Source organism: Psittacula echo, assembly GCF_963264785.1.
Source record: "Psittacula echo genome assembly, chromosome: 3".
In the NCBI taxonomy this organism is placed as follows: domain Eukaryota; kingdom Metazoa; phylum Chordata; class Aves; order Psittaciformes; family Psittacidae; genus Psittacula; species Psittacula echo.
In genome coordinates this window covers 34,243,726-34,387,904 of record NC_137736.1, presented here as the reverse complement: position 1 = coordinate 34,387,904, position 144,179 = coordinate 34,243,726, and the positions used below count along the sequence as shown (strand labels likewise).

The window sequence follows — 144,179 nt, the reverse complement described above, 5'->3', positions numbered from 1 at the left end:
ACTGGAAAAAAAATGAACAGGTGTGGGACAGAACTATCGACACACCTAATCTTGATGTTGTCTCACTCATACCCTTCGTTGGCTTGTTCCCCTAACCTGGGAAAATTCCCTTTAATGGTGTGAGTAGGCAGTTAACAGCTTTGCAGATGGTTATCAGCAGAGAAGTAGAATGGTGTCATTTTGTCATCTCTGAAGAACAGTAACAAATAAATGTTTTATTGCATATAAATATGAGAACATGCATCCACATCCGTTGATGCAGAATAGCGAAAATACTGCATACATTGTGTCAAGCCTCAAACCCTCTTTAGGCCATGGGATGCTTTCCAGAGAGGTTATGGGCAGGAAATACATTCAAGAGCACAGCAAAGGCAAAGCTATGTGAAGAAAGGCTCACACTATCCCTGCACTCCAAAATTTGGGCTTTCAGTTCTACCTAAAGTTATACTGTGTGCTACATCTGGCTGCGTTTCCTCTTTGATTTCAACCCATCTGACCATAAATGCTCAAATCATGCAACTAGCTGCAGTAAGAGAAGAGTTATTTGAGTGACTTAAAGCTATAGAACAGGATTTGTATTACAGAAAGTGTTTCAATTTGAAGAAGAGTAGAAATTACTCAGAATCCAGTTCTGAAAAGAAGTGATACAGCCTTTGATCTGTATAGCAGTGTATAGAATGTCATTCACCACAAGACAAAAAAAGAGAAAGTCATAATAGGCATTGTGTATTTATCAGATGAAACTACACCGCAAGCAGCAACAAACTGTGAGCAATTAAATTATGCTATCTGTTGCTATTTTAAAGGAGAGGTTGAGAAAAGTGTAGAGGAATGAGTGAGAAAATTCCTTCCTGAGGTCAGAACCATCTGCACAGACCTGAGAGGTAGTTACAGACCAGGCAGCTAGGGAAAAACCTTTTTACACAGAACTTTTTACATGTTTTGTGTGTGACCTCTGTATCACACATGGATTATCAATAATAAGTGTTTTGTGCGTGGCTCTGCAAACGCTTTTGACAGCTAGAACCACACATAGAGAATTTACATGCGCCTGTGGTACAAAAGAATATGGCATATATCATGTGGTAATAAATTCACCCTGCCAAGACACGCCGAGTCAGTAAGCTTTAAAATCTGCCAGAAAATGTAATACTTTAAATAGTTTGTATTAGAAATATTAAACATGCTCAAAACACACACAAAAAAAAAAAAAAGAAAAAAAGAAAAAAAAGAAAGAGAGAAAGCAAAACCCATCTTTTGTTTACCTGTAAAGAATGTGGTTAGCTGTGGGATTCTTAGCATCTGTATCTAGCACCAACTCAGGAATGCAGTAATATGTATGTAGGGGCTAATCACTTCCTGAGGTCTGAATTGACAAAGTTTGTGGGAACACACTTTCCCTGTCAGCGATTACCAAGCGTCTCGGAGGCAATTAGCACTGGTTTTGACAGTCTTCCTCAATGGGTTTTAGGATTAATTAGCAAACACATTATTAAAAGTGTGTCCTGTTTTTCCAAGCTATACAAATACAGAATGAATAGTCCCTTTCTAATATGTATACATGTATCTAGCAGACAGAGCTTTTAGTAGGTGTCCAGCTTTCTCACAAGTACAAGAATTCTTCCATACTAAGCCTCAGTGACTATTAAGTGCAATGAAAAAGTGACTCAGAAATGAGAAGTTAAACTTCTCCAATGAAAGTCTGCTTTTCTTAGTAATAAATGTTCCAATTTTTATCTTAATTCATTTGTACACCATCCATATAGCCAAGAAATAAAACTTAAACATGCATTGATTGATATATTTGGGGCATGGTTTTAAACTACTTCAAACAGTTAGTTGTATATCCTCTGCTTAGTGAATTAACACGAATAATGTGCCAAATCACTTGAAAATTCTCACTACAGTAGTGAGAATGAAACAATAATTTCATTTCAGATACGGAACAGCTTCCACCTTGTGCTGGGAAGGAAAGTGCATCAGTGCAAAATCACACAACAAGGAAATAACATGATAAAAGCACTTCCTTCATGCATAAGTCATTGCCGGCTTATCTTAGCACGTGTAGTACAGTTGTCACACCTTGGTTTTGTAATTATGATATCTGGAAAACAAAAAGAGGCAACTGAATTTGCAGTGTTACGCAACTGGGCAAGAATTAAACATAAAAGATGAGCTTTAGGGCTTGTTTATACTTCTGCTGATCTGAAGAGGAAATTTACATGCTTTCCATGCCAGACTTTCTTCAGCTGAAGAGATTTATCTTGCTAATTACAGACTCACAGAACGGTTTGGGTTGGAAGGGAAAAGAGTTCCTTTGGGAAAATCCAAGGGAAAAATAGGAAAGCTTGATATAAACACTGAGAAGTGTTGCAGAACCCAAAGTTCCGCTACAAGCTGGCATTATGGAGCTACTTTCACTGATATTTGGAAGTGGATCAGGCATGGTGTGGTAGGTTATGGGACAGCAGTATTCTCAACAGGCTAACACAGTTTTACCCCCAATCATGAACAAACTGTGAAAGTGACTCTGAATTCCAAGAAGAGACTGCCTTTCTGTCAAACATATTTCGGTAGAATTTTCATTTAGGTAAAATCTTCTCAGCAAACAATATCACTATATCCTTGGGAATGTGCTGGCAGCTAACAGCACTGTTGACATTGTGGGTTATTCATGGCTAATATTCAGTAATACCTGATCTCTTCAGATCCACTCAGGAAATGTCTGGTTTTGCCTCTTGTACTGTCTAGAGCTTTGATATGAAATGCCAGCCACGAACAATGTTCCTATTTAGTAGCTGTCTTTGGCATCTGGCAATTTGAAAGGCTGGATCAGCAATATTTTGAACAAATGTGGCTATTACTAGTATATGAAAATAGAAGGATGTTGCGTTTGTTCTAGTGCCAACTTTGAGAGACTAATTACTGAGTGTTATATACGAGCACCTGTCTTAAGCTTAGTCTAGCATATTTAATTGTGCACTGTATCATACCTGCTCAGTGAGAATATAACATTGTCCACTGAGTTACTCAGAAAGAATATGAAAATAAGTGAATGGGATGTTTAGTAAATGTGACGTTTACTGAATCCAACTTTAATTTCTACAGCTTTTCTAGAGCACAAGACCAAACCAAATGCCACAGCTGATAGGTTGTTTGAGGCTACATTTTGCAGTCCATGTAAAAATCATCTCATAGATACTAGAGATACCTGATACTGCTGGCAATTTCCTGAGTTTCCCAGCATTTATTTGACTACCTTTTCACTTGTTCTCCTCCTTTTCACTTGTTTGGCTACAGCTGTAACATCTTACCCTTGAACAGGAGGAAGGCACCTCTGTTGTCTTACAGATGTATGAGAAGTACCACCATGTAAAGTTTAGTCTCTCACCTGAAATGACATCTGACTCTCACCTGACTTCTATGAAAGCCAAAATTTATATGCAAGGATGTCCAGACTATGGTCCTTGCCCTATATCTTGATGCCCTATATCCTGGACTTCTCTTATGAGACAGTACTGCTGAAGATAAAATAGTGTCCCTCTTCTGCTACTCACTAATACAGACCACTGGAGATTTCATGGCCTCCCTGGGAACATATAGGTTTAGTAACTTCCAGGTTTGTTATTTCTAACACTTCCCCCCAGAGCTGTTTCTTAAACTAATATTGGTATTTTCATGGAGTAAATCCACACACATCAGAGAAAGGAACACGTGAAATGGCCCTATGCTATTGACTTACTGTATTCCCTTGCTGGAATCACGAATGTAGTGTCTTCCCACTGATAACAGCAACCAATATTTGTGCCATGTCTTGGTACACTGCATCTTTGCTTTTACTGCTTTCAATTCCCCAGCAAAGCCATTCATACGGTGGGGAATGTGAAGTTCATTCATATGGTGAGGAATGTGCAGCTCAAGGGCAGCCTTGGCTGCAGTGACCATGGAATGGTGGAGTTTGAGTTCCTTAGGATGCCGAGGAGGGTGCACAGCAAGCTTGCTACCCTGGACTTCAAGAGAGCAGACTTTGGTCTCATCAGGGGTCTGCTTGATGGAGTACCATGGAATAAAGCCCTGGAGGGAAGAGGGGCCCAAGAAGGCTGATTAATATTCAAGGGTGACCTCCTCCAAGCTCAGGAGCGATGTATCCTGACAAAGAGGGAGTCAGGCAAAATTGCCAGGAGACCTGTGTGGATGAACATGTAGCTCCTAGACAAATTCAAACATAAAAAGGAAGCCTAAAGAGGGTGGAAGAAAGAACAGGTAGCCTGGAAGGAGTATGCAGCAAATATGATGCTTATGCATGCCCCAGGAATAGGCAGTGGGAATTTTTCCACTTTCAGGGGAACTTGCTGTGTATGGAAAGGTTTCGCATTGACAAGTCTCCTGTGTTACCCCCTGGCAGACAATGTCACATCCAGACTATGTGCCTGACAGCTTCTTTAGCGCAAGGTGGCAGCTGTCCACACAGGCAGAGGGAGGTGAGTTGAAGAAACAGGCAGAGATTCTCTGAAAACTCTAGAGTGAAGTACTGTCCACAGTTGGCCTGCTAGGACCAGGAGACAGCAAGGAGAGAAGAGAAATCTGAAAAACAAGAGAGTTGTCTTGAAGAACAGTGGCTCTACAGAGAGGAAAATACTCAGTTGCAGGTTTGCCACAAGCCCTGCAGGGCAGACCCCCAGGTAGTGTAGAAGTTATGGAGCAAATCAAAGAAGCTGTTAGGTGGCTCTGTGCTCTCAGCTTTCTACCAGATCCATACCAGTAGCCAACATCATGTTTTTAGATTAATTGCAGCTAGACATTTTCAGTTCCTTTAACCTGTTTCCTTCCACAGCCTACAAGAAAACTTTCCAGACAGGCATTGAAAAGTCAGCTCCTTTATATTTTAATGGACAAGGAAATTTTCCAATTATATCAGCTTTTTCCCAACCCTCCTGGGACCAGAGTTTGGCAACATTATAATATGAGAGAAAGGACTAATGATGTGTCTTTTTATCAGGTGTCAACAATGTTGTGTTCTCAGTGAACAACAGGGACATTAAGCATATGCCACTGATCTTAAGTGCTTCTTAGGAAACAGTGTAAGAAGTCAAAACTAAATCTTTATTTCTCCATATTTTTATCCATTGTCTCAAATTACTATCTAGATCCAGTGATTCCTTAACAGAACAAAAGGTGTGCAACATCAGACTGGAAACGGGGTTGGTCAGTGTGCTCCTCTAGATTTCTCCTCGGTTTCAGAATGACTTGTCTGGTGAAATTGCCTGATCACTGATACGGGGAGCTGACCACAGCAGTCAAGCCATAAGCCCTCCAAAGCAATCAAAACTTGTCCGAGCAGCAGATAGGGTGAAACAGTAGAGACAGAGGGATACTAATGCACCTCATACATTTCCTCCTTAACAGGAAACACCTGTGAAATGCCTCAAAGGAATGAGGGTGTGTTCCTTTAAAAAGGGTGACATGGCCAATAGCCCAACTTAGGTGCCTCTGTACCAATGCACACAGCATGGAAGAGCTGGAAGCCACTGTGCTGCTAACAAGCTGCGATCTAGTCACTATCACTGAAATGTGGTAGAAAGAACATCATGACCAGAGCACTGCATTCAATGGCTATAAAATGTTCAGAAGGGACTGGGAATGGCACTCTGTTGGTGTCTGGATAAGGTCATGTATTGTGTTTTGAGTGATGTTTGAACACTATGCTACTACTTGAACAGTTCTTTAGAAGTTGCCACATCCACACAATGCACATCAAAATACTTCTGACTAAATCATAAAAGGAAAATATAACAGTACAAAAGTCAACGTTACAATAATATTTTTATTAAGACACCAAAACTCTGCTAAACAGACTCAGTCACAATAGCAGTTTCTGCTGAGCGTGCAGGGTACCAAATACAAGCTACTGTTTTGCATTTCATCCTGAAGACAACGGCTCAGCTTTTGTAGATGGCATAGCTCCACTGAAATCAATAGGCACATCTCTAGTCCTGTCACTTTCAAGCAGTTCAGGACTGTAAGTACTAAAAACTAGAAAAATATTTGTAGTAAAATAGCTTCTCCTTTCACTGTGTCCAGAAGGCAAACACATTATATATTTGAATGCAAATTGAGCAAAAGTTAAGAGACACCTACATAATCAAAAGTTTTCTGTTCCTTATAGATTCACTTGAATCAAAATCAGAATGCTAATTATTATTCTGAAATTGATTGATGTATTTAAAAGGTATCTATATAACGTAAGATAAACCAGTACAACCTTTTGCAAAATGTAGAAGTCCTTTACCCAGTAATCTTAATAGCTAGCAGAAATTGGACTGGGGGTGGAGGGGGTGGGGTGTAATAAGAGCATCTTTCTAATGCTGTTCTGTACCAAAATAGAAAAAAAAAAAAAACACAAAAAAAACCAAACAAACAAAAAACAAACAAACAAACAAACAAAAAAAAAAACAGCGTCCAAAACATGAGATATAGCTACTAAGAGTATTTGTGAATTCAAGTTAATGACCAATTTCCACTTGATGTATTTATAATGGTGTCCATTGAATTTATAGAGGAATTAGCTTGTTTAGTGTAAACTACTGGATTACATATGACCCAGACATAGCAGACTGTCACTGTGTAGGAGGAGTGTATGTGGCAGTCAGAACCAAAGGGTGGTGGGAACAAGTTACCACACTGCTTTACTCTCCATCTTCTAACACACTCGCTGAAGTGGAGGTTCGGTGCAGCCAAGGTTGTAGCCAGAAGGTTTGGGAGAGTGAAGAGCAGTGCCCCAGGAAAGAGTCCTGCCAGAAATGCTTACTGTGTTCCAGTTTATCCAGCTGAGCAGACTGCTGTTGTAACCAGTGGAGCATGTAGACTGAATCTATGCTGCTGAACTAATGGTAGGGTCTTGCAGCTAGGCAAAATTCAGCTCAAATTTATGACTATTCAGTTGCAATTGGAGTGCTCTCAGTCAGGTGGGCACCATACTTTGTGGTTTGACTGCACAACCATTGTGATGTAATTAAACAGAATATGCAGGTACCTATTGACGTATCTGCAAAAATGAGGCTGCCAGTAACAAAACCAGTTTCTTTTTTCTATTTTTTTTTTCACTGAGTCCTTGTTAATAAAGGAACTTACATCCAAATCTCAAAACTCATGCTGAAGAACACTCTCAGTAGGTTAAGCCTCAGATTCATGGTGCCTTTTCTTTATCTGGTGGCAAATCCAATACTTGCTCTCCAGCTTGCGTATGCTTAAGGCGTTGCACAATTAGGTCTTCAGTGTTTGAAGCTGTAGCTCAAAGTTTCAACCTCACCTTAAGTAAATAGTGAATTACAAACTGAAAAGGAAATCTCTCTAAGGGTTTTTTGATTTACTTCCTGGAATATTTATAGAAACATGCAGCTTGTCAATAGTAATGGCACAAGTGATGCTAAGATGGGCACATGGTGACATTGCACAGTGGGAGAGGCAAATATTGGAACTTGATTAGAGAATTGTTAAGTCTTTCTTTTTCCCTTCAAATTTTATCCATAATAAAACCTGCCAAAATTCACTTCAACCTGGAGCTGCAGGAACAAATAGCTCTCAGGACACCAGGGAAGAGACAGATTAACAAATAAGTAAATAAAAGGAGGGATTGAAGCTTTTTATATACAGCATTAGTTTGGAAGAGTCAGTGTTGTAAATAGTCATGACCACGATTGTGAAGAGTGATGAAAGCCAAATGCTGAATGAAGACAAGCTTCAGTTCTTCATGTGATGAGACGTGATACAACTAGAAAAAATAAAAAGCAAACAGATCATGACTAAGAAAGGTAATCAACTACCTTCCAAGGTAAGTAAATACATGGGAAATAAGATCGGAGTAGTTCCAGCATCTAAAAGGAGCCCTTAGCTGAGTCTTCAAAATAATGTATAACGTTATGAGCTTGATGTTATCGTTTGTGCTACAACCTCATAGCACAACTCTAGAATTTCCATTGCTGTCAAATATTGCAGTCACCCATGACCACTCATGAATGATTCAGAGTGATGAACGAAGACAAGCTATTCTTCTCTCAGCTGAGAGACTCAAAGGCTTCATATATAGGTTTTGACTTCAGGGACCTACGTATCCTCTTTACACTGGATTATGGCTCTCTGGTGGGATCACTATCACTGATAGAAATGTACAGCTGCTGGCACTGTACCAAAAAGCCCTGGGTACCTTCCCTTTGGGCTCCTAACAGGAAGACCTGCCCAGCCTTTGGGAAGCAAGCAGAGCATCACCCTCACCTATAGTGACTTCCTAGGAGCTGCCCATAGATGACAACAGAGTATGGTCTTCAAAATGTAAGACTGGTGGAAATAAAGCTAACGATGACTGTGCAAGATTCTGGGAGCTAATAGCTGGAATAAAGTCTTCCCTGACCTTTCTCTGTAGTACATATTGAGTCATTGAACTCAGTGAACTAAATTATCTGTAAATACCATCATGATGAGTCTAGAAGATTTCCTGTGGTCATGGAAGCTGCATTGTCATGTATGAAGCCTCCATCAGGAAAGAGTTACTGACAAACTCTTGTAACTACATCAAATAAGCCTGTTGCCATCCTTGAATTGTGAAGCAGTGTCAGGTGTTCTTTTTCAGCAGCCAGCTTTCTCACCTATCTCTCCTCCTCTTAAAGGGGCAAATATACAAATGGTGATGAGTAGCTAGAACATACTCATTTTACAGAAAAAGTGCTGAATCCTGTGATATTCTGGAAAAGTATTAGATTAAGTTGCAGAGGCAGAACATATGGTAGTGGTCAACACTCCTCAGAGCTCTTTCCAGACTCTCTGCAGGCCCTTGTAAGTACTGCTTAACCATTAATATTTCAAGCTCTTTATGTCTAAAATCCCACTATTTTCTTGAAAAACACACCCTAAAAAAAAAAAAAAAAAAAAAAAAAAAAAAAACCAAACCAAAAACAAGCTTTTGCACAAAGGGATAACTTCCAAAGCAGATTTATAAAGAGAGTGGTAAAATTTCTCTTGTTATACCAATCCATGATCCAAAACCAAAAGGGATACACTTTTTTGTGGAATGGGTCATTGGTGTACTTCTAAAGTGGTGTGCCATGTACTCTGAGACTGAAGCCGTGAAGGAAGACAAAGAAGAGAAAGCTGTCTTCCTCATCTGCAGTCTGTAGGATTTGAAACCAAGCAAGAACAGCAGAAATTTCATTCTTACTTCTATGACCTCCATCCACAGCAAACAAGACAGGAGGTTCAAATACCCATAAACAGAGGATGCTCATCTGCAAGTATTTAACCATTTCAGGAAGAGATAAACAGCTAAAAAATAAAAGTATCACAGTATCACACAGTATCACAGTATGTTAGAGATTGAAAGGGACCTCAAAAGATCATCTAGTCCAATCCCCCTGCCAGAGCAGGAACACCTAGATGAGGTTACACAGGAATGTGTCCAGGCGGGTTTTGAATGTCTCCAGAGAAGGAGACTCCACAACCCCCCTGGGCAGCCTGTTCCAGTGTTCCGTCACCCTCACTGAGGAGAAGTTTCTTCTTAAGTTTAAGTGGAACCTCTTGTGTTCCAGTTTGTACCCATTACCCCTTGTCCTATCATTGTTTGCCACTGAGAAGAGCCTGGCTCCATCCTCGTGACACTCCCCCTTTATATATTTATATACACTAATAAGGTCACCCCTCAGTCTCCTCTTCTCCAAACTATAGAGGCCCAGCTCCCTCAGCCTTTCCTCATACGGGAGATGCTCCACTCCCTTAATCATCTTAGTTGCCCTGCGCTGGACTCTCTCCAGCAGGTCCCTGTCCTTCTTGAACTGAGGGGCCCAGAACTGGACACAATATTCCAGATGCGGTCTCACCAGGGCAGAGTAGAGGGGAAGGAGGACCCCTCTCGACCTACTGACCACCCCCCTTCTAATACACCCCAGGATGCCATTGGCCTTCTTGGCAGTAAGTAACTGATCATAATTCAGTACTTACATCTGGTAATCTGGAAATCACTAATCGTAGAACACTTGGTAGCTGAAGTTGTCAGACTTGATTCTGAAGTTGTATCTTCCCGTCTTTCTCTGGTATATGAAGATGAGAAGGCTCACAACTCCCAGCAGAACGCCAAACACAGCAAAGGCAATGAGGATGATGTATCCAACTCCCATGTCAGCCTCCTTCTGTCTCTTCAAATCAGATCCTAAAAAAAAACAAGATTTGAAAGAAAAAGGTTTTAAATTCCCAAATCTTTTCCTAAGTAAAAAAAAAGCCTTGCCCATAAATTAGCCAAAATGCATGTTGAAGCACAGAGCTGTCGATACAGAAGTAAATCAGCCTTCCAGGGCGGGTGATTCTTATGGAAAAGTATGTGAGCCACAGTCCAGGTTCTCTTTTTACATACAAGTGCAGAGTCCTTGCACACATGAGTGTGATGTGTCTTTCAAATTTAACTCTGTAATTTTCTATTAAAATAAGAATTAAAGTGTCAGCACTGATGACTTCAAAATGCTGCCTTATTTTCAGAATAAAATACTCATCTGCCTAGAGGTGAAGCATTCTACTATCTTAATCCTGCTCTTATTCATTTATGGTTATCAAAACCCACTTAATTTGATTTATGCTCATCTGCAACATTTTTTTAAACACAAAAGTATTTAGGGACGGATTTTCCATGTGTGCTGGATCTCTAAGCTCCCATTCTGGTCAGTGGAGCAGGCATGTGGTCAAGCAGTATAGGCAGAGCAATTAAAGATTTTTCTGTGTTTCACTGCCAGCAGTTTACCTGACAACATAATTCATGTTGTCTCCTTCCACACAGAGATGCATGCCACTCTGTGATCTAGCCTCACACTTAAAATGTGATGTGAGCATCCAAACTGGAAGTAGGAGACAGCATCTAGTAGTGCCACCTTTGCCTAGGAATCAGTGTAGTACAACACAAATAAAGCTCCTCTCACCAGAGTTCCTTTTATATAATGACCCTTTTTCAACATTGGAAATGCACCGGGATCTCCAGTGAAAACAGGAGTGAGATCTACACATTGTAAGTGCTGCACAAAGAAAACTGTATTGCCAAGTTTTAAAAAAAAGAACTAATTCAGAAATGAATGCTGAACACTTGTTCTAACTGATTAATTCTTGCATATAATGGAAGAAAAGTACAATATGCTAAGCCTGAGAGAGTTTCTTGTTCAAAAGAACATTGTGACTGTCACAACAGAGAAGAAAGAAATACTCTGAACCAACTAACAGTCCAGCATTAACTTACCTCCACAGCCTTAAGTGACTTGCAAAATAGGCAACCAGCAGAAGGAAAGAGGGTGACTTCTATCTATTCCCAGTAGTTACGTGTTAGAATTCTGATACTGATGTGTACAAATACTCTCAATGAGTGTTTTATGCTAATAAGATGTGAATGCAAATGGCTGGAGGAGGCCAAATGACTGAAAATGTTAGAGGCCACAAATGCCCTTGAAAACATAGCTGGGGTTAATGCAGAAGAGGCAGATGAGTAACAAATTAGACCTTGCTTGTACACGCTGCTAGTGTTCGCTCTTCATTAACCTGTATTGTACCACTCCACCAGATTGATCAAGGTGGTGTGCATCAGCTGTGCTCTGCCACTTTCTCTCATGGTAGCGATGAAGTCAATGCCACAGAATCCAAGGAAACACAATACAATCTCTTTATCTCCTCTGATTTTGGACTTCAGAGCTGAGCATTATTGCTAACAAGAATGTAAGCACTTGAAAGACTGGTTGCAATCTGAAAGATTACAGCTGCTTTCACACTTCTCAATTTTAATAACAGTTTGATTTTGTGCCTGTTGTACTTGCTACCCTGTGCACATAGCTACATGAAGCACTTTATCCTTTTCTTTTCTACATTCCATTGACAATCTGAGAGTCACTTCACCACGGAGGGCACATGCTTTTCCACACTGCCACATGGCTTCAGTAACAATGCCTGCTTCCCAGAAAAACATGCAGGGAGTCATGGAAACCTTATATCACAGGTCTTCAGGTTCTTCTGCCAGTCAAAAAGAATCTTGAAGTGACAGTTACTTCATGTTCCCTTTTTGTAGGCATCTATTCGTAACTCACCGGCTGATTTACATAGGGGTCCCCAAGATGTTCTGTGCGTAGCGATGGTTTCCCCAGTCTTCATGAATCGAGCAGCACGGCATCTCTGAAACAATCAATTCAGACTCTAACAAGTAATATGGTTTACTAATTAAAAATAAAAAGCCTTTGAATGAGTATGTGAAAGCCCAGTGAAATTCTCACTCACTGGGGTTTTTATTTCTTAATGTTATGCTTTGTTAAACTGAAATGAGCGCCAAACGGAAGCTCAAAAGAAATAGCAATAAGGAAACATCAATATAAAATCTGTAATTAGTCACACTGGAAAACACTGCTGTGAGCAGGCATTTCACATGAACAGTCTCTTTCTTTTCAATTAACTTCCTATTTGGTTTAGAGAAACCTTACAGAAGAATAAACGTCTCACTATTTCTATACGCCAGGACTTTACACATATATTTGATTGGATGTTTCTACTGTCCATGGCAGGCACAACAGATACTAGAGATACTACAACCAGCAACAGCAAAAGCGCGGCAACTTTCAGCCCTTACCAAGCTGTGTGTCATAGAATCACAGACTGGTTTGGGTTGGAAGGGACCTGAAGATCGTCTAGTTCCACCCCCACTGCCATAGGCAGGGACACCTCCCACTAGACCAGGTTGCTCAGAGCCCCATCAAACCTGGGCTTGAGCACTTCCAGGATTGGGGCAGCCACAACATCCTTGGGCAGCCTCTACCAGTTTCTCACCGCTCTCACAGTAAAGCATTTCTTCGTTATATCCGATCATTCAGTTGAAGTAATGCACAACTCTTCAGTGACACGTAAACTACTAATCTGGGAACTACTAGCTTGAAAGCCCTGCCCTGTGAAATGTTGGGGATTAGCTGCTTTAGCTTTGTGTGAGCAGCACCTGTAGAATGCACAACATGCTCATCTTCTGCATACTTCCTCAGTAGCACCATTTAGTTTGTTTGCTACCTATAAGTCTCTGAGGGGAAGCGTAGCCTTTTGAGGTTATTCAAAAGATACTGTGGCTCTCCTGGAAGTGCACATAAAAACAGAGAAACTGCGGTACCATACTAAAATCAGCAAAAGAAACCAGCGAAATGCAGGGCTGTCTTAACCAGCTTGTCTATACAAAAATGTGTTACCAGCACTACCAGCCTGGGTACACTGAAAAACCTCTACAATCCACTCTCAGCAACACTGTCAGCAATCACTGTCTTTAGCTGTATCAACCCCCAGAAAAACACCCATGTAGCTATGACTTTCACCTACCCTTGAATAGCTTTCCCAGCTAGGCAGATTTAGAGCTAGCTACATGACATCAATGATTTTTTTGGTTCCATGTGGCCATGGAGCAGCCACATTCCACCAAACATATGCACAGAAGTGGAACATTACTCCCCTTCCCATTCAAAGTCATGTTTCTTATTCATTTCTTACTCCATTGCTCCCTGGCCTGTCTGTGTTTTTTTCTACTCTGAACTATAGAGTACCTTCCTCTCTCCTGCCAGTAAAACAAGGAATAAAAAGACTGGGTAAGAAGAAATAATATACAAGATCTAAGTCTCAATTTTGTGGGCAAAGGGCTGATACAAATCTGCCCTTAAGCAAGTTAGTATTTTCCAGATTAGCAGAAGGATCAGAGCATCACATCCCAGACCCTGGGCACTTTCCCAGCCATCTCACATTATTTCCACATATACTTTGTTCTTGCTTCAATTTTCCTTGGCCTTTGCACCTCCTGCAGCTCCCCCTCTCTTCTTTGTAAAAGCCATTGTCATCCTGTGTGCATGTGCATAGTACCTGTCTTCTCTGCATAACTTCAATCTCAATCTCAGATACTGAATTCACTAACTTTCATTAGTGAAATTTTGCATAGGAGAAAAAAAATATATCTCATATATATATATGAATATTATAAAAATATATGAAAGAGGAGGGCCTCACTGATTAACTCTGCTGTGCCTTGTTTACTGCAGATGTCAATGTGAATCAAACCTCATCTGGGCTAGCAGAATTCCCCCATCACAGACCCCTGTAATTCAGATCAGTGTCAGTTCTTTAGCTAACCATGTTCTTAAACTGTAATCCGTACAGCTAAAGCCTGCTTTAACACCAAACCCAGAGACTCCTAGCAAAGCAACTGATTCCTTACAGCAGCCATACCAGCCCATATAGCCCCTGTCATGTCCTTCCCTCTTATTTCCCTGATTTGCACTCACCACCGTGTCCCTCCTCAGCTGTGCAGGACACGCAGTGAACTTGTGGAGGGCACCACTGCAGGGAACTTGTGGAGGGCACTACCTCCTCCAAAGGAGGGCTTAGCGGGTTGCTGAAGCACTGATCTTTACTGTGCAAATTCAGCTGTGAAACTGGAGCCATCTTTCATTCTGTCAGTTGTGTTTCCTGTCACTAGTTTGTGGGGGAGTTTTAATGTGGAGGAAGCTTTTCACTTTGGACAGGAAACAGTTATCTTCTGCTAGCCATTTTTAATCTTTTAGGAAGAGATCATTTGCTTTGTAATGGGCTTAAACTGAGTTATTTAGATCTAGAGGAAAGTGTTAAACAATGGAAGAACTCCAAACTGCTAATGAAAACATCCTTTATAGGAAAAAAGCCAGGAAGGCTGGCAGAGGGAGAGGAGAATTCCTGCATGTCTACTATAAAGAAAACAATAAAGCCATCATCAAAATCTATTTTTTCTTATTTCTATGGTAGCAGCACATTTTTAGATGAAGCAATGTGTATCACTTATTTAGAAGTAAAAAGAAGCAAAGCAATGCTTTGGAGCACAGATATTTAGAAACTGAAGTTATTATCAGAACACTGCTTGGTTTACTGCTTTAAAAAGCAATAGGCCTTTAAAAAGCCATAATAAACTATGAGTCACAGCTTTAGAAACTTACTGCCACCAAGTTTCCTTTCCTGGCACCTAAACTCTCACCTGGAGAAGCAAATCCCTAAGGAAAAAAAAAAAGGACAGAAAAAACATCCCAAATAAATGTACTCAGACTTGCTTGCTGACACTGCCAATATGGGTGCTTGGTTTTTTGTGACATGTCCATCTGAGCTGAGACATTTCTGAATAGCCTATCTCATTGTGACTCATGTTCACTGCCTTCTAGTCACCCATATGCAGAGGTGAAAGGTTCAGTTCTCAGGTCCCCCCAAATTCAGTTTGCCCATTTCTGTGCAAGCTCCATGCTTTTAACTACAAGGATGAGGAACAGGCAGAAAGGCGGACACTTCCATATGGTTGTAATTCTTTCCCACCCCTGTCTACTCTCAGCAGAAAATGAAGGAAAACTTCAAGAGCTATTTTAAACCGTGTTTGAAAACATTACTCCTTCAATTCCATTGCAGGACTGCATATGGCATGTTAGAGAAAAATAACATACTGGAGCAAAATACTTACTGTCCTGCAGGTGCTTCCTGGTCTCTCCATACAAATACGAATTTTGCAGTGTAAGTAAACCACGGAATTGTTGACAAAAGAAAAGATTTTCATCTTAAACTGTGCTTTGCTTGAATTCCCATTCTCTAGCAGTGTGGTGTATGTGTTTGGGATGGGACAGCTGAAAAGGAAGAAAAAAAACGTATGTAACAGCTAGGGCTATAGAAAGCATGTTCTGGTTATAGCACATAACTCAGGTTGCAAGGCTCCTTTAGAAAGTCACAGGCAGGCCCTCTGTGAAGCAGCTCTTCAGCAGTGTAGGGGTGATAAGGGGCTATATGCAGCTTTATTCTCACAGTAACCAAATAGAACAGGAGATATGAGAAATGGTTGGAGAGTTGGAAAAGAAGCGAAAGAGTGACAGAAGGATTTAAACTTGGCTTCACCAAACACAAATTGAAGGAACATATAAAAAGGAATAGCTTCTGTTACTGTGCAAAAGGACTATCCTGGATTTTAAGGTGGCAGGTGAGCACAAGGAATATGACATTGGAGTGAGATCAGGGATTCAGACAGGACAAACCTCCCGTTTTACCAGAGGTTGCATTAATATTGTGTGTGAGTCACAACACATAAGAATCAACTAACTTATGCCTTGATTGATAACAGGCACCGAAGTCCTTGGTAAGATGAACCACGGATGAAACACATACTTTTCAAATGCTCGTTCACTACTACAGGTAGTAGTGGCCAAAGCCACCATATCTTCAGGTCAGAAGTACAGCTCCTTTAGAAAACTATGGGGAAGACAACCAAACTCAAACAACCACCATATTAGCCTTTGAAAGCATTTTATTTTCATACTTACCTTCCTTGTTCAAAGAAGGTGTGACCAGTCCAAATGGTAAGGGACTGTGTATAAGAATGATAAAAACACACATAAAAGGCATTTAAAACATAACACATTACTACTCAGTACCATTGGAAGATCTGAGGTGTGACACATGCTAGTTGTGAGTGGCATTGCTGTACCTGTTGCTGATAAAAACAAATGAGAGGGGATCCACTGAATTATTAGTTGGAGTTGCCCAGCAGTCAGTTAGGACCACCTTGAGCTTGCTGTCTGCTCTCTGGATTCCCACTTCAATCAGTACATCATCACTGGCAGAGATGCTGAAATTTCTTGGTATTGGGGAGTTTCCAATAAATAACTGCATTTCTGTTCTGAAGTGTCCAGATCCATGCAGATCCTCAAAGATGGTGTAGAGTCTGAAACACCAATAAACCTCCTTTAAACACCACAGATTTGACTGCTTGTTTCTATAAGTCATAAATCAGTGCTCATTTCTCCACCCCTTGTGAATTTAAGTAGTGAGGAGTGACCTGCAGTCCAGGATATTAGGACACTGTTCAATAGAAAAGGGTGAAAATGCACCAAGTTTTTAATTGGAAATGCAGGGAGCATGGGACCACAAGTGTGAAACCCAAAGGGTGGAACGTCTTGGCAATACAAATAAAGCAGAGAGAGATACGTAAGTGAAGCAAAAGGGAAACAAGACTATGAACTCTCTTCAAGTTCAAAATAAGGAGAGAAAAAGCTTAGTGCAGAAGAGAAAAAAAAATAGAAGGGGCAAATCCGAATAGTAAGGGAGGGACATGAGAGAATGATAAAGCTCAGAGAGAAGGGCCCTGACACAGCCTTTGTGGGGGATAGAAAGGAAAATACAGTGTTTGGACAGGGTTATAAAGCAAAAGGTGGATTTGGTAATGATAGCATAAGCATGATGCTAGCCAAGAGAGAGGAGCTGCACTTGCGTGAAGCGAGACCATTCATCATCAGAGCAAAGCTTGTGTTGCCACCTCTTCTGTGAGAATGTGCTTGACTTTCTGTGAACAGTGGATTTGATTCCATCTTACTTGCAGATGAGGCCTTCCATAAAAAAGTACTTGCATTACAAGTTCATCAAATATGTATTTGTAGGAGTTAAAAATTGCAATCCTCAGAACCCACATAGCAATATTCATGCCTACATCGGTTGAAAAATCATTGTTCTGTCCTAAAAGCAGGAAAACACTGTTATTGCAATGCACGATTGCCCAGGAAGGCAGAGAGAGGTTGGGAATTCTGACTCCTGAACATGCACCAGTAGCTCCCAAAGGCATATTTTCATCTGTGGCTTAGACAGACAACAGCCGAGCTTGTTGACAGTTGGATTTATTGACACATTAGAAGGAGTAAGAGAGAAGCAGATAGAAGGGATCGCCTGAGCACAGGACTCACAGGATGGCCAACTACTTAGCATAGCAAGCAGTCACTGGATACAGCTAAGGTCCCTGGAGATTTTTCCACTGTAGCAGCTCTTGACCACACAGCAGCATTTTAAAGCACGCCAAGTTGTTACTTACCCTTCTGCAGTGTATCCAGAGGAAGTCAAGAGATCATTTTGAAACACACAGTGAATGGGGCTAGCAACTTTTAAGTGGTGGATTACTCCCTGAGCAGAATCGTCATTCCGAAGGATGGTTTTCACTACTGTATTAGTCATGTTCTGCAACACAGAAAGAAGAAAGCGCAATCTGTGAACATCAGTGTTTCCACTGATATAGCAGAGCTATAGGCTTACCAGCTTCAAGTGCTTAGGCACTATCCATTCTCCTAGCTGCAAAAATTAAACCGATTAAACCTCTGTATTTTAGTTGCTGTACAGTGAGACAGTGAAAATCCACCGACCTTCCTCCTCTTTCTCAGTTTGCAATGATTATTGCTCCCCAAGGGACTTTCTCTACTTTGGTGTGGCCTGAGCACAGCCTTTCATTTGGGATCCAAAGAGATAGCCGTCACTTTTTGCCCCCATTACTGGTAGCAATTGGAGCATTCATGTACGTGCAATAACGAAATTACTTTTAAGAAAAGGGAAGCTTCCGACAGCTACAAAGGGAACCCAGAGAGGCATTGGAAGTGACTCTCAGTTTGGAGAGGCCCTTGAGTTTTGCTGTCTGGTCTCTTTCTTTCCCCTTCTCTTTCTTTCTTGCCCCCGGTCCCAAAGAGGTAATTTTCCATCATGAGGAGGGGGTTTCTTTCTCCAAAGAAATTTCTTAGTCCAACATTTCAGCAATCAACAGACTGTAGCACCCAGCTAAGGATCTGCCATTGCCCCTCCCATACCTTCCCTCCCACTGACAAAAAAAATGCTCTGGGGCTTCTCCACATTCACCAGCTCAGGGGACTTACAGTCTCAACTTCAGTGCCACAGTCACGCCAGCCTGCCTGCAGCACAACGTGAGTGCCATTGCTGATGCTCACGTTGCAGCGAGGCTCCCCCAGGTACAGAGAGGTTTCTGGAATAGACTCCTGCTGTAAAAATCTCTTCTGGATGGCAAGGACAATCTTCTCGATTCCACAAAACACTTCCACTGCATCTTTAATGGAAACCTCCTGGGCAGGTTTAAGGAGGGAAACAGGAGATGCTTGAGGAGAAACACCAAGAGCTGACACAGGATCCGTGGTGAGAAGAGGCAGCATCCCACTGGAGAACGTGGTGTCCTCCGGACCTTTGTGCTCAGTAGTAAGGTCCACTGAAGTAGAGGAAGGAACATGAGTTGAAATTTGCAAAGATGTCTCAGGTAAAACTGTGTTGTGTACAGGTTTCTCATCCATCGCTGTTGCCTTTGGGCTGATAGGAAATGCTGCAGAATGCCAAAAATAAAGGTTCTGTTGTAATTTACAGGTTCAGATTGATTTCATAAGGTAAAAGCAAACTCTTAGGAGGAAACACAGTTACTGGCAGAAAGCTAGCTTCTTTTGGTTTTTTTAACCCTCTCTACTTACTGCCAGAGCTGTGGCTTTTATTTTAAGAGAGTGCCCAAGAGATACATAAAGTGCCTGTGAGTAAAGCTAAAGTGCTTTGTTTCCTGAGAGCTGCGGTAATTAGTGTGTCAGGTAAAACATGCATACACAGCTTTTGGAAGACCAGTGCTTGCAAGAGATACCCAACTGTAAGCTGCTCAGCAAATGTTTGCACGTTTTTGCCTAGTACTGTAGGAGACTGTACACTTCTGGATGTAGGGCACAAACAGGGTCAGTTTGTTAAAAAACCTGGCCCCATCTGTGATCAGTTGGTATCCAAAGATATGACCCTGAGCACTTTGGAATACCTATTTTGGGAGAAATGCAGGACAAACGTCCTGCAGCAGGCCCACACTGCACATACATGTCCTGAGGGACACAGTGGGAAGCTGAAAAAACATCTCAGCAGCAATCTTTCACGGCTTCAGAAAAAAAGCAAGCAGAGTAAATGGGAAGCACAGATTGAGATCAATGTGTACGTCAAACACCTGACATTCAGCACTGGCTCTGAGGTTACCCTGTGGCTCTTTGGTGGTAGAAACAACCTAAGTATTCATCCACTGCTGACTTAGAAAGCACCGAGATAATAAACTCAATTTGCAGTGAAACATAAAGGATGTGTCTCATGGCACGAAATTTTCTCTTAAGTAATTTTAATGGGTTATACATACAAATATCACCTATTTCCCAAGCAACATATAAAATCTGTACATCTATAGATATCCTCCTGCAACTCCCCCACTTTCGGAAACACCCCAAATTAAAAAGTTGCTGGTTTGAGTGTATGAGAAAGAAAAATACGTGTGAGCTCTTGCAGAGCTGGATTTCCGAAAAAGCTTATTGTCATAATGCTAAACGCCTTGGTTAAACAAAACTGAGCAAAGGTTGGTATCAGTTGACAAATCATTGTGACTTCAGCCAAGGAGTAGCTTATCACTGTGATTATGAAAGCAAACATAACTTACTGAAGAAGTCTAAAAGCATTTAGGAGCTTAAAGACCCCTCAGACGTCAGCTAACAAATGATCTAAGGAAAAAAAGAAGCTAGATGAATTGACTCATACAAAAAAGTAGGCCGTAACAGCAACATTTCATCCCTGCTGCCACACTGAGGTCAAACCACGTACCTCGTGCTTTCTGTTACCTTCACTGTTATCTCTGCTGTTCCCTCTGCTCCTGCTAATGGAAATAACTAACAATTTTGACAATCCTGTCTACTTTTAATAGCAAATATGAGAAAACAGAACTGTTAAAAGAACCTTACAAAGGCAACATTAAATATTAATATAGTAAACTCTCATGACAGGGTATTTCACTGAGAAATACTTAGAAGTCCACTGCAAGACTTTTCCCTTTAGGATCCATCTGAAAACAACAAGCCAAACTAATCCCTGGCAAAATTTCAAGACCCGTGGCAAGTATGACCATGACCCAGGAAAGGTCAGATTCCTCAGTGTTCAGTTAGCCGTTAGATAACTAGATATTTTTTTGCCTTCACAGCTTCTTCCAGGCTTTTCTGGGTGCACATCAGCAAATCCTTCATTGCAGCTGCACTGGTAGAACCCAAGTGTGTTATGGCACGAGGCATCTGGGGAGCAGTCATCTTCTTCACTCTCACACTCATCATAATCTGTTGGGTGTATTTAAGCAAAAGGCAAAAGTGAAGAGTGTATAAACAAAAATGTGATGGCTCTGAAACTGAAGCCAAGTCCTATTGTGATACCATGGCATGATTACACTTGTGATACTCTGCTGTACATGTCAGGCAGCTGCTGGATTTAGAAAAGGTGGGATCCTAGAAGCACAGCCTAAAGGGCTAATTTCAGGCTGCTGACAAAACCCTCCAGGAGCTGTACTGCCAGTGATGCTCATCAGATATTCGCTGAAATGTAGGTACTCTGTTGCAGAGCTCCTATCCTCCTAAACTGATCAACAGCCCAAGGGGATGCTTCTAAACCCAAGAGCTTCCTCAGCTGCCTTCCCCATTTCGCACTCCAGAGGAGACGGTTAGTAAATGATCAGCATGAGTGAAGGAAGAGGGGTGTGTGACTGGTCCAAGTTGCAGTCTATTGCTTTCTTAATTTTTATCTGGCCAAAATTTTCAGTTTTGAAAGGAAAAATATATTTTACTTCCGTTTCTCTTTTAATTTTTATTTGCACAGTTCATCTGTTACTGTGCTAATAAAGACGCACCACCACAGGTGGGACTCAGAAAGCAGCACTAACCACCTGCTCTATGCAGACCTGTCCTTGAATAAAAACATTTGTTTTAGCAAAGGTTTGAGGGGTACAGGCCCTCTACAAAGCACTACCACAAGATAGTCGTGATCTTAATAATTCACAGGATGTGTAACTTTCCAGATTCACAGCTGTGAGGGCAACAGGCAAAGAGAATGTACAGGGCAGACATATACGTGTTTCTGAAGTCATTGTGTGTGACATTCTAGTTGATACCTTACGACAACATCCTTTGGACAAATGTATATAGATACAGAATTTGGTATGGTTTTTTTTGGAGATGACACATCAACTTGTGAAACAGGATTCAACAGCAGTTAGTCAGGAGACCAAAGTTTCTGGTTACTGAGATAAAGGAAAACAAGCTATACAACCAGCCATTGTGCTGGTTTTGGTAAAGTGTGGACTTTCACCTGAAGTCCTGACCCACAGATGTGTGAGGAAAACACATATCCTCACTGCAGAAGAATTCACATGTTTGTGTATTTGTTTCTTGGGGTTTTATCTCACATGAAATTATCAATGCAAAGCAGTGGGTAATGTGTTTCCAAAGTATTTTAAACAGAGCTAGTTATGTCTGTGTACAGGGACCTATTTCTTCTGGTAGCTTATAAACCCCTCAGTCTGTGACCATTGTTTCTAACATCTCCATATCTTCTTCCGTATATATTAATGCTAGCTATAGACAAAAAAAGAGCAGTTGGCTTTGTCCTTTTGGAACAGGAGTAACTCAATTCTAATATCATCTTTTGACATTCTCTGACAAAAAGCTTATTGGTTGGATAAGCAGGAGCAATATAAGGAAAGAGAATGGCTTTTCATCCATTTTACAGATACTTTCACCTCAAAAATACAGATTAATAACAGGCTTTATCATGTTTCTAGTTCTGAAGAACCATTCGGATACAAGCTGCCCCTTACCGTTTATAGAGAGACTGCTCTTGTCAACTGTGAAATAGGAGCTGTGTTCAAAGGCGTCACGAAAAGTGGTGATGATGTAGTAGATATCCACATCTTCTGCAATCAGTAAATTGAAACTTACCACTGTGCTCCCATTAGTAATACCTGTTATCAACACTTTAATCAGACCAGCATCCATCTGCTGAAGAACTTCAGGGGGCAGAGATTTATGTACCTGCAAGAAAACAAAATGCGGGTGGAGATGGACAGATAGAAGCAATTACATTTTAGGCTTTGTACACTGCCTAGGAGAGAGCATTATGCATCACAGTTTTGCCGCATATTCTAGAGGGAAGCAGCAGTAAATTGACCTTTTGCTTTATAATGTTTCCACTCCACAGCGGCTGAAGGGTATGGTATATATTTAACTATGAATATTAAATAAGCTATGTGATTAAGATACCTTGTCTGTGATTTGGCACAGTTCCTTGCCTCTGGTAACAGAAAGGGAGAGAGGAGACTGCAGGGAAGCTCCCATGTTCTGCCTCTCAAAATACCTTCAGGGAGAGAGGGCAACCCAATACAAGGAGGAGCTGCTGATGGAAATAGAGATACCTCCTGACACTCCACGAGAGAGGTCCTCCTTCCCCTCTACTCTGCCCTGGTGAGACCGCATCTGGAATATTGTGTCCAGTTCTGGGCCCCTCAGTTCAAGAAGGACAGGGACCTGCTGGAGAGAGTCCAGCGCAGGGCAACTAAGATGATTAAGGGAGTGGAGCATCTCCCGTATGAGGAAAGGCTGAGGGAGCTGGGCCTCTATAGTTTGGAGAAGAGGAGACTGAGGGGTGACCTTATTAGTGTATATAAATATATAAAGGGGGAGTGTCACGAGGATGGAGCCAGGCTCTTCTCAGTGGCAAACAATGATAAGACAAGGGGTAATGGGTACAAACTGGAACACAAGAGGTTCCACTTAAACTTGAGAAGAAACTTCTTCTCAGTGAGGGTGACAGAACACTGGAACAGGCTGCCCAGGGGGGTTGTGGAGTCTCCTTCTCTGGAGACATTCAAAACCCGCCTGGACACATTCCTGTGTAACCTCATCTAGGTGTTCCTGCTCTGGCAGGGGGATTGGACTCGATGATCTTTTGAGGTCCCTTCCAATCTCTAACATACTGTGATACTGTGATACATGTCTCAGAGGGCTCCCTCAGCTCAGGTATGTCACAGCTTAGAGCAGACCGACCTCAAGCCTTTCTTCACAGGTGATTTCTCACCAGAGCCAAGTCTTCAACCTGATTTCAGAAATATTTCATAAAGTCCTTCCCTCAGGAGTATCACATTGTTTCTGCAAATCCTGTCTGTTGCAGGGTACACAGCCCTGACTCACGGTCCTCCCTGAGAGCCCAAGCACGGGGCTAGGAAATGGCTCTGCACTATTCTGAATAGCAACAGTCACCCTCAAATTATTGCAGCACCAGATCACAGCTGAACTTAGGTCAGTCTAGAGAAATCAATAAAATAAACATTCACGGTCAGTACACAGTAACCTGGGACGTCACTACTTGCCTAAGAAAGAAAATGCCACCCTTTTCAAATCACACTGAGTCTTAGTCATCATAGCCCCAGAAGCCACCTCCCTTACCACAGTGGAAAACAGGATGGTCCCTGCTTTCTGCAGGATGGGAAAACATAGCACATCATGAGACTTTGCATTAGCTGGGCTGCTCAGCCTCTCCAGTACCCAGCTCAGATGGAGGCACCAACTCGCCTTGAAGAGATAAAAAGACTGGAGCTGTGTTCAACCTCTTCCCTTTCCACCCTCCAAGGCTGTGTACCTTTGGAGGGCAGCCATCCATGGGAACTCCCACAGCAGAGCAGTTCATAGGGTAGGGCACCTGGACTTATGCAGGAGCCCTGGAGGGATGTACGACCGCATTTGCTTTTCCAGCACCATTCCTTTCATCTCCAGGCCCAGCACCAGCCACAGGAGGAGCAGACACAGGTCAGATGGCAACACCTCATAGGATCAACCCCAGACAAAACACAAGGCTAATATTAATTCAGCTTCAGAGGACATGGATTGTCAATAATGAGTTTCTTGTGCATGGCTCTGCAAACGCCTTTTGGCAACTAAAACCACACATACAAAATTTAAATACATCTGTGGTACAAAAGGATATGGCATATATTATGTGGTAATAAATGCACCCTGCCAAGACATACAGAGTCACTAAGCTTTAAAATCTGCCAGAAAATAAAATACTCTAAGTAGTTTGTATTAGAAATATCAAACATATTCACAACAGAAAAAAAGCCAATTTTTCGTTTACCTGTAGAGTGCGGTTACCTGTGGGATTCTTAGCATCTGTGTCTAGCACCAACTCAGCAATGCAGGAATATGTATGTAAGTGTTCATCTTTCATAGTTTTTGTCTGAATTTCTGGACCTTAAATACACAAATCTGTGCCATCTTCTTAGCCCATCCCTGAATTCACCTGTACTCCCTTCTCATCTGTCCTGAAGATTTTATTTTATTGGTGTTTATTTTTACCTAAGGCTTGGGAGATTGGGATTTTTTTTTGTCTTTTTTGTTTGTTTGTTTGGTTGGTTGGTTTGTTTCTGTCCTTATTCACATTATTTCTCACAAAGCAGGTCTCAGAGCTTGAAGTGTCAGTAGACAGTGACGGTATCTGCATCTAGCCACTAGGTGGCACTACAAACCCCTTTATCCAGCAGGCTACATGATTTCACTGGTACCACACCCTCGGCTATTAAGTAATGGTCGATGAAGTGGGACTAGAAAAAAGGAAAAGAAATAATTAACTTTTTAGAAGGAAATATTCGATGTATAACACCCTTGAGTATAAGGTTTTCTTACTATTATCTTGGGATCCATCATTTATTCTCCAACTTCTGTAGCACACAAAAGAAACCTGAGTAGTGCCAGAGCAGGAGAAATCAGTATGCCAGAAGTGCCACAAGAAAGGGAGAGAACATGAGCAAAATTAACACCAGCACTAAGGGAAGAGAATGGCCATTACGCCTGTCTTTTCCATGAGACTGCTTATAAGGGGAGTCTCCATCTTCTTTGTAGTCACTCTTAAAGAACTGGAACATGGTGATGAGGTCTCCCCTGAGCCTTCTTTTCTCAAAGGTGAACAGACCCACTTCTGTCAGCCTTTCCTCATGCGACAGGTTTCCCAGTCCTCTGATCATCTTTGTGGCCCTTCTCTGGACCCTCTCCAGCCTGTCCACATCTTTTTTGTACAGCAGGGACCAAAACTGAACACAGAACTCTGGGTGTGGCCTGACAAGCTCTGAACAGAATGGAATAATGACATCTTTATCTCCACTGGTGATGCCCTTGTTGATTTGACCCAGCCTCCTGTTGGCTTTCTTTGCTACAGCTGCACACCATTCACTCACATTGAACTTGCTGTTCACCAGGACCCCCAGGTCCTAGAGGTGCTCCCCATCTGGGTAGATCCCAGCCTGTGCTGCAGTCTTGTATTATGTTTTCCCATGTGCAAGACCTTGCATTTGTCTTTGTTGGACTTCATAAGGTTCTTGATAGCCCACTCTTCCGGCCTATCCAGGTCATCCAACAGGGTGGATGCGCCATCCAAAGTTTCCACTTCCCCATTCAGTTTGGTATCATGAGCAAACTTGGTCAGGGTACACCCGGTCCCATCTTCCAGATCACTTATGAAGATACTAAACGGTGCTGAGCCCAATAATGATCCCTAGGGGACCCCACTAGTGACAGGTTGCCAGTTTGAAAAGGAACTATTCACCACCACCCTCTGGGTGCAGCCTGTCAGCCATTTCCCCATCCACCGCACAGACCACTCATGTAGACCGTAACATGTCAGTTTCTCTAGGAGAAACACGTGGGAAATGGCATCAAAAGCCTCGGAGAAATCCAGGCCAACAGTGTCCACTGCTTGTCCCACATCAACCACGCAGGTCACTTTTGTCACAGAAGGCAACCGGTTTTGTCAAGCACAATTTGCCCCTGGTGAATCCGTGCTAGCTTCTCCCAGTCATGTGCTTCATTTGACCTGTGATAGTCCCCAGGAGGATTCAGTCCATAACCTTCCCAGGATCTGAAGTAAATCTGATGAGCCAATAATTTACTGGATCCTCCTTTAGGCCCTTCTTGTAGACAGGGGCAATGTTAACTGCCTTCCAGTCTTCTGGGACATCCTCTGATCTCCGTGACTTCTCAAAGAATATGGAGAGCAGTCTCACAATGACATGAGCCAGACACCCTTGGGTGGATACTGTCAGGGCCCATTGATTTGTAGGGGTCAAGCTCCTGTAACAGTTCACATACGAACTCTTCCTTCACTGATGGGGGGTCTGCATTTGCATCAGCCTGGGTTCCCAAGACCTGGGGCCCAACACTGCTACAGACAGAGGTACAGAAAGTGTTGAGAACCTCCAACTTTTCAGCATTGATGGCAACTAATTCACCTCTCCTGCTCAATAGCGAGCCAGTATTTAACATTTGCTTCTGCTTTCTTGTAGTTTTTGACATCTCTGGCCAATTTTATTTTGATCTGAACTTCTGCTTTTCTAACTGCATCTCTGCTCACCCTGGTAATGCCCTTGTAGTTCTCGATGGGTATTTGTCCACTTTTCCATCTCCGGTATGCTTCTTTTTGGGGTTGGAGCAGACTCAGAAGCTCACAGTTAAGCCAAGAGCGTCTCCTTCTTTGCCCACTTCCCTTACCTTTACAGGGGATGAACTGTTCCTGTGCTTCCAAGGAGAGCATTCTTGAAAATCTCCCAGCACTCGCTAGCTCCTTTAGCCCCCAGGGGAGCTTCTCACAGGATCCCTCTGAACTGAGCTCTGAGCGAGCTTCTAAACTCTAAAACCTCTGTCTTAGTGCTAACGTTCAGCGTGTTCAGCCACAGACTCCAGAGTCCAGATTGTGATCACTGCAGCCAAAGGTATCATTAGCTGAGATGTTACAAAGCAGTTAAGTTTGAGACACCCACATTCAAAACAACTTTTCCGCTCAGGTATTTAATGCACCTCAGTGAGTGCCTTTTCAATTCAAACCTTTTTTTTTCCTCATTTGTTTTCCTGAGGACAAGCCCTAGCTGCCATGATATTCTTCTTGGCCATTGCAAAGGACAGGCTGAGTAAAACCCAGGAAGAAGAAAATACCCTCTCGCCCTTAGCTGTTTTGTCTTTCAGATGCATTGCAAGGAGGACGGTAAAACAAGCCTGGGTGATGACAGTGCAAGTTGCCACACTGAGTTTTTACCTCATTTTCATCTACACATTATTCAAAGGATGGTATTTCCATTTGCTGTGCTGCCAATTTAACCACATGGCACGTAAGTGCTGGGGCAGCTGTATGCTAAAGAACATTATACACATTAGGTTTTATAAATGCTCTGAATTGTAGATGGTGACTCCAAAGAGATAAAAAAAATATCTCTGGTAAAGTCTGCTTAAGTGGAACGTGATAGTACTTTTAAAGCCCATGAAACTTTCCTCTGTTACTGCAAGGGATCAATTTCCAGTCCTTATAACTTAAAAAGAAAAAATCCAGATCTTCCTGTTTTCCTAAGCTTCCTCTTTTTTTTTTTTTTTTTCATCTAGAAACACATTTGTAATAAAACACAACAAGTTTTGCCATATACAGTGGCCATGCAGCTATAACCTATCTACAGTGGCTCAGAGGTAGATGGAATCAACACTGACACATTTCACCAGCTGATCCACAAAAGCAGTATGCTGGAAAAAGGAGTTAGTGCCTTATTATCAGAAGGGATCATTTTCTGCCTAAAGAGAACTGGGTAAAACTGACACAAAACTTACTTTAGCTCCTCTATGCAATCACTTTACAAATTTCCCTAATGTATTTGTATTGGTGATTTTCTGGATGAAGTTATCTTAGTGAATGAAGAAAAAAAATATATTCATTTGAGTCCATTTTAATGCTATGTTATTCCAAAATAGCCTCAGGCAGAGAGTGATGCTGAATGAGAGTGAGGTCAGTGGAGAATTACTGCCTTTTCACTTTGCTAATCATGTCACTCTCATTTTGTGACTGTTTTTGTGATGTGACAGCTTGAGGCCAAAACAACTCTGAGAAAGCTGTGCTCCACTAACACATCCAGAAAGGTGCAAACCAATAATGATCAAGGGGAAACTTATTTGATATCCAAGAAAACATCATGCACTGCTAAAGAGATCTCACTTTTCCCTCCTTGCAATTGTCTCTAACCCCACGCTGGCCTGACCTCTGCCTGAATGCGCACTGCTGTCAGTGCATGCACTGCAGGCAGCTGTATTTCAGTGACAGGTTTTAACTCCTCACACAGTGAGTCTGTGGAGGCCTTTGCAGGGTTTGAGAATTCATATGATTGTCAGTGATGGAGTTATCAGCATAGTTATCAAAGGCCTCCAAAAACACAGACAGGGGAGATAAGGAAGGCAATAAAGGAGCCCAGCATAAACTGCAGATCTCCAAGCACAGGTGTGTTTGAGTAAACACCAGCAAGAACAAATTTCTGATAAATTCACTAAGAAATTAAGAGAACGATACTGTCAAAGGCAATGCCTGGGAATTATGAGAGCATTATAGGCACATCTGATGTCACCAACTGCTTTGATAGCCTGCTCTCTAATTAGAAGCAATGGCAGAAGCGACTTATCAAGAAACCACTCCCTTTCCAGGTACAGGGCTACAAAACCAAGGATGATTACAAGAAATGTCAGCTCTAAGGCACGATGGCAAAACAGTCATACAGTCCATTAACATAGTGCTGTGCAGGGCAAGGATATCAGAACACTTTGAAGTATCCATTAACTTTTCACCACACCCCTGGAGGAAATCAATAAGCCAGTATAACCAGGTTTGAGGAGCAGAGGAAATGAAGGCACAAGAGAATCCCCAAATCCTGATGTCGCTCTAAAACACAGCTGCATGCTCATCCCGTAGTCTCAGACAGTCAGGGGAACTCAGACCTTACAGATGCGGTATATAGGCTTCATGGGAAAAAGATGGTACATGTGGTTTCACTGAGATGGGTAATAGGACATGTCCTTAGCTACTTACTTCATCAACAAACAGCTGTGCAAAGGTTTGATATTCCTCACTGCTTGTATTGCTAAAGCCCAGAGAGTATTTCACATTTGTTATCCGTACTGTGCCAATAAGCTTCTGGACAGCTGCAAAGTAAGAAAAAGACAATTAAAATACATGTTTTATGGGCTGTAGTCCATGAACAAGTGTGTGACAGTCACCGGCACATCCAGCAACACGGCATATGCATCAATTCACAACAGCTGAAGGTCAGCCCTCTGAAATGTAGCCGAAACCCCAAATGCCTAAACATAGTCATTCGGCACCTTAGTCTGCTCTCTTTGAAACCCCAGATGACTCTCAAGAAGGGCATTGGCACCCTGGAAGTCTTATATCTGCCAGCTTTATCTTAGATCCTCTGGAGCATCTGAAATGTTGCTCTATGGCTATGTTCAAGTGCCTGAATTGTTCTAGACTCAGCTAGCCTTCCCAGCTGCCTCTGCATGCAACAGGGCAACACCAGTCCCCCCTGAGGGCAAATCATTGCGGCACCAATGTCTTCCCTCCAACCTTAGAGGAAGGCTAGACAGGGGCCCGAGATTAGACGTCTACATTTTAGACAGCTATTGTATGATAAGATGAACCCCAACAGGGTTGTGCCTGCTTAAAGCAAGCTCCCAAAGCAGGCTTCCTTTATCCCAGTATGCTTCTGATCCCAAAGGAACCCTCATCACCACCACCAGTCAGATCAAAGATTTGGGCTTGCTTTTTGCTATGGCTTGTCCTGCCATGTGAACATGGGAAAAAGGAGATAAACCACGCTCATTTAGGAAATAAACCACATTCATTTAACTGATAGCAAGAGGGGAAAATGTTCTGAACAATTTTCAAACAACAAAAAAAACCCCAACAGTACTTAAAAGGCTTGACAGACCATGAAGAGCTTGCTGAGGTTAACCCTTCAGGTCAGAAATGTCGCCACAAGGAGGAGCTATATATTAAACTTCACTAAACGTATTTTTTCCCTCTGAATTTCCTGCCCCAGGCTATTGAGATACCACTGTGGTGGCTCTTCTTGTTCCCCAGGCATAATTCCTCCACAAGCTTCTTTCCCAGCATTGGGCTGAATATTGGATTCGTTTCTTTCAGGAAAAGAAAAAACGTTTTTATAAACTGAACCTGTTTGTGTAGAATTCTTCAATTTATTTTCCAGCCACAAAAAACCCACAATAACAATTTTTTCACTTTTCCCTACATTGACAGAGGGCAGCGGGGACAAAGCAAAGGAAAGCAGTAAAGGGAGCTTTTAAATTCAGGTCAATATGTTGTTTGGTCAAAAATTGTTTACTTCCTCCATTTGGCCACCAAGATTCCAAATGAGATTCCAGCTCTGTTCCCAGATCTCACCCATGCCAGGCAGAGCAAAGGATACAGCATGAAGAAGAGGGAAGGCAGAAGCTGAACAGGGGCATCAGCAGGACTGTCCAGAGCTGAGCAGGACTGCAGAAGTACACATGCTGGCCCTGGTGACCAGGACTGGTGGTACAGGAGAGGCTGAAGAAGCAGCAGAGCTGGACTTACATGGCTGAAATAGAGGTTTTCCAGGGAGAAGGAAATGAGGGAGAAGCAGAAATGGGGCTGGATGAGTGGAGACCCCAGGAGGAGGAGAGAGGGGAAGAGAAGAGGAAGGAGCAGAGGGGAGTGCATTTTTGGATCAGAGAGATGTGGAGGGCATAAGAAGCAGAATAAAGACAAGCAGACACAAAACTGAAATAGGTATCACTGACACACTAAAGAAAAAATACATTTAGTCATGGGCAGGGACAGCAGCACGCCCATCCCAAATAACCATAATTTGAAGACCAAATCTCACTCTAACCTTGAAATATGATTCAGCTCCAATCAGCAGAAAAATCCCCTGATTAGCCACAGTACATCTGCCCAAACCCAAACAGATTAAGCCCTCCCGCCAAACTAGTTACTCTCAATTACAGCTCTCAAAAGGTTTCCATGCAACTCCTGCCCTACAGGGGATTTGCAGGGCTCTGTCTAATCCATCCTCCACTGGATGAGGAATGGGAAGACAGGTCATTTGTCTTCCTGGGTCTTGAAGATAACGCTATAGTCAGCCACGGCTGCAGCACCCTGGTGCCAGAGTATGCAGGAGAAACCAAGATGTGTGGCAAAAGGACAAGCAGCATATATTTCAATGAGCCACATTCAGCGCACTGTATTATTTGCTTCATACGCTTTGAGAATAAAAAACAAATAAATAAATACTAATTTCAGAGTAAAAATTTATGAAACTGACTTCTAGATTATCAGAAAGAGGGATTATTTTGACATGCTGATTTAAGAAAAAAGTGATGATCATGCAAGAAAATAATTCTTGCATAGAAAAACTAGTCTCAGACACCTTTATCCCAGACCGCTGATTTCAACTGTGCATCTTTCCTGACTCTGGGTGAGGCTTTGCTTCTCGTGCAGCCAAATCATTATGCGTGTAAGCCCCTGCCAAACTCATACTCACTGCGGTTCCTGGCTGGGACTGGTGTCAGGCTGGGAGCTGGAGAGGTGCCTGGCAAAGCTGGTGACCCCAGGGCTTCAGGGTGTTTTTCAGACCAAGAGCTGTTCTTTCTTCCAGTCTCTACATATGCTCTTATAGTGGTGTTGGCAGTGGGAACACTGGCATCCCCTATGGCCAGCAGAGCGGTACTGGAGCCATCTTTAGAGTTGGCTTGAGGCACATCAAAAGCTGTGTGACTTCTGGTGGTAGCTGTTTGATTTGGAAACACCAGCAATGACGAACTGAGTTGCCCTTGCCCAACTGTGCCCATGGGTGCATTTGTGAGAGCAGCCACCTGCTGCAATGCACCAGGGGAAGTCTCTGCCATAGAGCTTTGCTGCGATGGACTTATGGCCAGCTGCTTGCTGGCTGTGGCCCCTGTGGCTGTGGGGCTGTTGTCCCTGCTGAAGTCCATCTGTGATGCCAGGCCCTTTTTCCAAGGGCTTGGGGGAGCACTGGTGGGAGAATGACCATGGGCTGCTTGCTCGTCACCCAGGGGCAGCACAGCAGGGAGGTGTACTGCAGTGCTAGTCTCAGAGCCTGTAGCAGCCACCATCTTTGTGGTGACAGGGGACGCAGGGTCTGCAGAGCTTACTTCTTCAGGAGCAAACTCTGTGCCATTGGTTATTTCAGGAGCCCTTGTTTCAGTGAGAGGGTCCACAATCTCACCTGAAACACAGCAAACACATTGAAATGGGACCTCAAACAAGATGAGGATGCAATAGGGTCTGGCCTGAAAATGAGGCTGAGACCACTCAGCCATGCATAATAGTGGTACAGAAACGGTTCTTGGATATTTCATTAACACATTATGGTATATGTGATTTTTATGATGTTGAACCTGGTTTGTGCCTACACAAAGAAGCAGATTTGATTCCTGGGTCTTTTCTTCTGGTTGGCTGCCATGGATCATTACAGTGGGAGGAAATTAGCCAGAGACATACCAAAAGAGGAAAAGGTATGCCTTATGTTCCTCAGCAGCCAGTTAGTAAGCTAATCAAAAGAGGATCTCAGAAAGATTTCACCTGAAGATGCATATAATGTTCAGAGGTAGATCATATATAGGCCTTCAGCCAGAGACTGCAAAGGTGCATCTATATACACATTATGCGCTATATAAATAGTTGCAATAAAAGCAGAGGTAAAAAATTCCAACCATTCATGCCAAAGGGAAACTACATGCCAGTCTTTTCCTCACCCTCACAGTTTCTTCCAGGTCGGGATGGGTTGGTATCCATGGTTGTCTTGCACCTGCACGTGTATGAGCCCATCAGGTTGATGCACTCTGCAAACACAGAGCAGTCATTCTCCACACGAGAAGTACATTCATCCCAGTCTGTAAGGCCAAAACCAGAACACTGTTCAGATAGCCTCCATTCTGGCTGCATTAAGCTAGAAATAATCCTGAAACAGTCCTTTCTTCAGTTTTGAATTTGTGAATGCGGTTTTCCTTTCTCATCACTTACGTGACAGCCAGGCTCTGAGTGATGCGGAAGACTGTTTGTGTTGTTATTCTCTTATCTAAAAATCAACCTTTGTCTTTGTACTCTGAAAAATATTTTCTCCAAGTAAAAACTTTTAAATAGTTATTTAAAAGTAAACACTTATTTGAAGTGAAAAAAATATTGTAGGTTTGTACTATAGCTATAGCAAAAGCATAGATTGTACCAAGTTCTGCATACAGTACCTCCAGATACATCAGGCAACGAATAGAACTGTTACCACTAGCTACCAGTAGATAGAATATTAAGTAATCCAAATAATCTTCTGCCTCAAATAAAAGGTAAATACAAGTAACTCCCACAAGAAGCACTCTTCAGTTCATAACAGAGGAAGTGCTAAGGGCAAAACTCTTTTTGTAAAAGCTTTTTTGTCAAATACTGTAAAACTGTGACCTCTTTCTGGTAGTCTTAGGAAAGAGATCCTAGTTCAGCAATGCATGAATAGGCTCTAAGGGTGTTCCTTATGTATAATTTCAGTTGCTCTGAATCAGTTAGACTTGCTTCTTTTCATATAGAAATATTCTTTTGCTCAGTCTCTTCACTCTTTAGGGATTTAGATGTGCAGTCTTATATCACCATTCGCACCCAGCAAACATGCAAAGGCCAAGCAAATACTTTGGAAATGGATAATCTCAGTGAGTCCCATGTGAGCCCTCCCTGTGTGTGCTCCCTTGTGCATACACCTTGAAAGCCTCAGGGCTATAAGTGAGGGAAAGCAGAAAACTAAACTGAAAACTGTGTCTTTGGACAAATAATTCTGATCAGAGGCAAGAAAATTGTTTTGAACAATGTGTTACTGTAAGTGCTTGTTCTGCAGACATGCGGAGATTAATGACTGATTATTTCTCTGAAACAAAGAAAAGTCCCAGTCTAGAAACAGCACAGAGTAAGTGTGTGCACGCACATACATGCGTTCATCCTTCTGCTTTGCTGACAGCCTTCCCCTTTTACTTCCTTCAGCTTCCATTCTTTCTCTTTTCTTCTTCATTAGATAATTGTTGCATCCAAGATTGTTTCCATTAGACAATTTCTTGTGCCTATGGCCAGCATCTGCCTATTTTGTTACAGCCTAAGCCACTTGGAGGGAATACAGATGTACACAGGATTGACTAAAGCACCAGCAATGAAAGTGCTCTCGTTAATGCCTTGCTATGCTCTGAAGTAATTGTGACCCTTCAAACACCATCGGAAAGATGTGCCTGTGCTGATTGCCAGATAATTTATGTTCACTGGCTTCACTGTCTCTCTGTTATCCTTTCTCATCACTTAGCATTGTGATAGCTAATGGTTTCACATGGCTTAGCATGGCTTTTTAAGCAAATTCGTTCACCTCTGATGGCCACATTCAGCCATGCATCAGGCCAAAACGGTTATGCTCTCAGTGCTTACTGTCACTTGTTCTGAATACCCATTATGTCTTTAAGAGGTAAATACAAGTAGTAAAAATCTGTGAAATTCCTTGGCTAATGATGCTGCAGATGGTAAAGATTTGCATGAGTTCATGGAGATCCCAAGGAGAAACCTAAAGAAATCACTCTGGATTCAGGGAGTCCTGGAGCAGAAAACAGTTGGTGGCTAAGAGAGTATTAGAGCATCATCTACACTTGCTGTATTGTTCTTATCTCAGTTTCTCCAGGAATTAGCTCCTGGTTGCCACTGAGGACATCATACTGTGCTAGATGGATCTTGGGCCTGACTCAGCACACGTCCCTTTTTCTTTTCCTACCATGCCTTACGCAATAGACAGACATTTTAGTGCCTCTATTCATCACGGCAGTAAACTTAATACTTTATGAGTCTTCAAAGAAAGATGCTATTGCTCCAATCCCTTCAATTATGCTATCTCTTCTGACTTCTTACTCTTGATGTTTCAAAGTTGAATTCTCTGCTCTGCCACTGTCACTAAATCAAACACATAGCCTTTTGATGGCCAGGCTCCACCAAGGATCCAGGTGGCATTGCTCCACTGCTGCAAGAGGATCTGTGTGAACTTACTATCAAAGGGCATGCCCCAGGACAATCAGGAATCGGGAAGTAAAACATCCCATTATACAAAACTTTTCTTCGTATACCTCACTCCTTCACTTTTTTTTCTACCAACAAAAGCCTGTTTTGGTGGAGCCAAGACATAGCTCCCTTTTTTCTCCCTCATAAAGAGGAGTTGGCTGAGCTCCTGGCTGAGTGGTGCTACTGGGGCCCATATGGTTTTCTGCGATCAAAGGAGCAGTCCAAAACTATTGCCTTCTCCCTCACCACTCTTTCAGGCCCAGGATCAATAATATTTTGGCACACATCAGGATCTTGCAATTCAGTATCCACAACCACTGTGATATTTGTAGGCTTCAGGTGAAATTTGTCTCTTCTGGTTTTTTTTCTGTCCTGTTCTCCTCTACCTCTATATGCTCTACAACTCCAAAGGGAGTTTTCCCTGAGCACGGTAAATAAGCTTTTAAGGGTTCAGTACAGTGGGACAGAAGAATAACCCATTCTGTTGGCTTTGGCAACTTTCTGAACCCTGGCTGGCTCCGACAGCTGGAAACCTGAAGCCAGAACTTAGCTCTTTGAAGATAAAAATGGTGATTACCAAAGATCAAACAAAGGCCTCATTTAACATAAATTCCGTGCATGTTTCTTTGGTCTTATTCATTGAGAGGACATCTGGGAATTTCTCTGGCTGGATTTCTATAATGAAGATGTTAGATTTCTTAAACCCTGGCCCAAATACAGCCCCACAGCTTTGAAGCACAGAACTGTCTAGAGGCCATGTGTATCCAAAGGCTACAAATATTCCACAGGAATCGTATCTGCAGTTCAGTGAGAGAAAGATATGGCAAACTTCCAGCTGCTCACAAAGAGGAAAGGGAGGAAAGTTAATAAGGAAACCAAGAGTTCCACTCCTCCTTAAACACAGTGGAGGGCAGCAGTGCCTGCACATACCTGGAGACAGCCAAAGCTGCTTCTTCCAACCCCGTCTGAGCTTACGGATAAAAGCCTACAGAGGAGTTCTCACGTCATGGTTTTCCCTCCAACAAACCATGTACTTTGTCTCTCTACAAAGTACTTTTCATGAAGAATGCTGGTGATACTGTGCACCATCAAAATACAGATCCTGTTTTCTTGTAAGAAAATAAGTAATTACCTTCTACTGCAGTGTTTTGCTGATCCACCAAAAGCACCGAGCCATTGTGCAGGTAAGAAAACACCAGGGCAAGTGTGGAGGCATCAACTTGAAACTCGGGATCCTTCACAGTGATTCTGAGTCTTGCAATGATGCTTCCAGCTTGCAGGGATTCCACCTGCACTTTCAGCTTCCCAGATTTGTATAAAGCAGAAATGTTGGATGGAAATGAATTTTTAAGCTGAGCAAAGAGAGAGACACATCAGCGATTAGGAACCCAACAGGAATGGCTCCTTTTAAAACTGAGCTATGGTGGTACCATTTTAAAGATCTATATATGCATAACATAGAAAATGTTGTAAAAATAAGAATTTCAAAGAGTTTCAGAAATCTTACTTTTCAGAGATTATTGAGGCACATAGAAGTGTGGCTCTCCTTGGTGCACGTAGGTACACTTGGAAATGGTACCCATCTGACCACTGGTCTTAAAAACCAAGCTTAATTTTGGCTCAAGGGAGCAGAATACCTTTTGCTCCTGTTTACCAGCATCACAGCTGAACTGGCCCACTAAATCTGCATACAGACTGATGTTAGATGTGTATGTCATGTAAGCTTTTTGTCCCAGGCCTCCTATACATTTGCTTCTGCACTTCCAGACTCTGGAAGTCTGGTTTGTGCCAGTTGGTGTTAGTGCCAGAGAGTGGTTCAGGAAATCATAGAATCATAGAATAGTTAGGGTTGGAAAGGACCCTGAGATCATCCAGTTCCAACCCCCCTGCCATAGGCAGGGACACCCCACACTAAAAGAGCATAGCTTTAGCTCACAGGGAGTATTTGAAACTCACCAGCCCAGGTCCAGCTTGGAGCTGAGTCCAATGATACAGAAATCTCAGGATGAGAGACAAGAAAAATGGAGGGTGTAACTTCAAGAAAATGTGTTTGATACAGCCCAGCTTCAAGGCAGTATCACAATTACATCATGGTTGATTATCAAACCAGTAAATAGACACGTCCTTTGACCAAATGGTGCTCCTTAGAACATTAAAGCTGGCATACTGCTGTCAACATTTGAGCTGTGCAGGAGCTGGCAGTTTTACCTTCCATCTCCAGAAGGCATTTCTTTGCTTGAGCCTTTTGCTTCTACATACACCTCAAAGAATGCCTTTGAGCTCACAATGCAGAGCCATAAATCAACACAACTTTGTTCCCATTCAGTCAGAGTTTGCTCTAAAAATTACTCCAACCAAGATGTTTAACTGGTCTAAGCTGACACCAGGGTGGGAAGGGAAGAAAAAGAGAGGAGAGAGGAAGTGAGAAGGGAATGTTATGCTCCCAAACACCCAAGGAGGCAAAGGCAACAGAGATGGGCAATGCTCCTGTTCCTTCCCTACCCCATTATGACAATTAGGTCTGCATTAGTCTTAGAGAAGATTAATTCACAAAAATCCTTCAGCACAACAAAAGTGAACAATCTGAGCTATGGATGGGAAATAAAGCCATGTCAGGAATGAGCAAATGTCTCTTCTTTGCTGCCTTTGAAATGGTCTTTTTCCTCACATTTATATTCACAAATATTTATGAGTCACACTTTGGTTTAGGAATGTCTTGTTTTGAATGGAGATCCCAATTCCTCTTTATGGGCCCTGTTCTTACAGCAAAACTAGAGATTACTGCATCTGAAATGTCCCCCCTGTTTTGGAAGCTGAGGGCTGCTAATAGACCTCATGTCCCAACTTTCGTTTATGGCTGATTACAGCTGAACATGGTCAAGTGGCTACATGCGTGCATGCAGTGAATGGGGCTGGAGAGGAAAGCCTGATCCAGTCACTTTTCCTAAAAGAAGACAGACCCTTGAGAGCAGTCAGACATTTATTGAGAGGACAGCGCTGAAATGAATGCCAGCAATGTCGCTTCAATAATCCATTAAAAGCCTCAAGTCAATTTAGTGTGAGTTTATTGCCAAATTATAGATCCAAGGAAAGGGTCCTTGTTGCCTGCATTTTAATTCCTTTACTACTCAGTAGGGGAAAATTCTCATTGGTTCTATTGCTAATAAGGCCAAGGGTTTGATCTGTCTAGTCAGCTGAATTTTGATTTAGTTAAAAAGAAATGTCACAGGAAACAGAATGATGATTTTCAAGGGGTGTTTCAGCCAGGCATAAAACTCTCTATTACATTAAATAAATTTTAAATTGGAAAAAAAAAAAAACCAACCCAAAAAAAACAAAACCAAAAACATATATATATATACTTATATATGTATAAAACCCAGAGATATTTTAGCACTACCTCCATAAGCAGCAGTCTTGAAAATTCTTCATATGCTGAGCTGCTGGCATTCCTGAAATCATCAGTGAAGTTGTAGTTGAGAATCTTCATAGTAACACGAAACATCTTGGCTTCTGTAGGACATAACATAAAAATACATAGTGATAAAGCAGAAGATTGAAGGATTCAGTCGAAACTGAGCTACCCAGACCAAAATCTCAGATGATGGAGGGAGAAGGTGGGGAGAAGGTTGAGCGAGTTTGGTATTAAACTGAGAAAATAAAGCAAATATTCTGCTACAAGCTTCCTATATAATGAGATGCACTTACGTTAGGTCTATAAATATATATTTAGGTGCCTAGTTAGAACCGAATGAGAACTGGGTATACACATATACACATACCCTCATGGACCTGACCCTGCGTAACTCTTGCACTTGAGTTACATCCAGGGTTGCATTGCCTCTGAGCTCATCATTGGTCCACCAGTCACAGTATTTATTTTTTTTTCCTGATCTTGGTATTATGGATATAGTAAATATATTCTTCAACTGAAAATAACAACAAAAATGTGCATGCCACTTCTCTGTCTGGTGAGCCCTGACAGATAGCGTACAGAGCTCATGAACCAAAGCCAAGAGCCAAGGAACCTATAACCACTTTAACCTGTAAAAACAATCTCAGGCCATTACTCTTTGGACTGATCTTTGGAAAACTTTTCTTTTAATAACTACTATTTTTCTCAAGGGCTCCAGCTTCATACCCTGAACCCCAGCCCCCTGTTTCCGTAACCACCAGACCTCCTACTTTCACTGTACAAAGGGAGTAATTTCCTTCTGACCCAAACTGGAGTCACCCCTCGTCTGACCTAAGGTGAGGCTTTTATGGATAAATATAAACAGCAGCATTCTCACTGAGGCCAGTATTAAATAGCTCACTGCCTGCTGTGTGAAGAAAATGGGGAGAGGATTATTTCTTTATTTCCATGCAGGCTTAGGAAACAATTTAAGGATAAAAGAAAAGCAAAAGTATGTTTGATCAACACACTAAGGTCCCAGGTTGCTAGAATCATGACCTAATTGAGCAAAATTATCCAGGTACTCTGCAAGCTTTCTTACACAGCCCAGGTTATTCCCTTTAATCCCCGTCACTCACAAATACTCAGCTGAATCTGACCTTCCTCTGGGCACTCTTGTTAGCTCAGCTGACCCCCTGAGAAACCAGTTGACTGGATTTCTCACTGGCCACAGCCATCAACCAGGAAAAATGGGGCTGATGGGAGATGGGCAGCAGCAGAATGCAGTGCCAGGTACACACACACAAAAGTATTCTAGCTTAGTCTGATACCTGTAATAGTCTGAGCCAGCTCCAGCGCTGCTTTATTAACTAAGGCCAGAGCTCTGCTGCTTGATAGTCCAGGTTGCACAAATACTGGGGTAGATGACACAAAAAGTGCTGAAAGAGGTGGGAAGATGGGAAAGGGAGTTCAAAGAGGACCAAATGGATCATTGCTGAGCTGCAAGTGAGTGAAGGGGGGAAGGGAAGAGAGAATGTGTATATATTATAAAATGGTTATTTACCTGTTTTAACATTTTGACGAGAGATGCTGGTTTTTCCACAGGTTTCATAGCTGATCTCTACTGAATACATCACCCCTGCTTCCAGCTGAGACACATTCATTTTCATTTCCTCTGTCTTCAGGTTTTGTACAATCTCTTTGCCCTTGAACACTTGGACTTGGAAAGTATGGTTCAGAGTAGAAGCGACACGCCAGGACATTTCAAAACCGCTGCTGCTGACGCTGAAGATTCGGTGGTTTCTAACTGCAGAGGGATCTGTTGCAGTCCCAGGAAGAGTCATCAAAGGAAAAGCAACATTCAATCTTTAAAGTATTGTGCTATTGTAAATCCACTACAGACAAGCACTTTGACAATCAATAGGGAAATCTCCTCTTTATATTACATCAGGACAGAACCTTCTCCTCTCACACTACAAGGTCTCCTCATATATGAACCATCCCACTAGAGTGATTAATTTGGTGCTTACCTTTTTTATTTCCTTTTACTATAAGTATTTGTGTTGGACCTCAAGTAACAGTGACAATCAGACAGTGAGTTACAGGTTCAAGCAACAGGGATAAGCTTGGAATAATGAATCTGTGTACTCTACAAAAATTGACACCTACTTTGCTTCTTGTCATTTTAATCATCAAAATGCACCTCTTCAGGCAAAGGCTGCCTTGATTTATGCCTGGAGAAACCCCACAGACCCCAGCTTATAGAGGCTGGGGGCAGAGCACCAGGCAGTGTTTCACCTGTTTATGCTACTCTAGTCCAGTGCAATCAGTGTCATGTCAACGGGAAAAGACAGGACCCTTCAGAGATTATTTCTCTGCTCGAAGGAGGAGGAGGTGGTGTCTAAATTGGGTAGGATTAATTGCCCTCCAGCAGAGCCAGTTTGTATCTACTGACTATAGAGAGAGCCCAGACTAGGCACTTGTCCTGTAGACAGCTGGGGTAAGGCGAGATGAACATCATCCCCCACGCTAACCTAGAGACCACGGCATGCTGCTGCCACAACTTCGATTCTTTCACGCTAATGATTAGCCTGAGAAAAAAGTTTGTTTTCTTAAATTGTTTCAATAGAACACAATTGTTTCCATGACTCTGAGGCAGGCGGCTGCCAGCCACCCCCAAAAGACATACTGCCCCAGCACTGGAGGGACTTCAGTTTAATCCCTCTAGCTTCAGCTTGAATCAGAAGTTGTGGATGAAATATCCAGCCTGTCTCTCTGAATTAGGCAAATAACTACTTCGAGCTATTTCCTTCAACAAGAAGAACACGGTGTTGTAAACAAAGTTTGTGATAACTCTTGCCTGAAAGGGCTGAAGTCATCCATATAAAGACGAATCTACTGGGGTTTGTTCCCATCACAGTCCTTTAGATAGCTGTAGTGTATAGCAGGGAGAGTATTCACAAAGGCTAATTCCAGTGTAGCACAGCTGTAGCCAATCTCCCTGCCTCATGTCCCCCATCAACATCTTCATGGACTCAAAAGCAAGAATTGCCCACATCCTGATGGCTGTGATCAGTGGGAGTTCCTGTGATTGGTAGCAGATCCTCCCATACCTTGTTCCAGGACAAGCCTGGGACATGCAGTGACCTGTGTTCCGGGTAAGTAAGTGGTGCTGGCCTCACACAGCCCTCACTGGCAGGCTGCTTGTGCTGTAGGATTATCTGTCACAAGTGCTGTGGTGGGACACGCATTTAAATGGCTCACCAGGCCACTTCCAGAAGGCCAGTTCCCTTCAGTAGCCATGGGAATAACAGTAGAGCTTCTCCAGTGGTCAATTCACAGCACCACAGCCCTTGAGCTGAATGCCTCATTGGGGAAGCCTCTCTCCATTTCCATAGGTGGAGATCCACCCCAAAATTATTACTAGCTTCTGTGAACATCCCTCTGTAACTCAACCAGCCCCAGGAATAAAGGATCAAACAGTGGCTGAATTAAAAGCAAGACAATATTCATGCAAATTCAAGGTTACTTACAGCACCCAGCATCTGTAGGTTGGTTAGTTATGGACAAGAGACTTGAATTGCTTACAGGCAGGGAGCTATTGCTGGTGTTAACAGGACCCAGTGCTGAACTTGGAGTAGATGCTGCTATGCCTAGAAGGAAAATAGTATCATCAAAGAATTAAAGTATTCCTAACAAAGCAAATCCAAAAGAACACTATTCATGTTTTCTGCAGCTGAAAAGCAGCACTAGATGAATAGAAATAGAAATTAAAATAAACATATTATCATATCACAAAAGTATAAAGTAATACATTATCTTCTTTTTGGAGATTAAAGGATTGTAAAATTATTTTCTAACTAATGCATTGGATCTGCAAGCAGTTATTTATCTCATTAACTTCAAGCCTATTAGCAGGCCCATTGATGTCTGTCGGATCTAAGTATATGCCTCTACATTTTGCTGAACTGGTACTGCAAAGTATTTTTATTCCCATTGCCAAACTCCGTCTGCTCCAACAGGGACTCAGTGACCATACAGCACCTCAGGGTGGGATTGCACAACCTTTGTGTCCTGGCTGCAGTCACGCAGCCAAAACAGGAAGGAGACTTTGTGGACAAATGGTGCCATTAATTGTATTTTCCCAGGAAGCTGGGGAGGTGCACTGACAACAGGATCTGAAGCTAAAGGTTTTGGCAGGTGAGTGAGGACAGCTGAGGGTAGGATAGCAGAAACAACAAGGAACCGTGAAATAAATACACTGCATTTCAATCAGAAATAGCTAACAACTGGCAGGTGTGGCATCTTCTCCCAACAGAAGGAGAAAGGGCACCGGGTGCTCCAGAAATCTTCGCCTTGCAGGTGATGCCTGGGATAGGCCACAAAGTCCTGCAGAAACATTCTCAGTATTTCCCAAGGTGAGATCTACGTTTCCTACCTTCCTTTCTTCTGCTCAGCTGGTGAGGAATGACATCTGCATGTCCATGCTGAGGGTCACAGCTGTAATAACCCTCCAGATTTACACAGGTGTTCTTCTCAGGACAAGCATTGAATTCCACATAGGAACATTCGTTGACATCTATGAAGAGGAACACACCTTGCACAGATGTTGATAGCAGCATCAAGACTGATCTGCAATGTGTGTATACCAGGCTCTGGATATGATAAATTCAGTGTAAATCTGCAGTAACTCTGAGGAAGCAATTCTGGATGTATATGGGAGCAATGAAATTAGGATGCTGCCCTTCCCTGAAACAGTGATTTCTCTGAAAGTTGGGCTGAGTTTTCCAAAGTAAACACAGAATAAGAAGTGATGACAGTGGTGCATATTGATGCATTTCAGGAGTGAAAATGCCCAGATAACTACATAGTAATAAGTAGATTAAAATAATTTAAACTGAATATATTTAAATTATTTACCTAACATTTAAGAAGTATTAATATGCATAGTGATTAGCACACTATGAGTACAACTTGTTTCATGCAAGCTACTGGAAGTAACACATCTCTAAAAACAGAGTATATCTGCTTCCCAGGAAAACACTTTTTTAAGAGCTTGTTTAATGTAACTAATGATTGTGCTACAAATATGGGCCTCCTTGCTTTTTCATCTGAAGATGCTATTAGGAGAAAATAAATTTAATTGAGGAATCAGGAATATTCCCCTCCAGATATTCTCTCCAAAGTAATCATTAACTAGAAGCTTCTCCTTCCTACAATGGAAAGGTTAGGGCCATATTTACAAAGTTTACAAGATCTGCTGTGCTATTTTTGAAAGTAAATGGACAGTCATAAAGGTGAAGCCCCAACTGAAGAGGGATGAAGCCTCTACAAAAGTTCCCCCCATCACAGGATTATAACAAATAACCTTGCACTTCTGTATCAATCACTTCATATGTGCGCTTCACGATGTCCTTCAAGGAAGAAGAAACTTTCATGAGAGGAGCTGGCTGATGCAGTCCAATGAGAACCCGGGAGGCCACTGTCCCAGCATATACTTCTGCATGGTTACTCTGGATATGGTGTACAGAGGCATTCAAGGGCTCTAATGCACCAGTAATCTGGAAAACAAGGGCACAAACACTTCAGTATCTCATTCTTTTCTCACACCTCTGCTAGGACTGTATTTTTATTTGGTTGCCTCAGACTCTTCCTATCTGTCATGTTGGGGATAGGAAAAGACATGCTGTGCTGCTGTTGCATGACTCTGCAAGCACTGCTGTCGTGGCCACTGCTAATCCATGCACATGAGCCTGGCTGTACAGCAAAAGCAGCACACTCTCATCTCCCTCAGCCTTGCTTCTGTGGCAGGAATGACAACAAAATGCCCTTGACTCAGACACAGTCCCCGCTGGACTTTCACAGCAAAACTTCTGCTGAGTCCACCTGCCCTGTAGTGGTGTACAGTCCCAGTGCCGTAGGTCAGGTTTGTCTCTTGACAGGTTTAAGTCAAAACTCTTTTGATCTGATCATACTTTGCAGATTTGCAGACATCCAGAGCCAGTTGGTCATAGACCAAAAACTCAGCTGAGACAGAGCTGGAGCAAGCATCACTCAGGCAGGAAAAAACCCTGTGTTTTATAATGTCTATAAATTGCCCTCAGAAGAGACCTGAAAAATTTCCTAAATAAGCTGATAAATCAATGTCATTTGAGCTGCTTGAGAATGCAGCTGACATTCAGTAATTAGGAACAAATTAGGGCTAAATACCTCTGACCTGGCAGAACAAAGCAGGAGCAGCTAGCTAGCAAGGTTATGACTATGAAGCAAGTGGTGGTTACTGAGTGACAGAAACTTGGACAAAACAAGCAACACAGGGGAGCATTTACGTTTGTACATACCATGGAGTGCAAAAGGCGTGAATGATTCAGAAGACGGGAATCCACTCTGATTAATTCATCAAAATCCATTTTCACAAGCACTGTCACGTTGTACCAGAATGTACTTCCTGAAGCATACAAATGAAAACAGCCAAGTCATCTGGGGTCTGATGCTATAGAAAGCGACAGAGCTATAGGAAGGCTCTAGGAAACCAAAGCAAGCTTTAACTTGGCAAATATGAAGGCCCACACACAGCCATCATCTACGGCCTTGTTTGCCATACGCTGCGGACAGCGGTGCCAACGAAGGAGAAGAAGCCAGAGAAGGTCCTCTGGACCCTCAGCACCCACACACCATTCAGCGTTCATAGGTGCAAATACTGAAGCTGAATGTCCTGGAACTGATCCAAAGCAGATTCCCATATTTGTTTTATGAAAAGCTATGGTAACAGTTTTCCTGCCCACTCAGAAGGAAAAATTATGCATATTCCTCTTAGGAGCAGTCTTGAATTTATCAGTAACATACCCTCTGGCACTGGATCCACACAGCCTGCTCCTCTGGAAGAGTTGCAGCATTTTTTAAGCCCTGGACATTCAGTATCGAAAGTGCAAGGATAATCCGATATTTCCATATTCTCCATTGGACAAGCACCAGGTCTTGAGGCAAATACACTGAATCTATTGAGTGCTAAGTAACAAAAACATTTATGAGAACAAAAATACAGAAAAATATTTCCATAAAACTGTGCAATTGAATTTATATCAAACACCTCCTCCTCATTTTAGAAGTGCGTCTGTTCTGAGGTTTTCATGGGGAGAAAATAGCAGCCTAAAGTACAGTTACTTCATTTCAAGAGTGTGAATGTTCTCAGTTTTTTCTCTTGTTCATGAAACTTCTGTTACTAAATTTTGAATTTATAATTTTCCATTGACAATTATGGATAAATGGGGGGTTGGGGGAGAGAGCAAGAGAGTGTTTAGAAACAATTGGTGACACTAGGAGCACTGCAAAACAGGAAAGGCATCTGATGTCAGCTATGACTAATCCAAATTATATATAATGAGCAAATGAAACAGGTAATATCTGAGCTAGAAATCAGGAGTTTTCAGTTAGTATTTTGTTGCAACAAAGTTAACCATTTGTTGTAGTAATTGAAAATGAGAGTGGAGACACAACGCTGTTCTCAGGTACCCTTAACAGGGTTACACAGAGGGACTAGAGCAGAACTGAGCCTGCGGTCAGCAGCCTGACAGCACTTGCTCTGTATCAGCCAACCACCTTGGGAGGTCAATAGCCCACACTGGACAGCCCTCTGGAGAGGGCAGCTAAAGCAGAAGGTTGCTGATTCCCAAGCCAAGGGCAGACAGTGGTCCTGGTTCAATGGCAGCAAATACTCTTCTCCATAGGAGAAGAGAAACTATTTCTAAGTTCTACAAACATTGCTTTCACTCACGCTTTTAAACATAGCTCCAAGGAATGCTCAGGTCTGGTCTTTCCAGTCCACCTTAAAGATTTCTCTTTTCTATTCATTTTGGACCTACAGTTTTTTGGTCTTCCCCACGACCAACTCTGCCTCCAAAAATCATTGTGAGTCAGAGGCCTAGGCTTGCAGTGGGAGGATGGGGTGAAATCCAAACCCATGCAGTCTTACTTAAGTTACTTCTGGGTCCAGCAAGTCCCAACAGCCTTATTCTGCTTCCCAGCATGGACCAGAAACCTTTGCTTCTGGCTCTGGGGCTGGCTCTGTGGGTTGTTCCCCCAACCAGGTTCTGCTGCTAGAAAGCCTTTTCCTGATTTCTAGTCTAAAGCCACAATAAGGTATGATGTGGCCTCAGTTGCTCTTAGATGAGTCTTTCACACATTCCCAGTCTCACGCAATTGCTGCATCCCAGCCCCTGCGCCAGGAGGCTAAGCAGCCTCTCACACTGGGAGCTTGCACAGACATGAGCACCAAGAGATTTCCCTGTATTAGTACATCACCAGAGCTCCTTAATATCCAAACCAGGTAGATCTTGGTAAGCTGGACCAAAACATGTAAATTCCTCTGGCTCTGAGATTCAGGTGCAGCTCAAGCAGTTTTGAGGTTCAAAGCAGCTTTTTTCCACCTAGGTCCTTTCTTTGGCATGTTTAACTGCAGCGTAAAAGGTTTAATGAGTCACATGCAGTCTCAGAAAACACTATTGAATCCTGGCTGAGTGCCACACCAGCCATTTATCTAAAATCAAAAGGTCATCATTTTCGCATCAGCAGAAACAGATGGATTCACATCACTTTTCTGCCTAATTGTGCCAGGTGCACTTTGAAATTCAATTTATGCTCTCCACTTCAATCATATTTGGGACAATCACCTACAAAGCAACACCGCCAGCACTGGAGAGCAAGCCAGCCAGCTCCTGTCAGTTGGATAAAGTACAGGCTTTTCTCCTCCTTTATTTGCATAAATGTACAGAAGCAGAAATGTAGCACCCAGTGCTTAGCAATGAAAGGTCAGTTACCAGCCTGCATGAAAGCCACCGGGTCTGCTGTGAGCACAGAATGGGAGGATCTCCCAGGAAATAGATGCTGAGGACACCATTAGCTCAGCCATAACCCCCTTCCTCTTTCTGCTTCCACCTAGAAGGGACAGGTTTCATCCAGAGGGTGCGGCAGAGCCAAGGACCAACACCCTGCACTCATCTCAGGCATCAGAAGGTGGAGACAAATCTGTGAGGTTATAGAAAGGGCTCCTGGCAAAGCCTGTTAAAAAGGCATACTGGCAGTTTTCATCATATGACCCTGTTTTCAGGGTCTCTGAGCACTGCTAAACTGTACCTGCTCAGATGGATGTTTTCCATCCTGACTGCCTGTCCAGGGTTAATTGGGATGGAGGGCAGTGTCACGATGTGCTAGTTCAGCATCTGACAAATATTTAACGCTGTCCCCTGTGAAAAGCCGTATCATTCACTAGAACATAATCAGGAGGCAATGGCTGAAATTCAGCGAGGACACAGCCTTAGAAGAACAAAACCAATCTGCACATGCTCAGAAGAAATTTAATGAGATTTAGCCACTGCCACCTTCAGAGGGTTCATCCTGCCAGCAGCACCGTGCCATGTGCTCTGCCCAGTTGATGCTCACATCGGCGATCAGTAGAGAGCAGGCAAGGGCCCGTGGTGATCTGAGGCGACTCGGGGGGTTAATGCAGCCATGAAAGGCACAAGATGGGTGACTGAATGAAGCAGGTAACTTGCAAGGAAAGACTATTAAAAAGGCTGAGGCTTTTTGCTGTGTAGACAGGAAGCTGAAGGGAATGTGATCAAGGTTTACAAAATCCCAGAGGCAGGGAGGAAAGTGAAAGCAGAGCCTGTATTCACCACAGACCACAGTAATAAAATGGGTGAAAGCACACACTTCTTTACCCAAATGGGAGTAAACTTCTGAAATTTGTTGGCACAGGGCATGTGGAGGCAGACAGCTTCAGTGGTCCCAAAAACGGACAAGACAATTCCTGGGCAGGAGGCCCATAAGCAGACTCCATAGGCAGGGACACCCGTAATCCCATTTCTGCAGCTGCTGAGGGACACAAGGGACCCAAAGTGCAGGGCAGGCAGAGACACCTGCTTCTGAGTGAATTCTGGCACCTTCCTACCCCAGGTTGGTGCTGCAGTGCTGGTCTCATGCCCCTGGTGACACCGCTGCCCAAGCGGGGGGACAGCTGTGCCACAGCTCCACATTGCTCTGGTGAGACTTAGCATGAGATCATCTGCATGCAGGCTTTGAAAGGTCCCAGCCCCTCTGGAGAGTTACCCGGGCACCAAAAATGAATGGGTTTTTTACTTTACAGTTGTTTTACTGAAAAACTTAAGAAGTTACTCACATAAAGCAAACTCTATTTAAAGCATGGCCTTAACATTGCAAATCAAGTACTCTCAAGTTAACGAACTCCAGGACTGAAGTTTTCTGGGCCTTCTGATTTCATGGCATTTTTATATATATGTGTTTAAAAAACAGCCTTCATTACATGCTGATGTGCTCTTTTACTCCATAGCTGGAGATCAAGCAGGGTTCTTTGGCAGATAAAGAAGCTTTCTGGTTTCATCTTATGCATTAAGGTGGAATGTGGCAGCAAACCAGTCACCAGAAGCAGCTATACCATTGATTAAACCAGCTAGAAACTAGCCTGGAGAGCTGGGCCCTAACTCTACGTAATAAAAAGTCCTGCAAAATGCTGGGAAAATTTTGTACAACAAACTCATAACAACCTTTTAGAGCCATGGGCTTCAAAGGTCCAGGAACCTGACCTGCGGCCCTGGGACCTGCCTAGCAGTTAGAGGACTGCTCACAGTCACCATGGAAGGACATCAGGCTCTGCGCTCCAAGCACACAAGTTGTTGAAGGTAGCACGAAGCACTCTGAATATCAAAATCAAAATAAATGGAAGAAACAAATGAAAACCATGCCATGAGTGTCTGGAAGTGGGCACACAAAATTATTCAGTCTCAGTTTCTCTGCGGGTAGTTGCCCAGCTGTGAAAGACAGAGAACCTCCCTCCCTTCCCACAGGCTTCGTGAGGACAAATTGCTGTATGTGAATCGCCCCAGGGTTCACCTTAAGATGTGATAAACATTTTTCTGTTCAGAGAGAAACTCAGCAGAGCCCTGCACCATGCACTGAATGAGGAGTCCAGGACAACACACTGCTGGGGAGCTCCTTAGAGAGGCTCCATCATCCCTGATCACCTCGGGGAAATGTGGTCCTCAGAGCAATGCACTGTGAGATCAGGTAATTAAAAGAGTTTACTAATCTGCATGCATAGGAACAAGGAGAGTAGAAAAAGGTTGTCCTATTTAATTCTATCTTTAAAATTAATTCTAGCACTTCCTAACTTTCAGATTTTTGATTTCTTTTCCATTTTTATTTTTAAAAAGTTAAAGTAATTTGTGTGTGCATAATACTATCCTAATGGATTGATATGCAAATAGTAAGAACTACCAGAGTAACTGGACTAATGACCCAGACATTTTTTTCCCAACAGTAAAGAAATAAGAAAAGAGGGACCTGTCATATCCCAGGCAAGAGTAAATGTTTTCTTCTAGGAAGAAAAGGTGGGGAGTGGCCAGGAGCAGGTTGCTGTGAAAGGCCATGGAGACCTTTCCGCTCCCAGCAGGATAGAGAGCATGCCAGCACGGATAACGTCAAGAGAAAATAAGAGTAGTTCAACAGCATGCTGCGCAGTGATTTCAGCAGTTCCAGTTTCTCTTCTCATCATTTATTTAAGACTGTGTCTAGACAGTGCATTACCATTCATAGAATTTATGACTAATGCCCTGAAAAGCAAAGATACCGGAATAATGTAAACACAGAAATCACAAAGAATCCATACAAATCCTTTTATGGTTTAAAATATTCCCAAATTAACTTTGACAGGAAAAGCAGTCAAGGTGACCACAGTATTTCATGGACAAGCCTGCCCAGAGTGCCCAACAACAATGTGGCAAGGGCAGAGCAGAAATGCTGCAGCTAAGCTTTACAAGAGATGTACAGATTTGTTAATGTTAGATGAAACAAGCTCATCAATCACTCTCAAGCCTAAAATATCCATACAGATGCTTTTAAAAGGCATAGAATTATACTGGGAAAGAATATTTAAAGTGTTGTCAGGATGTCTTTTCTTTCCACCTAAGAAGATGGTCTTGATTTTCAGAGGTTCTGAAACACCTTGAAAATAACGATCGCTCTCAGAGTTTCATGTGAAAATAGAGACAACCATAACTAGCTAGTGACTCTTCAGCATTTAGCTGACACATTTATTTGGCAGGATACAGTACATTAAAAATGATGTGGGTCTAATTATGCTTTCATTTCTCATCACTAGAAAATCATTTTAAGAAGAAGTAAAATACAATGACCGCTTCTGTCTTCCCATCTTTCTGTTATAAGCATTTTGCTGTGAGACACAATATTCCACAGTAACTGTTGAGAAATGCGTGGCAAAAATTCTTTGGAGATTCATTTTCCAATGCTCTGAAACAAAAGTAGGATGAACACATTGTTCTGGACAGATCCTATGACAAGACATATGGCTCATACCCTCTCATGTCACGTTATATGATCTGATGCAGGAGTGAGTTAGGGGACATTCCCATAGATCTGAGTCACAAAAGTCTTATGACTCAAAGCAAGGGCCAGGGCTGCAATAGGACCTTTGCTTTTCAATCTCTTGCTACAATGATGTGACTGTGTGTCCCAGAACCATAACTTGAAAAGGGGAAATGGAGAAAATGCAATGTCATACCAAAAATAGGAGACAAAATGGTGTCCTGCAGAACTTTTGGGGATGCTGGAACAGTTCAGTCCTGGCCTAGCTAACCCAAGGCGCCTGTTCAGCTTAAAAGCATTAAAATCCATTAAAAAAAAAGAAAAAAGAAAAGGGAAAAGTTCTTTTTTCCCAAGGAATTCCTTCCATCTACATCTCAAGTTCTGCTAAAACTGATGATTTCTTATGGACAGCTGGTAGCCCTGATGTGGGAAGGAGAAAAAACTTCCATCCTGAGTTGAGTCAAAGATGATGAAGTCTTCCTGAGTAGAACCTTGTTAAAACTCAGAAGTTAGTTAGATCAGATCCACAAAAACTTTCACCAGTTTCCAGACCTCCAACATAGCCCTTCATAACCAAGGAAGCCCTGAGAAAATGGCCCTTAATGTAGTTTTGATTGGAAAGCAGTTGGTAGTAACTAGTCATGAGGCCACAGGCTGTTTTAAATTAACATCAAATTGGGTTTGCATCCTGAGAACTGACCCTGCTCCAAAACAAAGGAGATGTTATTCTAAGTGCATCCTGAATTACTTTTGAGAGGAAAGCTCCAACTGTAAATGCAGTATGATCAGAGCAGACGCAGCACCAAGCAAGGCTACATGAGTTACTGCACTTGGCCACAGATATGGGTACAAACCAGGACAAGTAATGAGCCCCTGCAGGGGTAGCAAGTAGGTGTCTTCTTCATGCTTACCTGGAACTTTAGTGAATTTGTGGCTAGGGCTGGCAAAGAGCAAGAATTAGGAGCATTAGTCTTTCATGTCTACTCCTTACCACACTGGACCAAATTTACTGTAGAATTTTGCAGAAGCAATCATTTCAGTGAACAGGAACCTACTGCCCAGAACCAAATTAAGCCTTTATGTGTCTCAGTTCAAGTGAATCTTCTTCTACAAGAAGCGTTTATTTCAATTCTTAATCTGACTAAAACTTACCTAAGGAGCAGTAGAGTCCAACTTGTTCATATCCTTCACAGCAATCTGTAAGAGTGATGGTTTCAGGGACTTCAACAGTATGATACTGCATTTTATAGTACGTCCTGGGACACACCATCCATGGTATCCATCCTCCACAGGAAGTGCTTTTCTCATAGGACTTTTGGTAGGCAACCATTTTAACCACATTTCTGGTCAGGCTATAGTTGCACAGATGGTACCCAAGCAAAGAAAGGCCTTTTTCTAGGGAGTTAAAAAAAAAAAAAGACAGGAAAGAAGGGGATCAGCACTAACTTGTTACCCCAGAGTGTAAGTTCCCTGCAGTATCTAGTTAAAAGTACTGTTATGAGAAAGCAGTGACAGAACCTACACAGGTGCATGATTTCCAGTAAGGCTGATGTTAGGAAGAAGATTACTTCAGAAGATGGACAGAAGAAAGAATTAGTAGTGACTGCTTGTCATAGGCATCACTTCAGTCATAAAAGGATGAAGATTGGCAGAATATTCGAAGAGCTCTCAGTGTCTTCAGGTGCAAAGCAGAAAAAGGGCAATTTAACTCAAGTACAAAGGAAATTAATGTACATTAATAAAAATTAAAAGTAGAGCAGAATAGGTACTTTTAGGGCAGAGTCATCCAAGTACTTTAGATGTCCACTCCAGCCTCATGCTGCCAAAACATTCATCTTTCTCCACCAACTATAAAAGAAACAAAGGGCAAGGAACTCATGGGCAGATGAGTCACGGTAAATGTCTGGAATAAGGCATCCTTCAGACATTGTCCTGCTAGGCTAAAATTGGGTACATACATTACTGCTAAGAACTTTCAGGTATCTGACACAAAAGGTATTCCTGAAGCTCCTATGTTGCCTATCTGCATTTGTAGCAGACCATATCACACCGAGCCCTTTAAGAGCTGCAGTGGTTCATTGACTTCAGTATAAATGAAGTAATTGATAAATTCATTAACCACAAAATTTCACGCAGGTCTGGGAATGGGACTCAGTTTCTGAAGTTCTGAAACCAGTCGTGACAAGGAGGGAAATTGTTACATAGAATCATAGAATAGTTTGGATTCAAAAGGACCTTAAGATCATCTACTTCCAATCCCCCTGCCACAGGCAGTGACGCCTCACGCTGGACAATGTTGCCTAAGGCATGCTTTACTTAAAACTGAAATACTTGAACAGGAGCAGGAATAAAAAAGAACACAACACAAAGAAACCAAACCACAACAACTGAAACAAAATCAGATGGAATTTAAGAATTAGAAGCAAGCAACCAATAATCATGTCACAAACATCAGGCTGTCTCCTAATGAGATGCTATAGAAGCCAGAGGGACTGAGTAACGCTGTGTCCCATTTGGGAAATAGATGGGATAGAATTAAAATGCCTCTATCATCCTTTAGACAAAGCAAAAGAAACTTTAATAAGGATAAATATGAATTAGCTGCAGAGATTCAAGTATGGCAGCACTGTTATTTCTGAGAGGACCAGGGCCAGTCAACAGACAGACTATAGCTAACATAGGATATGCAATAGGCATATAATTGAAGTATCTACGTCTTATCTTATTTGTGCAACTTATCTCCTGCATGAGAAGTTGAAACATATAAAAACAATTCAAGAAAAAAAAAAAAAAGAGAATTCTCAAGTTCTGAGGAATTACATGCTTTCATCATGTTTAGCTGTCCAGCTAAACAAAAGATATATGCACAGTTTGAGCAGGACTGGTGAAAGTTTTGAACAGAATGGTCCATTTGTAGTGCAAGGACAGTCCAAAAGAAAGGATGGAATAGATACCATAGGTCACAATAATCCCTCAAGCTGGCTGAACTGAGTCACCCAAGTGGTCTTCCTCTAGCCCTGATCCTAGACACCGCTTCAATAAGAACAACCTGGAAGGCTTTCCCCCTGGGTATTCAAAAGGCCATGAAGAAAACTGGATTTTCTTAGTGGAATTCCCAAATAGAGGCACAGGCACCTCCCTGTTGACAAGGGCACTTTGGAATTGCAGAAGGGAGGAGAGGGGCTGGGGCTAACCACAGACCACCCCCAGCATGAGTAACTCAAATCTGACCAGACCCAGAGAGAGCATCATGCCCCTGGGAGCCCAGCCCTGCTCTGCCTAACCCATCTGTGCCTTCCTCCAGCAGCAAAAGGCAGAGTTGGATGCTGGGGCTTGCTACAGAGAGCACGTGTGAGAGCAGGAGACCTCCCAGCAGGCTCCAGGCAGCCCTGTGCTGCTGCATACAGCAGCTCAGCAAGAAAATACTGAGAATAAAGGCATATTTGGAAATCCCACTCCCTGCTTCTTTCTCCTCCCCAGCCTCAAGCAGGGCATCTCTGTGTCTGGTCTATGAAGAGACAGCAGCTGAAAGGTCTTCATTCCTCTAAAAAGCACCAGGGCTGTTCTTTGTCCTTAAGGAGAGAGTAAAGGAGATGGTCATGAGGGGCAGGAAGAAAGGCACCCAGTCTCTCTCAAGCTGACGGGCTGAAACCCACACCCTGCCTGACCCAGGAGAGAACTGCAGTGGCCAGGTTGAAGGTCTGACCAGGACCATGGAAGCCCATACTCAGCTGCGGCACATAAATGACTATTCAGGAAGAAACTGAAGGTGAGTGAGCCAGTGAAAGTAATGTGTCCTCCCTCCCTGGTTAGCACATCCCTCTGGGAGGGGGGAAAACACAACAAAAGTGGGTTCTGCAGCAGGAATCAGAGATCAAGGACTGCTTTTCATCCAATGCCACTTTACATCTGGCAGTGGTGCCTCACAAGAAACAGATAGCTGTCATTGCAGTTTGTAAAGCATTCCCTTGCCATGTGTTAATAGTGCTCCAGGAATACCTATCCCAGCAAATGGGCATGTAGGCATGGGAAGAAAAAAAAAAATATCTCATTTCAGCAGTTTTGTTTCGTGTTTTTTTTTTTTTTTTCCACATTAGTTTGGGAGCCAAATTGCTAAATACCCAAAGTGGAATTGAAAGAATACCTATATCATTTTGGATCTAGCCTTTATCTAGAAGGAGAGCACAGGCATCTGTTAGTGATCAGGGAAGGTGGGAGGAGCAGGTGAAATTTTGTCCTATGAAAATGAGAAAAATAAACTATTGTATTAAGAAATCATACTGTTGTAGTGTAAGATTCTGTTACAGGAGGGTAGGGCAGGAAAAGAAGAAGCGTTCAGCATGGTTCTTCGTTGCTATGATCCCTCCATTTCCCCAGAGCTCACGTATTAGCACGGATAGAGCAAGGCAGGGACCGGAAGAGAGCAACCGAGTAAGGAGAGCACTGAGGATTCGTGTTGTCCGTGCAGAGCTGAGGCTGCAGCAAGGACATAGTACTGGAAAGCTAAAAATTCCAGTGTCAGCTGAGCTGACTTAGGCTCTATAGCAATGTGCAACATAAATACAGGTATGAAACTGAGAATAAAATGGTGTAGAATTAGACACAGTTTATAATTAGAAGCTACAGCTGTCAGAGAAGATATGAAATCGTATTTCATACTTAAACACTGATACTAGGTATAGAATGAGGCTGCCAAAGTCAAAAGAGAATGTTTCAGATATGGCTATGGTGGTACAAAAAGAAGTTAGACAGAAGGTGACAAGGGAATGGTGCAGCATCAGCAACCTTACCATCTTCCCTCATTTCCATACACTTCAGAACAAGCTTTGACACTCACAGAGTCCAATTATTTGCTGACAGCAGTTTCCTGCTGAGCAATATGGCTTAGATCAATTTGGGCTCTTTAGCAAATTGGCTTTCTGTTCTCATTACCCCCATCTATGGGATCATGGCACTATCAAATGGAATTAAAATGCACTGAATGTTGTTTCCAGCAACACAAAGCTGAAGTCAATTGCAAAGCAGGAGAACGCAGTCAACTGATGTTAGTAGGGCTACATTATGCCTATCATCTCTGGACTTGAGGCTTTTTAATTAGCAGCCACCAGCTTTTCACTGTCATGAAAAGTATAAATTTTATATCAAGCAACAGCACAAACAATTAAAGCAAATACTTTATTAATAGAGACAAAGACTAGGAAGAAGGGCTGAAAGAAATATCTACATGGGAGCAGGCTGCTTATAACTGAAGGTCAAATCCAGATCAGAACTGAGAGCGTGATCACGAAAATCAGCAATAAAAAATGCTTGATAGAATTTATGCCGCACTTAGCTGCAGTTCTGGAAACCTCAGTGCTCAAGTGCCAGGAAAGCCACTGTGAGCTGGATCTGTAAAATCTCATGGGAGGACAGCAAGAGCCGAAGATAAGCCCCTTTCTTGTCTTGGCTTAACCCTAAAAGTAATCTTTTGGAGCAGGTTTATAATTCAGTTTTAAAAGGTGAAGGCTTCAAGATATGAAGAAAAATGGATTAAGGGCTCAATTTTTATGGGTAGTCAAAATTCTTTTCAATGTCAAAATCACTGATTTTAAATGGCACTGGAATGGGGGTTCTGCTGACCTCCAATCTATAGAAACCTCTTTTTCAGCTGTGATTTTGACAGAATAACAGAAAAGTCTCCAAGTTTTGAGAAATATGGTTTGTATTTTAACTGAGACTTGCAAAACCACTTAAGTAAAAAAAAGGCAACAAAAAGCAGCCAAAAATCACATCTAAATATTATTTATTTAGAACCAGAATTAAAAACAAATTAGGATGTAATTTAGCAGTTACAATCTAGCAATTGGGTTTGGGTTTTCCAAATTACAGCCCATACCATAGATGAAAGCTGTCTTCTACACCTTCATTTTATGCATCTCTAGGAATTTGCCAGGTACATTACTATATAATTTCCTCAAGAAGATAATTTTAAAGAGAATTTTCATCAAAATTTGCACATTACTGAACACAAAGCTGCAATCCTACTCATTCATTTCTGGCACAAAGGAAATGACAAGGATTTTGCCTAGGGACAAAGATTGTATTTTGGCTTTGTCAGATTTTCCTTGTTTAATTGTCAGCAGAGGATTCTTAAATAGCCACTGAGACGTTGCCAGTTCAATGGAGACAGGACACCTTGGCCGGTTTATTTCAAATGAAGAGATATCTCACATCCAAACTAAGCCATCCTACATAACAGCCATGGTCCTCTGAGCAGGTTTGTGTTACTCACCTGTAATCTCATTCCCTCTTCCCTGTCGTGTGGCTGCCCAGAGGATGAGAACAGAAGTAAAAATGATCCTGGCCATTGCAATGCCTGTTCTAGATAAGCGCTTCTTACCACTTCGTTTCCAATGTGGTAGAGCTTGACCGTCTGTTCATGTAGGCTCTTGGGTTAGGTGTTTTGGTTTGTTACCTTTTTCAGGTGAGCTATGACTACTGGCAACAGAAACAAAGAGGTTCCAGTGGGAATTTTGCTGGTTCTCTCTCTTTCACACTCTCTCCAGGGAACCTGTCTCTTCTGCCTGCTCAGCCTGGATCCCCGCCTCCTGCCTGACTTTGAGAAGAAGGCATTTCAAAATTGCTGGCTTAGTCCATGTTTACCCTTCTGAGCACCTATTCCCTCTCGCACCTTGAACACCCAACAGCCAGGAGCCAGATTTACAGACCTCAGATGTCAGGTGTGTGTATCTTCAGTTTCATTTCTGTCCACACACCAGGTGATACTATTCTGTAGGTCTTGAATTCTGTACCTTGAAAACAAACTAAACATAAACACCTATGTCGATGTTTTATCCTGAATTTAAGCTGTTTCACTAGCTGCTCTCATTGTGCTCCTCGTATCATTGCAATTTCAGCATCACATAAACCAAGGGAATGCTAGGCAAATAAGAACCTTATCAGGCAGGGCATGAATCAGGAGATTTGAGAAAACAAAATCCCTTTCTTTTCATTCTGTAAATAACAAAGGCATGTTTCCAAGATAGATGTGACTGCAGCTTTACAATGCAAGACAGTAACTTCAGTGCAATATCACTTGGCTCACGAAAAGAAAAGGAGCAAACACAATATGATATTTTATGAGGAGCTGACAATGAAGTATGGAAAATGACAGGTACAGTTCTCGGAGCTGAGGCAACCAGCACTTAAACACATATTACAGTACTGTAGACAATTTCATGTGGATGAAAGAGACAGATGTAAGAGAGCTGGAATCACAAACCCTCTCACTCATGTACATTCAGAGTATCACTAATATCACTTCTGTAGAACACTGCTGGGCAATCACCGTGTTGGCACTTACAAGATAGGAGAGCTGGGGCCCTGAAGAACATGAAGGACTGACAAGGGAGTCATAGGATGGTTCAGAGGTTCAGATCCTCTGGCAAAGGGCAGAGCCAATGCTGCATGCAGTGCTGAGGCACTTGTCAGCTGTTCTTCTGGACTGGAAAATAAAACATTAAGCTTCGGGGGGGGGAGGATTGGTAAGGAAAAAAGGAAAATTAAGGCTTGCCCAGGCTTCAATTGAAAAAATGTCTTTGCAGAAAATTGGAAAACGAGTAGGGAAGAACATTTTAAAAAACATACCAAAAAAAAAAAAAAAAAACCACCAAAAAACCAACACACGCACTAAAAAAATAGATTTTGGAAACATTTCTCCTGTGTCTAAGGAGAATGTGTACCTTAGCACCCTTCTCCTCCATCCACCAGGATGTCTAGTCAGGCTGTATCCCCCAGGTTGCACTATTTATATTTCCTGTCAGCACAGGGAGGCAACAGGAAGGTCCTGGCTGTAGGCTGTACACAGGATACCATCTGACCCAAAAAACCCATTAATAAACAAATAAATCAATAGGACTTCTGCAGTGAAATTCAATCTGCAAATTGAAATATTTCTCTTCATGATCTATATTTATTCTTTTCAACAGTCTGAATTTTCTGGAAAAAATACCTTGACTGAATTTTTTCGGACCTTAGAAATTACTTGGCACCTTCTGAAAAAAGTGTACGTCCCAGCCAAATTCAAATATAGGTAATGCCAGACTGGCGTCTGAATTGGACTGCATCTGGGGTCTCCCACTTAGAATCCTAAATTGCTAAATAGGGGTGCCATATGTCTTAAACAGTTGCTGCTTTCCAGACTTAGCTATAAAACAAATGTGATCATCTTCACCACTGAGCACTTCTACGACTGAAGTATGATCCTCCAAATTGCAATAAAGGACTAACATCCCCACTCTAAAAGACTTAAGTGTACATGTTCATCTTTAGGACTATAAAAAATCATGGATAAAGCTTTGCATATTTACAGCTCAGTCTTGAGGCTGGCAACTGTAGCAGGCTTATGTTCAGAGTGAGGCAGCTAACAGTCAGTTGCAGCTTTATTGTAGCAGTGAATGAAACAGTTCCTAAATGCAGATTATTCTGAACTCCCTTTCCAAACAAAACTCTGAGTAAAGTCAGTGGGTGCTTAATCCAAACAGTAAATTGATACATAAGTCATGATTATTTCAGGATTTACCATGTAATTTTCAAATTCTTTCAGGTTCTGATTCACATCTGCAGTATTTCTTCAGCTACAATCATTTAGGCACACAGCAACTTACTTTTCAGCAATGCAGACACTGGAAGAGATCACTCAGGCAATTAAGCATGCATCGTATGTCCTGTACAGCCACATATACATCTTCCAGACACACTCTTGCACTGCATTACCTGCAGTATGTTTAAGATGATGCCCTGCATCCCAGGCAGCTGCTGCAATATGAAGAGCACATGCTTACTCAGAACAAGTTAAGACAGAATCTCCTACAGGGAAACTAAAGTAGATTCATTGACCATTGTGGAAAGCTGACCACTGGACATGCATGGCTGATTACATATAATTATATTTTTAGTAACCATTGGTGTATGTCATAGATAAATTATTGGTCTTTTTTCCTTATTCCTTTCAATTAGGTGGGTTTTTTAAGACCTGAATAGAAACTCTTGCTCTGGTGATGAGGAAGGTCAATGGAGAGAGGAACAGAAAAGGAGATGTTCAGTGGAATAAAAAACCTGGCTGTGTGGTGCTGGAAGTGAGCTGGACTCTGCTTTGGAAGGAGCTCATCACAGTCCTCCTCGCCCAGTCATCTGCAGCTGATCACTTCTCCTGGCTCTCTTTCTATATTTTCTGCAGTTTCACTTGTAATGTCTGAATTGATCTAAAGTATCCAATTTATACAAAGAAGTGCAATAAAAGCCATGTCAAAATCCGTTCATCAAGAAGCAGATTTTTAGAAATGGGATTTGACTCTCCTAGCCTATACAGCCAGTAATTGGAATATTGTGGCTGGCAGCAGGCTTTCTCATCATACTTTTTAGGCATTTGTTCTTCTATTGATTTTGACACAGAAAGGTCAGTAGCTGGAACATTTCTTTTTGCTTTGCATTATTTTTTTTGTGAAATAATCACTATTTCAGATGCCCAAAATGGTGACGACATTTCAAGACAGTCTGCTTTGCATTCAGCCAACAGGACTATGCATTTGGGCAATATGGGAATCTAACAAAAGCTGTCTTGTGCTCCAGAAGCCAGCATGCCTTCCTGCAGATGTATAGAATCTAAAGATTGAGAACCATTAAATCATTTAACCTGGCCTCTCAAAATCACCTGTCAGTAAATTTCTCCCAGATACCTCTTCCAGACTCTCACATTTCAACCTGATTACAGCCTGTCAGTCTGATAAAGCCCAGACAGCAGACTGTGGGAATGGATGGAGGTGCCACCAGTACTTCAGATCTCACAGCGGAAATGAACTGATCCAGATCAGGAATACAAAGCAAAACCATGCTGCCAGCTGCCAATGAAGGTGACAAGAAGTTCAGATGAGACCTGATTTCTGCTCCACGATTGTGTTTCCTGGTACCTGTGACTCCCAGTGAATTTTGTCTCACCATCAGGGCAGCCTTAAAAAGGCCTCCTACTGTAACATTTCAGATGTTTAGTAAGGGCTGAGACCAAACTAGTCTTTCCCTTAGTGGGGCATTGCTAAGGTTTCTTTCCTCTTCACGCCTGACCTTTGTGAAGCCTGCAGTAACTTAACTGCCTTTGAGCCTGCAGCTGATCTGTCAAAACTGGCTTAAATTGGTCAGCAAGGCCAAAAGGTGTTAGAAGAGAAGAACAGGCTGACTTAGCCAGAAGCAACCGTTTTGCAGCTAAAGACAAAACAAAATAAATCACTCCTGCCATCGGGATACAAACTCATTCCAGCTTCTGGAAATCAATACATATAATGGACACCTTAATGTCTGCTCCCCACAGAGAACTGAACTTCTCAAAAATTGTAACTATTTAGCTCTCAGAGATAAAATGCTAGTCCGCAATTCCAGGGACTTGAATTCCCTGCCCCTGACACAGATCTCTTGTGCAGCCACAAGCAAGCCACATAGGTCAAATTTGCCACTGCAGTGAAGTCATGATTGGGACAGAAAGCCCACTATTTCAGACCTCATGAAAGTCACAGCTACAGTACTAAAAATATGGTTTTGCTTATTTTGCCTGAGAAAAAAGTAGAACAGAAAAATCGCTGGTTTTGTCAGCATATGCTACGTCAGGATGGCTAACTGCTAAACTGGCAATTTTTGGAAATGGTCCTCATTTCCCTGAGTTTCAGACACACATACAGAAAATGGAATAGTATGCTTGCTTATTTCACTGATGTGTTTCAGAAGAAAATACATTAAAGATGGAGGGACATACACAAATGACACTAAAAAACCCATTCACTTATAGCCCTGAGAGTTAATTAGCTCAACTGTGCAGGCAGAACAGTCCCTGACTGCATTCAGTGGTTTTTTCTGTCTCACCAATAAACTGTTCCTCAGGAAAATCTTTAGGTTGTGTTTTTTCCCTGAACACACACAAACTGTTTTAAAGTGACTCATGAGGAAAAAGTTCTTATTGGTAACAGGAGGAAAAAATATGAGTCAAGCGGAGGTCATGTTGAACCTCTGCCTGGCCTTGCTCCTCCGACCGAGTGCTAGTTGTGCAATCGCAGCACAGAGAAGCTCTTGTTTGCGCCGGTGGTTTGATGGCGTGGTCCCATTCCCAACACCATTTGGTACCAGATAAGACTGTTGATCACACCTCACATGTGATTTAGCAGTGCTGCAGGAATGTAAGTTCTAAGACATTTAATAGCATGCTGCTTGGTTTTAACTCTAAACCCTGGTATTCTTGAAAGCAAGCAGTCTGGGCAGTGGGTATTGCCCTTTGCTATGAAGGCTTACTTGAAAGAGAAGTCAGAGGGTCTCCCGCTCAGCATCTCCCCATGGGATGCAAGGGCCAAGTCACCTGAATGTCCCATTCAGCAGAGTATTGTGCCTGGCCTGTATGAGCACTTGGTGATGGGCTCAGAGCCCCTCCTTGCTCTGTCCTGCTGGCTGGACCATCAGCTTCCTGCAGTGAAAGGCCAGAAGCTCAGCCCCAACATGGATCTCACACTTCCCTGCTGACTCAATGTCACAGGGCTCAAGAACAGCAACAACATCTTGCAAACACCAGTGACCAGTGACCAGTCCATGGATGTGGCCAGGCTTCACTGGTTTGTGCCAGTGCTGCTGCTTGTAACCCTAATTTTGACTGAAAGCACCTGCTGCTCCTCTTGGAAGAAGGATGATTTCCCATTTCTTATCCCTTTTAAACCCATCTGATATACAGCCAGGATATGAATGAGATGGGCAGACGACTGTGCATGCAACTGGCAGATCCCCTTGTGAATCCATCTCTTGCACACACATGCAAAGCCTGCCTCTGTTAAGCAGATTTGGAGCACAAAATAAACCAACCAAAATATATAATCTGCTTTTTGCTGTTAGTCAACGTCCGATTTAGCCTTTACCTTCCAGCTAAGAGATACAGAGATTGACACAGACCCAAGCTCATGTTTCTGATGAGAAATTCTTCTAAATTGTTGCAGAAGACAATCTGCAGTCCAAACCCCTGAATATGTTTCACACTTTGTGTAAGAGCTTTTATTGATGCATTCAATTTAAATGCTTATAGGAAGAGTCTCACTTTGAAGCACCTAAAGGAGAATTGCTTTTGCGTGCTCCTGAGCCAGCTCAATTAAAAGCAGAGAAGCTTATGAAGGAAGAGGAGCTTTTCAAAGCAGAAACACTGGACTAAAGGAACCTACTATACAGGCAAGGCAAGCGGCAGCACCCCATGCCTGCTGTGTGAATACTGAGTAAGGGCATCAAGAAAGGTTTGCATAAAAGCACAGAATACTTTAACCCAGTTAGAAGGTACAAGCACTTGAATAGGTTTGTTTAGAAGGAGGAATGCAGGAAGTTGTTTTGGGGAGGTGTATAATTTCTTTTTTCCTGCCTGTTAATACCTGCAATTGTGATCAACCCAGGCAAACACTGGATTACTCAGTACAAAGGTGTAGGGAGCTCTTTAAGTGGGCAGAAAAACACCAAATGACTAAACCACCAAATGATTAAAAACTATACGGAATGGAAGCTTGGGGTAAAGGGAAGCTTGGGCTGAAAGAAAAAGAGTTTCAATCTTTCTGCCAAAATGCAATGAAGACAAGTTATGAACCCAAATCTGTGTATCTGAGGGAATCTGAACAAGCAGAAAATTCACTGGAAGTTTCAGGGATCTCACTGCATACAGTGAGGAAATCTTTATCTTTTTCTTTTTTTTTTTTGGTTTTTATAATAAAATCTTGGCCTGCTGTCAAGTGCAACTGCTGGTTTGAAATTATTTCTGTTTTGAGATTGATACTACATCATTAGAGTGATTAAAGTCAAATGATCTTTGGGTTTTCCATGCCCCTGCTCATACCCTTCCCCCAGATAAAGATTACAAACTACTTGTAAGAACCCCTGCACCAGGCATCTGCCAGAAACAAGCCATGTCTGCATCCAGACTTGCCCAGAAGGCACTACAGGGCTAAACCGCCCTCGGAATTACTCAGCAGGAGGCTATTAGCATCCTGCTCTGACTCTGCATTTTGACACGTATATGTTTGCCATGGTTTCACCCACCAAGTGGGTTCTGTCATCTCAGGCATTTGTTGAGTTCAAGCTTTTACTTAAACAGAGGAGAGCAAAGCTCCAGCGTGGTCAGTGTTTTCCAGCGCACCAGCAAGATTTATTCCAGAAGTACCCATGAATTAAGTAATGGAAGAGTAGAAGTCTAATATTAGCCCCCAGGTGTCTCGCAATGGGGGTGCTTTGCAGAACTGTGCAGCCAGAAGGAAGTCTCCATTCTGGAGTGTGAGAAATTTTATATATTATACTGGGTAAGAGCTGTGCTCCCTCCGAAAAGTTTCTCAGCACTGATATTTCCACTTCTGATGCCAGGAAAACTGCTGCTCTTTCTACACCCTCTCCTACATGCAGCACCTGCCTCAGTTACATATCATCATCTGCTTTTCCAGGTACTCAGGAAAAGGAAATCATTCCTACCTCTGAGCAGCATCAACTGCTGACACAAGCACTGGCAGTTTCTCTACAATTCCGTAGTGTTGAAAGGCAAAGTAGAAGTTTAAATGCTTAGTTTGGAATAAAGACTATTTTGCATCAATTGCTTGGTAATCTGTAAAAGAAACAATCGATCACCTTGTTTGCAAATCTAATCAGGAAAAAGCAGTGATGTGTGGCAAGGAAATTTGATGTTTGGAGTGCAAAGAGATTTTGCACCAGGTTTTGGCAATTTGGTGAAGAGCAATATGTAGTTATGCACTGTAAATAGGAGGAAAATCATTTTCTTGGTTTTTCTCTCCTTCCAGATTTCAGGCCACAAAACCCGCAACTAAAATTATCTCACTCTATTCAACTGGAAAAGAATAAAAACAGCACATTTTGCCAGATATTGGCAGTTGATGTTTAAAGCTCAAAAGGAGATGCTTTTCAAAATGTTTACTGGCTTGTGAAAACAGTAGGTTATTTACCGAATCTGTTCTGCACCCTTAACTAGTGCAAATGCCAGTAAGGAAACTTCCTGTGTGCCTTCTCCCATGCTGACCTTCTGCATGAGGAAAATTCCCTCGTGAAAATAGATTTTCACTCCCTCCTTGAAATCAAACACCCGGCTTTGGTTAAGGAGGCACATAACCCTGTCCTCTGTGATATTTGGATTGCAAGCGCTATGGGGCAGGGAGCATTTTCTTTGTTATTTGCTACTGAAAATGACAGGGCCTTCAGTTTACAGATGCAATGATGACAACGCTACCACTGAAGGATGCTGAAAACATGATTATTGTCATGATTAACATTAATTTATAATTCAAATGCCAAGTATAAATACCAGCATGCATTTTTCATCGTTCTTCATCTTTGCAATTAATTTCTATCAAACTCTAAAAACTATTGAATGTTGACCTATTTGAGAGATGAAGCTCATGAACTGATCTAATGCCTCAGATTGAAAGGTGGTATCAAGAGTGTGTCAGTCTCCCCCAAAATGTAGTACTGCTGATATAATTCTGTGCATCTGCTACATCAGTTTCATGAGAAAGAAAAGAATGGATGTGTGCTTCCTAAAATGTGGGAGGCAAATGAAACAGGATTGCATCTAGCACATTTTCTTTTAGTTATTCTCAGAGATCTGATGGGATAGATGGATGGATCAGAGCACACTGGCAAAGTCAGTAAAGGCTTTAGGATGGTCTACAAAGCTTCCATGCCCTAGCTGCAACGGATTTAAGAAAGCTTAGCTGATGACAAGAGTAAATGAATGCTTTGCCTATATGCCCCTGATTCTAAGCAATCGTGCACCTAAGAGGAAATACACTGAAGAGGAACCTCATTCCCTACGTGCAAAAGATCTGGTTCTGATAGACCTTCTACTTCCAGAAGCAAGTGGGACAAGAATACTTTAGACACCGAAAAAGTTCACATGAGGAGCCCTAAGGGCTTATAAACAGCAGCAGATGGGTAGACCCTTAATCATCAGTCTGAGAAAATCACCCTGATGTCACTGCTGGAATTTGATGCTTACTACAAGATGCGATGAGTAAATTTCCTTACCAGCAAGGTAGAAATCTCATGCTGTGGAAGGACACAAAAAAGTATCCTGATAGGAACACATATATCTTTATAGTAACAAGGGTCTAGTAAGAAAGTCTTATCATATGGCCCACAACTAAAGCAACATTTCCATGTCAAAAATGGCATGGCTGAGTCAGTTTTGCACTCTGAAGAGCTGCAGTGAGTGACAGAAAGCAGACAAAAACCCATCAAATTACCTGGAGCTTCATTTGGCAAAAGGGTGATGTAGATCTGGAAAAATGGGCTGTGTAAGCCCTTGGGGCAGAGAAAAGGAGGGACAGAACATTTTTGCCTTTAAGACGTTGCAAAAACACCCTCCACCAAGGAAAATATGATCTAGAGGAAGCAAAGGCAAATTCCAGCAATACTGGTATTCCCTTTCCTTTTGCTGTGCCAAGGAGAAAAATGGGAGGTCTAGCTTTTTTTAAAAGCAAACATCTGAGTTTTGAAGAGTGATGTACCTACATTATGCAATACAGTACCCAGCAAAATGGGCTGATTTTCAATCTAGAGTTGTCTAAAAATAAATATGGCAGGACTGTTTTCCAAAAAGGGTAAGGGTTATGCACATAACTCAATGTTCACTTACGAAAATCTTTCTGCATTCCTACAAATAGCACGAATGATTATTCAAGCTGAAAGGTCTTTTTAATCTAATTTACTTTTAGGTCCTCTTCTGTCTTTCCCCTTTCACATTTCTATCAGTCTGAATAGTAAATGAAGATGAATGCTTTGTTTAGTTTTTATTTGTTATCATGTCTCCACCATTATATGATTTATTTTTATACACATATCTTTATATTCACACACAAACATATGCACATATATATATAAACACATACAGGTACATGCATAAATACATATGTGTATATACACACATGTGCAAGGATACAACCATTGCAAGAGGAATTCTATTTGATTCAACACTGTTAAGATTTCAATTTAAGGTGGAGCTGTACCAGTCTGTTGCAGCTTGATCTTACAAAACTCATTTTTCAATCATGATTATTACACTCTTTAAGCATCACAACTGATACAGAAAACAACTGCAAAAAGGAAGGAGCAGTTCTGGCACAGGTTGATGAGACAAAGGAATAAAAAAAAAGAAACAGTGGTTTGTGTTACAGTCCCCAGCAACTGTGTGCAATCAGTGTGGAGGGAAATGGCTCCCTGTACATTGGATGCTTGAGCTGGATTTGTAAACACCCTCTAGAAGCTTTTATCTATCAGTTTAGTTTAAGCCTCTATCCTTAACATGTGCACCATAAAGGCAAGTCCCATAGCACCTTATTAACTTGTTTATTCTTTTCAGCTCCCTGCATACGAGTTAAATCACATTATGCAATTAGCTGCTATGAAAACAAATGAATTGTATTTTGGTTTTGCACATTTAAAGATCAGTTCAAAATCTGTTCTCTTCAAAAAGTATTTGATGGACTGACTTTGGATCGGCTTGATGTCTGACAATTACTTTCCGACACTATGAAAAGAGGCTGCTGCTGAGGTCATGTTAAAAACTACTGAGATGGTGCAAAAAAACCCCTGTGACTTTGAGTGAGTTTTGATGATTTGGACAACTTCATAACCTCACCCATAGGAACAAAAGAATTCATTATTTTTAGGAGGTAGGTGTAACTGGGTGGTCTTCACACACCACAAAGTTCATCCTGTAGCATATTAGTATTTTTTCTGTTGAAAAGTCTAAATAGCAGTATGCAAGTGATTCAGTTATTAACAACTTCTTCTGGGAAATAAAAGGCAGCACATCTCATCTATGCTACATGACATTTATTTGTGTGGAAAAAGGAAAGAGACAGTTACCATGTAAACAAAAGAAAAACAAGAACAAAATGTCACTCGCTCAGTTGAGCTCATCACCAGCTAAGCCTAATTTTGATGAGCTCTCCCATCAACAGCAGGATCCACTCTAATAGAATTTACCATAAATGGAGATTTGGGGGTTTACTGTTATCAGATGGATTGACCAAATATTAAAGTATCAATGGCAAGAAGAAACTCAAACTATTTGAAACCATTGGTTTCAGCATGCATTTGTTTTCTAGATGTGTAATAGGTCCACCATGGCTGTCATCAGAATGACTCTCCATGACTGATTTTATGACCTTCTTCATGGAGTTAATTCTTACATGCCTATTTCCAGTGTTAATGTGCTCCCCAGAAAATGCATGTTGAAGGCATACACAGGCTGTATGAGACAAGTCACACGAAAAACTCACCCCAGACCAAGAAACCATTAAGGTTTTTTTTTTCCTCATCTTATCAGTATATTCCAGGAAAACAAAGGCATTCAACTTCTTTTTATTACTGGGGGATGTATTCAGTCACAGAAATATCCCAGTCCTAGAAGTGATGGTAAATGCTGTTGTTCAATGGCGGTAGGCAACAGCTTCTTTGCCTGAAGCATACTATGAAATTAGAGTCTTCACATTCTTTTATCAAGCACAGAACATCATGGGTGTATGAGGTTCCCTTTAAACCAAATCATGCATATTGTATGAGCAATAAGCTATCTTCTAGAGATACACTAGAAAAATTCTTAGTACTCTTTTTAGAAAAGGGAAAAAAAAATTTGCATGCCATGTGAAGACAGTATTAATAAAAAAGAGTACTAAACTAAAATTTATATTATGCTATAATAAGCTATTTAGAAAAAGTCCAAGCTGGCTCCCACTGAAAATAAGTGGGATGAATCTGAGAAAACACAAGGGTGTCTTTCAGTAAATATTTATCTGAAAACAGAAAGAGGAACAGAAACTTGGCCATAAATTTGCCAAGGAGAATAGAAGGTGTCATTAACGTTTGCTCTCTCTCTATGAGCCATGGGTTCTTCCTCCTGGGGAAATCACAGTGGAAAATTGTAAACAAATTTTTCTGCACAGCATCATAAAATAAATTCCCAGTTCTGTATTCAGTGCCGGAGTTATTGCCAGGCAACAGGAAATGATTGCTGTATCTTAAGAGAATGCCCTGAATCTACTATTTTTAAGTCATCCGTTAGTGACACAACACAAAGTTTCACCTAGGTTTTACTCCAACGAGCCCACACGTGAAGCTAAACAGATGTCCAGAAATTTCAGCAGATTAAAATACATAAACAGATCTCTTTAGCTCACTAAAACCTGTACCTATCAAGGGACAACAATCAGTGTGCAGTTTAGCAGGGTTAAGTTCGGCTATGTCCACTTAACATTACCCTTCAGGCTGCCCCATTTGGAGCTTCAAGAAGTCTTGTTAGGGTTTTTTGCTTAAAACATATTCAGAGGAAACGCTCCTTACTTTTTAGTTTGTTTGTTTGTTTTTAAATTGGAGAGGAGATGATATTAAAAAGTTCAAGTCTTTCAAGCAAGCAGAATAGGTAAAGCTCTACCAGAAGCCATAAATTCAGTGCAGGGTTGAAGAGTTTTGTGGAGTGTTTACATGCAGAGGTGTATTACATGATTGTAACAGTCTGCTTTAACTTCAGATTTTTAAAATCCCTGCAAGTTCTGTGTAAGTAGCAATGCAAATGACTTCATTTTCAGATGCTTCCTCTAAAATGTAAATGCATGCATCATCTTTGAACACAAATCTATTAATAATTTGGCATCATAGATGGCATTTTTAAATACCAAACACTTTGATATTCACCATCCTTAGTGGTATTTTATTTTGTTCACCAAATGTCTAAAAACATGTTTACAGGCAGATTTTTCAGTTTAGGTGGCACACAGTAATCTGTTAAACTACAGTTAGCTACAACACTTGCAAAAGCCTCTCTATACCCACCAGCTGCACCTAGCTTACATACAGAGATACGGAGATACAATGAGGTTGAGCCCATTTTTTAACCACTGTATGCAGAAGCAACTGCTGTCCTTGTGTTGGCATGTGCTCAGGCAGAGGGCTGTTCTTGGTGGCTGGGAAAAAAGCTACTATGTCACCCCCTGTGTGCTGGGACCTGCTGCTAAAATTGAATGGCAATAGCTGCTGACATAGTACCTGAAATACTCAGCAAATGCGCTGGTTCAGGATGTTTCCTGGCATCTGGCAAGGGTTTTAGTGAATACCTGGTTGCAACTTAAAACAGCATGAAAACTCATAAGGACTTTCCTCTGACCTAACTCGTGGCTAAAGAGAAAAAGTTACATTCTAGCAGTAGAGTGAGCAAAACCCTCCAGCTCACTCCCTATAAAGCTGTACGGCAGTAAAGATGAAGAACAAAACCACCTGGGACTGAGGAAGGTGAGGAGGGGGGATCAGGGAAAGCAGAGTGGAAGGGAAAAATGGAGGGAGGAATGAAAGGAAGAATGCAGGGAGGGAGGATACAAATCTGTATGTTGTTAGAAATAGGATTTGTCAATTCCATATAGATGTAATAACTCTGAAAGACCCAATTAAGGCAATGCAAATGCAGAAGCAGTAATGCAGAGATGAATCATCTGACCTAAAATAGAGGGAATGATGAAACATATAAGGGAAGAAAGTGTATCATTTTAGCTGTAGCAGCAAAGTAATTCGAGGTGTAATTTTCCACAAATGTTTGGCCAGTAGAAACCACAAGACAGTGTCAGTTGCTACAGCTTTATCCACGTAAAGAGGAGAACTTTTATCTATTACAAGCTATTGTTTAAAATGGACATGTCTCAGACACAAAAGCTAGGCAGCACCCAGAGCACGACACATGCCAGCCAGTCTCCAAGAGTGACACCGCCAATTAAGGATACAAAATAAAATAAAGATCAATTTATCAGCTTTTTAAAATAGGATGTCAAATACGTCGTGAATTACAGAATCCCCTCTCACTTTGCCTTCTGCAGGACAGCACTGCACTAATAAATAAAATGAGACCACAGCGTAGCTCTCATCACAGTATAGGTCTGCAGCAGTTATGAAGCAATGGGGAAAAGTTTCCAGTGTAGACTGCCCATACACATTCCCAGAACTTTTACAGCTCTAATTTAAACGAAAAACTGTCAGCTGAAGGGGGGGGATGGGACCATAACCAGGCAGCTGAGCAGCCTGCCAGAGGAGAGGACAGAATTTCTGTTCCACATAACACATTTCTGCAGATTCCTGGGAACAAATACGCCCCTTCAGTAACTCCAGAGTCCATTGACAAGACTGCAGGGGTCAGATTCCTCAACCACTGATGTCAGGGTTTAAGACTAGCTCTAAATCACTCAAACCTACCCTCTCTTCCAGCCTGAAAAATGCTAATCTCTCCTGCCACTCTGCCAGGTTCCAGCAGCAGTTCCCCTGTATGTCACCCAGGCAGCATGCATCCGCTGCCTTTTCCCAGTTTGTCTATCTCCATTGTCTGCATACAAGGGGAAATTTATATTTTCACCAGGTTCTCTCCAACAAGGAAATTTCCCTTTCATATTTAAAGACAACTTTAACACTACTTTGTGCTAGTTTGGAAATAGCAGGAGACATTAAGAGGAGAAAGGACAGCCACATACACTGAAACACAACAGCTAGGTACTTCCATGTCACTTTTGAGACTTCCGGTATTTTTTGTGCTTCAATTAGCCATCTGGTAAGTGCCATCATCTTTTAACCCTGCATCAAAATATACCTGCATAAGCATAAAGCCAATTTCAACCTAATGGCCAATGTCCACTTAAGATTTCTCTGGAGCTAAGCCATTGGGTATCATACCTCATCAAATGTCTTCTATGTGCAGTACAGACAATAATACTTTAGACGTACAAATATCACAAAGTACAAAACCAAAAACCAGCTTAAAGGCAGATTTGTCTGCATACCTTTATCCTCTTTACAATGATTCTCTTTAGCTTCATGATTTGTGCAGAAAAACTCCAGATACTCAGCTGCTTGTGGCAACATGCCACAAGGAGTTATAATGCTGAGGCTTCACTGTAGTCTGCCCAGAAGTCTACATTACTCATGAGGTGGAAGTCCACAGCTGCATCAAAACTGACGCTTAGATATGGTGCACCAAGGCACATGTAGCCCACGTGCTCTTGCACCACCATACAACCCCAGCTCAGGCTGAAGTCCTCCTTGCTATCATTTCCATCTCACTGACCCCTGCTCTTTCTAACTTTAATGCCAAGTGAGGATTCTTGACAAGAGACCTGCTGCTTAGGTAGCTGTGTAGGAACCTCCCTTAGGTCTTCAAACTTTGATCAAAACTTCGGGTAGTCTTCCCATTAAAAAGACTTTTCTTAAAAAAAATGTTTTTTTTTTTCCCTCCATAAGGCCCATGACAACACTACGGGAGATGCTGCAAGAAGTAATCAGACTGAATCCGGCAAACCAAAGTGTGGCTTACGTGTGCGATTTTACCAATGGAGTTGTTTTCAAACCGAAACATTTGCCCTCCAGTTCTTCAGTACAAATTCCGGTTGTACTGGTCACACACGGTCTACACCTATGACCTTTGCCAACATAACTAGGAGAATGACATTAGTGAAAGCAACGCTTATACAACTGAGAGGGGGGAGGCCAGCTGTGTAATGGCATGGCCAAACTTTGTCTCTTCCTATTTAGCATTCAAAGTGGCACGTATACATAGCACTGTGTAACCACATGTACCTACCAAATCCCTGGAATACAATACATTAGAACCAGCTAGGCCCTAAGCAAGATGCTTGTACTGGAGAGGCAATCAGCCTCTCTGTTGTCCATGCATAATTGGCTCACGTATAATGAACTGCCACAGGGAACTGGAGGGGAAGGGAGTTAACTTGACAAAAAAGCAAGTCAGGTGAAAAGGCCTCTTCCAGAGCACTGTTTCTGTACTTCAGCACTGTAAAGCAACATCTACTAAATAAATCCCCGTTCTGTTTTAGGTCTGAACTCATCATACACAGAATGTAATCTGACAGTACAGAATTGACAATAATAAATTCAGTCAGTAGCCTGAACATAAAGCAGTAATTCAGTGTCTTGGCTATTTTTGCTGTGCCACTTGAACTTTCTACTCAATAACGGATAATGGAAATGACATCAGTAAGGCTGCACAGGCCATAGAAATGTAAAAGTTGACCCTGCTTTACAGGGCAGTATCTCTGTATTCACTGCCTGAAAGCAGGTTTCAGTTCCTCATGCCAAACCGTGGGCCTGTCTTTATAGCACACAGAAACGCTTAAGAGTAAACTTAAAGCTATTATAAATCGCATCTTCTCCTTGAAATACATATTTTGTAGTCCTGGAATCAGCATGTTAGTACCATATATGAAATTACTAAAGTTACACAACAGCACCCTCAGGTATAGTACACGTAGAAACAAAAAACTCAGCTTTTTTGACTGCAAAACCAAAAAAATACCACCTAGAAATAACATTTCTGGCACTATTTGATGAATCAGAGAAATGTAGACACCGTTTTTTCAGCAAGCCGATAGGTTTATCTCATAACTGGTTTTGTACTTGATGAGAACTTACCACAAATCACCTCAAACACTTAGATACAATCTTCTGAAGAGAAAAATAATCTACATGACATACACTGCATTCTTCCAGCATCTTACCAATGCATGAACACAAATGAACTTGCTGCAATGCTGAAAATTGTATCCATCTTTGCATAACCTCTAACCCCAGCAGATTGTTGCTTGAGGCCAAACTGTCTGACTGATACTGACGAATTAAAGCATCAAGCTGACTTTTAAAATATACCACAGCACTAGCAGTTCTTTGGTGCTCTCTGCAATTCACTTACATAAACCTTCTAGACAACTAAGGCTACAATCAGAGTGCTTTCTGCCAAGAAACTTGCTCCCTAAAGCCACATTTACAGGAAAACAGAATGATAAACATATCTATTGTAGTGACGTGAAATTTTGTACAATCATTCGTTTTTCCTGAAAATAAACGTTGCTAAACATGAAAAAAAGCCTGAGCCTTCCTTTTTTTATAATAAGCACAAGATACTTCATCTTCCTTTGCTCTTCCTTACTTGGAGTTAGCGTACAGACAGTATCCTAGAATATACTTGCCCTATCATCTGTCTTTCCATTTGCCTTTTCCCTCTTTACATGCAGTTAGTCTTAAATAAAAGGCCAGGATGTACACGCTGTAACTAGGAAATCAAAGCCACTATTTCAATATTGGCTCACACATTTCCACTGGAATCAGAATACTGAGGATTTTATTTTTAGAAGACTTAGACACTGAACTCCAGCTGAAGTTAGTCAGAGCTGTGAAAACTGATAACATGAAATTGTGCCCTGTCTGCTGCACTGTGTCAGATTTTGTATTTCAGTTGCTCCTGCAGCTTTTTATCAACATCTGTCTTTTTAAGTACCCATGAATGGCTTACTAGGTGCAAATGAAAACACATTATTCTTTTAAAGAATCATATGCCATGACTATCTGCCTGTTTAAATAACATGTGCCTTAATACCTGCAGCATATTTTTCTCTGAATCATTGTCTGACCTGTGGAACTATCACCTGTTTAAGTAGGTACCTATTTACTACTATGTAGTAATATTGCCCTAGAAAACTGCTATCTAGCTTATCGTGTCTGGCAGCATTTATCTGAAACTGCCCGAGCTGTTAGGCATGTGAATTCTGAGTGGAAAATATTAACCAGATTGTGCTATTTGCAGAAGAATGAGGGTGACAGCTAAAAAAAATATTGAGACTTGGCACTTGGAAACTGCAATACCAGGAATTAGAAGAGTTTTACATTATAGTGTGTCACAGTTATTTTCCTGGTAAGAAATTTAAACCTTCAGCGTCTTGTCTGTGTACTTTGTTTCACACTGGTTATGGGAACACAGTGATTTTTGTAATACTCCCATAGCATACCTTAATGCCTGGTTGTCTCTCTGAATACTGGTAAGTACTTTTGTAACAAGTGACAGGTTTTAAGTAGAAAAAGTGAGATTTCTTTCTACCTGCTAGCACCCATTATGGGAGGTTTCATAGAAACATATTAGGAAAAGAAAAACACAAAAATTGAGACACCCTTTTCCATGCACAGTTGTCAGCAATCAGAAACCAGTAGAAAATTATATGTTTTGGCAAGTCATTAAGTTTTGGCAGATTATTTGAAATCAAAGCTAGACCTTTAACATTTCCAGAAACACTGGCTGCATTCAAAGCTGGCTGAAAGGAACCGGTTCATTCAAGTGTCTTCTGTGATCACAAGTGACAGCACTTCATCTCTTGAAGTTCTGGGACAGAAGCTGGTATCTGATGGCATGGGGGTAGCAGCCGTAGCATGTCCTGCAGCATTAGCGTTTGCTCCACTGATAAGATTTTCAAGGCCAGCTGAGAGACAAGGCAGTTTCTTAGAGATTAATTATCTCCTTCTGCAGTATGTCCTTGGCAACAGTAATTCCAGAGTTTTCGGTGGGAAACAAGTCAGACATAACTCTCTGTCCCTCGGGTACTGCATTTCTGTTGTTACAGCAGCTGTGGGAGAACCCTAGGCTTTGAAAAGCCATGCTGCTGAGGAAGAGGGGATGCAGCAGCAGCACATATTCCTAAAGCTATCAAAGAACAGAATGGACCCCTCTGTATGGACACAAGGCTCAAAGAAAATTTACCAAGATGAAAAATTTTAACATCTGTACCTAACCAAGGTTCCCCATCAAAACAAAGCAAAATTAGCCAGCATGGCATTCCATCTGAGGTGTGTTCCTTCTTTAATCTATCTCCCTTCCCAAAACCAAGCTTTTTTTTCTGTCAAATCCTCCTGCTAACACAGGAGTGCCCCAGGGTATCCGAGACACTTCCAAGGCTCTCTAAAAGAACCTGATGTCATTAGTTCTAAATTAATCACAAAAAGTCCAGATCTTCACTGAGAAATTTTTAGAGGTCTATACATCAAAAAGGGTTGAAACTACAAATCTAGAAAGACAAACTAGCTACAGGATATGACTTCACTCCTATTATTTTATACTGAAAATGAAACAAATATTAGCATTAAAAGAAAAATAAACTATCCAGTGTACAAAACTTGGGACCTATAGTACAATATTTGTACCACAAAAAATAGTAAATTCCCACACATACAACCAATGCAAGTGGTTTAGTATTTTCTAACACTGCACATTTTCCCACAAAATCCATGTCTATTAATCCATATTTTTAAAATAGCTTGCTTTACATTCCACACTTTGCAGGGGTTCAGCTTTTAACAAAATTCCAGTGATTAAGCTTGCTGGCAAGGATGATCAAAAGTTGATCTGAATAGCTACCGGATACTTCGAATGGAAAACAAACCTTATACTCAACAAACATGCATCTGGTAATAACAGCTGCAACTGCACTCATAGAAAGGAAAAATACATCAAACTCAGCACTCCATCAGAGCATTTAAAATTAGAAATGTTTGAAAAAAAAAATGTTCGTAAACAAGCTATTCTTGAAGAACAAGAAAGTATTCAAATAAAGTGAATGGCGTATTTGACAAAATTAACCTACTTAAAGACAACTTAAACCCCAAACAATTCTACAGCATGAATTCCTTGCCTAGATTTCATCAGAATCAAGAAAAATCTGCTTTACAGGGAATTAAGGCATCCATACAATTTGAATAATATCAAGTCAGACTCCACAATGGAATACAGTCAGACTGAGTCTTCTGCCCCTTTGGGCCACAAAACCTTTGAGAATTATGCTTAAAACTATCTCAAATCACCTGCTTAAGCTTAAGAACTACAGAGAGGACCTGCTATCTGTTGTCAGTATTACACAAGCCCCTGCATGGGCTCCATTCTCATGGGTGTACTTTTACTATGGAAAGTGACAAATTAAAAATACCGATAATAAATAACTGTGCAATAAGACACACTTAATACACCTGTGTGTGTGTACACCTTAAAGGACACTTTTTTTCAGCAGGGCAATTCCAGCACAGAGGTTCCCCATCTGTCACATGGGCCCTTTTGGAGAAGTGCAGACAAGAAAATAATTATACAAGGGCAGTTTGTTTCTGCTTGGGTGAGAAACAGCTGAGTGCATATGAAAAAAGTTAGCAGGGCCCTGCTAGATTTATGAGTTCAGGTTAGTTTCAGAAGTGCTTCACTAACAGCATGGGCAGTGTCACTGCATAAACTGGTTATGCAAACATATCAAACTGCTTTCCTCGTTGTTTGTTCCCATTAGCATTGCAGGTCCTGTTGTGCCTCTGGAACACAGCTGTCTGTGTTCCCACACAACAAACCCAACCATGGAACTACTCTAGGTGAAATCAAGCAGCTTGCTTCGTGTTGGCTCATCACACAGCCACACTCATAGAATCATTGCATGGTTTGGGTAGGAAGGGACCTTAAAGATTATCTAGTTCCAACTCCCTGCCACAGACAGGGACACCTTCTGTTAGACCAAGCTGCTCAAAGCCCTGTGCAACCTGGCCTTGAACACTACCAGGGATGGGACAACCACAACTTCCTTAGGCAACCTGTTCCAGTGCCTCACCATTCTCACGGTAAAGAATTCTTTCCTAATACTCAACCTACTCCCCTGCTTAAGTATGAACCCATTACCCCCTGCTGGAACAGAAGCAGCAGTGGCGCAAACCTGTGATTGAACAACCCCACTGCCTTCAGAGGCAGCTGGCTAAACCACTAAAAGAGCCAGCAATAACAAAAAAAAGTACACCTGGAGAAGAGAGAGAGGAGTGGGACCCACTGGAGTACATCACCACTGTTGCTGCCATTGCTGTTGGCAACGAAAATGTGGCAAAAAAGTTTAAAAGCAGCATTAAGCACATTACACAGATTCTAGTTGCTGCTTCAGAGCATTTGTAACTTAGGTGGAATATCTAAAAGCCCACGTTGAAAAACGCATATGCAGATTAATGTTAATCTCTAAAATTTGATTCATACTTAATGAAAAGATAAATGGGCCAGATTATCCTTCAACAAAAACAAGGGAAATCTTGTAATTCTAAATTCTAATTTAATACTTGTATTTCAGCACATAAAGCCCTATTCAGGTATTTAATTCAAAGTGGATAATATCAAATGAGAAGCAAGCCTGAAGCGATGATAATGTCCCTTATAAATTCTCAAATCACATCAAGATGAACCAGCACAGCAGTTACAAAGGGTCCAAGCCAAAATCCACCAGGGCCCCTACTAATTCCAGGGAACAGTGGACTGGGTGCCAGTGGGCACAGTGCTTCTTCATATACTGAGCTGGGCCTTCACCTCCTGCATTTTAGAAAAACATGGATTAAAATTATTAAACAAAAAACAAAACCAAAACAAACCAAACAAAAAAACCCCAAATCACCACCTCCCCCCCCCAAAAAAAAAAAATCAAAACCACCAAAAAAAACCTCCAAACCCACAGCATATGAGGCTATTAAGTCAGGTGAACCGGGTTTCCCCCTGCAGCCCCCCACCCGCAGTACACAGGGTCCAGAACAAGGAGAGGGCACGGGTTACCACAGCAGCACCCTACAGAATCCGATTGCCACCAGTCCCACAAGGGGGACACCAGACCCTGCCTCTCGGTGTGTCCCCCTTCCCCCCCCCCTCCCCGCTGCCTCAGCTTGCCTCCCGCACGGGAGGTGCGGAAGCGGGTGCGGGTGGCAGCCGGCGACATGCTCGGGGACTCCAGGCGTTAAGTCGCCGTCCCCGCCACGCGGCGCCTATGGCCCATGCGCGCGTGTGAGAGCTTCTGCCCGTCCGGTACCTGTCGGGGGAGCAGGCGGCGGGTAAAGGAAGGGAATCCCCCGTAACCGTCTATTCCCCGTTAGCCTTCCCCGCCGCCGCGCCAGCGCGACGGCTCCCCCACCCCCCCCCCCCTTTCATACCCCCCCCCCGCCCCTCCGCCGCTCCCCCGCCGGCCAATCGGAGCGCCGCGCACGTGACGAGCGTTCCCTTCGATGACCTCATCCCTGGTGTGGGATGACGTCAAATTCAAGATGGATGGAATCACGGCGGCGGCGGCGGCAGCAGCGCGCGCGGGCTGAGCCGTGAGAAGGAGGCGCCGTAAGGGGGGCAGCAGGGGTGGGGCGCGGCCGGCGGCGGAGAGGGTGAGTAACGGCCGCGCGTCGCGCCCGCTCCGGGGGCTGCCCGCGCCGCGCGGGTCTCCCCGTGTACAAAGGCGTCTTTTCCTGACGTAACTCTGAGGTGGTGGTTTTTTTACCTCCCCTCCCCCCTCACCGAGCGGGGCTGCGGTCCCCGAGCCGCGCCGCGCGCATGCGTCGGTTACGAAACTCCTCTCGCTCGCCTTCCCCCTCCCCCCTCCCCGCGCATGCTCCCTGCTCATTGAGGAAGCGGCGGGTGTCCGCTGCCGACGGCCACATAAGACTCGCTGGGGGCTGCCTACTGCGCATGCGCCGGCTACCTCTCGCGCGCGCGTGCGGTGCGCACCTCTCCTCCTTTTTCCGCCCCGTTGCCTCCCCGCACGGCCGGAATCCCGCGCAACTGCGCCGGCGCGGCTGTCTGTGTGGGGGGGGGGGCGCCTGTGGTCGTGCTCTTACTTTACGCGCATGTGGGGCGGTGTCGTTGGCTGCGGAATTCCGCGCAATTGCGCCTGCGCCTCACTTGGGGGTTGGGTGGGGTGGCGGTAAGGCAGCGCGGGTGCTGGTACGCTTGTGTCGTCACCCGTTCCCACCTCTACCTGCGCGGGCGGGAGGGTGGTGGCGCCGCCTCAGGAGGGGGTTACCCAGCCCCGCCACACCGCAACGGCCGCGTGAGAAGCCGCCGGGACGCGGCGCCGCGGAGGCTACAGGCGCTTCCGCCTGTGGGGCTGCCCCCGGGCAGGTGCCGGCTCCGGTCTTGAGCTGTGAAACATGGCAGAGGAGCCAGGGGGGCTGCGTCTCGGTGCTGTAGGTCCTCCCCGGTGTGTCTTGAAGGGAGAGCCGCGGTAGCCTGCGCGTTTCAGGGCGGAAAGCATCCCAGCAAGGTTCCTGCGGCGTATAAGTACATGCAGGTATTGAAGTTTAGCTTGACTAGTCCAAGTGCTCCTTGGCTTTGTTAGTCATGAGGAAAAAGTATATCTCGTAATCTAGCGGGAAAGTCCTTCCTCTGAACTGCACAGCAGCGTGTGCTGTGCCTCTGCAGAAAGCTGTGGGAGGTGTTTGACCTGACCGCAGCTGTCAGAGAATCCTGAAGTCCAAACTATCATTGTATGGCCAGACTGGATGCAGCTCATGTGAAGTACCGTACGGCAGGAAAACTTAGAGGAGTTATTACTGAGCCAGGAAATACTGTGGAATCTCATTCTGTCCTGAGTAAGCTCTTAATAATGAAATGGCACTTGTTTAAAAAGCTATTTGGTTTTTTTGGTAGTAGTGGGAGTTACAGTGCGAGTAAGCGGTAGGTAGGCTGCAGGTATAAGAGATCGTGGTGAATTCCATGCGGTGAGGATCTTGTAGTTATAGTTAATATTATCCTTAGATAAAAGCTCGTATGAATATAGATTTTTTTTAATGTATTTTTTGCACAACAAGGTTTTCAATATTAAATGAAGGGTAATAGATGTGTATTACAGGTAAATCTACTGCTTTTTGTTTGTGTTGCCTGAACGCTGACAGTTACAGTGTTCTGTTCTGACTTTGCTCTAACTGACAAACCAACTGCTCTGACTAAAATTTTCCACCAGGGTTATGGTAATGTTCTTAAGGGGAAGTTTAGAGCAAACTTTAGCAACTGTTTTTATAAACCTTGTTGGCAAAAAACCACAAATTATGGGGCCATCTCTGGTGGAAGGGCATCTGACATCCCTTTCTCTCAGAAATTTTATTACCCACATGCTGTATGGTTGTAATCTCATAAGAACGTTCTGTTTACCTGTAGGGAGTCCAGACATCTAAAGATGCTTCGAACATCTAAGGAACTGTCATTTGCATGTTCTCAGCAGGGACTTGCAGGGAGATGTCACAAATGACAACCTATGGAGTTTTCAGCTGCAACGATGTGTGCCACACCAGAATTTATCCAGGGGTTCTCCATCTGTGAGCTCCCCTGCACCCACTGGAGTGAAGATGACCCCTTGGGAGCAGAACTGAGAGTGAGTGATCGTGTCTTTCGCTCTCAGTGGTATTCTTGCTCCTCCACTAATTTCGATATTGCCTTGTGATCCCAAACAGGATTAAAGTCATAATGAGTTGGGTGCTTTTTTTAATGCAGAAGATAACTTATCCTTTAGTAGGTATTATCACTTATTTGATGTAAAAAGAGGCAATAGATTCTAAGTTCCTGAAGTCCTTTTTGTGTTCTACCTTTAATCATACGCCAGTATGATTTATGTTGATATTTGCACCTCCTTTTCTTAGTGTGTAGGTTCTCGGTGGCAGGGTGATACTTAGTCAGGTGACTCAAATTCAACACGTTTCTCAGTCTGAGAACGCTGCAGATCACTAGAAGCTTGATATCACTAAGAGGCTGGGGTTTGTGAGCTCATGTTTTTGTGTCTGTGATGCTAGAGAGTACTGATATCCAGAGAATTAAATAGTTGGTGCTGTGGTCTTCATAGTAGTGCTGACTATGCTTTCCTTAAAATTAGTTAGAGGCACGCCAATGTTTGGGTTTAAAGGACAACTTTGCAGGAAGCTGTGAGCTTTTTACCATACTGAGGTTGTTTCTTTTTGAACTTCAGCAGCTGTGAAGCAGATACCATAAAAATAACATCAAGTAATTTCCCATTACAGTATTCAAGATTTTGACAGTTGTTTTATCTGAGAAATAGTGATAAGTATTGTCTATAAACACGTGTAGACTTCCAGGGTGGAGGAAGGAGGAGCTGGGAGAGGAAGTTGGGCTGTAACCACCATATGGTTTGTACTGCACTGGGAGGTACTATGCTCTGAGTCACACACCACAGTTGCAGCTATTTCCAGCTCTTATTAAAAGAAATTATCAACTTCTGAGCAAGTGAGCTGTTTCTTAATGAACTCTGCTACTTTTAATGATCTGCGATGCTTGGTAGGGAAGAAAAAGAAATCTTGAGAGGCAGCAAAATCTTTTGTTGCGAGTGGAAAGACTGCAGTATGCCCTGCTTTAAAATGTATGTTCTGTGCAAAGGGATTTGCTTTCCCCAAATATTTATAGTATAGATTTAATATTAGTCTATGTACTGTAATCTTTTTTCCTTTTTTTTTCTTAATGATAATATTTAAGACAGCAGTTTTCTTACATTTTCTTTCCTTCAGCAGTGAAATAAAAAGTAATGATCTGTTGTCTTTGATTATTGGCTACTTTATGTATTACGTTGTTCCAGAATAGTTTGAGCATATTTTATGAACAGGAAAGGAAGTGCCTTGCAGCAGTTCCACCTTCCTAAACTCATTCTGCCTCCACCACTGCCTATCAGTTCAGCAGCCTTACAGGCCATCAAAATAAAGTTTTATCACCTAGTCCTGATTGTTGAGGGGATTCTCTCTCTGAGATTTAGTGAGCACACATCTGTTGTACAAAACTTTTCGTACAATCTGTGATGAAAAGGTATGAAAAATCCTTTGGCCAAATAATTTCAAAAAAATGTTGTAATGCTTTGTCCTGTCATAGTAATTTGCATACAATTAAATTGCAGTCTTGAGGAAAGGAAGAAGTATTTTTCCTTTGTTTTGTCTCAGAGCATTAATCTCCTTATCCATGGTTTATCCTACCTCAGCACTTTAACGGTGTGAGTAATCTTTAGGTTGCAGTTCATTCTCAGTAATCTCTTTTTGATAAGTTGTGGTGAGCACAGAAACAGTTCTCACATGGGGAATAGCGGATGTTTCTGCCACTCCTCACTCCCCATGCCTCTGATCCACAGCTTTCCCTCCACCATTGCATGGCTCATGCACAGACCAGCACCAAGCCTGACACCAGAGTACACTAGAACTAGGACTGTGCCACTATTCTCAGTGGGGTGGGTGCTCACGAGCTAAAAAGCATTAAACTATTTGGTGTTCTGGTCTGAATACATTTATGAGTATCTTCAGAGAATCTTTTAAAAATTGTGTACTTGAATAGTAAATGTGCCTCACAAAAGTCCTTTTGAAGTAAGAAACATGGGAGGAAAAGCAGCAGAATTACAGTGGTTTCTAATCACTTTTTGCCACAATGTAATTTACCTGTCACAACCAAAAGGAATTGGTTTAATTTGTGCCAGGGTATAACTCTAAGTACAGTCTTTCAGCTATTGAGGTAAACGGCCAAATTCCCTGGAAGTTCAGTAAGAACAGGACTGGCTCCTTTCTCATAAATACCTTTGAGGAATAAAGTGTTCTTGCTCATGGAGGGGGATTTTTAATTTTTTATTTTAAGGTATGTGAGACGTTGCCTGCCTCCAAATGCACGTGTATTTTGAATAAGCTGAAAATCTTCCATGTGCTCTTCGTGACCTTATAAATCTCTTACGTAAAACTCATGTGAAAATGCTGTTGTCTTTCCCCTTTTGCAGTATCGTCTTCCCAGTATCTTGCCCATAATTACTGATGGCTGAATGGAGATGATGGCTGAATGGCGTTTTCTTTGGATCCCTTCAGTGGGTGGAAGATACCTGCGTTCCCTGAATCATAGGTTTCTCACTTGGCAATTTTTAGGCTCAGGTTTTATATTAGTTTTGCATGTTTCAGAGTAAGTGCATGACTTTTCCCCTAGTCTCTTGTTTTCTTACAGAAATCTTAGTGTAAACACAATTCCGTTGATAGAAAAGTACCTTATAGTCATATAATTGGCTTCTCTTCCCATCTGAAATACACTTTGCCTATATAAAGCACCTTTATATTAATAGAAATGTGCCCACAAGTAGGGCTTGTCATTTTCACTATACCAGCAAAATTAAAAGCAGTATGTAGACAAGATTTTATTGCGAATTGGGACAGTTAAACATAGAAAAAGTGGCTTATATAGTAAAGCAGATGATGCAATATTACTCAGTTTGGTGAGTGTATCTCAGCATTACCAGAAAAATAATAAAGTCAACCTGGAGAAAGAATATATGTGTATATGTTTGGTGTGTGTCCCCTTCTTCAGATTCTCAATTTCATGCATCTCTTAACTAAAAGTCATATGAAATATTTCTGGGGATGAGGTTTTTGTAGGTGTTTACGTTGTATAGCCATCAAGCCTTTTGGGCTTGCCCCATCAGAGACTAATGGCAATGTTATGAAACTCATGAGAATGAAACCTGAAGGGATTTTTAGCGAAAGGTATTTTTTAAGTTCCTTAGTCCCTTGATTTAGTTTACAGAAATTTGGATGATGAGTTAGACACCTTTCAGTTGAGGCATTGAGGCTAAGCACAAATCCTTTATCAAACTGTGTTTGTTGTGTTTTAATCTTCATGGACGCTTTCAAGAAGAACCATAAAAGCTCACAGCTAGCGTACATTCCTGCCCTCTCCCTTACCTCTAGTAGCTGTGCAATCCTGCAGCTGGCTGAATCAGTTTGCTGATCTGACAGCAAGCTAGTCCTTCCCTGGTGGGGGAGGAGAGATGAATTGCTCCTTGCAGGAGCAATCCCTGGGAGAGTAAAATGACATTGCACCCTTAGCTGCTGCTTGTTTGTAAACAAGAGCAAGGACCAGTGGAACTTTGTGGTGCTGCTCTGACATCTTGTAGTTTGCTGCAAATTGGGAAGAGCTATTTTGAGTGTCAATTGGCAGAACTAAGGGTACTGATTGTGAAAAGTAGCCTCTAATTTCAAAGATAATTTCTTACATCAGGATAACTGTTAATTCTTTGTCTCTAGTGGGGGGCCGAATAGAGAGACTGCACAATATTATAGAATTTCTTCCTTTGCTGTCTAAATTTCTGCTTCTTTCTGTGTGAAGGATGAATGGTTGAAAATTAATACATCAATTTCACACACTAGCAAATACATTATTTATCCGATTTTATGCCTGTCTTCATACCAGTAAGTGTCTCCTTGCTGATGACCCATTGGAAAAGAAAAAAATCTGTCTTCATGGAGAAAGTTTGCAGTATTATCTGCGCTGAAAACGGTGATAGCCATTTAAATCACATTTAGTTCAGAAAGACAGAATCCCCAAACTTGCAATGAGAGATTACTCAAATATTTGGTTAGAAAAAGATTATACAAGTGCAAGCAATCTTGCTCTGCAGGTTTGGAGCTTTCACATGTAGCTTTTGGGGATGTGTAGCAAGGAGGGTGTGTATAAATATATATACACGGACTGTAGGAGAGTATCTGTGTTGCCAAGGCTATTGATGAGAGAAGAGGCATTTGATAAACTGCTGTCAAACTGACATAATAAAATCCAACATATGATCCTTGAGTAGAAGTTTAAGCAGTGTAGGTTCCTTTTGTATCTGAACTCGTGGTGAGTAATAGAACATTTTTCCCCCGTTGTGTCTGAAGCAGCATGTGAATTGTCAGAGCCATCAAATCCTGTGCAAAGCACTCACAACTAAGTGCAATATTCCCACATTTACATGGGGATACACCAGGAAGTCACATGTGTTTCCTGGCTGACTCTTATAATCCATGTCTCTGTGTTTTTCAGTGGGTTTGCTCCCACCACACTTCTTGTGTATGTTATCCCTGTTGAAACCCCTGTTCAGTCCCCCATCTTGCCAGTCTCCTCTGTATTTCCTCCTCCATTGTATTCTCTGCTTCTAACTGAGGTTTCTTACAGCCCTGGCGCCTCCTTGCTGCGACTTTGCATCTCATTAAGTGTTTCAGGTTCTTGCTGCCACCCCCAACATGCTGTTAACATAGCTTTAGCTGACAGCTACGTTGTTGTAATGGAAGTCAGCAGGCAATGTCAGCATCTTATTTTAGTTGCCTGTGTATTTGCAAGTGCAAGCTGTTATGCTGAAATTATTCACATGAATACCTGCCTGATTCTACCAGTAAGGTTTTGGCATCAGTCACTTAATTGTTTCTTAAGGTCAAGTTTCAGATGGGAGGAGCTGACTGAACCACTTGCTGACAAAGAATGGGTAGGTTCTTGTCTTCTTTTGCTGCAACTCTGGTGCTTATCTGACCTCTCAGTGAGCTGGTTAAGCTCCTAACCAATAAAATAGCAAAAAGATCTAAAAAGCTGGATTGATTTTTTCTTGTTGTTTGCTGATTTTGTTTGTTTCCTGCTTCATTTTAGGGAGCTGAATCAACTTACTGGGAGGGCAAATGAGCACAGAGATGGTGAAAGGAAGAGAAGGGTACTACAGGGCTGGGAGGATGACGTGATAGTAAGGGATGGAGGAGAGGAAGGGGGAGTACCACTTCAAAAGCAGGTGTATGTTGAAGATCAATAAGCTGCTGGGCCAAAGATTAAGCTTTTTCACCCTTTGCTTGTGAAGAGCAATTTCCTTTTGTCAGAAAGTAATTTTGAAAGAGTTGTCTTTTTCTATCCTTGTTCAAAACCAAAATAAAATAATCTTGCACCAAATTTGGTACATAGGTTTCTGAAATCTCATTTGCTGCGATCAGTAGAGAGGGCTGTTGAAGACTGACACTAAAATCTCTTCTTGGCTTCATGAAGGAAGGCTGTAGTGCTCCAGCTGAACTTGCCCTTCTTGGGTCTGGACACTTTCTGTCACTGTTCCTCCTGAGGACCAGCAGCTGCCGGTGTGTGGCACCTGAACACAGACAATGGGAGATTTTTCTGTTATGCTCCTACTGTTTCCTTGATGTCACCCATACATCATGGAATTGAGGAGGAAAAGCTTTGTTTCCAGTCAGTAGCAAAGACGGCTGGAAAAGAATGGTTGGAGAGAATAGAAGCAGATTATCTGGAGGAAAGACCTTAGGTAGTTAACGGCAAAATAATCTTTGGCTGAGGAAGTATGAGTCCTCAAACACCTGTAATCACATCTAGTATTCAGGAGACTGCCATAGTTCTCTTATCTGCAGGTAACAGGCTAGGCACACCTTTTATGTCAGGCAGAGTGCAGGGAGCCAAGCATTGGCTGTGAGGACAAACTGTTGTAAGGAGTTTTTTGTCTTCCCATGGCTGCTCTGCTACCACCGTTTGCTGCCTCTTCAGTTATGCCAATGCAATTGTTCTTGAGATTGTGGTTTAAGATAAAAATTGACCAGCATTGGAAAAGAAACAGTATTTGGGGTTTTTATTTATTGTCTGGTCTGCAGCATAAAACATGCCTGCAAATATTTGTACTGGCAGAGCTGAAGGAGTGAACTGCAGTGTGCAGTCTTTGATCAACTTTGCTATTGAAAAGTGTTCATGTAAAATTTTAATTCATTGTACATTTACTGTGGTAATCTTTGGGGGCTTTTTGTATCTAAGTATTTCAGGCTTTCAGTTGATCTGTGTAAACATCTTAAAATGGTTCTACAAACCAGTTCTGGTTTGGTTCTTGAAGTGTCATAGCTTGTTTTATTTCTGACTGTTACGTTTAAAGGCTATTAAGCTGAAAGTCAAGCACTTGAATTAGGAAATTCCAGGATTAATGATGCCTTTGCAGGATTAATTTGGTCCCTTGCCCTTTCTGTATGTTGCAGCCTTGGTTACTGTTAAAGTGACAGAGTTATATTGTACAAAAGAGTTTTGCCTCCTTCACTGCACAGAAGAGACTGCTCTGAGAATGAAAGGGAGGATTGTAGTGGGATGCTTATCCCTGTCTTGTTTAATGTAATAAATTGAAGGTGTTCTGTGAATAAAAAGGTGAATGTGGAAGAAAGATGTGTGACTTGGATTCTGCTTCAGACCTGCAGATTTTACACCTGTCTCTACTAATAGCATTACTGGTTTATGATGGACTGTTGTAAGGAACACATTACATGGTGTTTACTCTGTGAGTGTCTTACACAAAACACAAGGCCTGGGTAAAGCAGATTAAAATGAAATACTTGAAAATATTTCAAAACGTTTGACTAATATATTCCTTTCCTACTGTGTTCTTGAAGTATGGGTTCTACAGCCGCTTCTGTTGGATGTCTCTTATAATACTGTTTCAGTTCAGGTTTCCTTCATAAGCATACTATTCATCTGTTACCTCCCTATCCTACGCTACAACTTGCATCCCAGATGAATCACTTGAGTTTCCAAACTCAGTTTCTTTTTGATGAAGCTAAAGGAAAAGATGCGTTCCTGGAACACTTGTTCTAAACAACACTCTGTGTGTTAATGCGTGCTTAGGCCATGAGACTGGATTAGAGCCAATCAGACTCCACCGCTTTAAATTGCAGTGGCATCCGCAAGGGAGATGAGTAGCACTGACAGTACTTCTAAGCAAAACATAGAAAGCCAACTAAGTCAGTTTGGATTCTCAAATTCATAAAAGCTTGACTGCTCTGCATTTTTTAGGGGGGTTGGGGGAATTATGCATTGTAACTCTGATGTGAATTAAGGGTAAATTAGTGTTTATGAAATGATACTGCAAAGCACTGAAACACTCAGTGCCGGTTGAGTGAGGAAACAGAATTCTGCTTTTGCTATAGCCATGATGCTGTTAAGTCATTCAGACAAGGTAGTTTGAGACGTAGAAGTGGTAGCTTAGCCCTATGGTATGATCAATGCCCTGAGACTCTGAATGCAGCACACTTTAAGTCATTTCTCAATAATACCGATTTAGACTTCGATCACTTACTTGTATCCATTAGTTGTAAGATTTACCACCGTCATTAATCAAAGGGTTATAGCTTCTTAATAGTTTTTTATTGTCAGTTTTCCTTGTGAGATGATGAATAGTGGACCCTTTTTGTTGTAGTGGCATACATTGCGTATAAATTATAAGCTAAAGAGTAGCTTCTCAAATCAGCTGTGAAAGAAGAGAATTGCTTCAATCAGACACATCACTGGCTTGTTTTACTACCACCATGGAGGAAGATAGTGTAAAATTCTTAAAGGTTAACTTGAACAGAATTGTAAGAGCATCCATGAGAAAAGAAAATTGGATATTGCTGATTTCTCTGTGTCTGTGCATGCGCACAGATAATACAAATTTAAATCTGTGTCCCAGAAGTTCTTGGTTTAAACCAACTTAAAACCTGAGTCCCTTCTTTTGTTAAGATCTAATCAGCAGTGTACTGAGTTACTGAGACATCCTGCAGTACGGAGCAGGTTGTGTTTTGAAGCATATGGAAATGGAGATCTCTGTACTGCAGTTTAATTTGTGCTTATTGTACTCTTGGATGCATCTGAGGATAACTGTTCCTCAACTTTATGGGTTGTGGGCATAAAGTGCTCTTATTTTAATGAATAAAACAGAGTTCAGTTCTCTGATTGCTTTTAATATAGAATAAAGCAATGCAGGGATACTTCAGTTATAATTGTGTCATTTTGAAGAAACCAGATCCTGTCAGTGCAGTTATAAGTGATATATTTGATAGCTAGAAGTATATATTAACAATACTTACTAAACGTAAGTAAACATGATGAATGAATCTAGATTACAGACAATAATCCTGCTTCTTTCTCCTTTCCCAGTATTGCTCTTTCCATCATCCTGTTAAAAATGATAACAAAATCCTATTAATTTGTTTAGTCAGCAGGAAACTGACAGGGTTACTTAGCCTCAGAAAGGTGACTTGGCATAACTGAGCTTTAGATATCTGATTCAAAGAGTTTATCAATGTAGTTGTCAAGACAGATCTTCATAAAGCTAAAGCTGGGAAAATGATAGTGAAAGGATTGAACTGTTTCATCATGTGGACAGATGTATTGCTGGAAGAGAACACAGTCCACCAGTTAGTTAGGTGTAATATTCTTGCTGTAAAATGAGTATTTAGCACTGTATTTGACAGCAAGCACATGACGTGGTTCTTCTCATGCCTGTGATAATAGTTTTATTCTAATTCACATAGCTTTCCTCCAGACAAGATGCTTTCTTCAGCAGTGTTGATGGTGGGTTAGCCAGTTTATGAAGTACAGAGGAATTAGGTGTGTTTACTTTAATCTCTAACAACAGTTCACAAGAGGCAACCTACAACTTCTTTTTTGTTGTTGTTCTTTTTCAGAAACATCAGAATCATGGAGGGGCTCTTGCATTACATAAATCCAGCGCATGCCATTTCACTTCTAAGCACACTGAATGAGGAGCGTCTAAAGGGACAGCTGTGTGATGTTGTTCTCATTGTAGGAGATCAGAAATTTCGAGCTCATAAAAATGTTCTGGCTGCCAGCAGTGAATACTTCCAGACTCTGTTCACAAATAAGGAGAATGAGTCTCAGTCAGTGTTTCAACTTGACTTTTGTGAGCCAGATGCTTTTGATAATGTGTTAAACTACATTTATTCTTCCTCCTTGTTCATTGAGAAAGGCAGTCTTGCAGCTGTGCAAGAACTGGGCTACAGTCTTGGAATATCCTTTCTTACAAACATTGTTTCTAAGAGTCCTCAAGCTCCTTTTCCTGCTTGCCCTATGAAAAAAATACTGTATCAAGATGAAGATGAAAGTAGTTCTCAGAAGAGAAGTGTCATTGTCTGTCAGAACAGAATTGAAGCACAAGTGAAAGGTATAAATCAAACACAACATGATTTAAGCCATACTTCTAAACCTTCATCTTCTGTTGCTGTCAAAACTAGCAGTAGACCACAAGTAACAAAACCAACTGAAACCCTTCACAACTTATCACTGACTGAAAGGAGATGGCTGAAAGAAAGCCCTGTAAGCTATACCAAGGTTCATGAATCTTCTGGAACTGTGGAGGATCAGAGCAGAGGTGGTTTACTGAAAAGGAACACAGTACTTCCTCAAATGCCTTTAGCAGAAAAAGAAATTGCAAGCGATGAACCAGGAAGCAGTGGTCAGCTTTTAAGAGGAAAGGCTGCAGAGATGTCATTAAAAAGATCACGCCCACCAGTCTTGTCTCTGCGTGGTACATCAGAATCTACGTTTTTGTTGCGAGAGGCGGGAAAAGGAAGTTGTCAAGGTGAAGACAGGAATTTGCTATATTACTCAAAGTTAGGGCTAGTAATCCCATCTAGTGGATCTCGTCCAGAAAACCAAAGTATTGACAGAAGTGGGCCACTTGTAAAAAGTCTCCTTCGAAGATCACTGTCCATGGACAGCCAGGTTCCCATTTACTCACCTTCTGTTGACCTAAAACCTTCACAGGTATCATCATCCTCCTCACCGGGAACTAATGATTCCCAGAAGACATTTAATGTTGTATCTCAAAAGTCATCCTTGAAAGAGTCATCAGAGAAATTAGTAGTAGATGAAAAACCGCAGGTAATACACCCACATCGCCTTAGGTCTTTCAGTGCCTCTCAGTCAACTGATAGGGAGGTTACTTCTCCGCTCACAGAGGTGCGAATAAAAACTGAACCTAGCAGTCCACTTTCAGATCCTGCTGAAATAATAAGAGTTACAGTGGGTGATGCTTCAGCATTAGTAAATAAAGACTTTTCTTTTAAAACTGAGGATGATCATAAGGAACCAAGTAGCCTTCCAGCAAAAAGGAGATTTCAAGCTGGTAAAACAATACCATTCAAGAAACTGAAGGCAGATGAGCAGGGTTCTCCTGGGTCAGAAGATAACTTTGAGGAAGGCTCAAGCCCTACGCACCTTGATGCTGATTTTCCTGATTCTGATGTCAGTAAAGATGAATACAGTGAGTTGGAAGAAGCAAGACCAAATAAGAAATTTAAATGCAAGCACTGCCTTAAAATTTTCAGGTCAACAGCAGGTCTTCATCGTCATGTTAACATGTATCATAATCCAGAGAAGCCCTATGCTTGTGATATATGCCACAAGAGATTTCACACAAATTTCAAAGTGTGGACGCACTGCCAGACGCAACATGGAATTGTGAAGAATCCCTCACCAGCTTCCAGTTCGCATGCTGTTTTGGATGAAAAATTCCAAAGAAAACTGATCGATATAGTGAGAGAGAGAGAAATTAAGAAGGCTCTAATCGTTAAACTAAGACGTGGCAAGCAAGGTTTTCAGGGACAGTCTGCTTCACAAGCACAACAAGTCATCAAAAGGAATTTAAGATCGAGAACCAAAGGAGCCTATATTTGTACCTATTGTGGGAAAGCGTTTCGTTTCCTCTCACAATTTAAGCAGCACATAAAAATGCACCCAGGGGAGAAACCAATTGGAGGAAATAAGGCTCTTAAGCAGAAAGATCATATTCATATTGAAAGTCCAGTAGAAAACAAAGAGGTTTATCAATGCCGTCTTTGCAATGCTAAGCTCTCTTCACTTATTGAACAGGGAAATCATGAGCGACTCTGTAGAAATGCTACTGTCTGTCCTTACTGCAGCCTTAGATTTTCTTCTCCAGAGCTGAAGCATGAGCATGAAAGCAAGTGTGAATACAAGAAGCTTACTTGTCTTGAGTGTATGCGTACCTTTAAATCATCCTTTAGTATTTGGCGTCATCAAGTTGAAGTTCATAATCAAAACACAATGGCTCCATCAGAGAACTTTTCTTTACCTATCCTGGATCACAATGGTGAAATAACTGGTTCATCAAGATTGCCTCCTCAGGCAGAATCCAATAAAATGAACAATTTTGTTACTGCAAAGGAAGATGGTGTGTTCAGTGATTCGTCAGAACAAATAAATTTTGATTCTGAAGATTCCTCGTGCCTACCTGAAGACCTCAGTGTTTCCAAGCAGTTTAAAATTCAGATCAAAGAAGAGCCTGCAGATGACATAGAGGATGAGGTCACCGAAACGAGCAGGGAGCCTAAGGAAGTAGTCTCCAACAAAGATGCTGGTTTGTGGCCCTGTGAAAAGTGTGGGAAGATTTTCACTGTACGCAAACAGCTGGAGCGTCACCAAGAGCTCCTATGCTCTGTGAAGCCATTTATTTGTCACGTGTGTAACAAGGCCTTCCGAACCAACTTCCGGCTGTGGAGTCACTTCCAGTCACATATGTCACAGGCTGCAGAGGAGTCCACAAATAAGGAGCCTGAGATATGTCCACCAGCTAATTCTCCGTCACCCCCACCCTTACCTCCCCCCCCACCCCTCCCCAAAATCCAGCCTTTGGAGCCTGATAGTCCTACAGGCTTATCTGAAAGCTCCACTACTACTGAAAAATTGTTTGTACCCCAGGAGTCAGATACACTCTTCTATCACGCTCCACCACTCTCAGCAATCACTTTCAAAAGACAATACATGTGTAAACTCTGTCATAGGACTTTCAAGACTGCTTTTAGTCTTTGGAGCCATGAACAGACACACAATTAGCTTTAACAGAAAAGTTTAAAAGCTGGTTCATTGGAGGCTGTGTTCAGGATCTCAGATGTATGCCATATAAACTAGACATTCAAGAGTATCAAAATGACGACAAGGATGACAAAAAATTTGGAATTTGTGATGCTGCTTGGATTTGAAGATTAAGGTAAACTAACTTGGTTAGTAGATAGAAAGCAGAGTAATTTAAAATACTGTGGTCTGGGATCTAATAGTAACAGAATGATTTTTATTTCATTTAACGCTGAAATGCGATCACATCTGGATTGTATGCATGGATCTTCATCCTGTGATGTTGGTGTGTGCGTGTGTATTATATATAAAGTTATATATTAAATGAAAGAGTAACAACAATTTGGAGTCTAACTGTGAGTTTATAGTAGTGAAATACTGTAACCAACTTCATTTTATTTTTTTTAAAAGAAATCAACACATGAGCTCCATATAAATACTTGCCATGCACTTGCAGTTAGGGAGGAAGTGGATGGAGTGTCTTGCTGTATTGACTTAGGTCTTAGAAACCTTTAGCAATAACAAAGAAACCTCAAGTTTGAGTAATCCTGATGTTATTGGATACAAATGTTTGATATTTTAAGGGAACATAGGATTGGTTTTTTGTTATATGGAACTTGTGCAAATTAAAATAGAAAGTCAGCAATATTATTACTAAGATTTTATATAAAAAGTAGCAGCAAGCCTGCTTTCAGCCATTTAATTACATGTTTCTAAGGAAAATTGGGTGGGAGGGAGTACTTTACTTTCTATAATGTCCAAAGACTAATTTACTATAGATACTTTGGTAGTTGAAGTCGTATTAACAGCCATCATAATGCAAACGGTACTGTTTATAATATGAACTAAGATTGAGTGGATGTCAGACAAGTTTCATAATTTTGTTTCCACTATTTGTACAACTGTTTGTAATTCTAACTACAAAGGAATGTATAACTATTAAATAAAAAAAAGAGAGCTCATTAAGGGACAGAAAATGAGTTCTGTTCCTACACAGAGTAATAAGCTTGGCCATGAGTACGAAGATATGTTTTAATATAAACTAAAAATGTAAATATTTATATAGACACCTGTATAAATGAAGAAGTATGTATTTGAAATTTGTATTAAGCATACATATCCAGCTCAAAGCAGAGGAAAAAGCATCACACTACAATCACTGCATTTTATGAATACAATGCATAGAATATTTCTTTCTGATGCTTTCTATCATGTGTGATACTGTGTTGCAGTTTTCTGATTTGTTGAAAATCATGGTAATAATGGGATGCAGGTATTCCGTGTGGTTCCGTTATTTTACCTCAAATCGACTGGAGTGTTTAGTATGAGATCATTGATATTTACCAGAAGCTATAGTAAGGGTCCAAAATTATTCTGTAAGTAAAAGAACTATTTACCCAGAAGTAGGTGGGAAACTAACGGTGAAGAATTCTTCTGCTAGAATTTAAACTTGGTGGAGTGGTGATGAATTAAAGTGAACATAAATGATGCAAACAGTGTTTATGATCCTGGCCAACTTTACCCTGTATGGGTTGGAAGAAGGGATTTGCATTCCACACTACATACTCTGAGTCCAGTCTGTGTTTGCTGAAAGCAACAGGATTTTGGTAATGAGTTCCAGGGAAGCAGGAAAGAATCTTTAATTTCAGCATCTCAAGTAAGAAGAATTGCAGGCTGATACCAAGATTTAGCAAAATTAAGCACAAATGTAACTCCTGAGAATCTGAGGATGGGAATCCTTAGTTAGGCACATGCAGAAGGAGATTCTTTTCTCAGTGAAAGCCCAAGTGTGTCAGAGCGCACAGATTTTTTTATCATTATTTTTCCTGTAAGTTAAATTGAAAAGAATTGGCTCAGGATGGACCCCTGACGTTTTTTCAGCTACCAAAATATTGCAATGTTGCTTTCAAGCCTCTTCTGTTTAATTTTTGTTTAAAATTGTTACTGAACACTTCTAATAGTAACGTGGTGTTCTTTTTTTTGTCCTCTTTCAGGCAAATTATACCTGAATATGATTACACTAATTTATTAGAATATCAGTTAAACTCTTTTGGTGACATTGCAATTAAAACAAGGTACTTGTTTAATAGTGACATTTCCAGTTACAGACTTTTTTATTTCACCTAATTAAAACTAAATCTCTTTCTTACTAGAAATAATTTCAAAACAAGTTTATTGCACTTCACCTGGTTTAATAAAATCAGAAAAACATAAAGCCTCCCTAAGTATCCTTTAAATGCCTTTAAGAGATCTGTGCATATAAAATATAATCATGGGGTAGAGTTTTTTTTATGGTTCCTAAGTTTTCACCAATGATTCCTCTACACAACAGTCTGCAAATTTATATGTAGCCTTTTAAAAATCAGTGTGCTTTCTGAAGGAAGATGGCAACTAGGTCGACTGTGTCATAATTATCTAACTTCCAACTGGAATTCTGCTATGTGATACAATGACAAATTTCACACACTTAAATGAAAAGCTTGTGCAACAGCTTTGAAGGAACCTTGATGTTTTTCCTAGTACACTATGTGTTATAAAAAAATGCATAAAATATTTTGGTCTGAGTAGCCTCTTTCTAAGCGTTTGGATTTTGGGGGGGTTTTTGTTTGAATTTTTTTTTAAGTTTTTTGAGCTGTGTGGGTTGGTTTTGTTTTTTGTTTTTGTTTTTGTTTTTTTAAATTCAGTTCCTGTTGTTTAATAAAGGAATTCAGGATCTCTGAAGTTTAAATAGGAGATGTTTATATAGCAGTTGTGGTTTTCTATTAGCTTTTATACAGTATCTTAAAAAGCCCTTGATAGAAGTGTTTATTTTGGAGGATACCGAATAAATATGCTTCCACTTATATAACTTTAATATATGTTTTAAAACTTAAATTATGGAAAAAAATGTTAGTTGCTTGTTTATAAATAAAGGTCTTTTGAAGAGTGTCTAGTTTGGCCTCAGCCAAAATAAAAGGCAAATTTATTGATACAAAAGCCTGTCTTCATCATATTTTGTTTAATATTTTAGCTGTGTGCTAAAGTGACACAAAGTTAGAGGTCTTGTTAAATATAAAAAGTGGTTTGCTTCTTTTAAATTTTGTGTCAGGAATGTGCAGATGTTTTAATATATAGATTAGAATCTTTAATTCTTCATTTTTTTGCTATTTTTATAATCTGTCGGATAAATCTCAGAGGACTATCCTGCTTCAGTAGAAATACAGTGGAAACGTTTCTTGCATTTAAGAGAAGCAGGATTGAGCCATGAAATATATTTTGATTTGGGTTTTTTTCGTTTTCGGGCACTGTGTTGGCAAAGTGTCTAAGCCTATGGTTAAGTTCCTTTAAGATCAGTCTTAATGTTTTTAAAACATGTGCTTCAGCTCTTTGGTAAATTGGGACCATGAACAACCTTGAAAGAGCAATGGCAGAAAATAGGTACAGAACCAAAAGTTTAAGTTAATTTTCCTCTACAGAAAAACTGCATCTACAGTTAGGGTATAGTTCTGTAGTTTTATAAAAACAAAGGACATGAACCGGTAATAATAGAGTCTCTACTTTTGGGGGATTTTTTTGCAAGGGGGAGTGAAACACCATCTGACAGTTAATTGGGCAGATAACCTGCTGAAGCAGTGGGTGACACTAGAATTTGTCTTACGTATTTCAGAAGGGAGATGTAGCCTTATCCATGAACCAAAACACAGCTCTAAAAGTCTTCTTCCTGCATTTCCTATTTAGGCAGGCCTTCTAGTGACATCCAGTAGATTTTTTTTGTGTCTGATGTTTGTTTTTCCCCAAGTAAGACATGCAGGTTTGGTCTGAAGCTACACATAACTCTTTGTTTCCAAGCTTCCAGCGATAAAACTAGAAGTTACTCACGTGGGATAAGGACAGACTATGCCTAATTTTTTGGCATTAAACAGTGAGGGTGCAAATATCTGGCATGAGCCTGTAATCTGGCAGGTGCCTATACTGTTTAATAAAATTGTTTACATTTTCCTACTAGAAGATTTAGATAAAAATCAAAGCAAGCTTAAGGGTTTGGGGTTTGTTTGGGTTTTTTTAATGTTGCTGTTAATGAATCAGTGTTAAAAACTTTGTTGTTGTTTTTGTTGAACACAGCCTAATAGTATTTTTTTAATGTCATTGATTCTTGTTTATTTAAAATGACTTGTGGAAAACTGTACTATAACTGTTGTACATAAAGGGACACTATCAAGAGAAAGGTTGTATACAGTAAATGTACTTATCTGTATTAAGAATACTTGATATTAATAAAATCAAAGAATTTAAAAACAGGAATTGAGTCATAACGAGCTGCTTTGGCATCCTCAATTGTTGCAAGGATGTCTGAAAAATATATCTGAATTTTGTGGGTTGAGCTTATTTTCCATGTTGCTTTTTCTCTCGCTATTCCAGAATAAAGGACTCAATCCATTTTTTTGCTTTTCTGGTTCCTCAGCCATACAAATTACCTTTTAAAGACACAAGCTTCCCACTATTGCAGCAGCATCTTTAATTAAAATGCGTACATAAAACCAGAACAAACTATCTTTTGCAATGTAACATGCAAAATACATATAAAGTGCACATTTTAAGGCTTATTCTTGACAGTGTCCCTTTAAAAAAAAAGCCAGGAAAATGGGATCACTTTTAGTGCTTGGGTACAGAGGAATAGTTTCTTACAGTTTCTAGAAATTTGAATTACCCAATATATTTGCTATGGAGTTTTCCAGTTACACAAAATCACTTGTCATTTTAAAGGATTCTAGAGGTAAGACAAAACAAGCTGGTTTTATAATCCTGTATACCTTACGGTCATTCTATATCCGTTCAATACCTGAGGATGGCTTTTTACTTTTTTTAGGACTGAGACTTAATAGCTTAGGCTAACTTTTTCTTTAATGTAATGTAAATCCATTGCTGCTTTGTACAACTTTTTCTACTGTGTGTTTTCTTTACTTAGATCTTGACTAAGAAATGTTGGCGCCCAATAAACTTACACTTTGTTTCTTTTGAATTACTGTGTCTTATACTGGAATCTCTTGGCAAAGTGTGATGTTATCGTACATACCATTGTGTCCGCGGGATGGGAATTTTGTTTATAAAAGAACATCTTTTGATCTATTTGTTGGATGTAAATGGTATTTTTTACATCACTAAAATAATGGCTTTTTCTTTGTTTTAGTACATTCCCCACTGAACATTTTACTGGAAAATACAAGAAAACCAACTGCTCTAAACAATTTCTTAAAAACTTGAGTACAGCCCAGATTCTGCTTCCTATTCAGAATGGAACTTTCTGGAAGCAGGGTTACATCAACTGAGTATCTCTTTCATCTAAAACTGTATCAAGCCAGATGTTTGCAAATACACGGTCAGGAATGTTTATGGTATTTTGCAGTGCTGTCATTGAAAGCAGTTTTGCTGCATGTATTTCCCTCTTCAAAACCCCCTGTGTGTGGATTCCCATGATGCAGAAAACTCTTTTGGTAACAGGGTTTACTAGGCCTCTCTTCAAAGTAAATGAGATGTATATTTGAGAACTCTTAGGCCAGTTTTCTCAACTCCTTGGCCTCCACAGTGTCTATCCTTTGTGCAGTTTGGTTGAACCCATTGACCAACTTCACTCACATTTAGCAGAGGAGATAAGGTCTCCGGAGTTAATCTTTTAACAGGTTTCATAAAAGTCACTGACTGAGTAGCAAAGAATGGTCTTAGTGGGAAGGACAAGATTTACATCAAGAGCATGTGCTGAGCAGTTATCTGGTTTTTACCCCAGCACTTGACATCCCAGTGTGTGCATGTGTACTATCTTGTCAGTGTAAGTGGGGCAATAGGTCAGGTGAAACGTAGGGCAGAGATGCACTTCAGAAGTTAGGTGAGCTGTGGTAAAGGCAAAGAGAGAGCTGAGAGCTGCTCTCTAACTTGTTCACAGAGTCATAAATCACCAAAGGTTTGGCTCCCTCTTTCTCCTTTCTACATAGGGAACTCCTCCAGCTCTTTCCGCATCCAGTTAAGATCTACATACACTCCTCTCTCTGTTACTGTTTCAGAGCAGACTAAGATCTCCTTAGATGCTTCACAGAAAATGCCTGCTGTAGAGACCATGCAACCTATATTTGACATAAAAGTCAAGAAGCAAACCAAAATGATTAAAAGTTACTGATAATGCCGTAAGCATTATGCCCGTTTTCATGGTGGATCTAATTCTAGCTGTGTGCTTCTAAGACAGTGCTCTGCGAACAAATCCAGTAATGTTTATTTACTTTTCCCTTCATAGGATGTTTCCAGTTATCACCCTTTTTTAATATACAAACACTAAGAGGATATTTTTTACTTCTTGTGTTACAAGTGGGTAATACTTGTTTCCAGTCCTGAAATATTCTCGTAATAAGAATTTTCAAGGTCTTGGCTGCAGTGAAGCAACATACACAACTTTTATTTCCCCTTCATATTACATGTGTTGAAAGAGTATATCGAAAGCAAAGCCAGTTTCTGCTAACAAAGAATTTGCTTTAGATTGCCTCTGCAGTTTTGATACTATTCTTAACAGTTTCTTAATGTCTTGTCAGTCCAGCGTCTAGGATGGATACAGCTCTTCGATATCATGGAGCCTGGTTGTAGATATTAGCTTAAGCTGGTATTTGAGGGTGCACGCTCTCATCCAGCAACATGCATCCCTACAATGAGGTCCACTGGTGTTAAAAACAAGGCAATGGCGCCTCTTTTTAAAAACGAGGCAAAGACGCTGTAACGTCTTTGAAAAAGTTTAAGGGAAGAAAAACTTCCCAAAAGATTGTTTAATACAATTTCCCTTACAGTCCTGCCTTGGACAAAGTTCAGATCCTTTTGGAACACTCTTTGAAAACTGCTCATCACAAGGGCTTCATCAGGAGTGGCAATTATACCCGTGGAGATACATTCGCAGTTTCTCCATCTTGCCACGTAAAAGACTTCCTCTCTGTATGGCAGCCCAGGGCTGTGATTAACAAGGCGGCTGCTATTTCCTGCTGCCTCTTCTTCACTCATCAATTGACTGAGCAGCCAAACACCATGAGAAGGAAACTTAGCTTTGTTAGCTTGCATTCAGATGACTTGTCTCAGAAGAAATCTGACTGAGGCATGTAAAAGCATGTAAACACATCTTTTAAAAGCATGAGAAAAAAACCCCGAACTATAAAAATACCAAACTGCCACTCTGAGCAAGCCTGGAGGAGAATTACAGATACTAAAAATGAGATTTGAAATTGGGTAGTTTTTTTTAGCAAGCATTACTACAAGACTGAAATGGGGGAGATCCACACAGAACCTTTGTTTTATGGAGATGAAAGACATTGCTTACCTCTAACACTGTGTGCAGGCACTAGGAGGAGCCAGAAACAAAAGACTGAACCATCACATCCACCTGAAGAGCCACACTTGAAAGCATCACACCAAAGGTGAACCCTTCTCTGTATGTATTTGTATGTATGTATATTGAAATGCATGTGTGTTTAACTGTGGCTCAGTTACACAGCAAGTGCCAAGTCTGGGTAAAATTCCTTGTTAGGTCAAAGGCATGTTACAATACACTTCTGTCTAAAAGCTGTCTTCTCTGGAGTATTTTCACTGTTCTTCTAGAAGGCAGCATGGGTTCTGAGATTTTTCAAAAGCCTTTCTTTTTTCATACTCTTGCTATTGATTTCCTACAACATTGCTTGAAATGCCTTTGCTCTCAGTATAATATTTGAAGATCTCTTTTAGTACTTACGAAGTCCTTTCTTCTTTCTGATGCCCAGCATTCCCAAAGGTAGTTGGTCTTAGTGTCCTCAAGCATGTGTGTGAGGGACATATGAGTGTTTGTACTCCATGGAAGAAGCACACATACCTGGGAAGTCAGCATCTCCTGGGCTGGAGCCTAAGATTTAGGAGAGGCAGGAATCTCTCCAGTAGTTCTTTGCTGCTTCTTCAGCTCTATCTTGGGCATAAGAAGCCTTAACCAATTGGACACAATGTTAACTCTGAGGCTAAATTAACCCACAGGCAAGAAACGATGTAGCTGGAATCACCCATCGTGTCTAGAGTGCCGTCCTTGAGGAAGGCAACCCACAATACTGCTTATGAGCATAGCAGTCTCCATTGCAGCATCATCACCTCTGGTGATACTTGCGCTCTCTGGTGGAGAGAATAGAACTGGCTCTAGCAGGTGGAAATAAAAGAAGCTTCTCTGTCATGTTTTAGTTTCTAAAAATTCACAGTATTTTAGTAAATGTATTTTCGAAAAGTAATCATCATGGAAAAAATAATACTTTCAAACATGTTTTTTCTTCTTCCATTGCAGTGCCAGGTGCAAGTAGTGAAAGAAAGAATCAGCAATTCCAGACAAAACATCTGTTGCTAGTCTTTGTGCCTCTTGCAAACCGCTTACAAATAGACTATTTACTGGATATTGGAGAGAGGGAGAAGTGTGATCCTACAGAGAAAATAAAAATAGTTATAACAAAATGATAAGAGACTTCTGTAATTAATGGGTAGAATACTGATGTGCTACAATGAATACTAACACCATGGTGCCATTGTACACCTTGATAGGTTGTAATTCTCCTGCATAAATGACTTCAAAAGAAAGTTCAAGTATCCAAGGTGTACCAGCTTGGGTCTGTGGTTGCTCTAATAGAACTGAAACATGGCTTTGCAGTTTTGCTTTATACCTAAATATGTACTTTGACATTATGATTGGTCAAAATAAAACATTGTGACCCATTTCTTTTGAAACTTATCCAATTTGACAATAATTATATTTTGGGGGCATAGTTGTTTTTTTCAAGATATTTTTTTAGGGACAAGCATGTATATTAAAAACTTATATAATAAAAAGCTTTAAAGCAATTTTCTGATCTAAGGAAAAACTCAGTTCCTGGCAATATGCTTTCTTAAGCACTTAAGAGATGTAGGCACTTGGTCAAAGAAGAATTGAATGACCTAAATGAACTGAAGTTTTTCTACTATGAGATCATGGTGGATGTATTACTTCTTCTTCAGTAGAGACTGGTGTTTGGATAGATCAGTATCTCCTGGTTTTGCAAAAGGACCAAAAATAAGAGCAGTTAGTCAAAGTGCAAGTCTAATGATGTCAAACCATGTCATCATCTCACGGCCTTTTTGCTATGGAGCAATACTCCTCCGTTAGGAAGATGTTCTCTGGAAGACACGAGTTGGGGGGAGTTATTCCAGATCAAAAGCGAGCAGAGAGCTGGCCTCCTTTCCCCCACACTAGCTCCTAGTTATGAAAGCTTGTTTAGTGGCACCTCCTCAGCGCCAGACTGCTGACCCTCTTCCAACAGGGCTTCTCTGGGAATCCCACCTTGCCTTTATTCCAGCTCTTTGCACACTCTCAGACAACTGTTGCAAAGCAGGACACAATATCTCTGGTATGTTGAGTGACATGAAACAAGATGGGTCATCTGAAAAGGGTCTACAGAAAATAAACTGGAGAGTACACAAGAGGGAGGACCAAATGGAGGAGCTCATTATCCGGCTTTAGCACTCTGCCTCTTCTTGCCCCGAAACTCCTGAGCAAATCTGCCCGTCAGCAGGTAGAAGGACATGCCTGTTACCTGCCTCTGGCACAGCAGGTAAAACAGTGTGGGAGAGACTGAAATGCTACATGTGAAAGGGGAGATGGTCTCCTCTTCCATAAGAAATAACATGCTGAAGGGCCACATTTCAGGCATGAAGATTAACAGCTCTACTTCCGGCAGTTGAGCTGTCAATGAACAGTGTGTGGTGGTATCACCTCAGGCTGACTGTTACACCAGCAAAATTTCATTGTGAAGACATGGTTCTAGCACCTCACAGGTAAAGTTGGCATCACACAGAGTCCTGGGACACTGGAAAAAACTCTGCTGGCCAAAGTGTGGTTTTGCCAAACTAAGGATCTCTTACACTAATTATACTGTCCTGACAAAGCACTCCTTTCAGACTTCATGTTAGACTACATGCATGGCCTCTTATGAACCTTCTCTTTCTTTCATGTGTGTAAAAAGTACTCTGGAGCTCAGAGACAAAGAATTATTGAGAAAGGTTTGGATTGATTTTAGCTCTCTGCTTTGTAATTTTATGAGTGATCATTTAATCACAGTGATTGAACCTACTGTGCTTTTTTTTTGGGGGGGGTCATTGTTCTGCTCACAGCTCTAAAAATGAAATTGATTAAGTAACTATGATCTCATCCTGCTCCCCTTGCTTATATCTGTAATGCAGGATGCAGGATAGATGAGCACTTTGCAGATGCTAGCTCAGAGTGCATACCCTGCCATGTCACACCCTGGCATACACATTTGCCTGTGCCAAGTCTAAGCCACCAGTCCTGCAAGAAACCTGGGAAGTTCAAGCAGATAGTCAAGGTCCTAAAATTCTGCCCACATTCTGCCTGTGGGGTGAAAAAGAGCATCTCTGAACACATGTGTGATGAACCTGACAGCACCCGTTAACGGGTGAGATACTTCTTTGTTGTCCATGTGCCTAGGGTAACTCTACCAGCAAAACATTCTGACATAGACTAGGTCAGAGTAAGCTACAGGGCTGCAGTTGTCTTCTTGCCTTTCCAACACAGAGTGAAACAGTTAACAAAATTCATACTTCAAAGGACCAAGACAGGACATGTGGTAACCATGATGAATGATGCATTTATAACTCCATTGTTTCAGAACCTTGTAAAATCAGCTCTGTATCAATCTCACTCTACATTATTTAAACTTGCTTTGCAACCATCACTGACAGAGCTATATACTTGCTAATTAAAAGAAAATATGGGATTTGGGATGTGCAGAAGTTGCTTAATGGAAATACAGCACATAGCAGAGCCTAGGAGCATGTCAGAATCACAGTTCCCATCTTCAAAGTACATGGAGTTATGAAAACCTAATTACTTTACTAATCGCATCCCCAGAGCTATGCTTTGATGGGCAAGATCCTGAATGTTCAGAGAGGGCTATTCCAAGTTCACAGGTGCACAAAAAAGGAAAATAATTAAATACAAATTAAATATTAGCTGCCACATACTTTTGCTATACTTCAAAAGTAAAAATGTAAAATATTTCTAGTAACAAGATAGCTGTTAAAGTTTGTAAAAGAAAACTGTCCTTAATAGTTCAATGTAATCTTTTACACTTTCTTGTCATTTCATGTTCACTAATTGGACTCAGAAAATTCCTGCCAGTTAAAGAAAACTCTCTGCATGGCATATGTGGGGAACTGAAACATGGGATAAGCTAAGTGCAGGTTTGTCGGCCACAGCACAGTGCTGTGTGAAAAATCCCTGAACTATCTGCAAACAAGCTGGTACAGCAAAGATACTGGTTTGGATCTTAAAATCAGCCAGGCTAATAAACCTAGTCTCTCAAGCAGGGTCAATTAACCTGTATAGGAAGCTGTGCTAGCATAGCAATATGGCTCCAGTTATGGATCTCTGGAGATCTCAGCCCCTTGCTCCTTGTTATCATGTAGGTATACCCTAAGTCACCTGCCTGGAGTCAGGCAGGCAGATGGCAGCTGGGCAGTGAATGGAGTGCAGGATTTCCCTGTGTCCCAGGCAAATACTTTAACTTACGAGCAGCCTGTTCTTCTTACACAGGTACAGTCACCTAACTGCAGCAGATAAAGCCATGTTCTGGCCCTGTCAAGTTTGCAGCTTATAGGTGCAAATGAGGACAATGCATTTACAACACAAAATGATCAAACTGCTTCTCCGGGAGCGACCTGTTCCTCCTCCCAGAGGCCTAGCCCCAACATTCTAACATACTGTACTAGATGTTGATGGAACAGCCTTCCAGGAATCCCAGGCCCCAGAGAACAAGGTGAAAATCTGGAACAAAGATTATTTACATTTCATGACAAAGGATCAGGTCAGGGAATACTTCAGCAAACTGGACATATGGGCCCTGATGAGATGCACCCACAAGTGCTGAGGAAGCTGGAGATGTCATCACAAAGCCACCCTGTATCATCTTTGAATGATAATAATGACTGGGATAAGTGGCCAAGGACTGGAGGAAAGCAAATGCCACTCCTAACTGCATGAAAGGCAGGATGGAGGATATTGGGACCTGAGACCAGTCATCCTCACCTTGACCTTGAGGTGGTGATGGAGCAGCTAATTCTGGACACCACTTCCAGACACATGAAGAACAAAAAGGTCATCAGGAGAAGTCAACATGGATTCACCAAGGGGAAGTCACAGTTGATCAATTTCATAAACTTCTACAACGAAATTACTGGCTTGGTAGATGAGGGGAAAGCAGTAGATATTGTCTACCCAGGCTTCTGACACTGTCTCACATGTGGAGCAAGAACTTACAATAACATTTCACTACCAACCTCAGTGACTTAATCACTGGTTGCTTGAGCATGTGAGTTGGGCAAAAAATACAAGTGAGGTTCCTTGGCTGGGAGCTGCCATGGGTAAGGAAAGTCACCATGAAAGAAACAAAGCAGGCAAAGGAAAGCACAAGAAAAATGAGGATACAAATAGCGATGAGCTGATAAGGTAGCACTCTGAAAAACAAACAGGAACTTACTAAAAATGAGTGCGACAGAAATAAATTATCACTAAACTTTTATTTACTATCGAAAGACAATTTCCTCCCCTTTATTGCAAACCTCATACCGATAACGAGTCATTCAGCATGGCTTGCAGAAAGTGCTCAGCTCTGAGTTTACGGTCGAGGTTGCAAATCACGGGGAAACACAGATATTTGGGGATTTTTTTCTTCCTTCCAGTCAGTTTGACATCCCCGGCGGAGATGATGAAGCACCAGGAATTAAAAGGAAGCCCTTGGATAGGAAGCAGAGGGAACAATTAAACACCTTGTCGTCTCCTCAGCTATTCCTGCAGTGCTGCGGAGGGGTGAGGAGGAAGCAGATCACAGCCCTGCAAGTGTTACCCTGTTAGGTGAAGGGGTGCCTGCCTGAAATGCTCACCGAGAGGCAACGTGGCAGTTCTATTCACCTAGCTCTGTAACTCACATGAACTAGGTGACTATGTCTCAGCCTCTGGAACACAAACATTACATCATCTTACTTTTGGGGAAGGGGGGACGTCGGGTCTGTTTTGTAGCCGACTCCTGCCGCCCACTCGCAGGCATTACCACGTTTATCTATTGTATGCAAAGACGTGAGGGGCTGTTCGCGTTGTATTTCTCTTGCAGTTGTTGCTTAGTGTGCAAACGACATCAGTAAATAACACTGATCTAAGGGGAAGCGTTTTGTGGTAGGAAAACCAACATCAATTATTAGCTTGACACCTCTTCCCCGGGCTTCTGAAAGCCCCATCGTCCGTATTAAAGTTCCCCGCTTTTGCGCACCGCTCTTCTCGCCCCATTCCGCCCGGTACAACAGACGGTTTCCCCGCGAAGCGCCGGCTCAGGACGCACCCGAACCCGCGCGGCGCGGCCTGCGCCCCCAGACCCCCGCTCCGGCACGGGGCACTGGGCGCCCCCTCACCCACAGTGCTGCGGGGCGCCGGCGGACCCGCGGGACGAGCACCCTCCGCGTCTCTCACAGGGCGCCCCGCCGCCAACAGCGCTGGGCCGGGGCCGGGCCTCCCCTTGGCGCCCCGCCGGCAGGGGCGGGCCGGGCGGGGACTGCGCCGTGGGCGGGCGGAGCGGCGCGGTGTGGCGCGGTACACCCGCGGGCTGCCGGCAGGACGTCGTGGTGCTGCTCCCGGCTCAGGGCCGTGAGCGAGCTGCCGCTGCCCGCCGCCGCTCTGCGCGCCTTGGTGGGGGCCGGTAGCGCGGCTCCCATTATGGTCAGCCATGGCGTGGCTGTCGGGCGGGCTGGCCGAGCTGCGCTGGTGCGCTCTGGTCGCCCTTTTCGTGGCGGCGCTGGCCACTCTGGTCGTCTACCTGGTGCAGTACGTGCTGCTGGCCCTGCGGCGGGGCCGGCCGCCTCCGCCGCTGCCGTCGCCGCCGCCAGCGGGGCAGGACGAGCTGCAGGAGGAGGGCAGCTCGGTGCTCTCCTGGGCGCTGTCGCTGGGCAGCTGGCGGAGGCAGTGGCGGCGGGCCTGGGTGGCGGCGCTCAGCGCCGAGGCGGCAGCAAGGGCGGTGAGTGCCGGGGACGCAGGTGAGGGGCTGCGGGAGGGAAGGGAACGGGGCCGCCCCGCCGCAGGGCCCGGCCCGGGAGTTCTGGGCGGTGCCGGAGGCATCTCCCCTGCGCCCGCCGGGCTGAGGCCGGGGCCCTGGGGTGTCCCGCCGGGACGGGCGAGGGCCACGTGTGCCCCTGTGCCGGCGGGGGCTGCTCCCGCCTGCTGCTAGGAGCGGCTGTAGAAACACCGGCACTTGGTCCGGACATATCTCGGGTGCTGTCAGCGACTGCTGGTGTGTTACTGTCCCTCGGTGTGCATATGTGCGTGTGAGTATGGGTATGCAATGTATGTGCTTGTCTATGTATGTGTATATTTATATATTATGTATACACACACACACACATATGTACTTGGTGGCAGTGTGACAGGAATTCGCAGGCTGGAGCTGGCCAGGAGCACGGAGTGGGCACGTGTGCGGGAACCGGGAGAAAGGGGAGGAAAGCCGTGATCCCCGTGGCCTCTGGCAGGGGCTTGTGCGCTGATAACATTGTTCGGGCGCAGGGAACAGGAAACAATGGAAACTTCCTGACCTGGGAGCCAGAGTGGGGCCTGCAGCCCATCCTTCGGCAAATAACTCCTAGAGCCGGGCTTCCTTCGTGTTGTCTTAGGCCTTGCTGAACCTGGGTCCGTGTCAGCGTGAGGCTGAGGGCTGGTGTCCTCCAGGCAGCCGAGGGACGGAGGGTGTCTCGGGTATTGGTCTATTTGCTTTTAGCCCAGATCAGGATGGATGCTTTGCATCCCTTCCTACCCTTCTTCCAGAGGGTGCACGGTGCCATATGGCTTGCTGGTTTGTGTATGTCCGGGTGTAAGATGCAAGGAGGTTAGGTGAGACTGTGGCAAATCAATTCTCTGGTCCTGAGGACTGAGCTCTTGCCATGTCAGTGGAAAGTGCTGAGCCTGAACTGTCTCGAAAGCAGCATGTACTCAGGTGTCTGAATTTGTTTGCAGCCCTCTCCCTAGGTTTAGGAGGTTCCTTTCTCAGCAGCCCACCAAGCTGTCATCTTACATGTCAGGCTGGGGAAGAAGGAAGAGTGGGGCAGTGCCTGTGTGTGAAAGATAAGGAAAGTATTTAACACTTTCCAGACATCACTGTAAGTTAGGGCAGCAGAAAGAAAATACTTCATCTGCCCTTTCAAATTGCACGGGGCAGTTGAGGAAAGCATGGGTTGCGCTAAGAAATGAAGGTTTGCCTTGCACTTGTGGAAGAGAAGAGCCCAGACAGCTTGGGCACAGGTGCTGGGAACTGAAAGTAACTAGAAACAAGCAGCAGCTTCCCGTCCCTGACTGCAGAGCAAAGCCTCTTTGACAGGGCCATGTACACCCTCCCTCCCGCCCCTGATGAGCAGCTGCAGCCATCTCTGACTATGAGTTCACTGCCTGGCACTGCAGTGTGGCATTCCTCCCACTGTCAGTCTCCCAAAACAATGTCAGTGGCGCACAGCTAATGAAATTCCTGCGTGCAAAACAGCCCCGGGTGACAAGGGAAGCTGCGCTGGCCTCTTGGTGTGGGTAGCAGGTGGATAATGCAAGTGCTGATGCCTCTGAAAGCATGACCTCACTGCTAAAACAGGTATAAAGCTGCCTTTTCCTTGCCGTCTGTGTGAAGACTGAGGAGCTGTCATGACTGCCTGCCGTCGCCCGTGAGGAAGGACTGGGGAGCCGAAGGTTTCTTTCCTCACCTCTGCAAGATGATATTTGGGTTTTCTTAGTTTTGGCAGTGCAGCTCTATTATTAGGCCAAACCAAAAATGCCTTTTAAAACTGCAGCATTGATTAATCCTTACTCAAGAAGAGCAGTTTCACTGAACTCTGACGTTGCTCATGGGCTTTGCTCTGCACTGTGCTATGTACCTTGATATTCTGGTACAGAGTAAGATGAATTATGATTAGGCACATAGTTATGTACTAAGTATAGGTGTTCAGGCTCTACCCTGTATTATGCAGTGAGGTGTCATGCAATTAATCCATACAAGTTTTGACATACATTTGTAGTTCCGTCTCCGGTTCTTCCAGGAACTTTACTGGCAGTGCATTTTTATTACTTGGTTTCAAGCGATGGGTTCGTCACCTAATGATGCTTCATTTTTTTCTTCTTTCTTAGGATTCGCAGTTGCTTACGTTTGAGGAAAATGACCCACCAGAACCACTTGAGCTAGAAGTTAAACAAGTTGTTAGTATTGTAAAGTCCGCTCAAGAAAAGGTAAACTTCAGTTTGGTTTTGTTTCAGTGTGCTTTTGGGCAGGAAATGTTAACTTTTCTTATTAGTGTCAGTGGGAGTTTTATTTGTCAACACTTCTGTAACCATGACCTAAATTTGTTATGGCTGCTAAGAGGCTGTAGTTCTCTAGTTCACTCTAGTGAACCTGTGCAAACTCTTTGCACTGATTCACTCCTTTTGCAAGTCGTGAGCAGACTGTCCTCCAGGCTTTCTACCAAATGGGCAATAACCAGGGTTATGCCAAGCTTATGGGTGCATCCTCAGTGAACTCGTAAGCTGCCCTCTCTCCCTACCCCCATCAATACAATGGTTCCCCATCCTATTGCTGAAGTGTGGGGTGGGGATTTCGTGAAGAAGGAAAGGGAAGGGGAACTTCTTCTCTGGGACAAAAGTCTGCCTCTTGCTGCTTGTGTGACTGGTTACATGTTTGCTTCAGAAATTGGAGCTGGGTAAGGATCAGTGGAACAGGTGCAAAGTGCTGGGGGTGATGTCTTGACTCTACTGAATCCTGTACTCAGTGAGAGAATGGTTTCTTTCTTCCTCTCCACATACCCCGTTCTTCCTCTTCCCCCAGCCCACATACTGCACAGTGCTTTAGTGCATGTAGAGTGAAAATATGGCAGAATGTGGCTCTTGGAACAGAGTATACATGCACTGAAAGGAGAAAGAAAAAGTATATATGTGTATTAGCAGTGATATCTTTTGCATTTTCATCCTAGTGACTGTAACTACTAGTCACATCTGCATGGGTGCTCTGCTTCAGGTACCTGCATCAAATTAGTCTAATGCTTTTCTTCTAGTTTTGCTTTGTTAATTTGGTTTGTTTGTCTGATTTAGATGTTAAGCAGCTCTACTATGATTCCTTTGAAAACTATGCATACTTATCTGCCTGATACATAGCTCTAGGCACACCCTCATTGGTGGCAGCTGGGGATTGCCACCGTGTACATTTGTGCACTTGTTCACCGTCTCCTTCACCTTGTCTCTCCTGTTTTTCTTCCCTACCAGTGGTCCCTGCTTCAGCAGACATGTTAGAGAGAGGCTGGAGTTGGTTGGGCTGTAGACTAGGCACTAAGATTGCTCTGTGCCACTGGAAGACACAACAATGGGAAATTTTAAGGAGAAGGAACTACTAGGTCTAAAAGTGGTGTGACGTGTGAAGTCAGCAACCGAGGGAGATCTGCTACAAATAAAAGTGGCAACTAACAGCACAAAAATAGGTGACTTGCAGCACAGTGTCTAAAACATCACTGGAAGGCTGGCAGAGCTGCAAGTGTGTTTGCGTGGGAGGTGTCCAGGAGGTTTGGGTCTGTTGGCTGCTCTTGGCCAGCGTCAAAGTTCAGCAGGGGTGCATGGGGCCAGCTCTGTGCTCAGAGTGCTGTGCCCATGGCCGCACCATGATGAAAACAGTGTCCGAGGGCTAAAACCCTCTTTTGTCTTGCCTGTGTGCCAGAACCAAGACACAGCGCTGCAGTCCTGGATTTCCCTGAGGTCATGCTGTACCACTGGGAACATCTCTGCTGCAGTCCTCAGCTGACTTGTGTTGTTTAACAGTAGATTTTGCCTGCCATAGCAGTGAGGTAAGTTAGTGACTGCGGTGCCCTCTAGGCACCTTAACCTGCTGTGGTTAAGCTTGGGCAGTGGAAGGCAGCAAGTGCTGACTCCATGGGAGCCTGAGACCAGGGAGCTGTTTGCTGCTGTAGGGTTGTTTTCTCGCTTTCCTCTACCTGTGGCTTTGTAAGCTGGCACCCTCCCTTGTGCAGTCTTTGGTCCTTGTCTGACCTTGGGTTACATCATTTCAGTATGTTAATCAAGCTGTTATACTGCAGCCAGCAATCTAATGTGGTTTTGCAGCAGCTTAAACCAATATAAGCACATTTTAAAATGTATTGGATTAAACCAGGTTTGCTTACGTAAAGTGGGTTTTTCTGAACTGCCCCTAAACCTATTTCAATAATCTTGTGCACAGCTGCTGGAAAAATTTCTCTGAATTATTCTTACTTTTTCAGTTAAGGTACAACCTTAATATTTATTTGGATTTCAGTGTATAATAACCTTAGAGTGGAACTCTGATAGCTACTTTCCCTCCTACCTTAAATGCATGCCTTTCTCTGAAACACCTCAGGAATTCTGTCATGCAGTAACTGTGTCTTATTATCTTATATAATATATATATTATATTATCTCATATTATAATATTATATATATTATACATTAATACAATAATATTATATATATTATATTATCTTATATAATATAAATATATTATATATTATCATCTACATGTGTCTTATGTATTCCTCAGGTAATAGCAAGGGTCCAAAGGTGGTTTTTTTGTACTGTTTTCTTTTACCCCCTTGCTTTTCAAGCTCTTTATCTTTGCATGTGAAATTGAAATCTCTCTCTGTAGCTTGTCCAAACTCAACTTCTGATATGTATTTGCAACTCACTACTGGTATGACTGGCTCTGAATGCAGTTTGTGACCACATGCTGCATGTTTACCAATGTTGTAGCATCCCACAGAGCTCTGCACTTACCTGAGGCTTCAGCTGGCACAAGACTGTTGTCCTGCAACTGGTCGAAGATGCTGCTTTACTTGTGATCTGTATGGCAAGAGTGTATAAGTGCCTTGGTTCAGGACTCTGGGCTTGATTTAATGCATGTTGTTTCAAATATATGTTTGACCTTGCATCAGAGAGGTTGTGGTCATCAAAGGAAGTATAGGATTGAGGGTGAGAGATCAAAATAGCAGTAAACATGGGATGTGTAATACTTGAACACAGCTGCATGCTGACAGAGCCCTGTGGTATGTGTTTCGTGGTGGGTGGTCCTCTGTCTTCTTGAATGCTGGGCCATGGGGCACAGCCAGGTGGTGAGCCTGCCTGATGCTGGGAATGAGCCTTCTGCCTGGGAAGTCTTGCTCCAAACCAGTATCGGATTGCCAGCCTGACTGTAATTATTGTGTTACTGCTGACAGCCCTGTTTATCACCAGGACACAGGCTGACATGTGCTGTCCTTAGGTATATACACGCTGTCCTTGGCTTGAAGAAGCTGGAAGTTGTAAAACTGGTGTATGATCCACAGTGCAGCGCTGCAGACATGGTTGGGGAAGCTGCTGGTTGTCAGCCTGGCCAAAGCTGTTGTGATAGGGACAGGCTGCTCTGGGGCCGAGGGTTACACTACACTGCTTCTTGACAAAGCCTCTATTTATACGCCACCTTCACTCCAGTTTTGGGCCACAGCCTAAATATATAGGATGAAGTGGCCCGTTTTCATTGTGTGGTGTTGGTTGCTTTGTTTTAATAAAGTAAACATTAGGAATATTCTTAGCTAATTCTGCCAGTGTTTCCATTACTGCAGTCTGTTTTCAAAGGCTTTGAACTTCACAACAACAAAAAAGGCAACAAAAAAGATGATCCTCTTGGGGACTTGGTACAAAGGATTTGGATGGAGCAGGCTACAACAAAAGTCTCCCTTCTTTTCCTGCTTCATACCTAAATTGAAAGGGGTAGAATGCCCTCAGAGTGCCATTCCATTAATGAGTGATAACAAGTTGCTATACAAGGAATGACTGTCTTGGATCACAGCAGGCAACAGCAAATATGACAGCATCATGTTATTTCTTATATGGTGGATCTTGCTGAGGGAAATGGTGGAGAGGAAGGAGAACTGTTTCACAGGCATCTGAGAAGTCCTGTTTTCTGATGAGCTGTGCAGCATACCCGGAGAGCCCTTATTAACCCCCACAGCTGTCATAGCTTCATCTTAGTATCACTTTGCAGCCACCCTACTGCAAGCTGGCAGCCTGTGTTCATGCCACACTGTGGTGTCAGGGCTTCCAGTTCCACTTGCTCTGAAGCAGGTGGAGACATTATGCAGCAAAGGCTGCTTTCTGCTCTGGGAAAGACTGGTTTCTCATTGTCACTGCTACAGTACTAACTGAGATCATTCTGAGCTATGTACATGTGTTTCTTTCTGATTATTTTTGGTGGGGTGAACTGTCCTGACCATCATGTGCAGTTCCTGTTGTCTTTAACTCCCTGTTTTGCGTGAAAAGCTGTCCTGGAGCTTTGCTGCTTTAATGATGGGTTTTTTTACAAGCCTAGATGGAATCATGGCCCTTCCAGCTTGCTTCTGTACTAGTGTAATTCTTTGTCTTTATTTACTTTTCTTCCATGGTGCTTGCTGTCGTATCAAGCAAATATCATGTAAATATATCATGAAGGAATTCTGTTTCTTTGGCTAAGTAAGTTGTTCCTTAAGTATCCTTTCACAATATTGTCCTGCCTTGTAAGTCACTCCTGTGCACCCATTCTCTGCAGCAGCTCCAGTTAAATCTGTCTACTTGAACTTGATAGCTGAAGTGACACACAGCCCTACAGGCGAGGTCTCGCCATGCAAGATCATGGCTTCTTTGTGTCTCTGAAAGTACTTTCCTGATGCATTTTAGGCTTCCAGTCTGCTTGTCCTGTGGCTGCTTCATGATGTGACTGACTTGATGCAATGTCTTTTCCTTTGGTGTTCTCCCAGTGATAATGCTGCCCTTTGTATGAGTAGTGTTCGTTAATTCTCCTACACGTGCTCTGTATTTTGAATTGTATTTCTTTTCTTTTTTTACTTTTTTCCCATCATTTCCGTGTGATGTCTTAATCTTCCTTTATGTTGCTGCTTCCCAGCTTGCTTTCTTCAATATCACGCTTTCTCCTGAGGGATTTTGAACCTTAACTATGCAATTGGGTTGGTGCCTGACAGACTCCTTTGTAACTTGCTTCTGGCTTTCACCTCCCTGCTCACTGTACTGTCTTCTCCCTTTCAAACATCCCCATTAACCTTAACGTGGGAATGATGGAGTGCAAGTTTAATTATCAGTGTGGTGACCCTACTAAAACAGACAAGACACTGTAATGGATCTCACCTACTTAAGAACTAAATGTCTTGTAGAAGGAAAACATCAGGGTGGGGATTTGTTTGTTTCAGTAGAGATAATACTGGTTTGGGCACTGTCAGGTAGCCTGCCTGTCTTCCAGTCGCTACTGCAGATGTGTGTGGGCCTCCTATAGGCTTGTGCCACATCTGCTATCTTGGCACAGGGGTCAGGGATACCTCAGCACTCCAATGGCATGATGTGCCTGTGTCTCTGCAACGGAATGTCTCTCTAAGCTCCTGCCAAGCTACTGCAGCACAAACTGGCAAACCTGTCTTGTGTTTTATTGTCTTCTGCTGATCTCCATGTCTTCAGCGGTGCTGTCTCTCAAATGGTTTGTAAAGACATGCGTCTTTACAAACTAGCAAGTCTGTTTCTGGTATTTATTTGTTTTCCCCCTTTTTAAGTGTAAGTACTGCTTCCTGTCCTTGCTCTGTTTGATATTCACTTAAGTTGATAGGTGTCTTGAAAAGTCTTCCTGTCCTGTCTCCTTGTACTCCCTGCTCATTTGTTTTATCCCCCTCCAGTCTCAAAGGAGTGGATAAATTCACATGCTGTATCAGTTTCTGCTTTATTTCTGTTGCTGACATGCTAACTCTCTCTCTCCTGCACTCATTCCATCACTCACTCTGTCTTCACCCTGGTGTTTACCATTGTTTTGAGAAACTGGCCCAGGGTTGTCTCATTATATTTGCAGGCAAATTTGCTTTGATACCAGCTTCTAAAAATCCACCTCTGGCTGTGCCTGTATTAGACACTTTGCTCCTTCAGTTTGTATGTGTCACTGGGTAAACTGCTTGGGTAAAGAGGGAATGGTGAAGAAGCTAGAGAAACCCCCTCAAGAAGCCAGTGCATAGGTTCTGATAACCAAGGAAGGTCATGTAATTCTTATGCTGAACAGCTGTTATGACTATCAAAAGGCAGAAGTTTCTGACTGTAAAGTTTTCTTACAGTTAAGTTTTAAGCTGAGCACACAAACTGTCTGTGTGGCCATCGACAAGGGAAGTTTTCCCTGCCAAAAAAAAAGAGCCTTCTTCTTCTCAGAGGAGTACTCCAAAACAAACATGGAAAATTGTGGAGGTCCTAAATCTAATAGCATACTGATCCCTACAGTTGAGATCAAGGCAGCTTTCACTGTGTGGCTGCTTCATGGCATGTGCTCATTTTCTTGTGAAAATGGTGAAGATTTGTGTTATGTACTACAGAGTAACCTGCTCTTCCTGGAGATAAATACCAGGTACAGTAAAACTTACAGAAAAAGGCAAGCAAGGCCTGTGATGCTGAGGGTTTCACACACACATGGGATGTGGTCATGGCCTGGGGAAGGTGAAGAATACCTTACCCGGCAGGGCTGTCAGAACTTCCCTCTGAAGTCGTGGCCCTTCACCTTCCCTTGACCACAGAAGGGAACCTGCTGCTACACGTGGAGAAGGGAAGGAAGAGTCACAAAAAGGCCAAGTGTAATACACAGATCAGTGTGTGCCAGTGCCAAAAGTGAAACCTCCAGACAAGAGGACGCCATGTGTGAGGAGCAGAGGCACTCCGGTGCTCCTGGAGATGAGACAGCTTCTGTTGCTACTTGAGGAAGGAAATAAAGTGAAATTTTGCAGCTCCGTCCAGAGGAACCGCGAAGGGAAAAGGTCAAGCTATAGAGGGGGAGAGCAAAGACAGGGGAAGGGCTTAAATAGCTGTGGGTACACAAGTTTGGACACTTTGAGTTTCTCAGAAAAACTTGAGTCTTACTCCAGCACTGTAGTGCTTTTCAGTCTCCTTGGCTCCTTCAGTTGTTTATCTGAAATAAATTTTTTAAGATAATTATACTAACTATTTCAGACATGTGTAAGCAAGGTGTGTTACAGCATCTGCAGCTTGTTGGATCTGGGTGCCCATGTCAGGCAGATGGGGAGCAGAGCCCAGCCATGTCAAGGAGTTTTGCCCCATCAGCTCACCCACAGCATGGGCTATTGTGGTCAGGGATGGAGGCGGGTGAGGAGAGAGGCTGGAGGGTGTTGAGGAGCTAGCAAGAATAACCCTGGCCTGGGGCTGATCAAGTGCCAGGAGTCAGCTGAGTGTGGGGAGGAATAGCAGGGGGCTGAGAAGGGGCAGGGTGCAGCCTTCCTGGTGAAGGCACCAGAGAAAGGGCTGAGAATCCCTTCCATGGGAGATCCCAAAAATACATGGAGAGACCTTGGCTGTTGACAGCTAGAGCTGTGGAGGTGCTGGAGGGAGAAAATACCTTGGTCCTGCTGGTAGAAGAGTCCTTTTTTCTTTGTGCTTCTACTTCACCTCATCCTATTCCTAATTTAGGAGGTCGTGCTTGTCCAGATGTAAGATAACGAAAGAGAGCTGTGATGTTATCTCTCTGGGAGTCCAGAATTAGCCAGCCACAGCTTCTGTGTGGTGGTATAAGGGCCTAATTTTTAAAGAGCAGTTTGTTACAAGAATGCCAGGTTTTCTAGACTCTAAACCACAAAGTGTTGATGACAGGGGATAAACTCTGGTAAGGAGGGGTGGAAGAGAAAGGTGAGGAAGATAAATGAAGAGCAGCTCACTTCCCACCAGTTCAGGTGCTGTTGTTTCTTGTGAACATCTGTCCTTCCTCTTCTCTGACAACCAGAAAGGGGTGCTTTGCCCGACCCTGCCTTCTCCTGCTCTTTATCTGTACAGAGAAAATGAGTTTGAGGAAGCAGGGTGGGTGGGGGCATGGAAGAAGAGGAGTGTAGCACAGGAAGCCTTAGTATTTCTCTTCATGTGACTGTTCTGGGGAAAATGGCCTACCTGATTCTGGTCTGGTCTGTCAAAGTCATCCGCTACACTTCTAAAGGAATGTCACTTAAAAAGGGAAGTGGCAGTTGCGGTCTCTTTAATCAGCTTCTCAGCACGTGTGGCAGTATCCTAGATGAAAACAGAATTGCTTTCTCTTCAAATTCTAGCTCATTCTCTCTGTATTCTGACTCCATAATCCATCCTGCTGCCAGAACAAAGGGATTCAGCTGATATACAGGCATTGTATTTTCCATTAACAAACGTGGAACCCCTGCTTTTTCTGACTGGATTAAAAATTAGACCTCTGTACCTGAAGACCACAGTTATTTTATTGAAAGTGAGGGGAGAAGGGGAGTAGGACTGTCTTGACGAGGTGTTGAAAGGAGAGTGAAAATTGCCCTACCTGCAGCGTCTGTTTCCATCTTTTACTCAGAAGTAAACATAATTATGAAGAACGTGGCACATGAAAACACGATTAAGAAGAAAGTGGCACATTAACTCATCTAATCAACTCTTCTGCCACACTTTGTTTTTTAAGCAGTAATCAACCATGTACCTTGGTGTTAGACGTCCAGAAATTCCAGACAAATAGCTTTGCATCACATGTGCAGCAAGTCCAACTTGTTCTGAGTGCGCTGAACCTCCTATGCATGTGCGGATGAAATGTGCATGGATGATAAACCCGCTCCATTTAGGACATGCAGGTGTCATCAGCTTTTGCATCAGACCTGTCCTTTTCCTTCCTTTGCCCTTGAGAAAGAGGGAAGAGCCTATTCATTTTTGAAGTGTTAAAAGAGCAATCATGCCAATCCATCCTTGTGAATGAAAGGAGCAATTCTGTGTTTCAGCTCAGCTTCTGAGTTGAAAACATAATAGAATCATAGAATACTCAGGGTTGGAAAGAACCTTAAGGTCATCAAGTTACAACCCCCCTGCCATGGGCAGGGACACCTCACACTAAACCATGTCACCCAAGGCTCTGTCCAACCTGGCCTTGAACACCGCCAGGGATGGAGCACTCACAGTTTCCTTGGGCAACCCATTCCAGTGCCTCACCACCCTTACGTAGTAAAGAACTTCCTCCTTGTATCCAATCTAAACTTCCCCTGTTTAAATTTGAACCCATTACCCCTTGTCCTATCACTACAGTCCCTAATGAAGAGTCCCTCCCCAGCATCCTTATAGGCCCCCTAATAATAACAAATAAAAGAAGCACTTAGGCTCTTTGGTCTTGTTAGCTATTAAAAATGCTTAAAAATCAGTTATGTTCTGTCATACTAGTGGGTGCTCATTGACTATGTGGGATTAAGGGTCAGAAATCATTTCTGAAAGGATGTAGACTTTGGGGAGAGGTGAGGGAAACTGATTTGTCCACTTCTAAACTATAATTTGCAGAAGACAAACCTGAAAAGGCAAATCTTGTTGCTTATGAGTGTGGTTGGGATTTTTATTTGCCATGTCCACCTCTTCCCCCTGTTACCTAGTAATTAAGTCTCTACCTTAATGGATATGCTCTGAAGCCTTTGATAATGCTGTGGTTCTTCTTAAAAATGTATGCTATAGAGCTCAGGGAGGTTAAATGTATTTAAGGAGAGACTGATAAGGATCTTCCAGAAGGTACATGATTCATTTTAAAGCCTTCTGCTTCAATCCCAGTGCCCATAAGTGAAGCAGTAAGTGCACAAACATAATTTAATAGCTTGCATGCAGAGTTTGTGTCAACAAATCCTGCAGCAAGTTATTTGCGCGTTGCATTAACCTGAATAACTTTGCCTGAGTCAGCCTAAGGAGGGCTCAGCTATCCTTTCCAACAGTGGAGATGTGGGGGCAGTAACCACAGAGGGACAGCGACAAGCCTCTGTTTCCAACCAGCAAAGCTGTTTGCAGAGTGAGCTTCTCTCTGGCGTAATAAGCCACTTCTCACTTCTGTACCTGGGGCTTGCCTGTGCCACCAGGTGCTTTCTGCACACTCCAGGGATTTTGCAGCCCCAGCACCTCAGTTGGTTTGCAGAGAAGGGAGAGGAAAAACCACTTAACTATCTGTAAACTCAGTATGATAACGAGTTAAATTACTGCTCTTGGAAGTGAGGGAGTGTACTCAAGGAAGTCCATTACAGTTGAGTGGCATACACTATTCCCCAGACATTTAGTTAGATCACCAAATTTCAAGGCCTTTCTTGGTCTGTTCAAAGACCTGAGTAAACTTCTAAAGGCTCCTGCCCCTTCCCACTCCACTGGGAACTGGAATTGATCAGACAAAATCCTCTTCTACAGCAGCAGGGTTATGCCAAAGTTTCACATTTGTAGGATAGCAATAAATCAAGTACTGTTTGGTGAAACTGTTTGTCCCATGGTAGGCTACTTAGTTGAAAGGAAAAGAGGGAGAAGAAGGAGCTTCTTTGTCTCCCTTACGCAAAATTGTGATTGTTGAGCTTTTGAAACAGGAATCTTTGTCAGGTGAGGAGTTAGTTTTGTATTAGATAACAATACGAAAGAAATTTTGGAAAATACCAGAATTTCCAGGTATTAAATTTCACATTCAGGAGTGAACACTTTAACTAAGGTTTATAGAAGGTACAGAACGGGGTAGGGATGTTTATAAAACTGCATAGAAATCTCTCACCTACAGAATTTAGCATAATTCTCGTAGCATAAAGTCCTTCCTTCTCTTAGTTCATTTCCTGCCTCCAGCAAACCTTTTGAAGACTAATTTATTTTTTCCTTTCTTACCTCTTCCCACCCCTTTCATTTCATCAGGTGGTTTCTTGCAATGTTGTGGGAGATTCCGTTAAATTTGTTGTCACTGTCTCACCCGCTTCGTCCACGGCTGCAGAAGGTCAGTCGTACAGCGTGAAACTCTCTCCACTTCACTTGCAGGTAAAGCGTTCACTGGTGTTCTCTCTCTTCCTCCTTTCGTTACATCTTAACCCACAGCTGAGTTGAGCCTCCTGTTTGCAAAATGCATGCAAGCTCATGTTAACCGTAGTAGAATGTTTATTAGTACAGCAGTTTCCCTCTGGAGCAAGTAGTAAGTTCGTAAATTCAGCTGCCTTTTTAGGACACTGTGGATAAGTAACATGTTGGTTAGACTGTTTGAATGTATAGAACAACAGTACGCTTTTTTGACTAGCAAGTACTCTCAAAGCTTAAATAACTTCTGCCTTCTTGGACTGTCACTTTGAGTTTACTTACTGAGAAACTGGTCTCATTCTTCCTTTGGCAAGGCTTAGTATGGAGCTTAACCTTCAATTTCTTTGTAGGACAGCAGAACACTCTCAAATAACTGCTTTCCTATCCACAGCTTCAGCTCTATGTGAAAGATGGAGGAGAAGATGTCAAAGTTGACTGGTTCCTCATTAATGCCAATGAAACCAACTTTGAGATCCAGCCACTGCAGGAGGTTAGTCAGTAGATTTTATTTGCTGTAATGGTTGAGAAGATGGGTCTCCATCCCTTCAGTGCAAAACCCAGCGTAATGCTTTTGGTTAGCAGTAGAGGTGTATCACAGTATCACAGTATGTTAGAGATTGGAAGGGACCTCAAAAGATCATCTAGTCCAATCCCCTAAGATAATGTATCAGGTGAGGCTGGAAGAGCAAAATGTCTGTTCCCTTCTGTTGCCTGCCTTCAATAGAAGCATGGGGCAGTTACCTGTTGGTAGTGCTGCCTTGAGCTGCTTCAGTGAAACTTGCTGTGGCTCATCTAGCAAAATCCTACATCTCTGAAATCTAGGAGCATTTCTCAAGATTACTGAAGCATTACAGATAAGCCAAGTCTGTGTCTGACAGACAAATGACCTTGCAGACATTTTTCATACACGTTCAAAGGCTTGAAAAATGTATTTTCCTAAATACCTTCTCTTAGAGCACTTCTGAAATAAGAATAATAATAATAGAAAAGCCAGTTGTAATGGTACTCCCATCAAGGTAATTACAAAGTTGCCCTTTCATTGACTTGAATCAGTTTTGAAATTAGGCAACAATAGCTCTGAAGCCACTCTGAAAAAATGCAATTATGTAAGGAAATAATGGATGATCCAAAAATATCCTTATGCTTTTAGAATTGTGCCTTATCTTAGTGTATAAACACTGATTCATTAAGGAGGTTTTTTTTTACTGGGACATCCCCTGAAAGATTTCCATCATGACTGAGACTCTTCTGTCTTTGACCCTTTGCAATGTCTGGGGATTTTCGGCACAAACATGATGACTTCAGCCTTTTTTACAACAGAGAGTGAAGACTTGATTGTGTTTTGTGAAGCTGGTTTTCTGAATGAAGGCCTCATTAAAAATAGGTTTATTGTACAGTAAAGCTGCTTCTGAAGCCCTTGTACTAAGTGACCTAGAATTGTAATAATTTATGATTACAGTTTTTAAACACAAAAATGTGAAACTCATAACCGAAGACAGATGACTCTTTCAAAGTGTGTTTTAATGCAGACTTTACTGTGCACATGTAGCAGTGTAATAACCTTCACAGGTGTGGGTGGCATGCTGATGATCCACATATTGAACAGTCATTAAGTACTTACAAATGCAGATGACTCTGGTACAGTCACTGGACTTCACAACCTGCTTTTTGGGAGATGCCAGGGTTTCAAAGGAGTTGCGACTTGCTGTGCTTTGCCACATTTTTAAAATGAGCCTGTTAAGTTCTTAATAGTTAGGGGCTTTATTTTCACTTTGAAGTTTCTATTAGCACTTAGGGAAGAGGGGAAGCAATAAACAGAGAGCTAAAGCCTGTGAGCAACCTATACTTTGGAAATTGCTTCTGCTGCTAAACTTAAATGTCAGCTTTTGTGTCGTTTCTTCTTTTGGAAGCAATATTGTGCTTACAAATAAGTAACTTTTTTTGGCTTGTGATCATCTACACAGTGGTTTTTGTCTTCAGTCAAACACAGCCAATTTTCTGTTGATAATAGCTGGGTGAACCTGAGTCGCATTTGGCAAGGTGGCTGACTGGCAGGGCTTGAGTTTTCATGTGGTGACTTCATGTCCTGGTGTGCCCCAAGCTGGGCACTGTAGATGGCTGTACGCCCTTAGCACGTGTCAAACCCAGAGTAAAACATCTCTTAAGCCTTTTTGGTTGGCAATTAAGGCATTGTGGCTTGCCTTTTAGAGGGTGTTGTGATGGAGAATTACTTTCCAAATAAGTATAGTTAAAAATGAGGTTGGGCTGACAGGAGGCTTTTCAAACTAACTGCTTCCCAAATAACTATGGAAACATCAGAAAATACCTGTAAGTAGAAGTCCAATGACTATTGTTGCTGCTGTTACTGTTAAATAACAGATATCAGATTAGGTTGATGGTAAAGCAAGAGGCAGCTGGGATTTTACAATTGTCAGTGTTCTTCATCAGGATCTAGGTAAGGGCAGGGGAGGGAAATTGCCTCCACAACAGTCAAAACTAACCACGATTTATCCACTTATTTAAATAATGCAAGTAATGAAATGATTGAAACTGAGGCTTCAGGCAACCTAATTTACTTTCATATTTTTTAAAGTGAAAGAGTATTATCTGCAAGTTGCAGAAATGTGCCACTGCCTCTTTCCTTGGTGATTGTTTGAAGGAGCACAGTGTGAACAAAGCAGCGTTTCTGTGGGACTAGTCAGTGTTGTTGTATGTTTTGAAATGTAGGGACCTGTCATCAAACGGCAGTTAGGTAAGAAGGCAGTGAAACAGGATTTTTGTACACAACATTCCTGGGATTTTTATGAAACACTATATAACACTTGAGTAATTGGGAAACGGCTGTTACTCCAAATCTGCTTGACCTATTGTGCAAGCTGCAAGCATACCTTTAAGAGTGCAGAAGTCATTGCACGATCATTCCTCTACTCCTAAGAAAGGACTGAGGCTTTTGAAATGACAGATTGCCTCTCGTGCTGAGAGCTCTCTGTAATGGAGGAGCATGGTGCAGGGTGTCCAGGGTGACAGAGCAAAGCCTGTGCAGAGATGATGTTGGTTGAGGTTTCAGCTGTTGCTGCCTCACAGCTTTGATGTGCTGTGTGGCTGCACCAGTGTGGGTCAGGTAGTGCTGAAAGCTGGTGGTACACAGGCAGTACTATCAGAGTAGTTTACCAGGATTAGGCCTTCAGTCCCCCCACTTGATCTCCCCGCTGGTGCAAATTGGGTGTCCTTGTCACCAGTGTGCCTTGTTTTTGCAGCAGGGCCTCATTTGTTGGCCATAGCACAGCAGTTGCCAGCATGCTCCCATCAGATAGCAGCATGCTGAAGTGTACCTTTTGTCTGCTTTGCATTCTCCAGCTATTCTTTATCTGGACATGTAGATTAGTTCCCTTTCCTTTAAAGCCTTGTTCTGGAATAGTGAAGTCTGTCAGGTGTGGTATCAGGTGAGAAAAGATGGATGGGTCCCCTGTGGTTTAGATCAGACCTTTTTCTCCTACTTCAATCTTTTCTTTAGAAAAGAAACCTCACTGAGATTTCTCCTCTGCTGCCTTCAGAGCAGTTGGGTACGAAACTGCCCTTTCTATGATCGCTTAATTTAAAAATGTACTCCCTGTAGGGAGCTGAGCAGAAGAGACTTCAGGAGGAGCACGGCAGGGAGAACAGGCTTTATACACCTTACAGTTAATTGCGTGAAACAAAATCCGTGGTCTGTTCTGATCCCTCAGAGATTGTGGTGCTAAGCTTAGATTGCCATGAGATTTTTGAATGGACAGATGTATGAGCTGGTCCCCCAGAGCAGCGTGACTGTCTGTCCGTACAGCGCACTTTTCAGCAAGGTTGAACACCTCCAAGAGGTGCTGTGATATTTTTTCCAGTGCAGCACAGGATTAGCTGCTTCTCAGCTGTTACAAGCTGGCATAACTCCCATTAAATCAGTGGAACAGGGCTGATCTGCTTATCTGATGACCTGATCTGCTCTCTCGGTGGAGTGAAAAGCAGCACATAAACTTTAAAACACCATCATAAAATGTAAACTGCTAATGAAACTTCTGGTTTTGTGGCCAGTAGTTCTGCCTTCCTAACTCTCTGAACACAATGTGGCTTTTTCGGTGTATATTTATAGTTTATTGCGTGATATAGAAATGTAACTAATTATTTGAATGATCTCTTGTGTCTCTCTCTGACAAAGTTAATGTTCAATAGCTTTGGTGGTTTACATATACCAGATTAATACTTGCCTTAACATCTTTCTTTTGAGTTTTGAGAAGCATGATTGTTTGTTTCCTCTTAGGAACAGACAGCAGGGCCATGTGCAATATCTGAAACGCTCAGAGATGTTTTGAACAACCTCTTTAGCTCAGTTTCTCCATCTGTAGTGTTGAGTACGAAGCCTGCAGATATAAAGGAGGTTCAGGTAAGTCTAATTCCTAAATGTTTTGAAAAATGTCCTTCTGCTCAGTGTTTCTATTACATATTCATGACTCACAAGTGAGTAAGTTTAACCCCATTTGGTGATCAGAAACAACTGGAATATGTTCTTTAAAACGATGTAGCCTTTGGCAGTGAAGGCTTTGTGATCATAACTCCCGGGTGGATTATCTGTTGATGTTACACCCTATCGCACGCTTGGTTCCCTGTATCAGTGTGACAGAAGTTAAAAGTATTTGGTGTTTGCATATGTGCGATCCCTCATGCTCTGCTTGCTTTTCACAGAATGTACAGAACATAAGCGTTCTCCCTCAGGGCACTAGTCCTCCTAAGCCTCCAAGGGCTCATGAACTCAAACTGCTAGTGAAGAACATCACGGTAAACCTAACTGATCACAGTGCTGCAGGTAACGTAGCCCATGTGTTGCTGCTCATTTTCAAGCAGTTTTTTTTTTTCCTTTTGGATGAAATAATTTGGAAGCTCTGGGTTACAGCCTTCTCTCAAAAGGAAATGTAAGAAATTGCTGTACTCTGAGCAACAGGCTTAATCATGCTTGTACAAAAGTGTATGCGTTTTGGTGTATTTGAATATTTAAACACCTTGATCTTGTAAACAAATCCATCATTTTTGAAAGCAAATTGAAATGAGCATGGTTATAAAGTTTGTTGATTATTTCTGAATTTTAGTTTTAATTCCTAAAAGTTATCAATTTGGGTGTGCCCAAGATGAGGGGCTCAAATCCAACTCTCCATTAACTGTTAGCAGTGACGTCGGTTTGGTTCAATGTTACATTTTTACAGCTGATTTGCTTCTGAGCAATTTGCTGATCTATCTAAACCCCTCCTCCTCTATGTAAACTCTCCTCAAAGGTGGTGTTTTGCTGTCAGGGAGTTTTTTCCTCTAATAAACTACCTCTGCAGGTAGTGAAGGGAGTACCTCTTACAAGAGGAGAATGAAGCCAAAAAGGCCGTCACTGCAAGGCTGCAGTATTGGTTTTGGAAAGAAACACCAAGCCTGTCCCGCAAGTATTCAGACTTCAGGTTCAAGCATGCCCCCGTCACTGATTGAGGCACGAGCAGGCATGCTTCAGATTTTGTCAGCGGAAATACAGATTTAAGGCTCTGTTATTTATGGTCACAAAGCAATTCCATTACAATCTTTTTAGTGGAAGCTTGTGGCTGCTAAATTGGGCAAGGCACTAGTTTTGGATAAATATATCCTACTTGCTCCACTCCTTTTTTTTTTCCAGTTAGATGTAATAGGTTTCTGCCCTGGAGTCTTGCATAATGCTGCTTGCTCATCCTAGTTGGAAGTGATTCCCCTAAAACTTTCTGCAGACTGTTTTTGTAAAAACAAACTATTTTTAAAGCAGTTCTGGAACTCTTTGCAGTGGAATGTCCTATATAAATAAAACTGCGCTGGAAACTGTAGACTGCAGGAAAGCTAACTCAGGATTTGTTATTACTCTACAATTTTGCAGTGCAAACTAAACTGCTCAAAAGAGCAGATCATTTTGTCTGCCTTCAAAAGTCTTGAGATGAAATACCTTTGTGTGCATACAGTGCATGCAATGGAAGAATTCATCATATGGGAAACCTCTCTGCCCCCTCCCTGAAAATGAGAGGAAAGGGGACAATTGATGTGCTCTGCTTTGGGGACCCAGATATTGAGAAGCAAAATCACCATTTGCTATCCTAAAAGGAGATGGAGGGAATTTTGCTGGTTCCCTAGCAGCTCTGGGAGTGTAAATGCTTTGGAACTGTGTATGAGAAATAAAGCTTCACAGTGGGGTTTAGCTGGTACACTTGAAATCCAATGGAAATACTGCACAGCTGGGAAGATGCTAGCTTCTGGACATAGCTTGCCACCTTTTAATTATTGTTCTCTTATCCTGGTGTTGTCTTGCAGCAATAATTAATTATCCTGTTGCAACTGTGAGACTCAGGAAGATATGCAATATTGCAGGCTAACCTGCGTAGATATTTAGAGGGCTGGGGAGGGGTGGTGTGTCTGTCTTTATCATTATCATCCTATAAACCATGGATGCTAACATGTTTAATAGGAGCTTGTGGCTTTCCTATAGGTATGTTGGTTCAACTGGCGACTGACCAGTAGCTGAACTGGTCTCTGCTTATGGGTTGTGCCCATTGTTATCTCCTTAGTTTGTGTATGTAAACAAAGATTATCCTAGATTTAGTACTGTATGGCCCACAGTGCATCATCTAGGGCAAAAGTGACTTCTGCTGTTAAGGAAAAAATTGTTAGTTGTGTATACCAGGGCAGAAATGCTGAAATACCATGTTCAGTGTCAGTCTGTCAGTGGCTTTAGTGTAATTTCAGGCAGAACTATACAGGTGCTTCTACCCCAGGGTGCTGAGCTCTGCTGGCAGCAAGAGCGGGCTGCAGAGACATATGGCTAGGTTAACAGGAAACCTCCGCAGGTTCATTAACTTAGGCTCAGCTCGCTGTGGAAGCAGCTAAACTACTTACTCCAGGGTTAGCTTGGATCCCAAGTAAGCTGCATGTACATAGTGCTTTGTCTCCTCTAATAACCTTGCCAGGCCCAAGCTGTTTCTGTGTCTGAGACAGGGCTCATCACAGCCCCAGTGCACCACCAGAGGACCCTGAGAGGTGATGATAGTAAATACAAACCTAGATTCTTCTGGAGAACTGGAGGTAGCATATATTTTGTTCGCTTTACACACAGCCAGTACTGATCTTTTTGCTGCTTTCCTTGGTATTTTGGAACGCTGTGACTGAACTGATTTCTGATGCTTTGAGAGCCATAGAAAATAAATCATCTTAAGAACACATTGTGCAAACTATTTCCCCTTGGAACAGCAATATAACTGCTCTAATGTGCCAGTTTGCTGTGCTATCAAATTCCAAGATCAAGGTAGAGATAATTCTGCACCAGTACTCTAAAATGCCATGAACTTGGTTTTTAAAAACCACAGTCCACAAAGCGAGTGTTAACTAACACTACTGTCATCATTCACTTGCTAGGAGAAAAAGCTTGCTTTGATGTTGAAAGAGACTACTGTGACTGTGGCCAGTAGGAACTTTGAAAACCTCTGGGTTTTTTAAAGCAGCTGAAAACAACTTTACTCCCTACCGGCCTCGCATCCACACCACCACCTCCTTGCTGTCCACCTCTGTCACCCCATCCTTTTTGATCTTTTTATATCTGCACAATTTTTGCTTCATGCCAGAATTTAACTGAGGTTGTCATATTTCACACTATGTGGAACAGTGCATTAGACAATCTTGACCATTGCCATTAATGTAGATGGTACGCAAACTGAGGGAATCAGTTTATTTTGTGTTAGTGTTTGCAGTAGTCTGTTCAAAAGTGCAGTATGTCAGGAAGGGAGTTCTTCACTTTCTTTTCTAAGTGTGCCTCTTGGTGATGAAATTTTAATAACTGGATATTTATTTTTCTTGCCCTTACAGGCAGCACGAACCTGGTGTGTATAGTTCAGCTGAATGACCCTATGCAGAAGTTTTCCAGCTCTGTAGCCAAAAATGCTGCAAATCCCTTTTGGAAGGAAGAGTTTATCTTGTAAGTACCATAGCTACTGAGAACATTTTTATAGCAAAGCATCTTTTTGTACTTGAACGCTGTGAGGTTTTCGGAACAAGAATGGCGTTTTGAAATACTCCAATCAGGTGACCTCAGAGAAATCTGGAGCTGGCAGGGACTTCAGGATATCTAATTACCCTCTGCATGGATAGGAGATCAAATAGGTGTCTAGGTCTTCCCTGGCAGATACCTGATTCTAGTAAATGACAGCAGTAACAGGCATAATAAATCACTTTGTAGTTTCATACAGTGCCAAAAAATGTGTTAGCAAGGTTTTGAAATCACTTTACCTTGAAAACTGGATTTGAGGAAACCTGATGTGTCTCCATTCTCTGCTGAGTTGGAAATACAAATGTGCAAAAAAAATAGACTATCTAAAAGAATTGTGACTGTGATTAAAAAGGGAATGTAAAGCTAACTAGAGCTTTTTCTGTAGGACAAAAATTGGACTTTTGGCAGCCTCCATGGTATTCTGTGATTCATACAGCTTCTGTAAATAAGGTCAAAAGTGAGGAGTTCTAAAACTATTTTCATTTCCACTTTCTAGCAGCAGAGCACAAGTATCTGGAGGCTTCTGTACTGTATGAGTTGAAGAAGGGGGGGAATCACTGGTGACAGCGTGTATCAGAGGGATGTTTCTCTGTTGGCTTTAAACACATGCACAGGCAGACAGAAGCAGCTTCCCAGGGAACAGGGATAGAGATGCTGCCATGCAACATACTACAGATAATGCTTGCTTTTTTTTGTACCAGATTATTAAGGTGAGAGGCACTTCATGCACAGTGGAGTCTCTGTAGCTTTCCTCTCCTATCTCAGTTCCATTTCTCTCTACAAATACATATAAAAAATACGTATTTCAGAGAGTAATGCTGCTTGGTTTTGTGTGATGTTTTTATTCCCTCTAGTCACAGCCCGGCATCCACTATATCTGTTCCTTCCCTTGCAAAGCAGAGGCTTAGCTCACAAGGAACTGAGCGTATGTTCAGACCTGTGCCTGACTGTGCTGAGTGTGCTCTTCCTTGAGGAGTGGTGTGTACTTCTGTGTGTTCCTCCTCAAGTTGAAGGGGGAGTGAGCAGCGCACAGATCTTTTCCTGCCTCCTCATCACAGTCTGCTGGACTTCACATGTAAATGTTATTGAATGTGCCTTGTGGAAACAGGAGAATTGAGGGAAGAAACAACAAGGGTTGCGTGATTTGAAGTAAGGCGCCAGGATCAGTCATCACAAGTTGTACAGGACTTCGAGAATACCAAACCGCTCTGCATGTGTGCCAGGGATGGATATGATTAGAAGTCCCTCTAGTCAGCAAAGGAGACATGTTATTGTAGAACAGTGCTGAAAGGCTTCACCTTTTTACGTGGTCCGGTAGTTATGTGTACCTGGTTCTTAATCCTGCTGTCAAGTGGAAAACCAGCTAGGAAGCTCTCTTCCTTCAGACACTCATATAGTCCAATGACTTAAAAGGTCTGATTTTAGTTATAAGGACCTACAGCTTTTGTGGAAAGCCACAGATCAGACAATGTTCTTCTGTGACAGTGTGCTGTATTGCCATCAAGACGTTAGGATTAACATGATGTTGATTTCTTCTCCACAGCAGGAGGGAAAAATATGCCCTTCTGTAGCAACTTTCTATTCTGGAGTATCTCAAAGTGCTTCAGCCACTGGGTCTGTGAATCACTTCAGCCATCTGTTGGAAGAACAGCATCTGTGCTTGGTGTTGCAGAGCAGACACGTTCGCAGCAATTTTGGACAGGAAGTTTGTAAGAATAGTACCCTTTCCAACTGAAAGTGCAGAGAGGGGGCAGGCAGGATGTGATTAAGTTGACTGGAATTTGGCCTTGACACTAGGGATAATGCTGGGTTTTCCATGCTGTTTTTCCGAAGTGCATGAGGTAAGCCTGGGGACTTTTACAGATAGGTGATCAGGATTTGGCTGCATACCTTCTTTCAAGTTCACATCCTCCTCCCTTTTCTTTCTTCAAAACCAAAACCACCCACCAGTCTGAAGAGCGGTGTACTGACCACCATATTGGGCTCTGCTTTAGCTTCATGTAAAGAGCAGCAACTGTATCATCAAAGTGCTTCCTTTCAAGTTTTGGGGGTGCAGAAGGCAATGGTAGTGGCAGGGAAAAGCTTAAAACCTGCTGCACAGATGATGTCCCACAACATCAAATGGAAGTGGGATGTGAAGATCACACCATCCTGAAACACAGACATACAAAAATAAAATACATATACGTATGCCCTTAAGACTTCTGGCAGAACACCTACTGAGAACGTTATAAGTTTATAAAAACAACCATTACTGAAAGGTTCCTCAGTAGGTACCCCGTTTGCTTTGCTGGCTGACTTAGAGGAAAGGTTTTGTATCTTTTGTCTAGTTCACCCTGTGAAGTACTGCTTGTGCCAGTAATTCGGATAATAGTTCACACTGGTTTTGACACATAGAGATTGGTTCTTGTTACCTTGTAACATCCTTGAGTCTTATTTTGGGAAAGTAGTACTGACTCCTCACATAAGACTGTAACTACTTTTATTTACTTGCGTCTATCCGGCTCTTGCAGAGCTCTTTACCTGCTTGGACAGGATACCCAACAGCTATGAATGGGTTGTTGATTGAACCTGTTCCAGCATCTTGACTTATGGATTTGATCCTGCCAGGAAAAAAACAGCTTCTTAGTGCTGTGGTTTAGCAGTCAGACTGGGGGCCATCATCAGCTTGAAGGGCAGTGTTTGTCAGCTACTGGGGAGAAAGAAAGTCTCTTTGAAATTTTAGGAAATTGAACTTGTGCAACAGTGCTGGAGGAAACCAGGCCATGGTTTCCTGACTATGATCCCTTTAGTCGGTCTTACCTGAGAACAGAAAGATGCTACACATGTGTCGTGATCAGCAAGTTGTACTGCCTGGCTTAGTGTAGGCAAAGAAAAGTTAGGTGTTGACAACCAGAATGGGAATAGGAAAGACCTAAGTGGGAAAGAAAACCTGCTTGCTTGCAAAGACCTAACATAGTTTCATTTATTTCACAGTGAACTAAGTGCCAAATCAAAATCATTGCAACTGCAAATAGCAGAAGATGGAAAGCTGGATAGTAAGTATTAAACCTGAATTATTTTGCATGATCACCTTGTGAGCTAAACTTTGATATAAGTTCATTTTTATTTCTAGCTGGCTGTATAGCCAGACACAGAATTGTCAGATTTCTGAACGTGCATTAAAGTGTAGATGTCTTCTGCTGACTTGACCTAGTAGTGAACTTGGGGATGCCTCAAGCATGGATCTAGGCAGTCTCTGGGGGAAGAATAACTGTGCAAGGGAGATCAGCTGAAAACAGCCAGCCAAACTTGTATGAAATGGACAGCTTGGGGAAAATTTATAATACTAATATTTCTAGATGTTTTCTTTTCTCCTAAACATTCTGCATATACAGGAAAAAAATAATGGCCAGAAATGGTGGCAAATAAGTAATGTTTCATGTCTCCATTATTTCCTGTTGCACAGTACTATGCCAGGCTGAGGAATAATTGTAAAGTGGAAAGAAGGATGTGAAAACTGCCATGTTTGTGCCCTGTGGTATAGAACCAGCTCAGATGTGCGCTGATTTTGTTGATTTTATTTCTTCTAGGTCCTTTATCCGCAAAGGTGACTGTACCTCTAGATCTGTTCAGGAAACAACCTTCTGGCCAGCAAAGTTTTGCACTGAACAGCAGCGCTAGTGAAAGCAGCCCAGAGCCAGGGCCCGGGCTGGGATCCATTAGTGCAGAGGTACTACTGTGTTTTTGGATGGTTTAACAGTAAATCTTTTACTTTGGGAAGTACTTGCGAATGCTCATCTTTGCTTTGGACTGTCATTCACAGTGTGGTGCAATCTGTAGCTGCATTACAGGAGAATATTCAGATTGCACAGTATTTTTGTATATCAGAATACTTAGTTATTTGACTCTTGAACCTTAGCAAAAAATTAGAGTACTAGCTAGACATCTTAGTCTCCTTCTTGCTTGACTGTGCTTCTGAGGTGACTTGTTTTGTTCCTTTCCTAGTTCTTTTTTATAGAACCCAGTGAATTGAAAACGTGGCAAGTACCTTCTCCAGTGCTGGCCACTAAAATAGAAAAGGATCGCACTGTGATGCCCTGTGGGACTGTGGTCACTACTGTAACTGCTGTGAAAACCAAACCTCGTCTAGAAGGGAGATCATCCCCATTGAGCACAGGTGAGGAAGTCCACTTCTTCCTGTGCTCACTCTTAGGGTTATGCATGGGGATCAGGAGAAGTTGGGAGGGTGGGATGTCAAGAAAGGCACTGTTGTCCAGGCTTCCCTGATGTGTCAGAGGGGAGGCATTGTTTGTATGCTTCAGAATCAGAATTTTAACTTTCACAAAACCTTGGGTTTATATGAGGAGTGGTTACTGCTCCTTTTAATACAAACTGTAAAACTTCATGGTAGAGTGATAACATAGAAGAGCCTGGGTTTGGTATCAGACTCTTGGAGTGTTTTCTAATGACAGACCATCCTGTGCTGTGCCTTCTAACCTTGATCTGTATTATAATGCCTAATGAGGATTGGTGTCATCTTGTGCCAAAGTTTATTTCATTGTGTGTTTCAGGAGTAGATTCTCTGATTCTTCTTGGGAAAAGTATGGGAGTAAAACGTCTAAACAGTGTGAAGTGAACTAAGAAAGAGCTGCATTCTTTTAAGTTGTTAAAGCAGATCTTTTACTTAAGTGAGCATTGTCTAGCATATTACAGTAGAATGTTTAAAAACAATAAAGTCCTCCCCTTTGCAGGTCTTCTTGTGTCTGGTTACCATAGAGCATGTGTTGACAATTTATATTAAACAACTTTCTCAAACATTTATGATTTAAACAGGCTTTAACACTGGTATCATAGGTTTTTATTAATTTCATAATAAATGTCTTGAGTAGTTTAAATAATCCCAAATCTCGATCCTCAGATTCTCCTGTGAAAACTCCAGTTAAAGTAAAAGTGATTGAAAAGGATTTCTCTATTCAAGCTATCCATCCTCATGGTGCTCCAGTCAGCAAAACTTTATCATCTTCAGATACAGGTAATAGAAATGTTCAAAGGTGCCAATAAGAATATGTCTGTGTCTGCTGCACATGGGATTAATGTAATCCTTTAAAAATAACAGCAAACCCACATGGCTGCTGCCTTTCAACAGGCACTGAGATGTTTGTGTTAGCAAGTACGGTGGTGAGGGATATAGCAGTCTTGCAGTAAAAGTCTGGCTTGAATTGGTGATTAAAATTACTTGTTTTGTATATGTAACAATGAGCTGTGGTTTGGAGAGGGGAGGTGACTGCAGAAAAGCCAGGATGTCTCTTCTCTTACTTTTGAATGAAGAGTCCTCCTTTATAAAGGCATGGGAAACACTGCACAAAATTAAAACCCTGTGACACTTGCCTCTAAGGCCACTGTGATGTCCCTTGTGCCTGAGGAGACAGCATGAGGCTGGACTGATGTAAGGAAGACTGAATTCTCTTCCTGGCCCTGCCACTGGGCTTTTTTTTGTGCTAATGCAAATACACAATCTTGCTGTGCCTGTTTGTTCACCTTCCTAAGTCATGTGGCATACAGTTGAAGTGCCTTCTGTGTGTCAGGTGGCATTGGTAATAACTTTAATTATAGATCACTTTGACTGTATTAAACCTAATTTTGACTCTGGGGCATGTTACCTTTTTGAGTCTCAACTCTGAATCCTCAGGATATTTTTCAGTCCTGTGTATGGTCACCATTCAATCTTTCTGTAGCGCTGTAGGCAACAATAATGAAAGATGTGACTCAGTCTAGCTGCAAATGGCACATGGTGTGGAATTCAGTTTTCTTTGTACAGATTTGAGAGGAGACGGGACAATCTGGAGATGATCTAGACTGCTTCTGGCACAGTCAGAAGGCTTTCTGAGAGAGAGAAATGGATTGGCCAAAAGACAGAAATCTGGGGGACAGTATGATCCAATAGCTGTGAAAAACTGTAATAGCACTTGAGTCTTTCCCTACCTCTAGACTAAGAAGTACTCTGATACCATGAAGCACCGTGGTATTACTAAGCCAATTTAGGAAACTTTAAGATAGCTCTAGACTGGTGAGTTAACTCTCATAACTGTTTATGGTATTACAAATAGAAAGCACTTACTGGAAAACTCACCTGAAGACAATTCAGAGCACATTGATACGGACAGTGGTTTTATGGGAATGTAGGGGGAATTTCTGTGGAACATTTATACAATACAGCAGGAAGAATTACTCATTAGAATAAAGCTTTAACCCAGATTAAAGAAATACAAGGGAGCTTTTGGTATGGCAATAACTCAGGCAGTAGTTATTACAAATATCATGCCAAAATAGCGACAAGGACTGTGGAAAAGGTGCTGTGGCCGTGTCATAGTTCTAAGTGATGACAACAATAAGAATTAGCAAGTGCCAGTCATGTTGTTGTGGATGCTCTCTGCTGTGCCCGGAGGCTTTGCAGTGGCTATGGAGATGGCGAAGTAGAGGTTTATAGTGAGTGTGCAGACATGCGTGGGAGTGTATACCCCTCGTGCACACATACCCTTGAGTTGCAAAAGTATGAGAGATACTTGATGCAGCATAATTATTGAGGCCTTGTCTTTCATTGCATTAATGTCACAGTGACAAAAGACACTGCTGAGTTTAATTAACACCAGTGCTATTCCTGCCTGTATTCTTTTGTTGTTAAAACTCTTACACAAAAGCCCCCCTCAGACAATTAAATATGGGCATTTTTGTCTTGTTAATTTCCTTGTTTATTCCTAAGCTTGATGAATTTGACGAGTGTATGTTTTTTGCAGTGCCCAAAGTACTTGCATACCAGATGCCAGAAATAGCCATGCTTAAAAATAAACTTGTGCTTGGCACTAAACAACATTTTATAAAGATGGTTTTGTGTTCCTGTGCAGTGTTTGGAAGGGAAGAGGGGGTGCAGTTCACAGGCTTTGGAGGCAGCTGATAAAGAGCAGAGTGACTGCCATTTTGCCTTCCTTGTCATACTATATTGCCAAGCAAATCTGGAAATGCTGAGCAAGGATGTCTGAAAAAAGAGCAAAACAGCTACCTGAAGAAGTAGTAATACAGGGCAGCTTTGTACTGTGTTAGACGTATGGCTTTTCATGACTGTCATACCTGATGCGCTACCCACTGCTTCTGGATTACAGTCACTGCAGTATAGCAATGCACTGAAATAACTGGATAGTTTGCCTGTCTGTGCCTCCTCCCATGTGCAAGGGTTTGTAAGTGCAACTTAGTTACCTTTACTCAAAAGAATGAGTAACAGAAAGACAAGACTCAGTAGCTGGGTAGTGAATTGGAAGGTGTTTTGGTATGCTTAGTGTTTAAAACATTTCTGCTAATTTATTTGAATTTCATGTCAAGAACAAGCTCTGCCTCTTTTTGCTCTGTTTTTTTCCTGTTTTTCTTCCTTCTCTCTGAAATAATGCTTTCATTTCAGAGCTGCTGGTACTGAATGGCACCGATCCTGTTGCAGAAGCAGCCATTCGGCAGTTAAGTGAGTCTGCAAAGCAGAAACTGAAGTCTCCTAGAAAGAAAAGCACCATTATCATATCAGGGGTGTCCAAGGTAGCGCAGTAAACTACACTTCTATTTAATGCTTACTACTGTAAAGTCTTTGCTCCGCTGAGTGCCATGTTAATGTGTATTCTGCTGTCTCCCATTTAGCAGTCACTGCAGGATCTGGGTCTCTGTGCCAATTTGTTTCAGTAACTGTTTCAAATTAAGCCAAATCAGGGTGGGTTTGTTGCAGAGGATGTTTTGGGGTTTGATTGTTAGATTTGACAGCCTGACTAAAAATGCAAGGTAACCTTGGATGGGAGTGGGATGATTAGGTATTTGGGAAAACCAGTTTAGGTGAGACCAGAGATTGTCCTTCTCTGTGTTTTGCCCATGGAGGGAAGAGGCACAGAAAAAGTATGAAAGATATTTTCTCTTTCTTTCAAAGTTGTCAAAACTGTCTGAAAAACCTCCAAGTCCTCTGGACTCTGTTCCAGGGGGAGGGCAAAAAAAGACTTGCACATGTTACATAGCATTCCTCCAGACTTTCTTCATCCACAGCCTCAATCTCCCATCTGATGCTTGGTGCCTGGCTGTGTTCCTTTCCCTACAGGCTGCTGTATGCACATTTGCTGTCAAGGCTTGCTGTTATGCACAGGACCCCTAAAGAGCTCTATATGAAAGACAAGTCAGTGAGCATGGGTCTCTTCATCATCACTGTGCTGTGATGAGAGGGAGAAATGAGCATCAGCTGCCACAGTGCCAGGTGTATCTGCTTGGGAGATGGAGGCAGTGGGACTGCATAGATTTGTGTTTAGCTGATACAGCTGACACAAGTCCTTCTTCAAGATGAAGATGTCGTTATTTTAAGGACCAAAAGATTGTCTATGAATGCTGATACTTCATTACAGCAGCATATGTAGGAAGGAGTCCCATTATTTGCAGTGGGGCTGGGCTTAGGTCGGAGACATGTACTTAACTGGGTTTTTTTTTTCAGTCATTTGCCTTTAACAACATGATTAAAACTTGGCTAAATGCTCCTCACCTTTAGTGGAGCTAGGAAAGCTTCCAGTGGCTTTCCGATAGCCCTGAGCAATACATGTAAAACTGTAAAGAAAATAAAAGAGTTTTTGCAGGGAGGCTTGTGGGTTTTTTCCAGCAGAGTGACTTGTGTCAGTGTTGTCTCTTGTCTTCAATGGGCAGACCTCCTTATCTCAGGACAGTGAAGCTGCACTGATGATGGACTATGCTGCAGCCATGGACAGCTCCTGCAAACAAGTAGATCCACCCACTGCGAGGGAAGGTGTTGCAAAAGTCACCTCTGATGAAAAGCTGTCGTTAGGTGCTTCAGAAATAGTGCCCGAAACTGATCCACAGCAAAGTGCCCGTAAGGCTTGGAATTTGGAGAATGGCAGCCAGCAGTGGGACACCAACACACTCTTAGACCAAACTTGTGAAGAAATATCTGGGAGCTCATTAAGTGTTTCAGAAACTGGGAGCATGAAAAAATCTAAAGGTACGTGATTCTTACCTCTGCTTCAGTGGATGACTGCTTTCTCTACGTAACTGGCAGCATCATGCAACACTTTAGTAGTTCATCTCTTCTTACTGATTTTTGTCCTTGAACTCCTTGTGATTGTGATCTTGGTTGAAGTTGTCTTACTAGCAGCCATAGAGAGTGCAGTCCTCCAGCTCTCTGACCCAGGTCAAGCTCCCTTACACTCCCCTCCATCAGGAAACATAAGGGTTCAACCTTACAAGTTAAAGGGCAGCTCACTAAGCCTGACTCAATTATCTGGGAGAGAAATAACCAGCCACATTATCAGTTCCTCAGTGAAAACCATATCCTTGTAAACAAGGACTTGTGCTATATTAGCAGTCCCATTAAAAGGTGAAAATGGCAGCATTCCAGAGTTGCTTTCTGTTACATTCCTTCTTCTCCTTTACATCTCTGAGAACAGGACTCCCCTGCCTTCAATAAAATATGTGTTCAGGAAGTACCAGAGCTAAACCAGAGGTACAGTCTCTCTCAACTGCCTTGTGAACAGTTTCTCCCTTTTCACTGATTTCATTAATGATAGTTTGCTAAAGAAAATGGAAAAAGGGTAATTTAATAAGTAAATAAGGGATTAGATAATTTTGCTGTTGTCATTACACACCTTCATAGCTGCAGTCTGAACATGTCTTAGGGTCCTTTGTGTTTCCATTATAAATCCGTTAAGTGGTAAACACAGGGTCTGTTAGGAAGTCCAACACAAGAGCCACTGCAGTGGACTGTGCTCTGGACAGGCTGCACACCTCTCACAGGCTGCATGTTGAAGTTGTAGAAATTGTTGTGTTTTTCACCCATATCCATCCCTCTTTCTCTTTATTATTTTCTATTCTTTCCTTATCCAGAGGTAAGATACTGTGAAATGGGTTACTACAAAACCTCAGTATATTACTAGATTATTGTAATCCCTCCCACTTCAAGCATCCACTGGACCTCTTTGCCAAGGCGCTCCCTTAGAGCATTGAGGTTTTATGGACTTCTCACACCTTCTTTGCTCCACCTGATAGATCAGGATGGTACAGCAACAGTCAATTTGACATAGACTGGCACTGGAAAGTTTTGTTGTGCTTGGAGTGGGGGTAGGAGATTAGTTGTGAAGGGATTTGTCTGATTTGGAGCCTGGAAGTTTAGGAAGTTGTATGGCATATTGAGAAAACTCTGGATTCTTCTTTAAAATGTTATTCTAGAACAAGCAAGTGGAAATTTGTATGTGAGGTGTTGTCCTGTTTTGTTGTTCCCTGTGCAGTACACTGCAAAGAGACAAGGCTTCTAAAGATCCTGTTTACACCGTGTAGTACAGGACTGCTAAAAGCACAAAGTAGTATTTGAAACAGTTGTCTCATCTTGAAAAAATACTTGTGAAGGCTGTCTCAGATCCCTTTCTTTACACACAGACCTCTGTGGAAGTCTGGAACCTCTGCTTTGTCGCAGCTGAGTTGCTTTTGTGAAGTGAGATAGGAAATCATTTCAACCCCCCTGTCTTCAGTTAGCTTTAAATAGTTCGAGATTTCTGTTTTGTCAAAAACTTACCCTTAAAGAAACAAAACAAAAAACAAACCCAAACAAACAAAACTCAAAAAATCCCTCAAACAAAGCAAACAAAATGCCTTCTGGTATAAAAAGCCTCGTGTCTATTTAATGTCTTAAAGTTATCTCTCTGTTCTTTTTTTATTAACTTTTGCGTATTATTTTGTACTTTTCTGACTTCCTCTTTCTTACCCATTCCCTTTTATATACTTAAGAGGACTACTATGCCAGCCAGAATTAATTACCTACACAGTAAGTTATTTTGTTGGTTTGGTTTGGTTTTTGGTTGTTTTTTGGTTTCCTTAGAAAACGTAGCTTTACAATGGTTCACTCATTGTAAAAACTGAAGCAAAACATAGTCTGGCCTATGTTTTCTTCTTCACCCATCCATTTCTTTCCTCCCTCCAAAATTACCTTCCTGTACTCCCATACTTAGCAGACTAGTCATAACAAATCATTCTTCTGGTGGTTGTGCTGTCCACATGGATCACACAGAATGGACAGAAGGGCAGGCTTGGAGGGGGTGCTCTACATTCCTGATCTCCCTCCATCATGCCCATTCCTGTAGTATCTGGTAATCAGTCCACATCTGATCATGCAAACCATGTGTGACCCCATAACTGGATATGCATATGCAGAAAGTTTATTTTAAAACCTGCTGCTTTCAGTTTTCTAGGTCTCTTTTTTAGCCTAACTCATAGAGCTACCAGGACCTCAGCAGGTATTTACAAAACCACCTGGATAAAAACTTTTGGAAGCTGGGAAGGAATGGAAAGAAGAGGTCTCTGTATTCTTGTAGATGTGGAAGGAAATCTTCATTAACAAAAATGAGATTCAGAAGTGATCCAAGCCCCTCATTTTCAGAACGCCCTAAACTAGTGCAGAGAAGCCTATGAAGACCAGTCAGCCTGTACAGCACTCTTGACATGCTCTCTGCTTGTCTCCTGGTGTTAGGGGCGGAGTTGGCATATGGATCCTGTTGAACTCAAGAAGTAAGCATGCAAATAGCACGAGCATCGCCAAGCTTGTAATTTGGTGCATGCCTCCACAGCAGCTGGAGCCACTGTCAGGCAGCACATACCAAACTGGCTAGAGACTGATGGGTGGCAGCGGGGATGTGGCAAGCTTCCATGTAGCAATGACCTCAGCACCTCCAAAAACACAGGGAGCTTTCATGTCTGGGGGTACTGCAGCTTGTGCTGAGCCTGTGTTGCTCTCAGGAAAGTGCTGCCTGCAGTTTTTCAGCTGCAGCGAGTTGTCCCAGGCCACCAGCACAACTTGTGCAGCATTCTTGGTTCGTGTTTATTTCCTAGTATGGGAAGTCAGTCTGGATGGGCAGAAGTAAATAACTGCTTACAGATAAAGCCTTCTGTCCTGCTCCTGTTGGCACAGCTTCAGCTGCAGCTGCTAGGACTGCTGGGCCGAACAGCTGACTGCTAAAACAAAAGCCACACAGCAGCAAGGCCTCATCAGTCCACCTCAGCCTTTGCATATTAACAACTGTCAGTGTCATGGGGTTGAATACTGTTTCCTTTATGCTGTTGACAACAGCTTGAAGTGGTACTGCCTTGCCAAGAAGATCAATCAGAGAGTGATGGGAGAGCAGTCAAGATTCAAATTCACGAGTTCCAGTTGCTTTCTGCTTTCATCCCATCATGCCCTATGAGAAGAATCACAGCAACAGCAGGACAAAACACATTAGAATATCCTCCCAGGTGCTGAGTGCTTAGTCCTTGAAGTACAAAGTAATAAACCCAAGCACACGTTTGTAACTGCTCTGGTCTGAACAAAGAAGCCTCTGGCTGCGTGCAGCAGAGCTGCTATAAAAATACCTATTCTGCCGCTGTCACTGTGCAAAATGACATGCAGCCCGTCTAGTCCTTGGGGGACAAATACGTAATTCTAGCTATTGCATGGTATTGCATGAAAGAATTGGTCTGTGTGTTGCTTTATGTATCCATTGGCGATGGGAGGAAAAGCAGAATCAAGACTGTGCAGTGACAAGAATTAATAGCTGAACTGAGAGTTGGGAAACCTGATAGTGGTACAGGAATGAGGTGTGGAAGCTTTGCCAAGGAGATGACTGTCCTCACGTACTAGTCTGACTGCCAGAAGGCTCCTGTGTTGGCTTGCTACCTGGGTCTTCCCTCATTCAGATTGGCTCGTGCCACTTGGGACAGCAGTGCTGCCCAATTCTGCACAAATCTGGTGCTATTTTAACAGGGGGCTGATGCACTGACACCCAGCTAAGTGTTGCTGGTATCTTGAAGCAGTGTCCCTGCCAGCGGCAGCCAAGCTGCTTTACACATCAGACATGTGTAGATGGAAAGGGATAGTGGAATTTGGCAGAACAGTGCCTGCAAAACTAACCCAAGCTTGCAAAAAGAAGAGTACTGGTGGCTGGTCTTGGCAATGAGGTGGGATGACAGCTGCAATTGCCTTGGCTGCATAATAGGCTTGACATGGGATCAAGAGAAGGAACACAACAAAACACAGTAGCTTAATTTACCACAGAAGGGATTTGAGCTCATTTCTGAACATGTTGGAAGCAGATGTAATACTATTTTTAATCTGCTTGACGTTAATTGCTGTTCCTAACAGGATTTTAAAATATCAAATACTTTGCGATTGTTACTCTAGGTAGTGCTACCCAGTTCATGTAGAACACGTACTGTCTGGCTTGCATGGGCATACTGCATGCAGGTTGACTGCCAGGTAGAGTTCTCCAGCAACAACAGTCCTTCACCTGAAATTAAAATGCCACCTTCATGTTGTGGATCACGGGCTAATCTCTTCCTCTTTTGATCCTTGAAACAACAAAGAGTAACATTACTTCTGCTATTTGACTCTTTTTATAAAATACTCTGTAATTCTGTTGTATTGGAAAGATTGGATATGCCTGTTTGACACGTGAGAACCCAGTGTACAACCCACACCAAACACTGTGCATGTGTATGTTTGACCACTAACACAGCTTTCAGAAAAGCATTTGAAATGAATAAAATGTAAGTAAGGAGACTTCCACAAGATGTATGGATTGACTTTAAAAGCTGAAGTCAGAGGACTAACACAGATTCCTCATAGGCATGTTTCACTGTAGCTTTCCTTCCTTTTCAACAGCATCATTTCTAAAATGAAGGAAAATTCATTTTTTCTTTAGTGCTCCTCTAGCAATACATGTGAGCTCTTCTCTCCTGAACATTTCTGCTAGCTGTACAAGTGTGTGTATATGCATATATCTAGAACTACCACAGTCTGTCATGATGCGGTTTGCATGATACTTGCATGGAACAAGTTGAAGTGGAGAAATACATACTTCCATGGAGTCTGAATTTCTCAGTGGTGTTCAGCTGAGAGAGAGCTGGATCAGAAGCGGGCAAGGAGAATTCAGTAGCACGTAGTGTATGTATGGGTGCCTCTGGCTGAAAGCACGACAATTGCTCACGTTTGCCAGTATCTGAAATCATGTGTTGCAAGGTGGAACTCGTACTGTTACGGCCTCTAGGTTACAAACCATGAATATTCTTGCTTTAGATTCACCACACTCTTAGCTTTTTAACATTGTTGGAGTAGTTACCAGGGTGATGTTGAAACTGGAAATGTTAAGACCGAGGCTTTTTCCAGTTGTGCTGCAGTTACAGTTCAAGCTGAGCGCCAAGAGGACAGCAGCCAGTTGTGTCTAAAGCATCCTGCACCTCTGCTGTTTGCTTCCACAGGTTCGATTCTGAAGAAAAGCGCAAAGCTCTTTTTCCGCCGGCGACATCACCAGAAGGATCCTGGGATGAGTCAGTCACACAACGATCTCGTCTACCTGCAGCAGCCACTGTCGGAGGAAGCATGCAAGAAGGGAGGCACGCTTTCACGTATTCTGAACAGAAAGCTCCTTTCCAAAAACAAAAGCAAGAACAAACTGAACGATGGTTCAACAGAACCATTTGTACAAGACTGAACACTCTGATGGGATACTTGCACATCAGTTGACCACTTGTTTACACAGCAGTACTAGAGGACACAAATATGGCTGATGACTTGCATAAAACTGTGTTCACTAATGCAGTGGTCAAGGAACAAACAGAAAGCTTATCTTTTTTTGTTTATTTTACCAGAAGACTTTTTCTCTCTGATCATAAAGTTGCTCCTCCAAATATAAGCAGCACTAATTGTATCATGACAGCTTTTGGAGGATCATGTGGTTTGTTATAGAAGATGAGGGATTATGGGGAATGGTGCACGTGGGGAGGATCTGCATGTAAGCACTTAGTTTACATTAATGGGGAGCTAAGAACTGAAACACCATACCTGCTGTATGACTGAACCACTGTAAAGAGAGAAGATACCACTGTGTTTCCTTACTGCAGCCTGGAATAGTAGCAACACAAGTCTCACCTTGTTTTTTTCTGTCAGGCTGAAAGGGAAAAGAGAGGCCCAGATCCAGTTTGCATTGTAATTTGGAAACGGGTAAGTTTTCAGAAGCAGAACTAAAATGCTGATTGAGATAGCCTACTGTAATAACTGTAGCCTGCTGTAATAACTGCTCGATCCATGTAGGTGGAGAGATGCCTTTGATATTAGCCATAAATAAATTATGCAAATACTTATACTAGCTTATTGTTCAATGTTCTGTGCATAAGGTATGCTTTAAAAAAAAACAGAACTTTTTTTTAAGTCTGCTTGAGTCTTCCTGCAGAGGAAACGTTTATAAATTCTTATTTGTAGCTTTTCTTCCCTGTGTGAGAAGCTGCGTTAGTGATGCAAAAACTCATCTTAGGGGCTCTAATTCCTTCTCCCAAGTACTTGTTAGACAAGTATATTTAACCATCGTATCAATTGCAAAGCTAGGAGCAATAAGTGATGAATAGAGCATATTTAACCCTATGATGCTTTTCATTAGCTTATTTTTCTTGCCAAGCACTTAGTGAGATCTTAGAAAACACAGTTGCGAAGACAGCTTTTTAAAACATGGTAACATTTCCCTTAGTTGGCTTTCAGTTTCTAGATCTGCCAATGTTGTCATGTGCTGAGTGGGTGGTTGGGTGAGTTTAACTTTTGTTCCTCATTAAATATTGCAGCTGGCTCCTTTAAATTAAAAGGGAAAACTGATGAAAGTAAAGGCATAGTTCTTGTTTGGGCTATTAA

The 144,179-nt window shown here is 42.2% G+C and overlaps 3 protein-coding genes across 6 annotated transcripts; 2 read left to right on the top strand and 1 right to left on the bottom strand.

The window, feature by feature from the left end:
- Nucleotides 1–10,007: 10,007 nt before the first annotated feature.
- UMODL1 (uromodulin like 1) lies at nucleotides 10,008–52,772 on the bottom strand (the record flags this gene model as incomplete). The annotated part of the gene is made up of 20 exons (XM_080614234.1): nucleotides 52,535–52,772; nucleotides 45,830–45,991; nucleotides 45,325–45,431; nucleotides 44,352–44,544; nucleotides 43,422–43,562; nucleotides 42,517–42,636; nucleotides 40,548–40,802; nucleotides 38,990–39,102; nucleotides 36,722–36,941; nucleotides 33,279–33,416; nucleotides 32,045–32,749; nucleotides 29,548–29,660; nucleotides 22,487–22,700; nucleotides 20,820–20,957; nucleotides 18,714–19,168; nucleotides 17,888–18,030; nucleotides 16,514–16,750; nucleotides 15,503–15,662; nucleotides 12,099–12,183; nucleotides 10,008–10,195 (listed from the first exon to the last, which is right to left on the bottom strand). Exons 1-20 carry the CDS (start codon nucleotides 52,710–52,712, stop codon nucleotides 10,008–10,010), a joined length of 4,065 nt encoding a protein of 1,354 aa, XP_080470360.1. The 5' UTR covers nucleotides 52,713–52,772.
- Nucleotides 52,773–79,330: 26,558 nt separating this feature from the next.
- Nucleotides 79,331–98,487, top strand: ZBTB21 (zinc finger and BTB domain containing 21). Of its 4 annotated transcripts, XR_013956413.1 has the most exons (3): nucleotides 79,924–80,337; nucleotides 81,204–81,417; nucleotides 83,797–84,269. XR_013956413.1 is itself a non-coding variant. In XM_080612860.1 (2 exons), exon 2 carries the CDS (start codon nucleotides 90,294–90,296, stop codon nucleotides 93,468–93,470), a length of 3,177 nt encoding a protein of 1,058 aa, XP_080468986.1. In that variant the 5' UTR covers nucleotides 79,331–79,435; nucleotides 90,281–90,293; the 3' UTR covers nucleotides 93,471–98,487. The 4 variants fall into 4 exon arrangements, 2 of the variants coding, with proteins under 2 accessions (XP_080468986.1, XP_080468987.1); XM_080612860.1 differs by lacking the exons at nucleotides 79,924–80,337; nucleotides 81,204–81,417; nucleotides 83,797–84,269 and adding exons at nucleotides 79,331–79,435; nucleotides 90,281–98,487; XM_080612861.1 differs by lacking the exons at nucleotides 81,204–81,417; nucleotides 83,797–84,269 and adding an exon at nucleotides 90,281–98,487 and having other exon boundaries at nucleotides 79,930–80,337.
- An 8,671-nt stretch (nucleotides 98,488–107,158) lies between these two features.
- Nucleotides 107,159–143,356, top strand: C2CD2 (C2 calcium dependent domain containing 2). Its single transcript, XM_080612466.1, has 14 exons — nucleotides 107,159–107,551; nucleotides 109,693–109,791; nucleotides 120,259–120,378; nucleotides 120,803–120,901; nucleotides 124,703–124,825; nucleotides 125,125–125,245; nucleotides 128,293–128,401; nucleotides 131,450–131,511; nucleotides 132,046–132,185; nucleotides 132,461–132,632; nucleotides 133,374–133,487; nucleotides 135,906–136,033; nucleotides 137,168–137,480; nucleotides 142,760–143,356. Exons 1-14 carry the CDS (start codon nucleotides 107,264–107,266, stop codon nucleotides 142,990–142,992), a joined length of 2,121 nt encoding a protein of 706 aa, XP_080468592.1. The 5' UTR covers nucleotides 107,159–107,263; the 3' UTR covers nucleotides 142,993–143,356.
- The last annotated feature ends 823 nt before the right edge of the window (nucleotides 143,357–144,179 follow it).

Bases quoted from the DNA above. Each gene is read 5' to 3' on its own strand.
- C2CD2 (XM_080612466.1), top strand. From the start codon at position 107,264: ATGGCGTGGCTGTCGGGCGGGCTGGCCGAGCTGCGCTGGTGCGCTCTG. The intron at 120,902-124,702 runs GTTAGTCAGTAG...GTTTCCTCTTAG, and splicing joins AGATCCAGCCACTGCAGGAG to GAACAGACAGCAGGGCCATG. The intron at 124,826-125,124 runs GTAAGTCTAATT...TGCTTTTCACAG, and splicing joins CAGATATAAAGGAGGTTCAG to AATGTACAGAACATAAGCGT.
- ZBTB21 (XM_080612860.1), top strand. From the start codon at position 90,294: ATGGAGGGGCTCTTGCATTACATAAATCCAGCGCATGCCATTTCACTT.